A 144,179-nucleotide genomic window follows, 5' to 3' on the forward strand; every position below is an offset into this window, starting at 1 on the left:
CCTTGTACCACAGTTTTTATTTGTATTTTCTATGCATTTAGAAAATAGTCTACCCTTTCGTTTCTTCTACCAAAAGTACATGCCTATACACTTCCCAACACTGTATTTCATCTGCCAGTTCTTCATTCTCCTAACCTAAGTCCTTCTGTCCCTCTCTACTTCCTCAAAACTACCTGCCCCTCCACCTATGTTCAAGTCGTTTGCAACCTTTGCAACAAAACCATCAATTCCATCATCCAAATCATTGACATATAACATAACAAGAATTGGTCCCAATACCAACCCCTAGTGTGGAACATCACTAGTCACAGGCAGCCAGACAGAAAAGCCTCCCTTTATTCCCACTCTTTGCCTCCTGCCAAGCAGCCACTGTATCATTCATGCTAGAATCTTCCCTAGAATACCATGGGCCCCTAACTTGTTAAGCAGCCTCATGTGTGGCACCTTGTCAAAGACCTTCTGAAAATCCTAGTACACCACATCAACTGATTCTCCTTTGTTTATCCTGCTTGTTGTTTCTTCAAAGAATTCCAATAGATTTGTCAGACAAGATTTTCCCTCAGGAAACCATGCTGACTACAGCCTATTTTATCATGTGCCTTCAAATGACCTGAGACCTCATCCTAATAATCGACTCCAACATCTTTCCAACCACTGATGTCAGACTAACTGGCCTACAGTTTCCTTTCTTCTGGCTCCCTCCTTTCTTGAAGAGTAGAGTGATATTTGTAATTTTCCAGTCTTCCAGAACCATTCCAGAATCTAGTGATTCTTGAAAGATCATTACTAATGCCTCCATGATCTCTTCAGCCAACTCTTTCAAAACTCTGGGGTGTTCACCATCTCAACTAGGTGACTTATCTACCTTCAGACCTCTCAGTTTCCCAAGAACCTTCTCTCCAGTTATGGTAAACCTGGAACTTCTACCACACTGCTAGTGTCTTCCACAGTGAAGACTGATGCAAAATACTTATTCAGTTCATCTGCAATTTCATTGTCCCCCATTGCTGCATCTCCAGCATTGTTTTCCAGCACTCCGATATCCTCTCTTGTCTCTCTTTTACACATTATGTCTCTGAAGAAACTTTTGGTAGCCTTTTAAATATTATTGGCCTGCTTACTTTTGTATTCCATCTTTGCCTTCTTAATGGTTTTTTTAGTTACCTCTGCTGGTTTTTAGAAGCTTCGCAATCCTCTAACTTCCCACTAACTTCTGTTCTATTATGTGGTGGGTGAGATACAGAGGGGTTGACCTGAGGAGCATGGGTTCGATTGCAGTCAGGACCCGCTGTCTCGGGCTTGTATTGTGAACTAGTCACTGGCTCATGTGGTCACAGTCTGTGTCCTCCTGCGCTCACGCAGATGTCACGGTTTGCATAGTAGGGGAATTGAGGGTTATGGGGAAAAGGCAGGTAGGTGGAGATGAGTCCATGGCCAGGTCAGCCATGATCTTATTGAATGGTGGAGCAGGCTTGAAGGGTCAGACGGCCGACTCCTGTTCCTATTTCTTAAGTTCTTATGGTTTCCAGCAGCCTTGTCCCTCTGGGAGAAGAAAGAGTAAGTAAGTTCACAGCTTACAACTAGACAATGACAGAACCATTAACACTTAGTCACACACTTACACAGCATGAGAACCCGTCCTCACCTTCTTCGCCACCCTGTCTACCTGTGTTGTCACTTTCAGAGAGCTCTGTTTCTCTGTTCTACAACTCTCCTGGGGTCCTGTCATTCACTCTGTATGTTCTGCTCTGGTTTAAGTTCATATCTTACTCATCCAATCAAGTTCCACATGCCATTCCTTAAACCACTCTCCCAGCTGGTCTCCATCCCATTGTAACCTCAGACAACCCTCACTTTTACCACACACCAGCTTTGGTGTCATCCACAACATTCTCCTGCAAATTGTTAACACATGTGATTGTTTCAAGATGACAAGAATATTTACACTTCTAGATTCAGGTGGAGGGTGAAACACTGCCTGACTGTTAAAGGTGGCCGGTTTCCTGGTCTGCAGTTGGACTTTGGGCACTGTCTTTACACAGGCCCAGCGGGAGTCTGACATCACTGTAATACCTTTGTTGACATCACCCTGGGAGCAGCCGCTTAGCAATGGCCCAGAATCAACAAAGACAGTGGATCCCAAACTGTAGTTACCCATATTTATCCAGTGATAACTCCAAATACCAATAGCTAATCCATCATCCCTCCCAAAGACATTCAGTCTAATCATTGCCTCGTAAGGGGATGGAAGGAGGAATAATTTAGTGGCCATTACAGAGACATGGTTGCAAGGTGGAGAGGATTGGGAATTAAATATCCAAGGATATCAGGTAATATGGGAGGATAAGCAGGAAGGTAAGAAAGATGGGGTAGTGCTCTTAATTAAAGGTGAGATCAGGGCAATAGAGATGATATAAGATCTAAGGAGAAGAATGTTAAATCCATCTGGATAGAGATTAGGAATAGTAAAGGGAAAAAAATCACTGCTGGGAGTTGTCTATCGGCCACCGAATAATAACATTACAGTGGCACAGGCAATAAACAGAAATATCTGAGGCATGAAAGAATGGAACAGCCGTTATCATGGGGGACTTTAACTTGCACATAGATTGGGTGAATCAAGTTGGTTGAGGCAGTCTTGAGGAGGACTTCATAGAAAGCATCCGTGATGGCTTTCTTGAACAGCATGTTACTGAACCTACGAGGGAATGTGCTGTCTTAGATCTGGTCCTGTGCAATAAGACAGGTAAAATTAGTGATCTTGTAGTTAGGGATCCTCTTGGAAAGAGTGATCACAGAATGAGTGAGTTTCTCTTACAGATGGAGGGTGCAATAGTTCAATCTAAAACCAGTGTATTATGCCTAAACAATGGAGATACAACGGGATGAGGGAGGAGTTGGATAGGGTAGACTGAGAACACAGACTATATGGTGGGATGCTTGAGGAACAGTGGAAGACTTTCAAAGAGATTTTTCACAGTGCTCAACAAAAGTATATTCCAGTTAAAAGCAAGGACAGTAAGGGTGGAGAGAGCCAACCTTGGATAACTAAGGAAATAAAAGAAGGCATCAAACTAAAAGCTTGTGCATACAAAGTCACCAAGAGTAGTGGGAAACTGGAAGATTGGAAAACTTTAAAAAGCAACAAAGAACCACTAAGCAAGCGATAAAGAAAGGGAAGATAGATTATAAAAATAAACTAGCACAAAATATAAAAAATGGATAGTAAAAGTTTTTATAATTATATAAAGCAGAAAAGGGCGGTTAAAGTGAATGTAGGCCTCTTGGACGATGAGAAGGGGGAATTGATATTGGGTAATGAGGAAATGGCCGAGGTTTTGAATGGCTATTTTGTGTTGATCTTCATGGTGGAGGACACTTCTATCATGCCAAAGAGAGTTGTTACGGATGCAGTGGGAAGTGAGGACATCGATACAATAGCTATCACTGAAGAGGTAGTGCTGAGCAAACTTGTGGGCCTGAAGATAGATAAGTCCCTGGTCCTGATGGAATGCATCCCTGGGTACTGAAAGAAATGGTAGAAGTTATAACAGAGGTTTTGGTGATGATTTATCAAAATTCTCTGGATTCTGGGCAGGCCCTGACAGATTGGAAGATGGCGAATGTCACACCACTGTTCAAAAAAGGATGGAGGCAAAAGGCAGGTAACGATAGGCCAGTTAGTTTAACATCTGTAGTTGGGAAAATGCCTGAAGCTATCATTAGAGAAGAAATAGTGAGGCATCTGGAAAGAAATGGATCCATCAGGCAGAGCATGGATTCAACAAAGGCAGGTCCTGTTTGACAAACTTACTGGAGTTCTTTGAGGATATAACGAGCCCAGTGGATAGAGGGGAACAGAAGGATGTTATTTACTTGGATATCCAGAAGGAGTTCGATAAGGTGCCACATTAAAGACTTATCCAGATAAAGAAGCATAGATTTGGGGATGATGTATTGGCATGGATAGAGGACTGGTTAACCAATAGAAAACAGAGTTGGGTGTTTTTCTGGCTGGCATCAGTGGTGAGTTGTGTACTGTTCACCGTATACATTAACGATCTGGAAGTGTATCTAACTTTGCTGATGATACTAAATTGAGTGGAAAAGCAAATTGTGCAGAAGTTATGGAGAGTCTGCAGAGAGATATAAATAGGGTAAGTGAGTGGGCAAGGGTCTGGCAGATGGAGTACAATGTTGGTTAATGCGAGGTCACCCACTCTGGAAGGAAAAATGAAAAAGCAGTTTATTATTTAGATGGTAAGCAATAGCAACACATTGCTGTGCAGAGGGACTTAGGAGTACTTGTGATGAATCACAAAAGGTTGGTTTGCAGGTGCAGCAAGCTATCAAGAAGGCAAATGGAATGTTGGCCTTCATTGCTGGAGGGATTGAATTCAAGAGCAGGGAGGTTATGCTGCAACTGTACAGGGTACTGGTGAGGCTGCACCTGGAGTACTGTGTGCAGCTCTGGTCTCCATACTTGAGGAAGGATATACTGGCTTTGGAGACGGTGCAGAGGAGGTTCACCAGGTTGATTCCAGAGATGAGGGGGTTAGACACGAGGAGAGATTGAGTCGCCTGGGACTGTACTCACTGGAATTCAGAAGAATGAGAGGAGATTTTATAGAAACATACAATATTATGAGAGGGATGGATAAGATAGAGACAAGAAAGTAGTTTCCAGTAATAGGGGAGACTAGAACTAGGGGACATAGCCTCAAGATTCAGGGGAGTAGATTTAGGACGGAGATGAGGAGTAACTGCTTTTCCCAGAGAGTGGTGAATCTGTGGAATTCTCTCCTAATGAAGCAGTGGAGGCTATCTCAGTAAATATATTTAAGACAAGGTTGGATAGATTTTTGCATAGTAGGGGAATTAAGAGTTATGGGAATAAAGCAGGTAGGTGGAGATGAATCATTGGCCAGATTGAATGGCGGAACAGGTTTGACGGGCCAGATGGCCTACTCCTGCTCCTATTTCTTATGTTCTTATGAATCGGTACACTCTCTCGCAGTTGCTGCAGTTCTCTCTCACTCTCAGGAAGTCACTCCATCTTATTCAGGTTTAATCCTTTCCCAACATCTCCACCTCTGTCTCTCTTCTCTTCAGAGTTTTGATGTGAAAGGTTTACTTCAGGAAAATCAGTCACTTCTAGGAGCAGTGTCTTGAATCTCGGGAAGAGGCCTTTCATCCACTGGTGGTACTGCTATGCTGAATGGTCTGCAGATCTTCCATATCCTCCTCTGGCCTCCTCCTGCCTATCTCCAGCCCTCCCTTTCACAGGGGCTTCACGCCCTCAACAGAATATGTTCTCTTGCCCAGTCTGCAGAGTGCATCCGTTCCACTGTTAGACTGAAGATGCAGTTCATGTCAGGGTGATGGAGATCACTGAGGGAAGAGCTCCAAGATGAGATCTTTCGGCTTCTAGTGTAAAGGTTCAAATTCATAGGCCCGTTCTCAATCAGTGCCGCTCCACTGGCGATGCTGGTAAGCGGAAGATCCAAGCACCGGGTTAGTCACCTGGGGACCGAGCAAATCTCAATGTCGCTGGCTGAGGATCAGCAAACCACAGTGAGGCATTTTAATGCATCATGTCTGCTCCAGCCTCCAGATCAACAGAAAATCTCTCAGCCATGCTGAGGGTAGTTCTGCCTCTGCTATCCAGGTGACCAGAATTTAAAACCTGTTGTGTTGTGATGACCTTCAATGAACAACTGTCCCACTCCCTACTGTCACAATGGAATCACAGTGATGTTATTGATAATACTCTGTGAACACTGTCCCACTGGAATCACAGTGATGTTATCGGTGACCCTCTGTGAACAATGTCCTACTTCCTGTGAATTCCTTGAATACATGATCACATTTGGGACCCCTTGTGACGCAGACACCCTGGCTGAGATCACTGTCCCACAGCTGGGATCCTGCCTCAAACACTGTCACTGTCCCTCTAAACTTCTTACAAATGTTATACTTCTCCCAGTGATCATTTGTAAACTTTGTTCTGTGACGGGGGTCCTGAATTACCCCTATGAACTGTGCTTTTGTAAAGAGAAAGAGAGAGTTGTTCAACACAGACACCTTGTTATTAAGAGAGAGAGAGATGAAGACTGCTTGGAGATGGTGTTATGGTTTCTCTGCAGCATGTTTACATTTTTGCAAGGACACTGCCAGCTTCTGTGTTCTTACAGAGAGAGAAGGGAGGAGCTACTTGATGGACAGCTGGTGTTCAGCACGGTGAGATAAATAGAAGGTCAGTTGTTAGACCTGCAGACACATGGTTTTGGACACTGAATGAGCTTTGTTGTGCCCATGGAAAAGGTGGGTTTTAGAGGATTGATCAGGCGGATCGATCAGTGGCTCTTGCAGTGTGAAAAGGATGTGACTGGTGGGGAGTTATTTGTGTGTCTGACCCTCGCCTGGGTTGATAGTTCCACCACAGAAGAACGGTCCCCTTTGTTCTGGTCACAGTCGGTGACTTCTAAAGGATTTTGGAGGACAACAGGAAGATCGACGGCATCAGCTCACCTGAAGACTCAAACCTCTCCCTCTCTCTCTCTCTCCATCACTACTCAACTCAATACCACGAACTGAACTGAACTTTACTCATCATCGTAAGACTATCTATTTACCCCTAGACTTGAAGAAGCTTGGTTTTCATATATTTCCACACTTATACATATCTAATCATTGCTAACCTGTTTGATTTATCTGCATTTATATTACTGTATTGCGTAGTTACTAATAAATAGCATTAGTTAGCAGCAATACCAGACTCCAAAGTGTTTTCCATTTCTGCTGGATCTTTAACCCGTCACGGGGCACGTGACAAAATTGGGGCCTGTGTCCGGGAAATGAACAAATTGGTGGGAGCCATTCTAAAAATTGTGTGGGTTAAATTGATTGGGGAAAATCCCTTTTGATTTGCTTGTGTGGAAAAACAGCAGAAATGGATGTTAGTGTTGAGAGGTTTCTGTTGGAACCAACCCCTGAGGCGTTGGATGATGCTAAGAGGGATGTGCTGCTGGGAATTGCTCAAAAGTTGAGACTAAAGGTGCCCACTAAAATGAGGAAAGCTGAGATGCAGACGGTAATAGCCCAGTATTATATAGCTAGAGGAAGTTTGATGAGGAGGCGTTAGAGTTGTTTGCTGAAGGTAAGGTACTTACCGAGGCTGAGGTTCAGTTGCAATTGCAATTAAACCAGCTCGAGTCTGATGAAGCAGAAAAGCAGAGGATCCATGAGGCTAGAGAGGCAGACAAACAGAGAGAAGAGGCAGACAAACAGAGAGAGTTTGAGAGGGAGATGGTGCCGCGGGGAGTTCCAGTGCCAAGCCGTAGTAGGGAGCCGGTTGTACCGTCTAATGTTAGCCAAGAAATTAAGTTGGTACCTCCATTTGAGGAAACAGAAGTCGATAGGTATTTCGTACATTTTGAAAAAGTGGCCATAAGTTGGAACTGGCCGAGAGATCAGTGGGATGCCTTGTTACAAAGTGTGATTAAGGGGAAGGCCCAACGAGCGAATTCGACGTTGTCTGTTGTGGACGCAAATGATTATGATGTAGTGAAAGGTGCTGTACTTAAAGTTTACGAGTTGGTCCCGGAGGCGTACAGGCAAAGGTTCCGAAATTTGAGGAAGCCTTGGGACCGCACGTATTTAGAGTTTGCCTATGAGATGCAGATGTACTTTGATCACCGGTGTACTTTGAAAGGGGCAAGTGAGGATATTGACAACCTGAAAGAGTTGATATTGATTGAACAGTTTAAAGGTTGCGTCCCTGGTGGTATAAGGATGCACTTGGATGAGAGAGAGGCAGCGACACTCTCAGAGTCTGCTAGATTAGCAGATGACTATGCCTTGACTCATAAGGTCAGGTTTGTTCCGAATAGGAGTTACCAAAAGGGTAATAGAGTTAATCCACCGGCTAAACCAGAGAGTAAACCGGGGACTAATGACAAAAGTAAGGAGGAAGGAAAACAGTCAGGGGGAAAATTTCCCAGTTTCAAGTGTTACTTCTGTGGGAGACCTGTTCATGTGGCGTCCAATTGTCTTGCTATGAAAAGGGAAAGAGGAAAAGAGAAAGAGAAAACCCCAAATGCCTGCGTTCAGATGGTTAAAGCACCGCTGAAGAAGGAGGGGTCTGACTGAGTTCAAGAGGGACTCGAGAGATTTATTTCAAATGGGTTTGTGTCCGTGAAGGATCTGTAGAGATACTGGAGCTTTTCAGTCACTCATATTAAAGAGTGCTTTGGAATTTGCTGCTGAGACGGAGACTGGTGAAGTGAATATTATCAATGGTATTGAAAAGGGGACTGAGGCCGTGCCTTTGCATAAGATAGTTCTGAAATGCAACTTGGTATCCAGACCAGTCACAATAGGGGTACGATCTGAACTACCGATAGACAATGTTGATGGCTTACTCGGTAATGACCTTGCAGGTGGGGATGTTCATCCAGCAGTTCAACTAACCAGTCAGCCTGCTGCTGCTGAGGAGCCGCCCATAGATGCCGATGTGTATCCTGCCTGCGCAGTAACCAGAAACATGTTTAAAAAGTCTGCAGATAGTGTGGTCCAGGGGGAATTTTGAGGCTCATGATAGCAAAACCAGGGGTTTACTTCATGATGATTTATCAGAGACTTTTCTATCTTCCTTATTCCAGCAGGACTTAGAGGGTAGTAAAGCTGAGGGGAGTAAGGTTGATGAGAGAGACTTGTCCTTATCGAAGAAGGAATTTACAGAGGAACAGAAGCCAGATTCTGAAATTGCAGTATTAAAAGAGACAGCTCTCTCTGAGGATGAAATTCAGAAAGAGTCAGTGGGATATTACCTTAAAGATGGGGTGTTGATGAGGAGGTGAAAACCAACCACTGTGCCCACAAGTGAGGATTGGGCTATTGTGCACCAGATGGTGGTTCCGAAGGTTTACAGGGCTGAAATTTTAAACCTGTCCCACAAGATGCCTTTAGGTGGACATTATGGAGTGAGAAAGACAGTGAACAGGATTATGAAGGAATTCTACTGGCCTAATTTAAGAAAGGATGTTGTGAATGTTTGCAGGACTTGCCATACCTGCCAGGTTGTGGGGAAACCTAATCACGTTATTCACGTAGCACCACTTAAACCAATACCTGCTTTTGTGAACCTTTTTCTAGGGTCATAGTGGATTGTGTTGGCCCATTGCCAAAGATTGCAGCTGGTCATCAGGATGTGCTAACTGTTATGTGTGCTGCATCTAGGTTCCCTGAAGCAGTGCCTCTCAGAAACATCCAGGCCAAGACTCTGGTAAGGGCACTCAGCAAGTTTTTCGCAATGGTAGGTTTACCAAAAGAAATTCAATCTGACCAGGGTAATAACTTTACTTCAAGAACATTCCAGCAAATAGTTTCTGAGCTGGAGGCTAAACAAATTGTGTCATCTGCCTACCACCCGGAGTCTCAAGGGGCTTTGGAGCGGTTTCATTCCACTTTAAAGACCATGATTAAAACCTGCTGTTATGACAATGACAGGGACTGGGATGAAGGGATACACTTATTACTTTTTGCCGTGAGAGACACCATTCAAGAATCTCTGGGGTTTAGCCCGTCTGAGCTCATTTTCGGCCATAGGCCCAAAGGACATTTGACCTTGCTCAGAGAGCAGTGGTCTCACCCAAAAGTCTGTGTTAGATTATGTTTTGAAATTCCACGAAAGACTTAACAAGGCTTGTGACCTTGCCAAGAAGAATTTGCAAAACTCCCAAATTAAAATGAAACATTGGTTTGATAAGAGAGTGAGGGAGCAGGTGTTCGAGGTTAGAGATAAAGTACTGGTGCTGTTCCCCCTTGTGACCAACCCCCTCCAAGCACAATTTCATGGACCATACCACATAATTCAGAAAATTGATTCTTTGAATTATGTTATTGAAACTCTCAACAGAAGGAAGGCGAACCAATTAGTACATGTAAACATGCTGAAGCCTTATTATGACTCTGAGAGGGTACCAATAAGTACTTTTATGAAAACAAATGGGGCTGTGGAATTTGATAATGAGGTGCAAGATCATGTTATCAAACTGAATATCGTATCAACAAGACTTGAGAATTCCACTATTTTGACAGACCTTGCTGATAAAGTCCGTCATCTGGAGCCTGCACAGAGAAAACAATTGAAAGAATTAATTAACAAGTATAAAGATTTGTATCCTGACATTCCAAGATGATGCACAGCTGCAATGCATGACGTCATTGTAAATTCAGCCCAGCCCATTAAACAGCATCCTTACAGAATGAACTTCGAGAAAAGCAAAGGGGTTGAAAAAGAAATTAGCTACATGCTAGCAGCCAGTATCATTAGGCAATCTACCTCAGACTGAGCGTCGCCCTGCGTTCTTGTGCCTAAACTGGCCGGTAGCATGAAATTCTGTACTGACTACAGGAAAATCAATGCAATGATCAAGACAGATGCTTATCCTATCCCGAGAGTCGATGACTGTATTGATAAAGTGGGAAAGACTAAGAACCTCACAAAAATTGACTTGCTAAAAGGATATTTTGACTGAAAGGGCCAGAGAAATCTCAGCGTTTGTCACACATTCTGGGCTGGATGAATATAATGTTTTACCGTCTGGGATGAAAAATGTTCCAGGGACATTTCAAAGAATGATCAGTTCTGTGACTAGAGGTTTAGAAAACACAGGGCCTTACATTGATGATTTAGTTGTCCGGAATGACACGTGGAAGAGCGCATATTGCGGCTGTAGAAACACTGTTTGAGAGGCTGTCCAAGGCCAGTCTTACTGTGAACCTCGCTAAAAGTGAGCCTGGCCATGCCACCATTACATATCTGGGCTATGTGGTTGGCCAGGGCCAACTGGCTCCTGTAGAGGCCAAGGCTCAAGCTATTGCTGAGGTTCCTGTTCCAACCGGCAAGAAAGCTTTAAGAAGCTTTTTAGGAATGGTGGGGTATTATCGTAAGTTTTTTAAGAACTTCGCAGACATCTCTCTCCCCCTAACAAAACTCCTAGGGAAGGGTGAAAGATTTGTATGGAATGATCTCTGCCAGGAGGCATTTGAACGTCTGAAAACCATCCTGTGTTATTGTCCTGTGCTCAAAACACCTGATTTTTCAAAACCATTCTCTATAGTGACAGACGCTAGTGACGAAGCTGCTGGGGCAGTACTGTTACAGAAGGGTGTGGATGACATTGAACACCCAGTAGCTTATTTCTCAAAGAAATTTAATGTGCACCAGAAAAATTATTCCACTGTTGAAAAGGAGTTGCTATCCCTTATTCTGGCTTTACAACATTTTGAAGTCTATGTTTGTCCTGCCCAGAGACCACTTGTGGTTTACACGGATCACAATCTGTTGGTGTTTCTAACTAAGATGAAGGATAAGAATAGAAGGTTATTAAATTGGAGTCTGATATTGCAAGAATATGACTTAAAAATCAAACATGTGAAAGGTACTGAGAACATTATAGTTGATTGTTTATCCAGATGTTAAGTTACAAATTGTACACGTTTTTGCTCTGTTATCTGATGATTAGACCTGTATTAGTTCAAACTCTGTAATTTACATTTAAACTAAAAATTTTGCCTTCGTCAAAATTTTTTTCTAAAAGGAAGGGGGTGTGACGGGGTCCTGAATTACCCCTATGAACTGTGCTTTTGAAAAGAGAGAGAGAGAGAGTTGTTCAACACAGACCCCTTGTTATTAAGAGAGAGAGAGGTGAAGACTGCTTGGAGATGGTGTTATGGTTTCTCTGCAGCATGTTTACATTTTTGCAAGGACACTGGCAGCTTCTGTGTTCTTAGAGAGAGAGAAGGGAGGAGCTACTTGATGGACAGCTGGTGTTCAGCACAGTGAGATAAATAGAAGGTCAGTTGTTAGACCTGCAGACACATAATTTTAGACACTGAAGGAGCTTTGTTGTGCCCACAGAAATAGTGGGTTTTAGAGGATTGATCAGGCGGATCGATCAGTGGCTCTCACAGTGTGAAAAGGGAGTGACCAGTGGGGAGTTATTTGTGTGTCTGACCCTCACCTGGTTGATAATTCCACCACAGAAGAATGGTCCCCTTTGTCGTGGTCACAGTTGGTGACTTCTAAAGGATTTCGGAGGACAACGGGAAGATCGATGGTGTCAGCTCACCTGAAGACTCAAACCTCTCCCTCTCTCTCTCTCCGTCACTACTCAACTCAATACCACGAACTGAACTGAACTTTACTCATCATCGTAAGACTATCTATTTACCCCTAGACTTGAAGAAGCTTGGTTTTCATATATTTCCACACCTATACATATCTAATCATTGATAGCCTGTTTTATATATCTGATTTTTATATTACTGTATTGTGTAGTTACTAATAAATACCATTAGTTAATAGCAATACCAGACTCCAAAGTGTTTTCCATTTCTGCTGGATCTTTAACCCGTCATGGGGTACATGACAGCTCCTTCCTAGTGCATGGCCTGTAAATATGTCTCATTCGAGAGTGTCATATTCCTGGGGACTCCAGGTACACTGTTACTCTTGACAGAAGGTAATTGTGAATTCTCCTCCACTATTCCAACAAGCATTTACCTCCAAACATGAAATCATTGAAGTATAAAGATATTTTTCCTTTGATCACTCCTGGTTTATTTACCAAGCATCTCCATTCTACAAGAACACAGACAAGATGCTGGAGGAAGTCAGCAGGTCAGGCATCATCTACGGAGGGGAATAAAGAGCTGACATTTTGGGCCAAGAAGCTTGATTCTACATTCTCCTGTTCTTGATGTGAAGAACTTCCTTCTCCAACTTATTATCCTGCTTTCTCCTTGTAACTTTCGACATCCTGAACCTATCAACCTCTGCTTTCAAAAATACCCATTGACAAGGCCACCACAGCTGTCTGTGGCAATGAATTCCGTAGATTCACTCCACTCTGGCTAAAGAAATTCTTCCTCATCTCTGAGACCTATAGACTCCTCCATTATAGGAAACATCCCCTCCACATCCACTCCATCTAGACCTTCAATATTTGATAGGTTGCAATGACACGCCCTCTTTCTTCACTACACATTGCCGCTTTAGAATACTTCTTCCTCCGTGGATATACATATCCTGTGCCTTCTGAATTGCTTCCAGAAATTCCAACTGATGCTGCTTTGCCATCATCCCTGCCAGTGTTCTTTTCCAATCAGTTTTGGCCAGCTCCTCTCTCATGGCTCTATAATTCCCTTTACTCCACTGTAATACTGATACTTCTGACTTTAGCTTCTCCCTCTCAAATTTCAGGATGAATTCAGTCATATTATTATCTCTTTCCCTTAAGGTTTCTGTTACCTTAAACTCTCCAAACAACTCTGGTTCGTTGCACAACACGCACCCCAGTATTGTTGATCCCCTCCGAGATGCTCTAAAAGGCCATCTTATAGGCACTCTGGAAAATCCCCCTCCCCTTCAGGAATCCACAACCAACCTGATTTTCCCAATCTACCTACACATTGAAACCCTCCATGGCTGGCTATAGTAACATTGCCCTTTTGGCATTATTTTTATCTCCTGTTGTAATTTGCAGACCACATTCTTACTACTATTTGGGGGTCTGTATACAACTCCCATCAGGGTCTTTTTACCTTTGCAGTTCCTTAGCTCTCTCCGACCCGATGACACCCTCTGAGGTACAAAGGGACTCGGAGTCCTTGTGCAGGATTCCCTAAAATTAACTTGCAGGTTGAGTCTGTGGTGAGGAAGTCAAATGTGATGTTAGCATTCTTTTCAAGAGGATTAGAATATAAAAGCAAGGATGTAATGTTGAGATTTTAAAGCACTGGTGAGGCCTCACTTGGAGCATTGTGAGCAGTTTTGTGCCCCTTATCTTAGAAAAGATGTGCTGAAACTGGAGAGGGTTGAAAGGAAGCCACCAAGATGATTCCAGGATTGAAAGGCTTGTGATATGAAGGTGTTTGACGGCTGTGGGCCTGTATTCAGAAGACTCACCATTGTCAAATAAATCCTGAACACTGGTTGGCCGCCGGTAAAAGCTCTGTTTCACTGTGGCGACCCAGTGCTTCCATTTCTACTCGGGCAGGGGCCCTAATTAAAGTCCCCTCCTCTCAAACTTCAGATGTAGGCGTTCTACAGGCAAAAGGGATCAGTCCACTCCAGCATTTCACTTCAAGTTCCAGTCGGTCACATTGTGGGCTGAAAGGTGCGTCCTTGTGCAGGGCTGATCTCTGTTTGACGCCAGGCTATATCCTTACAGTGTCCTGACTGTCACTGCGGGACAATTCTCCCCCAGTGACACTGACCATCACTGGGGGACAGTCCCGCACACATGCTGACCCTCACTGGGGGACTGTCTCACACACACTGACCCTCACTGGGGGACAGTCCCACACACACTGACCCTTACTGGGGGACGGTCCCACACACACACACTGACCCTCACTGGGGGACAGTCCTACACACACACTGACTCTCACTGGGGGACAGTCCCACGCTCACACACTGACCATCACTGGGGGACGGTCCCACACACACACACTGACCCTCACTGGGGGACGGTCCCACACACACTGACCCTCACTGGGGGACAGTCCTACATACACACTGACCCTCACTGGGGGACAGTCCCACACACACACTGACCCTCACTGGGGGGGACGGTCCCACACTGACCGTCACTGGGGGACAGTCCCACACACATGCTGACCCTCACTGGGGGACGGTCCCACACACACACTGACCCTCACTGGGGGACGGTCACACACACATGCTGACCCTCACTGGGGGACGGTCCCACACACACACTGACCCTCACTGGGGGACGGTCACACACACATGCTGACCCTCACTGGGGGACGGTCCCACACACACATTGACCCTCACTGGGGGACGGTCACATACACACACTGACCCTCACTGGGGGACGGTCCCACACACACTGACCCTCACTGGGGGACAGTCCTACACACACACTGACCCTCACTGGGGGACGGTCCCACACACACACACTGACCCTCACTGGGGGACGGTCCGACACACACGCACACACTGACCCTCACTGAGGGACGGTCCCACACACACACTGACTCTCACTGGGGGACGGTCCCACACACACACACTGACCCTCACTGGGGGACGGTCCCACACACACTGACCCTCACTGGGGGACAGTCCTACACACACACTGACCCTCACTGGGGAACGGTCCGACACACACACACACACACACACACACACACACATACATTTATCCACAATCGGCGTCGATATTGTCTGGTTTGCAGCTCACCGCCTCCCTCTGGTGGCGAGTCTGAGGAGAAAGTCGCCGTTTGCTTTTGAAGAATCTTCCTCCGGAACGGGGACTGTGGTGGCGGGGTGGGGGATGGGGGAGTGTCATTGTTCGGAGGATAACGGGACGGAGGAGGGCGGATGGGAGGGGAGTGTGACAGGGCTGAGGAAGGGGAGGGGAGGGTGAGAGGGTTGAGGGAGGGGAGGGTGAGAGTGAGAGGGCTGAGGAAGGGGAGAGGAAGGTGAGAGGGTTGAGGAAGGGGAGGGGAGGGGGGAGGGTGAGAGGGCTGAGGAAGGGGAGGGAGGGTGAGAGGGCTGAGGAAGGGGAGGGGAGGGTGAGAGGGTTGAGGAAGGGGAGGGGAGGGTGAGAGGGCTGAGGAAGGGGAGGGGAGGAGGAAACTCTTCCGGTTCGGGTACAATATTGACATCTACCCCGACAGCGGGGGTGACATTGCCCTGGGACGTTCTGTGCAGAAGCTGCAGGACAAACCCACTGGCCAGTTACCACACACCAGTCCGCTGCTGATGATCAGAAAGACGTGACCGGATTGTGGACGGTGCCACGCAGCCGAACTCCCTGGGTGACCACCCAGCCCAGAGGCAAGGGGTCGTGTTGCTCAGCTGCTGGGCTCCATGGCCGAGAGGGGAAGCCGGTATGACTGCCCATTGACACCCAGATCGGGTTGAAGCTTTGAGAAGCGCTCAATCAGCGGATTAATTGGGAAGTACAAATTAACATAAGGCTGGAGCAAGCAGAGCGGCCATTGTTGGAATGATCAGAGTTAGAGTGGGGTTTTTGAGGTTTTAACTCTTCGAGGCCTCAGCCACTGAAGGCAGAAATGCTGCAGGGAGAGTTTTTATTTCTCCCATGGTTTACTGTTTTTCCTTTGTGGTTGCTCAGTTAGGACCTTCTCTGAGAGATGCAGCAGGATTGTGGAATGTGGGAAGGCGGAGAGACATCCAGTGTCCCTGACAGCAACACCTGTGAGAACTGCTAAGGAGTTGGAGCTGCAACTGGACGAACTCCAGATCATTCCGGAGGCCGAAGGGGTGATAGACAGGACACAGGAAGAGCTGGTTACACCAAGGTGCAGGACACAGGAGAGTGAGTGACAGTCAGGAAGGGGAAAGGGGTGAAGGAGCCAGTGCTGAGTACACCTGTGGCCATCCCCCTCAACAACAGGTATATCACTTTGGATACTTTTGGGATGGTGGGGGTGGGGGGGGGAATGACCTAACAGAGGACAGTCAGCCGTCAATTCTCTGGGACCAAGTCCGGCTCTGTGACTCAGAAATGGAGCGGGCTGTGCTGCCCGGGGATTTGTTAGTTAGGGGAACAGAAAGGAGGATTTGTGGATAAGAACAAGATTTCTGGAACTTAACCAGTGGACCAGACCTATCTTTGTGCATATTTACTTTGAAACTGATGGCATTGTGGTCACTGGATGCAAAGTGTTCCCCTACATAAACTTCCATAACCTGCCCTGTCTCATTTCCTCTTCCCTGCACACTCTCTCTTTTGGACTTCTGTGTACCGATTCAGGAAACTTTCCTGAACATATTTGACAAACTCTATCCGATCCCTTTTAGAGTACGGGATTCCCAGTCAATATGAGGAAAGTTAAAATCACCTCCGATAACAACCTCATGTTTCTTGCAAAGTTTGCGATCTCTCTACAAATTTGTTCCTCTGAATCCCTCGGACCAGTGGGTGGTCTGTAATAACAGCCCTATTAATGTGGTCATAACTTCCTTATTTCTCAGTTCCACCCAAAACGCATCACTAGATGAGTTCTCCAGTCTGCCCTGACTGACCATTGCCGTGACATTTTCCCTGACTAGTAACACCACCCTCCTCCTTTAATCCCCCCCCCCACTCTGTCACACCTAAAACATGGAACCCCGGAACACTGAGCTGCCAGTCCTGCCCCTCCTGCAGCCAAGTCTCACTGATGGCTGCAAAGTCATCATTCCAGGTGCTGATCCTTGGCCTCTCATCTGACTTTCTGCTCAGCTCAGAACAGTAGTCGCACCATACTCAACCGTTCAGTTCCTGACTTCGTCAGAGGATTTATCAATATCTGCCTCCACACCCTCTCCACTGTCTGTTCTGGCTTCAAGTTATCCACCATTGTCCCTGTACTAAAAAAGACCAAGGTAACATGCCTGAACGACTGGTGTCCTGTCGCACTCTCAATAAGCAAATGCTTTGAGAGGCTGGTCAAGGATTACATCTGTAGCTTGCTACCACCCACACTGGACCCCCTACAATTCACCTACTGACACAACCGATTGACAGATGACACAGTAGCCACAGCTCTACACACTGTCCTTACACATCTGGAGAAACATAAAAATATAGAAAACCTACAGCACAATACAGGCCCTTCAGCCCTCAATGCTGTGCTGAACATGTACTTACTTTAGAAATTACCTAGGGTTACCCATAGTCCTCTATTTTTCTAAGCTCCATCTATCTGTCCAGGAGTCTCTTAAAAGACCCCATCGTATCCACCTCCACAACCATCGCTGGCAGCCCATTCCACGCACTCACCACTCCCTGCGTAAAAAACTTACCCCTGACATCTCCTCTGTGCCTACTTCCAAGCACCTTAAAACTGTGCCCATGTTAGCCACTTCAACCCTGAGAAAAAGCCTCTGACTATCCACACGATCAATGCCTCTCCTCGTCTTATGCACCTCTATCAGGTCACCTCTCATCCTTCGCCACTCCAAGGAGAAAAGGCCGAGTTCACTCAATCTATTCTCATAAGGCATGCTCCCCAATCCAGGTAACATTCCTGTAAATCTCCTCTGCACCGTTTCTATAGTTTCCACATCCTTCCTGTAGTGAGGTGACCAAAACTGAGCACAGTACTCCGAGTGGGGTCTGACCAGGGTCCTATTTCACTGCAACATTACCTTTCGGCTCCTAAACTCAATCCCACAATTGGTGAAGGCCAATGCACTGTATGCCTTATGGTGCATTGAGGGATGTTTATATGAGAATGCTGTTCTTGGACTACAGTTCAGCATTCAAGACCATAATTCCATCCAGGCTTGACAAGAAGCTCAGAGACCTCAGCCTTGACCATGCCTTGTGCAGCTGGATCCTGGACTTCCTGTCAGATCACCGGCAGGTGGTAAGGGTGGGCTCCCTCACCTCCAACCCTCTGACTCTCAACACAGGAGCCCCTCAGGGCTGTGTCCTGAGCCCCCTCCTTTACTCCCTGTATACCCATGACTGTGTTGCTACCCACAGCTCCAATCTGCTAATTAAATTTGCTGACAACACTACATTGATTGACCTAATCTGAAACAGTAACGAGGTGGCCTACACTGTGTCTCTCTGACACAGTGGTGTCAAGAAAATAACCTCTCCTTCAATGTCGCAAAAGAAGGAGCTGGTTGTGGACTACAGGAGGAATGGAGACAGGCTAACTCCTATTGACATCAATGGATCTGGGCTTGAGAGGGTGAACAGCTTTAAGTTCCTCGGCATCCACGTGGTGAAAAAGGCACACCAGCGCCTCTTTCATCTCAAACGGTTGAGGAAGTTTGGTGTGAGCCCCCAGATCCTAAGGACTTTCTACAGGGGCACAACTGAGAGCATCCTGACTGGCTGCATCACTGCCTGGTATGGGAACTGTACTTCCCTCAATCACAGGACTCTGCAGAGAGTGGTGCGGACAGCCCAGTGCAACTGTAGATATGAACTTCCCACTGTTCAGGACATTTACAAAGACAGGTGTGTGAAAAGGGCCCAAAGGATCATTGGGGACCCGAGTCACCACAATCTATTCCAGCTGCTACCATCCGGGAAACGGTACCACAGCAGCAAAGCCAGGACCAACAGGCTCCGGGACAGCTTCTTCCACCAGGCCATCAGACTGATCAACTCGCGCTGATCTGAGTGTATTTCTATATTACATTGACTGTTCTATTTATTATAAATTACTATGATTGCACTTTGCACTTTAGACGGAGACGTAACGTAAAGATTTTCACTTATGTATGTGAAGGACGTAAGAAATAAAGTCAACTCAGTTCAACTGATTCCCATCCCGCTGCAACTCCAGTTTAGCTCCCCCTCCCAATCCCCGACCTTCGTGCAGCACCAGCACCGGACCCCCTTCCAGCTGGAGACCGGACCCCCCGTCCAGCTGGGAGACCGGACCCCCTTCCAGCTGGGAGACCGGACCCCCTTCCAGCTGGGAGACCGGACCCCCTTCCAGCTAGGAGACCGGACCCCCTTCCAGCTGGGAGACCGGACCCCCTTCCAGCTGGGAGACCGGACCCCCCGTCCAGCTGGGAGACCGGACCCCCTTCCAGCTGGGAGACCGGACCCCTTGTCCAGCTGGGAGACCGAACTCCCTTCCAGCTGGGAGACCGGACCCCCCCGTCCAGCTGGGAGACCGGACCCCCCCTCCAGCTGGGAGGCCGGACCCCCCCTCCAGCTGGGAGGCCGGACCCCTCCCAGTTCCAGTGCAAGCCGTCTCTCTGTACACGTCCCACCTTCCCAATGATCCAAAAGCTGCCGCCCTACTTCCTGCACCAACTCCTTAGCCACGTGTTTAGTTGTATCATCTTCCTGTGTTCTCGGAACCCAGGGACTCTCTCCGTGACCAGTGTGATTTGTCCCCACACGTTTACAGAACCCAGGGACTCCCTCCGTGACGAGTATGATTTGAGTCTCTGCTCGTTCGGAGAACCCGGGGATTCTCTCTGTGGCTGGTGTGATTGTTCCCCGCACGTTCACAGAATCTTAGGATTCTCCCCGTGACTAGTAGTGATTTGGGTCCCTGCATGTTCACAGAAGCCGGGGATTCTTCCCGTGGCTGGTGTGTCAGTTTGTGGAGCCTGGAGCCAGGCGGAGGGGAGAGAGCAGAGTGAGCGGTCCCTCCCTCCTCAGAGTCCAACCCGTGGGCGTGTTTGGAGCCCCCGGGATGTGGGCAGTGAGGCGGCGGCCCCGCCTAGTGTCCAGTCCACGACGCCGGGCAGAGGTGCGAATCCAGCAGGACATCTTGCGGATGAGGAACTGCTAGGGCTTTAAGCCACGTCAGGCCACAACCTGGAGGAGAGGTTCTGAGTGTGGGACTGGGGTCTGTTTAAATATGTTCACAGGTGGGATACAGGTGTGACGGTTTCAAACGCTGGTTAACTCACACTTGCAGCATTGCATACCATTGGTGGTGTAGGCAAACACAATATTGAGTACAGGAGATGGAATGTCATGTTGAAGTTGTATAAGATGGTGGGGCCTAATTTGGAGTTTTGGTTGCCTACCTGCAGGAAAGATGTAAACAAGGTGGAAAGAGTACAGAGAAAATTTACACAGATGTTGCTGGGTCTGGAGGACCTGAGTTATAAGGAAAGATTGAATGGGTTAGGACTTTATTCCTCGGAATTTAGAAGAATGAGGAGAGATTTGATGGATGTGTACAAAATTATGAGAGGTATAGACAGGGTAAATGCAAGCAGGCTTTTTCCACTGAGGCTGGGTGGGACTACAACCAGAGGTCATGGGTTAAGGGTGAAAGGTGAAAAGTTTGAGGGGAAACTTCTTCACTTGGAGGGTTGTGAATGAGTTGGCAATATAAGTGGTGCCTGAGAGCCCGAATGCAAGGTTTGAGAGAAGTTTGGATAGGTACGTGGATAGTAGGGGCCTGGGGGGCCATGGTCTCCGTGCAGGTCGAGGGGAGTAGGTCAGCATGGCTGGCTGGGCAAAGGGCCAGTTCCTGTGCGGTACTTCCCTATGGCTCTATCGTAGATGTGTTTAAGTGGCTGCTACACAGCCATTGTCTTCAGCATCTTAGTGTTACCATTTTAGATGCGTAGCATGGTGGTTAGCACAGTTGCTAGCGACTACAGATACGAGTTCAATTCCCGTCACTGCCTATGTTGTAAGAATTTGTATGTTTTCTCCGTGACCCCGTGGGGCTCCAGTTTCCTCCCACATTCCAAATACATACCGGTTACTGTTACTAAGTTTTGAGTGTGCTGATTTGGTGCTAGAAGTGTGATGAGACTAATGGGTTGTCCCAGCACATCCTTGCTGATTTGATTTGACAAGTGATGCATTTCACTGTTTTTATGTAAATGTGACAAATAAAGCTAATCTAATCACAAACAAGATGGGCTGAAGGGCCTGTTCCTGTAATGTCCAAGTACAACGCAATAATGAAGCCAAGTCACACAACGTTTAAATTTTATTGCATTGTGTAAGCTAGAGCGAATTTATTTTGTTCCATTAATGACCTGCAGAAGGTGAAAATGAGAAGTGGTCCGTGCAGGAGTGAAAACCCTCTGGTTATTCCTCCGAGTGAGGCTCATCCGTATCACATCCTTGATTCTCACTGGCAGGGGTACATGCCCCCCCGTCCAGTCACTGGTCAACCTCTCCGTCACTCCTGTCCCAAGTCTCCTTCCCTTTCTCCAGCGAAGGCCTTGTGGAACTTTGGCACGTTCAGTGATATTCCAGGCAAGGCGGTCCACACGGACTCACCATCACTGTATCAGTCTGACCGAAGCTTTGACCAGAGCGGGGGGCCCACAGCCCCTTCGATCAACATGAGGTGGGGGGAGAGACAGCCTGGTGCCTGCCTGGCCCCAGGGTTGTGCTCTCAGCTCTGAGCTGGAAGTCAGAGGTCAGGGCTCCAGAGCCTGAGACAAAGACCAGGCTGACGGAATAAAGGAAAGCCCTGTCCTTTCCCTTGGATGGGCACATCAAAGAGAGCAGGAAAGTTCACCCCAGTTCTGTCAATACTTATTGCTTACAATAATCTGGTCAAGAAAATACTCCTGCCCTGCACTTCACAATTCCCGCACCCTCTGTCCCGATTCTCTCTAACCATCCTCATTTCACAACTCACACACTGTCCCCATTCTCCTCTCGAACCGACCCGTCCACTCACTGACCACACAACCTTACCCCAATAGTCACCGTTTTACCCCAGCAGAGGCAACCCCCTTCCAAACCTGACCCTAATAGTCACCCTGTTTTACCCCAGCATATACAACCCCTTCCCCCTCCCTCACTCTGCAGCTTGCTCTGTGTCCCTGCCCGTCCTGATGACGAAGTCTTGCCTCTGTTTCTCCTCTCACAGATGCTGCCTGCCCTGTTGAGTGTTGCCAACACTTGCTGCTTTTCCCTTCGAAAGTCTGGTCGTTGCTGAGTTGGTGGATGCATATGTTCACTTCGATCCCGTTCAGGGCTTTGGGATGTCCTGAGCTCGATGCAAAACCTCAAGCAGGTCGAATGGGACATTTGTCATCTCATCCTGGCTTAGGCAGAATGGGTAGACCCGCGTTTGGGCAGAATGGGTGGCTCCGCGTTTGGGCAGAATGGGTAGCTCTGCGTTTGGGCAGAATGGGTAGACCCGCGTTTGGGCAGAATGGGTAGCTCTGCGTTTGGGCAGAATGGGTAGACCCGCGTTTGGGCAGAATGGGTAGCTCTGCGTTTGGGCAGAATGGGTGGCTCCGCGTTTGGGCAGAATGGGTAGCTCTGCGTTTGGGCAGAATGGGTAGACCCGCGTTTGGGCAGAATGGGTAGACCCGCGTTTGGGCAGAATGGGTAGCTCTGCGTTTGGGCAGAATGGGTAGACCCGCGTTTGGGCAGAATGGGTAGCTCCGCGTTTGGGCAGAATGGGTAGCTCTGCGTTTGGGCAGAATGGGTAGCTCTGCGTTTGGGCAGAATGGGTAGATCCACGTTTGGGCAGAATGGGTAGATCTGCGTTTGGGCAGAATGGGTAGCTCTGCGTTTGGGCAGAATGGGTAGCTCTGCGTTTGGGCAGAATGGGTAGCTCTGCGTTTGGGCAGAATGGGTAGACCCGCGTTTGGGCAGAATGGGTAGCTCTGCGTTTGGGCAGAATGGGTAGACCCGCGTTTGGGCAGAATGGGTAGCTCTGCGTTTGGGCAGAATGGGTGGCTCCGCGTTTGGGCAGAATGGGTAGCTCTGCGTTTGGGCAGAATGGGTAGACCCGCGTTTGGGCAGAATGGGTAGACCCGCGTTTGGGCAGAATGGGTAGCTCTGCGTTTGGGCAGAATGGGTAGACCCGCGTTTGGGCAGAATGGGTAGCTCCGCGTTTGGGCAGAATGGGTAGCCCTGCGTTTGGGCAGAATGGGTAGATCCACGTTTGGGCAGAATGGGTAGATCCGCGTTTGGGCAGAATGGGTAGACCCGCGTTTGGGCAGAATGGGTAGCTCCGCGTTTGGGCAGAATGGGTAGACCCGCGTTTGGGCAGAATGGGTAGCCCTGCGTTTGGGCAGAATGGGTAGATCCACGTTTGGGCAGAATGGGTAGATCCGCGTTTGGGCAGAATGGGTAGACCCGCGTTTGGGCAGAATGGGTAGCTCCGCGTTTGGGCAGAATGGGTAGACCCGCGTTTGGGCAGAATGGGTAGATCCGCGTTTGGGCAGAATGGGTAGCTCCGCGTTTGGGCAGAAAGGGTAGATCCGCGTTTGGGCAGAATGGGTAGATCCGCGTTTGGGCAGAATGGGTAGCTCTGCGTTTGGGCAGAATGGGTAGATCCGCGTTTGGGCAGAATGGGTAGACCCGTGTTTGGGCAGAATGGGTAGATCCGCGTTTGGGCAGAATGGGTAGATCCGCGTTTGGACAGAATGGGTAGCTCCGCGTTTGGGCAGGGTCAACCAGCTGCCCAGGACAGAGACGGAATTGGGGCCTACATTCAGCAACTAGCAACACTTACAACACGCTGGAGGAACTCAGCAGGTCGGGCAGCATCCGTGGAAAAAGATCGGTCGACGTTTTGGGCCGGAACCCTGTGTTTACGATTCAGCAACTAGCACCTTGTCACCAGCCACCAGGGCAGAGAGAAGCTAGGGACCATCTGAAACCGACTGGGAAGCTATCACATCCAGGGTCATCTTGGTCACCCGCCAGATTCATCGTCAACCCCACTTTTTCCCGTTTTCTTGCTGCCTTGTAGGAAGTGAGTGAGCCTGCCCTGAACCTGTCAGCCCATTCCAGCTGGAACTTGCCCTGTCTAAATAAAAAAAAAATTCCTCTCTCAACTTCCAGACCTGCCCTGGGCTACACCCCCATCCCTTCCCCACAACCCCCATCAGCAAACATCCCTCGGTGATCAGCTGGCGTAAACGCTGGCATCTTCCACCTGATTAGATTGTTTCCGCCGATAAGGAGCTGCTAGCCCGCGGGCTGCCGTACACACCCCATCATCGGTGTTCACCGATCATCTGTAGCTTCACCGGTGTTCCTGGGACAGGCATGGTTCCATCGACACTGCGCGCTCTAAGAGGAAAGAATGCATCCGAAGAAAGTACAACCCAAACTAGGACCGAGGTTCACAGTCTGTACAATACAGGAGAAGCTGAGTGTGAATGGGACGGCTGGATCAGCAAGCAGAGAGGGAAGGCGTTCGAGGCTCAGAGCTGTCTTGTTAGATGGCTGTCTCCTTCTCTTTGAGGTCCTGGGGAACTCCCTGAGGACCCAGGAACTTGAGGGACGTCTCCATGGTCATGTACTGCAGGTGGTGGGAGCCCCACACTGGTGTGGTCAGCAGCTTCCAGCGCTGTGGACACAGGACACTTGATCAGAACCCGCCCTGAGAATGGCCCAGACAGCCCAGATCTCCTGTCCCAGACCAGACAACCCCCACCCACGTCCACCCCGCACCGCCATTTCCCCCCGTTTTCATCCAATTATTCCTTACACCCCGCCCCCACTGCTCCCCTCACTTCGGCCCTGCAGGAACACCTGCTGATCAGATGCCTGACTAGATTCATCACCTAGAACATCTCATAACTTATTAACCCAGGGTCATTACAGACCTAATCAGTCAATCACCAACTCTCGCCACCCACAGCCCGTGGACATTCTCAGCCCCACCCAGTAGACATTGTGGAACTGACCTCTCGCAGAGACCCCTCACTGCACAGCAGCTTGATGAGCACGGTGGTGGGGATACAGGCCATGGATGCCAGGGCGAGGAACCAGCCGAAGGTCTCTCCCCACCATGGGTACACGTAGCTCTTGTTGTACGTCAGCGGTTTATAATTCACTACGTGAAACAGGAAGATTCCCTGCGGAGAAATGTGGTGCGTTAGCTTGGTGCTTCAAGCTCAGCAGCTGAACCGCTCCTTGCTGTGCGTGGCCAACCGCCCAATCCTTGTCGTGCACTGCAAGATCCCACTATTCAGCAAATACAGGAAGGAAATGGAAACATGTGAGGGGCATATTTACACCCACCATCTAAGTCTTGATAACACCACAAGGCATAGGAGCAGAATTAGGCCATTCAGCCCATCGAGTCTGCTTTGCCATTCCATCATGGCTGATTTAGCATCCATTTCAATCCCATTCTCCTGCCTTTTCCCTATATCCTTTGATGCCCCGACTAATCAAGAATGTATCAAATTCTGCTTTAAAAATACTCTGTCACTTGGCCCCTGCAACCATCTGTGGCAAAGAATTCCACAGATTCAGCACCCTCTGGCTAAAGAAATTCCTCCTCATCTCTGTTCTGAATGGTCGTCCCTCTATTCTGAGGCTGTGCTCTCTGGTCCTAGACTCCCCCAGTGTAGGAAACATCCTCTCCACATCCACTCTATCTGTGCCCTCGGGTCCTAGACTCCCGCACTATAGGAAACATCCCCTCCACATCCACTCTATCTATGCCCTCTGGTCCTAGACTCCCCCACTATAGGAAACATCCTTTCCACATCCACTCTATTTAGACCTTTTAGTATTCGATAGCCTCCAATGAGATCCCCCCCCCCATTCTTCTAAACTCCAGCAAGCACAGGCCCAGCGCCATCAGATGCTCTTCATACGTTAACCCTTCCATTCATGGAATAATCCTCGTGAACCCTAGTCAGGACGGAAAACGCCACAGAAAGTGGAGGACCCAGACAGTCCAGCACAGGCAGAGGCCTCCTCACCACACAGCACATGTAGACTCCGTAGACACCATTAAATAAAATAGTCACTGAGTGTACGTTCCTGGTCTTCTGCTGCTGTAGCCCGTCCACTTCAAAGTTTAACGTGTTGTGCATTCAGAGATGCTCTTCTGCACACCACTGTTGTAACGTGTGGTTATTTGAGTTACTGTCACCTGCCTGTCAGCTCGAACCAGTCTGGCCATTCCCCTCTGACCTCCCTCAGTAACCAGGCATTTTGCTCACCGAGCTGGTGCTCACTGGAGGTGTTTTGTTTTTCAAACCATTCTTGGTAAACTCTAGAGATTGTTGATGGCAGTTTCTGAGATAAAGCAGCCACTGAGTACACACGAGGCACTGCCAAACCTGCACACAGCTCGGCCCCATGACAACTTCCACCCCCGGGCCCTCATTCAACACTCTCAGATGTGCCAGCTGTTCTCCCTCAGACGCGACGAGCCCCCCGTCTAACGTCTGGAGGTCAGACCGTCAGTGGTGACAGTCAGCCCGGTCTGATGGTACGTCATCCGTCTCAGTGGGCTTCACAGACAAGGGGGACATTTCAGTGCGGTCCATGCGGTCTTCGAAGGGTACCCCTGGGTCTCGCTGGGAAGACACTGACCCCAGGGTCCACTCCATCTCCACCAGCCCTCTGTCCTGTACAGGAGACCCAGTCTCCACACCAGCGACCTCCCACCCAGGAGCCCGCAGGATGTGCCTCCCACACCAGCACTGTGATCCTGCTCCTATCCCCCCTCTGATAGCCTGGGTGTCTCCGCTTTGGATGGACTAAGTGACAAAGACTCCACCACTCCCGGTGGTCAAAGAAACCCCTCCGGGTGAGGAAATATCTCCCCACCTCAGTCCTGAATGGTGAGCCCAGGTTCAATAGCCCTCAACTGGAGGGCACACCTGTTAGGGTTTAGAACACGGAACAGATAACACTTTACAGGCCCTTCAGCCCATCTAGTCCACACCAAAACTATTTAAACTGCCTCCCCCCATCGACCAGCCCTCCACACCCCTTTCCATGTACCTATCCAAACTTCTCTCACACGCGGAAATCGAGCTCGCATGCATCACCTGTGCTGGCAGCTCATTCCACACTCTCACATCCTCTGAGTGAAGAAGTTTCCCCTCAAACTTTTCACCTTTCACCCTTAACCCATGACCTCTGCTTGCAGTTCCACCCAACCTCAGTGGAAAATGCTTCCTTGCGTTTACTCTTTCTATACTCCTCATAATTTTGTATACCTCTATCAAATCTCCTCACAATCTTCTTCGTTTTAATGAACATAGTCCTAACCTTTTCAATCCTTCCTTATTTTTCCTTCAGACCCGGCAACATCTTTGTAAATTTTCTCTGCACTCTTTTATCCTTGCTTACATCTTTCCGGTAGGTTGGTGACCAAAACTGCAGTTTTCAATACTCCAAATGAGGCCTCACCTCACGTCTTATACAGCTTCAACATAGCATCCCAACTTCCGTTCTCAATACATTGATTTATGAAGGCCAGTGTGCCAAAAGCTTTCTTTACAAGCCTATCTACCTGTGTCTCCACTTTCAATTAATTATATACCTGTATTCCCAGAGCCCTATATTCTACCACACTCGTCAGTGCCCGACCGTTCACTGTGTAAAACCTACCCTGGTTGATCCCACTGAAGTGTAAACCCTCACACTTGTTCACATTAAATTCTATCTGCCATTTCTCAGCACATTTTCCCAGCTGATGCAGATCCCTCTATAAGCCACGATAGCCTTCCTCACTGTCTGCTACACCTCCAAACTTGGTGTCATCTGCAAATTTGCCGATCCAGTTTACCACATTATCATCCAGATCATTGATATAGATGACAAACAACAAAGGTCCCAGCACTGATCCCTGCGACACCCCACTAGACCCAGGCCTCCAGTCAGAGAGGGGACTATCTACAACCACTCTCAGGCTTCTTCCACAAACTCAATTACTATTAATTATGATTACAATTAACAATAATAGTAATAATAATAAGGCCTCCCATGTGGGACCTTGTCAAACACCTTACTAAAGTCCATGTAGACAACATCCACTGCCTTGCCTTCATCCACTTTCCTGATGACCACATTTCACGACACATGCCAGTGATAACTTCCTGATTCTGCTAACTTCCTCAAAAAAACTCTAAGATAGGTTAGATATGACCTACCACACAAAGCCACGCTGACTACCCTTAATGAGACCATATCTATCCAAATACTTTTACTTCAGTCCCTTAGAATACTCTCCAATAACTTTCCCACAACTGATGTCAGGCTCACTGGCATATAATTTCCTGGTTTCGGCTTAGAGCCTTTTTTAAACAGCAGAACAGCATCGGCTATTGCCCAATCCTCTGGTACCTCTCCTGTCCCTAAGGATGTTTTAAATATCTCTGCTAGAGCCCTAGCAATTTCTGCACTTGCCTCTCACAGGGTCCAAAGGAACACCTTGTCAGGCCCTGGAGATTTATCCACCCTCATTGGCCTCAGGGTAGGAAACACCTCATTCTCTAATCTGTACAGGGTCCATGAAGTTGATGCTGCTTTGCCTCACTTCTATAGACTCTGTATCTGTCTCCCAAGTAAATACAGATGCAAAGAATGCATTTAAGATCTTTCCCCTATCTCCTTACCATTCTGGTCTTCCAGAAGACCAATTTTGTCCCTTTCAATCCTTATGCTCTTAACATATCTGTAGAATCCTTCACCTTATCTGCTAGAGTAACTTCATGCCTTCTTTTAGCCTTCCTGATTTTTTTCTTAAGTGTTCCCTTGCATTTCTTGTACCCCAGAGGCACCTCATTTGTCCCTACCGGCCTATGCATGCTATGCACCTCCTTTTGTCTCTTAACCAGGGCCTCTCTATCTTTGAAGACCAAGGTTCCCTACACGTGTTATCTTTACCCTTTATTCTGACAGGCACATACAACCTTCATACTCTTAACGTTTCGTTTTCGAAGACTTTCCACTTTCCAAGTACACCTTTGCCTGAAAACAACCTGTCCCAAACCACACTTGCCAGATCATTTCTGATACCATCAAAACTGGCCTTTCTCCAATTCAGAATCTCAACACGTGGACCAGACCTATCTTTTTGCATACTTACTTTGAAACTGACGGCATTGTGGTCACTGGATGCAAAGTGTTCCCCTGCGTGAACTGCTGTTACCTACCCTGTCTCATTCCCCAATATCAGATCAAGTGTTGCAAACTCTCTCTTTGGGACTTCTACGTACTGATTAAGGAAACTTTCCTGAACATATTTGACAAACTCTACCCCATCTAGTACTTTTACAGTATGGGATTTCCAGTCAATATGTGTAAAGTTAAAATCACCTCCTATAACACCCTCATGTTTCTTGCAACAGTCCGCGATCTCTCTACAAATTTGTTCCTCTAAGTCCCCCAGACTGTTGGGTGCTCTGTAATATAGCCTCATTAATGTGCTCATAACTTTCTTATGTCTGCTTTTCACCCATAACGCATCACTAGACGAGTTCTCCAGTCTGCCCTGACTGACCACTGCCGTGACATTTTCCCTGACTAGCAACGCCACCCTCCTCCTTTAATCCCCCCCCCCCAACTCCGTCACATCTAAGACAATGGAACCCCGGAACACTGAGCTGCCAGTCCTGCCCCTGCTGCAAACAAGTCTCACTAATGGCTACAACGTCATAATTCCAGGTGTTGATCCATGTCCTGAGCTCATCTGCCTTTCCTACAATACTGCTTGCATTGAAATAGACACAGTTCAGAACACTAGTCACACTATGCTCAACCTTTTGATTCCTGACTTTGTCTGAGGTCTTAACAAAATCTGCCTCCACAACCTCTCCACTAACTGTTCTGGCACTCTGGGTCCCATCCCTGAAACTCTAGTTGAAGCCCCACCAAACATTAGCAAACCCTCCCGCGAGGATATTGGTCCCCCTCCAGTTCAGGACTGGTTGCTGGCCGAAGCTCAGTTACACTGCCGCAATCCACAGGCAGTGGATCCGAGGGAAATCCCTCCTCTCAAACTTCTGATGTCCAGGTAGGTTGCTTTTAAGCTACTCTAGTATTATAACCCTCCCCTCCTACAGAACCCTCCATTTTTCTATCATCCGGGTGTCTATATAAGAATTTCTTAAACGCCCTTAATTTATCTGCCTTTGCTACCAGAGTCCCTCACACCCACTCCTGGTGTGAAAAACCTTCCTCTGACATCCCCCTATACTTTCCTCCATCACCTGCCTTCAAGTTCTGCCCCTTTGTATGAACCATTTCCACCCTCTGTCCAGTCTATCGGTAACTCTCATACACCTTTATCAAGTCTCCTGTCTTCCTCCTTCACTCCAAAGGGAAAAGGCCCAGCTCGCTCAGCCTATCCTCATCAGACACGCTCTCTAATCCAGGCCGCATCCTGGTAAATCTTCTCCGCACCCTTCCTAAAGCTTCTCAATGAGGTGATGAGAACTGACCACAGTGCGGTCTAAACGGGAATTTAGGGACTTATCGCTGAGCTCTTCACAGCCTGTGGTGAGGGTGATTCTTGGCCACCCCAATGGGCTCTCGGTGTCGCAGCCTGGGTAGGGGAGTCGGGGTCTTCACTCACCACGCAGACACAGGGTGTGATGAACAGCCAGCACCACTTTATCCAGGGAAAGGGACGGTAGCCGATCATCCGGGTGATGTCTCCAATGAAACGCTCCGCACCTGAGGGCCAGAGGAGGAAAAGGTCGGTGTTCACCCCGTCACAGCCCCCCCTCCCCCTACGGCAAGGACGATTCCCAGTAAATGGACGGGCAATTCGGATAAGGGAATGGGCTGGAAGTCAAGTCCTGGTGGTCATAGCTCCTGAGGTTGCCTGGTCCGGAAGTCCAAAGGCCGATGCCTGAGAGTATGACAGTGTAGGCCTAGGCCTGGGACTGGAGTTTGGAGGCATAGAGGCGGCCTAGTCTGGGGTTGGAGGCCTGCCTCTGTGCGTGAGGTTTGTGAGTGGGTCTTCTCTGCACCTGAATAGATGTGGCCTGATAGAAGTTTATAAAGTTATGAGAGGACTAGATAGGGTAGGCAGTTGGAGTATTTTGCCCAGGGTAGAAGACTAGTTAGGACGAAGGGTGATGGGGGTGGGGTGGCGGGGGAGTGTTAGTTTAAATAAGATTCATAGACAAAGTAATTTTTTTAACATGGAGTGGTGGGTGCCTGGAACGGGTTGCCAGGGTTAGTGGTGGAGGCAAATACAACAGCAACAATTACACAGACACATCGGCAAGACCATGAACAGACAGGGAATGGGGGATATGGAACATAGACAGACAGGGAATGGCGGGGAGTGGATATGGACCACGGACAGACAGGGAGTGGGGGGGAATATAGAACATGGACAGACAGGGAATGGGGGTATGGAACATAGACAGACAGGGAATGGGGGGAGTGGATATGGACCATGGACAGACAGGGAATGGGGGGGTATGGACCACGGACAGACAGGGAATGGGGGGGGGATATGGACCATAGACAGACAGGGAATGGGGGTGATATGGACCATGGACAGACAGGGAATGGGGGGATATGGACCATGGGCAGACAGGGAATGGGGGGGGGGGATATGGACCATAGACAGACAGGGAATGGGGGGATATGGACCATGAACAGACAGGGAATGGAGGGATATGGACCATGGACAGACAGGGAATGGGGGGATATGGACCACAGACAGACAGGGAATGGGGGGGATATGGACCACGGACAGAAAGGGAATGGGGGGAGTGGATATGGACCATGGACAGACAGGGAATGGGGGATATGGACTATGGACAGACAGGGAATGGGGGGAGTGGATATGGACCACGGACAGACAGGGAATGGGGGGGAATATAGAACATGGACAGACAGGGAATGGGGGGATATGGATCACGGACAGACAGGGAATGGGGGGTATGGACCATGGACAGACAGGGAATGGGGGGGATATGGACCACGGACAGAAAGGGAATGGGGGGAGTGGATATGGACCATGGACAGACAGGGAATGGGGGATATGGACTATGGACAGACAGGGAATGGGGGGGATATAGACCATGGACAGACAGGGAATGGGGGGGATATGGACCATGGACAGACAGGGAATGGGGGAGATATGGACCATGGACAGACAGGGAATGGGGGGGGGGAATAGAGAGACAGAGGGGCAGCACGGTGGCCTAACCACTGGCATGCCACTTTACAGTGCCAGTGATTGGGGATCAGTTTCTGCCGCTGTCTATACGTTCTTCCCGTGACGATGCGGGTTTCCTCGCGCGGTCTAAAGTCATGCAGATTAAAGGGTTAGTGAGTTGTAGGCATGTTACATTGGCACCAGGGTCACGGTGACACTTGCGGGCTGTCCTCAGCACAACGCACGCTGGACTGTGTTGCTCGTTGACACAAACCAATGCATTTCACCGTGTGTTTTGATGTTTCAATGTTCATGTGATAAATAATTCTAATCTTTACAAAATCTTTATCTTTATGTGCAGGGGGACGGGATGAGGTAGATGAAAATGGAGGAGCCAGTTGTCTTGACATGAGAGGACTCACCATAGACCCAGGCGACAACGACACACTCCCAGAAAGCCTGCCAGAGCAGGGTGATGCCGCTGGCCGAGTAGTAGTCGAAGAGTTGGAAGATGTACATCCCCCCCTGTCACAGAACAGAGCAACAATTACAGGACTGACCACCAGCAAACCATTCAACTCTCCAGCAGGCGCTGTCACCAGAATTATCTCCCCACCCACCGTGGCCACTGATGGACGCTGCAGTGCGGGGCGGGTGAGCTGAGTGGCTACGGACTGGGATCTCCTGTCTGCTAGCAGTGTATCTGTCCACAGCTCCTCTCAGGTCCAGCGGGACCCAGTGAGGGACTCAAGGGGGCAGAGAGAGTTGCAAACAGGTGGACCTGACACATGACCAGTCCGGTAGAAGGAGACCACCAGGACAGGCAGTGCAGAAGACTCCCGCGGACCAGCCCCTCCTAACACCTACACCTTTTGGAGACAATAACCAGACCACCCAGCACTGGCTTTGTTGTACAAGAGGGCAGGACAACATCTGGGCCAGTAATTGTGACGGGGGGCTCTATAGTCAGGGGCACAGATGGGCTCCTGAAGCTACGAACAAAACTCCAAGATGGTGTGTTGATGCCAGGGTCAGGAATATTTCAGGACAGGCACAGGGCATTTGGAATGTGAGCAGGCAGAGGTCCTGGTCCACATTGGTACTAATGACACAGGCAAGAAGGAAGGTGAGATCTTGCAAATAAAATTTAGGGAGATAAACAAAGTTAAAAAGCAGGAGTTCTAGTGTTGTTATCTCAGGATTACTCCCATGTACCACCTGTTAGTGAGGGAAGTTCAAAGTAGATTCATTATCAAAGTATATATATGTCAGCAGTTACAACCCTGAGATTCACTGTAAATACGAGAAACCCAATGGCATTAATGAAGACTGCACCCAACCAACATGCAAAAGACAATAAAACCATGCAAGTACAAAAAAGGGAAAAAAGAAATAATAATAACAAAAGGCAGCAAGAAGAGAACAGAGCCTGGATGGTGGGGATCCTTGATGGATGCAGCTTTCTTGTGACAGAGCTGCTTGTAGATGTGCTCAATGGTGGGGAGGGCTTTACCTGTGGTGAACTGGGCCATAGGCAGTACTTTTTGTAGGATTTCCAGTTCAAGAGCATTGGTGTCTCCATACCAGGCTATGACGCAACCAGTCAATGCACTTCCCACCACACATCTATAGAAGTTTGTCAAAGTTTTAGATGACATGCCAAATCTTCACAAGCTTCTAAGAAAGTAGAGGTGCTGCTGTGCTTTCTTCGTAATGGCACTGGCATGCTGATCCAGAACAGATCCTCTGAAATGTGAGCACTGAGGAATTTAAAGTTGCTGACCCTCTCCACCTCTGATCCCCTGATAAGGACTGGGTTGTAAACCTCCAGTTTCCTCCTGCAGTCAATAATCAGCTCCTGGGCCTTGCTGACATTGAGTAAGAAGTTGTTGTTAAGGCACCACTCAGCCAGATTGTTCAATCTCCCTCCTATAGGTTGATTCGTCACCGCCTCTGTTTGGGCCTATGACAACAAAACTTAAATATGGAGATGGAGCTGAGCTCAGCCACACAGTCACAGGTGTAAAGTGAGTAGAGCAGGGGCTAAGCACACAGCCCTGTGGTGTTCCTGTGCTGATGGAGATTGTGGAGGAGATGTTGTTGCCAATCTGAACTGACTGGGGCCTACATGTGAGGAAAGTAAGAATCCAGTTGCAGAAGGAGCTATTAAGGCCAGGTCCTGGAGATTTATTGTTCAGTTTTGAGAGAATGATTGTGTTGAATGGCAAGCTGTAGGCAATGAAGAGCATCCTGGGTTGAGTGAAGAGTGGTTTGAGCTTTAGTGAAGGTAGGCACATTGGAGTGGATCCGAGTTGCTCCTCAGGTAGGGGTTGATATGTTTCATCACCAACCTTTCCAAACACTTCATCACTGTGGATGTAAGTGCGACTGGATATAGCCATTACGGCAGGTCACCACGATAGCCTGCCTGAAGCAGGAGGGTATTTCAGACTGCCGAAGCCAGAGGACAAAGTTCTTGGTGAACGCTCCAGCCAGTTGATCAGCACTGATCTTTAGTACTCAGCCGGGTACACAGTCTGCGCTGGATGCTTTCCACGAGTTTACTCTCTGAAGGATGCTCTCACATTGGCCTCAGAGTCTGGGATCACAGGATCTTCGGGGGCTGTGGGAGTACGTGATGGTTCCTCCACGTTTTGACTGACAAAGTGAACACAGAAGGCATTGAGCTCATCTGGAAGTGAAGCCCTGTTGACACCTATGTTGCTTGGTTTCACTTCGTAGGACATGGTAGCTTGCAAGTTCTTCCACAGCCGTTAAACATCCTTCATTGATTCCTTTGGTTTGGACCTGGACCTTCGCACGTGAGGTGGCTTTCCAGAGGTCATACCTGGACCTTTTGTAACTTTCTTAAAGTTGTCAGACCTGAATGCCTCTGATCTGGGCCTCAGCAGATTGCAGATCTCACTGTTCATTCCGAGCTTCTGGTTGGGGGAGACTCTGAATGGGGACACACTCGTCCACGACCGGTTTTAGAAAGTCGTGACAACTGTAGTGTATTTGTTCAGATCCACGGGTGAGTCCTTGAACAGGGCCAAGTTCACTTACTCGAAGCAATCCCGTAGCCACTCTGCCTCTGTCCTTCGAATCTGTGGAGTGTTGCCCTATAGCCTCTGGTGGTCAAGGCATGGAACAGTAGGAGTTCTTAATGGCAATACCACAGTGGTCGAGTGTGTTGGGACTCTCATGCTGCAGGTGACATGTTGACAATAAGTGGGCAGAGATTTCTTCAAATAACCCTGACTGAAGTCCCTAACAATGATTTGAAAAGCATCGGGCACGGCAGTTCCCTGTTTGCTGATGCTGACGGTCAGTACCTCGAATGCCTGCTTAATGTCAGCCTTTGAAGAGACAGGACGACAGTACCATTCCAAGTGTGGCTGAGGAGCTGGTACACGCAGGAGGGCTTCGGGTGCTTGGATCATTGGGCTCCCCTCACGGACAGGAGGGAAGGAATGTACCGAACCTGGAGGGGCAGGGAGGTTTGAAAGCACTGTTCAGGAGAGTTTAGTCTAGCATAGCAGGGGGTGGGAAGCAGGGCACAGTAGGGGAGAGTTGAGCAGAGTACCTCACCTGGAGAACTGTGCGCAGTGCTCACCACTCCTCACCCTGAGTGAGTGTGTTCCCACTCGCCCCACAGCCATCTCCCCATCACACTGACTGCACACAAATCCCCGTCTGGGGGTGGGGGTGGGGGTGGGCGTGCGTGGGACTGAAGGTGACTGTGCCTGTTCCTGTGAGATCACTGGCTGGACTCAGGTCCTGAGACAGAGGGAAATGCAGCCGGACAGAGCATTTCCCCACTGTTCGACACCCTGTACCAACATCCTCATCCCCATCCTCAACCCCAACACCCAACCCTACACTCACCCAGCTCACCCTCAACCCCACATTCACCCTCAGTCCCTCACTCACTCTCAGTCTCACGCACACTGACCCCCAGTCCCTTGCACACTCACCCCCAGTCACACGCACACTCACTCTCTGTACCCCACACACTCACCCTTATTCCCTCACACTTTCTCCCTCATTCCCTCACACACCCTCAGCCCCCAGGACTCACCCTCAGTCCCTCAGCCCTCACGCTTACACCCCACACCCCAAAACCTTCCTCCCCACATCCACCCCTCTGCCAAATTCACCCCACCCTTTCTATCACATGCACACACTCACCCTGAGCTGAACCCCAACCCCCATGACTTACGTTTGTCACCATGGAGAGGTCGATGAGGAAACAGATGAGGCAGCAGATGGCGACCACCAGCTCCCTGCGGATGGTTCCGGCCATTGAGGCTGGCAGCAGATCCATCAGGCCGGTTATGAATCCTTCCACACCCACAAACTGCACAGAGCACACATCTTACTGAGCATCCGTCCACCAGTTCATAGACCAGCCCGTCACACTCCCTCAGTGAGAAACCCCCCACAAATACTGTGTGACTCTCTCAGTAACATCCCCCCAACATATACTGTGTGACTCTCTCTCAGTAACTCCCCAATACTGCGTGACTCTCCCTCCCCAATACTGTGTTACTTCCTCTCCCCAATACTGTGACTCTCTCTCAGTAACCCCCCCTATACTGTGTGACTCTCTCAGTAACATCCCCCCAACATATACTGTGTGACTCTCTCAGTAACTCCCCAATACTGTGTTTCTCTCTCTCAGTAACTCCCCAATACTGTGACTCTCTCTCAGAAACCCCCCAATACTGTGTGACTCTCTCTCAGAAACCCCCCAATACTGTGTTTCTCTCTCTCTCAGTAACTCCCCAGTACTGTGTGACTCTCTCTCACAAATTCCCCAATACTGTGACTCTCTCTCAGTAACTCCCCAATACTGTGTGACTCTCTCTCCCCTATACTGTGAGATTCTCTCTCCCCTATACTGTGAGATTCTCTCTCCCCTATACTGTGAGACTCTCTCCCCTATACTGTGTGACTCTCTCTCAGTAACCCCCCCAACACTGTGAGACTCTCTCTCCCCTATACTGTGAGACTTTCTCCCCAATACTGTGTGACTCTCTCTCAGTAACCCCCCCCAATACTGTGTGACTCTCTCGCCCCAATACTGTGTTACTCTCTCTCCCCTATACTGTGTGACTCTCTCTCAGTAACCCCCCAAATACTGTGAGACTCTCTCTCAGCTGGCCCCCAAACACCCCACAGTTCGTAGCAGAAGCGGGGTAGATCCCTCAGAGCGGCACAGCCGACACCTTGACCCTCCCCCAGTACCACGCTGCTGGGTCGGGTGGGGGGGGGGAGGTGAACAGCTGGGAGGGGCTATGAGACAGGTGACCCACCTGACTGTCGAGTCCTAGGACCAGCAGCATGAAGAAGAAGAGGGCGGCCCAGAGAGGGGCAATTGGCATCAGAGTGACGGCCTTGGGGTAGGCGATGAAGGCCAGGCCAGGGCCTGGGGAGAGAGCTGGTGTTAGTCCTCACATCCTCACACCCAACCAGCACTCCAACCCTCTCCCTCAACCCTTACATGTCCCCACCCTATCTCCAATCCCAAACCATCACCCCAAGTCACACCTCAGTGAGGGAGGACGGGAACTCCATGCATGTTGAGTTAAATTCCTGCCACATGAGAGTATGTATTGGCATTCGTCCTTGCTCGTACCCATGTGCCTATGTGTATCTGTGTGTCCGTCCGTCTGTGTGTCTGTGTGTGTGTGTGTGTGTCTGAGTCAGTGTGCGTGTGTGTCCGTATATGTATGTGTGTGGTGTGTGTGTGTGTCTATGTGACTGTGTCCGTGTGTGTATGTGTGTGTGTGTCCGTGTCCCCGTGGCTGTGTGTGTGGTGTGTCCGTCCTTGTGTGTGGGGGTGTGTGTGTCTATGTGACTGTGTTCGTGTGTGTGTGTGTGGAATGTGTGTGTGTGTTTGTGTGTCTGTGTGTTTCTTTGTGCGTGAGAGTGTGTGTGTGCATGTGTATGTGTGTTTGTATGACTGTGTCCTTGTGTGTGTCTGTATGTACCTGTGTGTCTCTGTGTGTGTGACTGTGTGTCTGCGTCTGTTTGTGTGTGTGTCTGTTTGAGTCTGTGTGTGTGTGTGTGTGAGACAGAGGGTGAGAGTGTGGGCCAGGCTGTCAGGGGGTGTGACAGTGCAGGACGGGGTGACAGAGGGTGTGAGAGTGTGGGACAGGGAGCCACAGGGTGCTGGAAGTGTGGAACGAGGTGCCCAAGGTCTCTATCCCTTGACTGGTTTCACCCAGCATTCAATAATTTATCAAAGACAGTAAATGTTCTACCATAACAGAGGAGAAGTTCAATACCTTGAAAGGTCAAAGCATGAAACCTGTGACCTGGCCACCTCAGCTAAGATGGCCTTCGTGTCCTATGGCAGTGTCTAGGACAGTGTAGGAATTGGGAAGCGATGTTACAGTTGTCTGAATCATTGGCAGGACCACACTTGCTGTATAGTTTCGGTCACTGTTTTAGGGCTGTCAGATTTACGAGGAGCTTATAGAACCAGAGGACCTGTTATAGGGAGAGGTCGTCCAGGCTGGGTCCTTATTCCTTGGAAGGTAGGAGAGTGAGGGGAAACCTTACAGACATGTTTAAAATTATAAGAGACAGAGATATGATGGACAGTAACAATCTTTTCCCTAGGGTAGGGGAAACCAAAACTGGGGGCAAAACTAGGATGAGAGGGGAAGGATTTAACAGGGAGCTGAATGATAACTTTTTCACACAGAAGGTGGTGAGTATACGGAACGAGGAAGTGGTTGAGGGAGGTACAATAGTGTCATTTAAGCAGCACTCGGACAGATACATGCAGGGGTGCGCCTGGGAGGGAAATGGGCAGGTTGCAGGGAATTATGACTAGCCTGGGTGGATAGACTGGATGGGCTGAAGGGTCTTTGTCCATCTTGTATTTCGATATGAGTCTAACAGGCCATTCCACTCACTACAATCACACTGACCGATGTGCACTTGTCCATCCTAATCCCACTTCCCGAGTCCTCTGAGTCTCAGTAATTCAAGAGCTCGTCCAGGCACCTTTTAAAGTCCTTCAGAGACTCTGCTTCCACTGTTCTCTCTGGCAGTGTCTTCCAGCTACGCTCCACTTTCCAGGAGACTCTGACCTCCACAAGCAAGGAGGAGGAAAAATGTCCACGCCCTCACAGAAGTAAAATGGATGTAGGATTCCAAGTTGTTTCAGAGAACTAATGAGGTGAAAGGGAACTGTTGCCACAACTTGGACATCTGAAACAAGCAGCAGATCCCCTACGAACTTCTCTCCCTCCCTGACCCTAAAACCATGTCTTCTCATTTTGTGGATCTGTGATTTGGGGAGGTTTTCGGCAGTCTACTCTGTAGGAGTGGCAGAGAAGTGCCAGATGGATTTTTCTCTGACTGAAGGGTGTAACAAACGGTACACTGCAGGAACCGGCTCTGTGACCCTTGTAAATTATAGAAGTTATTAGAACATTGAACACAGAACCGTACTGTACAGTCCAGGCCCTTCAGCCCACAATGTTGTGCCATCCTATTAATCTACTCTAAGATCAACCTACACCTTCCCTCCCACATCGCCCCCCAACTTTTCAGCCATCCATGTCTCTAAGAGTCTCTTAAATGTCTGTAATGTGTCTCCTTCTGACACCAACCCTGACACCCACCACTCTCGGTGTAAAAAACTACCTCTGACACACTCCACTTTCCTCCAATCATCTTAAGATTATGCCCCTTTGTATTAGCCCTTCCCACCCTGGCTGTCCACTCTACCTGTACCTCTTATACATCTCTATAGTAATCTATTATCCTCCTTCGCTCCAATGGGAAAAACCCCAGTTCATTCAACTTAGCCCCATAAGACATGCTCTCTAATCCAGGCAGCATCCTGGTAAATCTCCTCTGCACCCTCTCTAAAGCTTCCACATCCTTCCTATAATGAGGTGACCAGAACTGAACACAATATTCCAAGTGCGGTCTAACCAAAGTTTTATAGAGTCGCAACATTACTTACAACTCTTGAACTCAATCCCCCAACTATACTGGCCAACACACCTTCTTAACAACCCTATCAGCTTGTGCAGCAACTTTGAGGGATCTATGCCCAACGTCCCTCTGTTCATCCACACTGTTAGGAATCCTATCATTAATCCTTTGTTTTGCCTTCGCACGTGACCTTCACACAAGAATCACCTCACACTTTTTCCGATGGAACTCCATCTGTCACTTCTTGGCCCAGCTCTGTCAATGTCCCAAATTTGGATGAGAACATTGGGGTAATGATTAGTAAATTTGCAGGTGATACAAAAATTGGCCATGTCGTTGGCAGTGAAGAAGGTTGTCCAAGAATACAGTGGGACTTGGATTAGCAGAAAGTTGGGCAGAATAGTGGCAGTTGAAATTTAGTCCAGATCAGTGTGAGGTCATGTACTTTGGAAAGTCAGACTCTGGTCGGGTGTACAGAGTAAATGGCAGGGACCTAGAGAGTGTTGATGTACATAGAGACCTTGTCTGAAAGTAGCGTCACAGGTGGCTAGGGCAGTGAAGCTGGTATTTGGTACGTTTGTCTTCATTGGCCAAAGCATTGAGTATAAGAGTTGGGCTGTACAAAGCAGTTATATTTAAACTGAACGTTGATAGGTTCTTGACTAGTCAGGGCATGTTACGGGGAGAAGAGGGGAGAATGGGGTTGAGAGGGATAATAAATCAGCCAAATGATCTAATTCTTCTCCAATGTTTTAAGTGGACAGGTACAGGGATAGGAAAGGTGTAGGGGATACGTGCCTGATGTAGGCAAACAGGAGCAGCACTGGTGTGCATCAAGGTTGATGTAGATGAACTCAGGACAGTTCTACCACCCATGGGGCATGCAAGCTCTCACCAGATTCTGCCACCTTTGAGATGTCCACTCCTTGTTCAGACGCCATGAAGCCCAGCACGGAGAAGACGACAAAGCCCGAGAAGAAACTGGTGGTGCTGTTGATCAGTGCCAGGAGGTAGGCATCTCTGTGAATGAAGCACGCAGACAGGAGCACAAGTTATAGTGGGTTCCCGAAGTCCCAGAGCACCGTAGTTCTAATCAGACTCCAAACTCAAGATACTTAGCCCAGCGTAGAGCAGGATCTCCTCCTCTGTATACAACCTCCTTAAACAGAACCATCCTCTCTTCCACAGTGCATCACAAGTCAAAAATCAGAAGTGAAGACATAACCGGGTTACGGCTGCTGGGAGGACATTCTCCGGAGACCCGGGGATACAGAGGCTTTAGACAGAGAGACGCTCAACAGCCAAGGACACAGGAAGGGTTGGATACACACAAAAGCAAGTTATTAGCAGACAGATCATAAGATATAGTCCCAAAGAGACCTGTCAAAGGGAGATACTAACACACAGTGAAAACAAAGGAATATTGGTGCCAGCCTGCTGCCGGAACCCCAGAGGCTGACTGGTCTACAGAGAAGTGTGCGGTGTGATCCAGCAATCAGATGTCACAGTCGAAGATTTCCACTGGACCTGGATGGAACACCTAAAGCTGCTGATGTGGGAACAAGACAGACATTTCCCATAAAGGTTTATATTCTATACCTGCACTAACCTATCAGCATGGCTGCCTTCAGCATGTTTGATCACACATAACTCTCCCCGGTACCTATGTGAAATTCCCCACTGACACATGTCTATTCACACGAAACTCCCCCCCGGTACATATGTGAAATTACCCACTGACACATGTCCATTCACACGTAACTGCCCACTGGTACATATGTGAAATTACCCACTGACACACATCCATTCACACGTAACTCCCCCCCCCCCCCGGTACATATGTGAAATTACCCACTGATCACACATAAGTTTCCCTGGTACATATGTGAAATTACCCGACACATGTCCATTCACACGTAAACTCCACCCCCCCCCCGTACATATGTGAAATTCCCCACTGACACATGTCCATTCACACGTAACTGCCCACTGGTACATATGTGAAATTACCCGACACATGTCCATTCACACGTAACTCCCCCCGGTACACGTGAAATTACCCGACACATGTCCATTCACATGTAACTGCCTACTGGTACATATGTGTAACTGCCCACTGACACATGTCCATCCCCACGTATTCTCTGCTGGTTCAAGTCCACGTTACACGTAACTCCCTACTATAGAAGGGTTGACTATGTGATCCCACGTTATCATAACAGGCTTCACTCTATTCCTCATTGGTCGTAAGGCCCAGTAGAAGCAGAGGGAAAACAGAAGTCTATTTACGTTAGAGACAGCGGTGACCCACTTTGCTGTTGCACCCTCTTTAGGAGCTGGTGGTATACAACACACCTCAAGCTGTGAGTACCACTGTAACGGCAGTGTGTTCTCATTCAGACACCCCAACCGAAAGGATCGTCTGTGTACAACTCAGAGCAAGGGCAGTTCTCCTCCACTTGATCCAGGGCACGTCCCGAAGTACAAACACGCCTGGAATTAAATACCTGTTAGTGTTGCTGTGTCCCGATGACACAGTGTTGAGGTGGCGAAGGAGTGGGGGAAGGGACAAGCCGGGTACAGTGAGAGGGTAAGGTGAAATGCAGACCGTAGCTGAGTGGGACGGGTGCTGGTCATTGGACGTCCTGTGCAGTACTGCTGGGGTTAGCCTTTGGTCCAGAGGTCAATTGGCTCGGGACATCGAATGTAACTGCAAACTTCGGGACCAAGAGAGTGAGATGCGTCCAAAGTTCCCACAGAAACATCAGTCGGTGAACCCAGTCTTTGATTGGACAGGCCCAGTAACCAGTTGGACACAATCCAGTAACCGATTGGACAGGGCCCAGTAACCGATCGGACAGACCCAGTAACCGATTGGACAGACCCAGTAACCGATCGGACAGACCCAGTAACTGATTGGACAGACCCAGTAACCGATCGGACAGACCCAGTAACCGATTGGACAGGGCCCAGTAACCAATCAGACAGGGCCCAGTAACCGATTGGACAGGACCAGTAACCGATCGGACAGGGTCCAGTAACCGATCAGACAGGGCCCAGTAACCGATCGGACAGGACCAGTAACCGATCGGACAGGACCAGTAACCGATCGGACAGGGCCCAGTAACCGATTGGATACAGCCCAGTAACCGATTGGACAAGGCCCAGTAAGCGATTGGACAGGGCCCAGTAACCAATTGGATACAGCCCAGTAACTGATTGGACACAACCCAATAACCGATTGGATACAACCCAATAAACGATTGGACACAATCCAGTAACCGATTGGACAGGGCCCAGAAACCAATTGGATACAGCCCAGTAACTGATTGGACAAGGCCCAGAAACCAATTGGATACAGCCCAGTAACCGATTGGACAAGGCCCAGTAACCAATTGGATACAGCCCAGTAACTGATTGGACAAGGCCCAGAAACCAATTGGATACAGCCCAGTAACCGATTGGACAAGGCCCAGTAACCAATTGGATACAGCCCAGTAACCGATTGGACAAGGCCCAGTGACCGATTGGATACAGCCCAGTAACTGATTGGACAGTTGACATGTCCTCCACAGTTTCCAGCTAGTTAAGCAGCAATGCTGTCTGACCAGGTGAAGGTGCCTGTCTCTGAACAGCATCACCATTGTTATTGGGTCAGGCGTTGTGGGAACCCAGTACTGACATCAGGGACGTGGGCTTCATCTACTCTGTCCCCAGACCCAGTCTGCAGTGCTGTCTACCTGCCAGAGCCTGGCACTGGATCTCAGCTGCCCCAGCACGTGTGGCCATTCTTACTGCCCTGCAGAAGCGGAATGGAGTGGCCGAGGTGTCATTCTAAGCTGCTGTGGGGGTTTGATACCTGGGGCAGTTTGACCAGCATGGAAGGAAGGAGAATTTCTTTTCCTGAGGCATGTTAGTGTTACTGTAGTCACACTGTTCAGGTTCAGAGGCAGCGGAGATCCCTGACATCAAACACAGCCAGGGCCATTGAGGAGGAACCTCAGTACATCTGGACTGGTCCAGATTGAAGTTGTGACACTCCCACAGCATTGGCAATCTCAAACACTGGCAGTATTAGAGCCACCTCCAACACACTCTCCCCACTGTGGCTCATCCCTGTCTCATCCAGTGTCTCTGCCAGAGTGCCAGTGTTCACTGTGGGAAGACCCAGAGGAAGCTGGGCCTGGGTCTGGAGAGCCCAGAGAGAGCACTGTCACAGCCCTCTCGAGGATACCTGCAAGCAATACTGCCTTCTGCATGTTGGGTTGAGGGGTGCAGCAAGGTATCAGGATAAACTGAGTGTCAGAGGCACGATGGAGCGCCCGAGGAACCAGAGCATGTCACTTATCAAACAGCACCCGACAAACAAGCCAACACTGGTTGAACATTTCCACTGACAGTCCAATCCCTCAAGTGGAATTGGAGATTCTCAGGCCCCGGGCTCCGAGTTCTATCCACGTGACCGAGGAGCACTCTCAGGGCACACCTCGAATGGTATCTGCATCAGCCATGACCCCTCCACCATCAGACAGAAAAGTTTGGGAAGAAACGAGCTGTTGGATCAGGATGTGAAGGAACTGAGAGGAGGGAGGTCGGAAGACCAGGGACGATGGCCAATGGTCAAGGGTAGTGACGGGGAAGGAGACTGAGGTGGGTCAGATGAAGAGAGTATGGGGAAGGGTTGAGTAAATGGGGGGGGAGAGAAGAGGGTGGGGATATTATTGGGGCAGGAAGAGAGATTGGGGAAGTGTTTGAAAGGTTGAGAGTGGATCTGGGGTTGGGAGGGGTTGAGGATGGGGTGGTGTGGATATGGGGTCTGTGAGTGGGCTTGAGTGTGGGATTGGGTGGGAGAGGGGGCCTGGGGGAGTTGGTGGGGTTCTGGGAGATGGGAGAATCGGGTCAGGTGGGGATTGGGTGGGAGAAGTAGGCAGAGGTTACAACAACCACCTTCTGCAGACCGTGGGACGCTGTGGGTGAGTTTGGGGGGGAATCAAGCCAGACCACACCCTCAGTGGGCTCAAGAGGCTGTGCTGTGCTGTCTGGCCACTCACACCCAGGCAAGGTCTATCCAAACCTGAGCTCTGGGGTCTGTAGGAGGGGAGGCCCTTCTGAGCAGCAACCACCATGGTGCCACTCCTGTGGTAGGTAATGAGGTGCAGGGACAGCGGACGGCAGGGGTCAGGTCACCCGGTAGGGGTCAGGAGCTGGAACCCAAAGAGAGTTGAGGGGTCGGACTTCCAGAAGGGGTCAGGAGTCAGGTCACTGAGAGAGGTCAGGGAGGACTACCCATTGGTGAGGGATGGGTCTATGGCCGGGATGGCACACAAAAACAGTACAACTCTGGATCAGCCCATCGGCCCATCATGGCTGTACTGACTGTGATGACCAGGATCACCCAACATTTCCTGACCCGCCAGTGAAATGCGGAGAGTGGGTGGGGTCAGTGTGGATGAGAAGTGGGGGGGGGGGAGGGACGGGATGATGGGCAAGGGTAAGGGCCGGAAATGGGGGCAGAGATGTGTTATGGAGGAGGGGTTGCGTGATAGTGCGGTGGCTGGTGTGGGTGAACGGTGAGGATGGAGGGTAGGGTGAGGGGTGAAGATGGAGGGTAGGGGTGGGTGAGGAGTGAGAATTGAGGGTAGGGGTAGGTTAGGTGTGAGGATGGAGAGTAGGTGTGGGTGAAGGGTGAGGATGGAGGGAGGGGTGGGTGAGGGGTGAAGATGGAGGGTAGGTGTGGGTGAGGGGTGAGAATCGAGGGTGGGGGTAGGTTAGGTGTGAGGATGGAGGGGAGGTGTGGGTGAGGGGTGAGGATGGAGGGGAGGTGTGGGTGAGGGGTGAGGATGGAGGGGAGGGGTGGGTGGGGGTGAGGATGGAGGGGAGGGGTGGGTGGGGGTGAGGATGGAGAGTAGGTGTGGGTGAGGGGTGAGGATGGAGGGTAGGGGTGAGTTGGGGTGAGGATGGAGGGTAGAGGTGAAGATGGAGGGTAGGTGTGGGTGAGAGGTGTGGGGAAGACGTGCCTGTGTCAGTCAGACAGATGTTGCCTTTGCCCCCTGTGTACCTGCTGTGCCCCCACGTGGTCTGACTGATGAAAGCGAGGGGGTGGGGTTTGGCTTTTTACAAACACAGCCCCACTCTCCTCCTGTGGTGGGCACAGGTTTACCACTGACTGAGAATCATAGGTGTATGGTAGGAGGGGTGGAAGGCAAATCCAGGCACCCTGCTAAGAGACATCGACTCCATTTCCAAGGGGGTGGGGTTACCCAGTAACAGAACTGGTGCCGGAAACCCTATAGAGGGAGCAGGGGGCAACCCCTTCCAGAGCCAGTGTCCGCTGGTGCCAGCTGTAACCACACAGTGCCAGTGGGCGGCTGCTCCAGCTGTGATAATCATGTGCCTGTGGTTGGCCAATCCAGCTGTGATCAAACTGTGCAAGTGATCAGCAGCTCCAGTTGTGAACTGTACCAGTGGCCAGCCATGACCATCCTGTACCAGTGGCCGGCCATTCCAGCTGTGACCATCCTGTGCCAGTGGCCGGCCATTCCAGCTGTGACCATCCTGTGCCAGTGGCCGGCCATTCCAGCTGTGACCATCCTGTACCAGTGGCCGGCCATTCCAGCGGTGACCATCCTGTGCCAGTGGCCGGCCATTCCAGCTGTGACCATTTTGTGCCAGTGGCTGACTGATCCAGATGTGACCACCATGTGCCAGTGGCTGTCTCTTTCAGCTGTGCCCACCCTATGCTAGGGGCTGGCTGTTCCAGCTGTGACCATTCTGTGCCAGTGGCTGGCCGATCCAGTTGTGACCACTGTGCAGGTGGTGGGCAGTCCCAGTTGTGACCACTGTGCCAGTGGCCGGCTGGCCATTCCAGCTGTGACCATCCTGTGCCAGAGGCAGGCAGTTCCGGCCCTGCCCTAGGTTGGAACCCAGTCCCCAAGCTCAGGGGGTGGCCCAGGACAAGGGGTGCCCTGGCCAGATGTTTGCCAGCTCCCTTCTGGGGCAGGGTTAGGACAACAGAATCCCCCCACCCTCAGGGGTCACTCTGTGGTTGGGTGGTGTCAGGCTGTGACACCTGGACAGTGGTATCCCCTCCAACAACCCCCTCCTCTGCCAAACGCTCAGAATGATGGCTCAGATATAAAATATAACCGACAAGAACAACGTGTCGCTCCTGCGTTGCCAGGTTACCTGTAGCAGTTGTTGTTAAAACGATTGTAGCTGCCTAGTGCTGTAAGTGCTCCTAATCCAATCGCATATGAGAAAAAGATCTGGGTTCCTGCATCAATCCAAACCTTCAAGAGAAACCAGGTAAAATAAAACATTCTATAAAGGCAGTAGCAGAATGTGCAGACGTTGTGTGGGCACCCATCTGTGGGCAGAACCTCAAATCCAACAACTACAACCAAAACAGAACATCCCCAGTGAAGCGGTCGCAGCCTCAATCCCAGTGACTCCCCTGGGTCTCCGGAACTCCGCTGGGAGCAGACTGGACAACAGCTCAAAGAGACAAGCTCTTATCGGAGCTCCCCAGAATCAGTAGACGGTACAAAGGAAACGAGAGAGGGCTGGAAGGACGAGGGACGGGCATCTCCGCCGCTTACCTGAGCTTCGGCCAGTTTGGACCAGTCTGGCTTCAGGTAGTAAATGATGCCATCCAGAGCTCCGGGCAGGGATACCCCATGGGCGAGGAGAATCACCAGGACCAGGTAGGGAAATAGGGCAGTGAAGTAGACAACCTGGCGAGAGAGAGGGGGGGAGGTCATTGAGGATGGAGTTGGTCATATTCCTGTTAACCTTCAAAGATAGCCCATGTACATTCCCAGAAGAAGGGCCTTGGCCCGAAATGTCATCTGTGTGTTCCTCTCCATAGACCCACCGAGTTCCTCCAGCATTTATCTACATACAGTAGAATTGGGACACATCAGGACCAGTACGCTTTGGCCCAATTAAGTGGCTTCTCTAAATAGCTGAATTCTCATGGAAATAGTTAAAAGGTATAAAAAAAAAGGCAAACTACGATTTAACTGTGTGACACGTGTATTTAAATGAAATACAGAACACTACTGATACTACTGCAGTAAATGAAAACTGTATTAGCTTATAATAGTTGACAATGGAGGAATTCATCCAGTGTACCCTGCTGTGTTCTTTTGGTTGACTGTAAGTGGAGAAAATCAGAGCAGACACCTAGTGCAGAGAATGGACTGCCTTCATACAATGTCTTTGATGATTGCATCCTTAAATCTTCATTTTCATTGTAACATTCAAGATGATTGTCGATAGCTTCAAATTCTTCGTAGTTCCTAACTTGTTGAAGTAGGAAAATTGTTTCATTTCCATTCCTAGCCATTTCTGGCATCTCCAAGCCTGAACACTTTAAACTGGATTGAGCGAAACAGTTCTGAATTATCTTAATGCTTATTTTTCATTAACTATCAGAGACAAAAAGCACTGCTTTTTGAACACAAACACAAGCAACTGACACTATTTAAAAACTGTTTGCTTTAAGTACAGTGTCTGAGGCTAGTTTGAAATTGTTCAGCAAGGCTCCTGTCCCAATTAACTGGCTTAGTGTCCCAAATAAACAAAGTGAATCCTGGCTATTTTCTTGATTAAATTTTGTTCTTTAAAAGTTGTCCCAAATAAAAGACTGTCATGATTGACCGATGACCGATAACCAGAATCCACTCTACTTAGAGATATAGCACAGAACAGGCATTTCCAGTCCAGCAGCTACCCATTTAACCAGAGCCTAATCACAGGACAATTTACAATGACCAATTAACCTACTAACTGGTACGTCTTTGGACTGTGGGAGGAAACTGGAGCACTCGGAGGAAACCCACGCACACATGGGAGAATGTACGAGCTCCTTACAGACAGCTGGAAACGAGCCCAGAACGCCGACGCCCTGAGCTGTAACAGTGTGGTGCTACCGGGGCGCCCAGTATTTTCAGCATTGGCAGAATGGCTTGTGTTTATACATTTCCTTGGTGGTGTTTCCACTCATATCTGTGCCCCACCCCGGACCACCTCCCAACCTGCCTACTCTGTGCTGTGCCCATTCCATTGCTCATCAGACATTGGAACAGAATTAGGCCATTCAGCCCATCGAGTCTGCTCTGATATTCCATCAAGGCTGATCAGCGGGTGGACAGGATCACGCCGAGTCCGGACAGGCGGTCAGTGGCTGGACAGGACGGTCAGCGGGTGGACAGGCGGTCAGTGGGTGGGGACAGGATGGTCAGCGGGTGGACAGGCGGTCAGCGGGTGGACAGGTGGTCAGTGGGTGGACAGGACGGTCAGCGGGTGGACAGGCGGTCAGTGGGTGGACAGGCGGTCAGCAGGTGGACAGGATCACGCTGAGTCCGGACAGGCGGTCAGTGGGTGGACAGGCAGTCAGTGGGTGGACAGGACGGTCAGCAGGTGGACAGGTGGTCAGCAGGTGGTCAGGGTGAGGGTGAGGCTGAGTCCGGACAGGCAGTCAGTGGGAGATTAGTCCCTTTTGTGAACCATTTACGGATAAAGACTCAATGGCTTCCCTCCACAGCCTTCTGTGGCAATCAGTTCCACAGATTCACCATCCTCTGCCTAAAGGAGGAGTTTGGTGTGTTGGCTTACATTATTCAGGAACTGCTACAGCTCAATAAAACTCTGGTTAAACCGCACTTGGACCATTGTGTTTAGTTCTGGTCACCTCTATAGAAAGAATAAGTTAATTTAGAGCGGTTGCATTGCAAATATACCAGGATTCTTCCTGGATGAGAGCATATCTTACAAGTATAGGTTAAGCGAGCTAGGCTTTAAGAGGTGATTGATGGAGGTGTACAAGATAAGATGCACATATAGAGCGGACAGCCCAAAACGTTTTCCCAGGATAGCAATGACTAATACAAGGAGGCATAATTTTAAGTTGATTGGAGGAAAGTAAAGAGGGAATATGAAATATAGGATTTTAACACAGTGGGATGGGTGTGTCGAACAGCCTGCCAGGGGTGGTGGTACATTAGGGACATTTAACAGACTCTTGGATGATAGAAAAATGGAGACTTATGTAAGAGGAAAGGGTTAGATTGATCCCGGAGTAGGTTAAAAGGTTGGCACAACGTTATGGGCCTGGACTGTGCTCAATGCAATTTCAATCCTGCGACATGCTCGAAGCCATCAAACTTGAGAATGTTTGAGGGTACTGAGGGAGGGTCATACTGTGGGGGGGTGGTACCGAGGGAGGGTCACACTGTGGGGGGGCGGTACCGAGGGAAGGTCACACTGTGGGAGGGGTGGTACCAAGGGAGGGTCACACTGTGGGAGGGGTGGTACTGAGGGAGGGGTGGTACTGAGGGAGGGTCACACTGTGAGAGGGGTGGTACCGAGGGAGGGTCACACTGTGGGAGGGGTGGTACTGAGGGAGGGGTGGTACCGAGGGTGGGGCACACTGTGGGAGGGGTGGTACTGAGGGAGGGTCACATTGTGGGAGGGGCAGTACTGAGAAAGAGTCACACTGTGGGAGGGGTGGTAATGAGGGAGGGTCACACTATGGGAGGGGTGGTACCAAGGGAGGGTCACACTGTGGGAGGGGTGGTACCGAGGGAGGGTCACACTGTGGGAGGGGTGGTACCGAGGGAGGGTCACACTGTGGGAGGGGTGGTAATGAGGGAGGGTCACACTGTGGGAGAGGTGGTACTGAGGGAGAGTCACACTGTGGGAGGGGTGGTACTGAGGGAGGGTCACACTGTGGGTGGGGTGGTACTGAGGGAGGGTCACACTGTGGGAGGGGTGGTACTGAGGGAGGGTCACACTGTCTACACTAGTCTTTATTGCTTGCATTTGGCCCTTGTCTCTTCACACCCTTTTCCAGTATCTATCAAATAAATTTTGAACGAATTGTACCCATCCCTACACGTCCTCCGGCAGCTTGTCCTGTACACCAACCACCCTCTGTGTGTAAAACTTACTCCTCAGTTCCCCGTTAAACCTTTCCTCTCTCACCTTAAAGCTGTCAATCCAGATTACCGAAGCACCTCAGATCACATGTCCCACCATGCAGCAGCTTGGCCAAAGTCTTATTGCAGTGTACATCTACCACCTTGCCATAACTCCAGAAGACACAGGAGCAGAATTAGGCCATTCAGCCCATCATGTTTGCTCTATCGTTCCATCATGGCTGATTTAGTATCCCTCTGAACCCCATTCTCCCACCTTCACCCCATAACTTTTGACACCCTGACTAATCAAGAACCTATCAACCTCCACTTTAAATATACTCAATGACTTGGCCTCAGCAGTAGTCTGTGGTAATGAATTCCACAGATTCACTTCCCTCTGGCGAAAGAACTTCCTCCTCATCTCTGTTCTAAAGTGACATTCCTCTATTCTGAGGCTGTGTCCTAGACACTCTCACCATAGGAAACAGCTAGGCTAGGTCAGATGAGAGTGTACATCAGCGTATGGATTCATGATGTTGTTGCAATCACAGAAACATGGCTGAGGCAATGGCAGGACACCCAAATTAGATCCGCAAGCCATGGTTGTCCTGTACAAAACCATGCTGTCTGACCTTTAGATATAGGAGCCTTAAAGACTTGGCCTCTACAGCTCCCTGTGGCAAAGAATTCCACAGATTCACTACTCTCTGGCTAAAGAAATTCCTCCTCATCCCCATTCTAAAAGGATGCCTCTCTGTTCTGAGGATGTGCCCTCTGGTCTTAGACTCTCCCACCATAGGAACCATCCTCTCAACATCCACTCTATCAGGGCCTTTCGCCATTTGATAGGTTTCAATGAGGTCACCCCACCCCCCCGATTCTTCTGAACTCTTGTGAATACAGGCCCAGAGCCATCAAACACTCTTCATATGACAAGATATTCAATCCTGGAATCATCTTCGTGAACCTCTTTGTGAAGATCCCTACTGCACCTCACGACCCTGTGATCTCTGTCTCAGAAGCCGATGTTAGGCTGTCTTTAAAGAGAGTGAACCCTCACAAGGTGGAAGGTCTCGATGGAGTAGCTGGTAAGGCTCTGCCAACCAACTAGCAGGGTATTCAAGGACATTTTCAATCTCTCACTGCTATGGGTAGAAGTTCCCACTTGCTTCAAAAAGGCAACAATTATACCAGTGCCTAAGAAGAATAATGTGGGCTGCCTTAATGACTATCGCCCAGTAGCACTCACATCGACAGTGATGAAATGCTTTGAGAGATTGGTCATGACTAGACTGAACTCCTGCCTCAGCAAGGACCTGGACCCATTGCAGTTTGCTTATCGTCACAATAGGTCAATGGCAGACGCAACCTCAATGGCTCTCCACACGGCTTTAGACCACCTGGACAACACAAATACCTATGTCAGGAGCTGTTCATCGACTGTAGCTCAGCATTTAATACCATCATTCCCACAACCCTAATTGAGAAGCTGCAGAACCTGGGCCTCTGTACCTCCATCTTCCTAACCAGAAGATCACAATCTGTGCGGATTGGTGATAACATCTCCTCCTCGCTGACAATCAACACTGATGCACATCAGTAGTGTGTGCTTAGCCCACTGCTCTACTCTCTATATACACACGACTCTGTGGCTGAGCATAGCTCAAATATCATCTATAGATTTGCTGACAATACAACCATTGTTGGTAGAATCTCAGGTGGTGACGAGAGGGCGTACAGGAGTGAGATATGCCAACTAGTGGAGTGGTGCCGCAGCAACAACCTGGCACTCAACGTCAGTAAGACGAAAGAACTGATTGTGAATTGAGGAAGGGTAAGACGAAGGAACACATACCAATCGTCATAGAGGGTTCAGAAGTGGAGACAGTGAGCAGTTTCAAGTTCCTGGGTGTCAAGATCTCTGAGGATCTAACCTGGTCCCAACATACCGATGTAGTTATAAAGAAGGCAAGACAGTGACTATACTTCATTAGGAGTTTGAAGAGATTTGGCATGTCAACAAATACACTCAAAAACTTCTATAGTTGTACCGTGGAGAGCATTCTGACAGGCTGCATCACTGTCTGGTATGGAGGGGCTACTGCACAGGACCAAAAGAAGCTGCAGAGGGTTGTAAATCTAGTCATCTCCATCTTGGGCACTAGCCTGCAAAGTACCCAGGACATCTTCAGGGAGTGGTGTCTTAGAAAGGCAGTGTCCATTATTACGGACCTCCAACACCCAAGGCATGCCCTTTTCTCACTGTTACCATCAGGTAGGAGGTACAGAAGCCTGAAGGCACACACTCAGTGATTCAGGAACAGCTTCTTCCCTTCTGCCATCCCATTCTTAAATGGACATTGAACCCTTGGACACGACCTCACTTTTTTTAATATATAATAGTTCTGTTTTTTTGCATGTTTTAAAAAATCTATTCAATATATATATATATATATACTGTAATTGAAGTACTTGTTTGTTTATTATTATTTTTATCTTATTTATTATTTTTCTCCTCTAGATTATGTATTGCATGGAACTACTGCTGCTAAGTTAACAAATTTCATGTCACACGCTGGTGATAATAAACCTGATTCTGATTTCTTTGAACCCTCTCCAGTTTCATAAAAACATAATTTCATAAGAAATAGGAGCAGGAGTCGGCCATCTGGCCCGTCGAACCTGCTCCTCCATTCAATAAGATCGTGGCTGATCTGGCCATGGACTCATCTCCACCTACCTGCCTCTTCCCCATAACCCTTAATTGCCTTACTATGAAAATACCTATCCAGTAAATATTGTCTTAAGTATATTTACTGAGGTAGCATCCACTGTTTCATTGGGCAGAGAATTTCACAGATTCACCACTCTCTGGGAAAAGCACTTCTTCTGCACCTGCATCCTAAATCTACTCCCCCGAATCTTGAGGCTACGTCCCCTAGTTCTAGTCTCACCTATCAGTGGAAACAATTTTCCTGCCCCTGTCTTATCTATCCCCTTTATAATTTTATATGTTTCTATAAGAACTCCTCTCATCCTTCTGAATTCCAGATCTGCAAGACATGCTCATCCTGTACAAGACCACGCTGTCTGACCATAAGATATCGGAGCAGAATCAGGCGTTTTGGCCCATCGAGTCTGCTCCGCCATTTCGTCATGGCTGATCCAATTTTCCTCTCAGCCTCAATCTCCTGCCTTCTCTCCGCATCCCTTCATGTCCCGACCAATTAAGAATCTATCAACATCTGTCCATCCTTGCTTTTATATTCTAGTCCTCTTGAAATGAATGCCACATTGTATCTGCCTTCCTCACCCCAGACTCAACCTGCAAATTAACCTTTAGGGGAATCCTGCACAAGGACTCCCAAGCCCCTTCTGCTAAAGCAATCAAAGTCAATTTCAAAGCCAAAGTAAATTTATTATCAAAGTACATATATGTCAACACACACAACCCTGAGATTCATTTTCCTGTGGGCACACTCAGCAAATCTATAGAATAGTAACTATAACAGGATCAATGGAAGATCAACCAGAGTGCAGAAGACAACAAAATGTGCAAATGCAAATAAAATTGCAAAAAATAACGATAACATGGGATAGGGAGTCTTTAAAGTGAGATCATTGGTTATGGGAACACAGTAATGGATGGGCAAGTGAGTGTAGTTATCCCCGTTTGTTTAAGAGCCTGATGGTTGAGGGGTAGTAACTGTTCCTGAACATGGTGGTGTGAGTTCTGAGGCACTTTTGCTTTTTGCTGTTGGACTCCGGCCATATTCCACCGAGGTACAACACTAGGTGTCACGGGAGGTTGTTCCTGCCTGTGGCCATCGAACTTTGCAGCTCCTCCCGTGGAGGGTCAGACACCCTGAGCCAATAGTCTGGTCCTGGACTTATTTCCATCTGGCATAGTTTGCATATTCTGTTTGATTGTTTGTGGTTTTTGTATTGCTATATTTATGCTCTACTCTTGGTTGGTGCGGCTGTAACGAAACCCAATTTCCCTCGGGATCAATAAAGTACATCTATCTATCTATCTATCTTGTACCTTCTACCTGATGGCAGCAGCAGCAAGAAGAGAGCACGGCCTGGGTGGTGAGGGTCTCTGATGATGGATGCTGCTTTTCTACAACATCATTTCATCCAGATATTTGGGAGGGCTTTACCTGTAAAGTACCGAGCTGAATTCACTACCTTTTGTAGGAATTTTTCATTCAAAGGCATTGGCATTGCCATACGAGGCCATAATATAGCCAATTAATACACTCTCCACTACACGTTTAGTTTTTGATGTCATGCTGAACCTCTGCACTCCTAAGTAGAGTCGCTGTCATGCTTTCTTCACATTTGCATTTACGTGCTGACTCCAGGACAAATCCTCTGAAATAGGAACGCCCAGGAATTTAAAGTTGCTGACCCTCTCCTCTCCCACCTCTGATCCTCCAGTGAGGTCTGGCTCATGGACCTATGATTTCCCTCTCCTGATCCTTGACCTTGCTGGCACTGAGGGAGAGGTTGTTATGACACTACGAAGCTAAATTTTCAATCTCCCTCCCGTGTGCTGATTCATTATCCCCCTTTGATATGGCCCACAACAGTGGTGTCATCAGCAAACTTGTATATGGAAATGGAGCTGTGCTCAGCCACACAGTCATAGGTGTAAAGTGAGTAGAGCAGGGGCTAAGCACACAGCTCTGTGGTGTTCCTGTGCTGATGGAGATGGTAGAGGAGATGTTGTTCCAATCCGATCTGATTGGAGTCTACAAATGAGGAAATCCAGGAGCCAGTCGCACAAGGGGGTATTGAGGCCAAAGTCTTGGAGCTTATTGATTCGTTTGAGAGGATGATGGTATTAAATAGAAACATTGAAAACCTACAGCACAATACAGGCCCTTTGGCCCACAAAGTTGAGCCGAACATGTCCTTACCTTAGAAATTACCTAGGGTTACCCATAGCCCTCTATTTTTCTAAGCTCCATGTACCTACCCAAAAGTCTCTTAAAAGACCCTATCGTATCCGCCTCCACCACCGTTGCCAGCAGCCCATTCCACGCACTCACCACTCTCTGTGCAAAAAACTTAACCCCTGACATCTCCTCTGTACCTACTCCCCAGCACCTCAAACCTGTGTCCTCTTGTGGCAACCATTTCAGCCCTGGGAAAAAGCCTCTGACTATCCACATGATCAATGCCTCTCATCATCTTATACATCTCTATCAGGTCACCTCTCATCCTCTGTCGCTCCAAGGAGAAAAGGCCGAGTTCACTCAACTATCCTCTTCAGGCACACTCCCCAATCCAGGCAACATCCTTGTAAATCTCCTCCGCACCCTTTCTATGCTTTCCACATCCTTCCTGTAGTGAGGCAACCAGAACTGAGCACAGTACTCCAAGTGGGGTCTGACCAGGGTCCTATATAACTGCAACATTACCTCTCGGCTCCTAAGTTCAATCCCATGGTTGATGAAGGCCAATGCACTGTACGCCTTCTTAATCACAGAGCCAACCTGCGCAGCTGCTTTGGGTGTCCTATGGACTCGGACCCCAAGATCCCTGTGACCCTCCACACTGCCAAGAATCTTACCATTAATACTATATTCTGCCATCATACATTGAGCTGTAATTGATAAAAGAGTATCGTGATGCTTTTTGCTGTCCAGATGTTCCAGGGTTTTGTGAAGAGCCAATGAGATGGCATTTGCTGTGGACCTGTTGTTCCAGTAGGCAAAATGGGGCAGATCCAAGTAGCCTTTTAGGCAGGAGCTGATATGTTTCATCACTGTGGATGTAAGTGATGATCGTTGAGGCAGGTCACCACACTCTTCTTGGGCAACAGTAAAGTTTTTCCAAAATGCATTCTGGGCCTGGAATGATATGGATTCCTCATCTTGGTATAGTAGGTCTAGTACGTTGGGACCTCTGGTGCTACAGGTTATATGCTGGTGAGAACTGGGCAGGGATTTCTTCAACAGGCCTGGTTGAAGTCTCCGATTATAACTTGAAATGTATTGTCTTGTTTCTTGTCTGCAGCTGACATCATGAAGTGTCACGAGTGTGTGACTAGTCGGCTGCCAGAGGTATGCAAAATGTGGTCAAAATCACAGCTGGAAACTCCCAAGGAAAACAGAACGGCCGACATTTGATCATCAGGTGGCCAAGTTGGGGGAAACACGAGTTCGACAAAATTGCCAACAAGAATTGACCACAAAGTATATGCCAACTCCCTTTGCCTTTACAGATCCACAGGTCAATCCATTCAGTAAATTGCAAATCCTTCTGGTTTGACTGCTACACCCGGCGATTCCGCAGATAAACAGCAAACAACTGATTCAGCAGTCTTGCACTCAGATCCTCAGTTTTATTCTCCAGCAACTGCATGTTTGCCAACGAGATTCTGGGTAGAGGAGGCCTCAGTGTTTCACCCTGGCTTGGATTTCCCCTGTCCTGCCACGCTCCCATCCACGGTGATAAGCCTTTAAAGGCACCTCACCTGACTGGTCCGCATTTGGGTTCTTCAGTTGATAATGAGATGTAAAGATCATGAATGTGATTTAGAAGCTTTGTTAGGAAATTTGCATGCTGCACATTGCAACAAAAGTAACTCAAAGGTATATTTAAGAGGAAATCTGGAACAATTTTCTGTAGCTCACAGAAAGTCGCCAAAGATCACCGGCAACATCTTAAATGTAGCTGAAGTTCGGAAAGATAAAATCCCCAACATTTCGCACCCTTCTCCGACCTAATTCCACTGGGAGCTCTGTAGTGTAACCCCGTCAAAGTGATTACCCACTTTCTCCTTCACAAGTTCCATCCAGACATCCTCAGAGAGGTGGTATTGATAGTGTCAAACCCACTACGGAGTGCCGTTGTGGTCATCTGGAGAGGATTGAACAGGTGGGAGACATGGGAAGAGAACAGCAGTCACACTGGCTGGTCCATACTCCTGTCCTCATATCTTCACAACACTAATCAGGAATTGTTTAGTGGGGAATGGATCCCACACACACACACTGACCCTCACTGGGGGACGGTCCCACACACACACACTGACCCTCGCTGGGGGACGGTCCCACACACACACTGACCCTCACTGGGGGACGGTCCCACACACACACACTGACCTTCACTGGGGGACGGTCTCACAGACACACTGACCCTCACTGGGGGACAGTCCCACACACACACTGACCCTCACTGGGGGATGGTCTCTCACACACACACTGACCCTCACTGGGGGACTGTCTCACACACACACTGACCCTCATTGGGGGACGGTCCCACACACACACTGACCCTCACTGGGGAATGGTCTCTCACACACACACTGACCCTCACTGGGGGACTGTCTCACACACACACTGACCCTCATTGGGGGACGGTTCCACAGACACACTGACTCTCACTGGGGGATGGTCCCACACAAACACTGACCCTCACTGGGGGATGGTCTCTCACACACACACACTGACCCTCACTGGGGGACTGTCTCACACACACACTGACCCTCATTGGGGGACGGTCCCACAGACACACTGACCCTCACTGGGGGATGGTCACTGACTGACCCTCACTGGGGGATGGACACACACACTGACCCTCACTGGGGGACGGTCCCCCCCCCCCACACACACACAGACCGGCTCTGTAAACTGCAGACAGGTCATTACCTTTCCCGTTGATTTGACCCCTTTCCAGATACAAAAATAGATGATGATCCAGGTGGCGAGCACACACAGCAGCATCTGCCAGCTGATCGACCCAACCTGATCGATTCCGTCCGAGATCCTCAGAACCCTCCTCCTGCAGAGGGAATGTTGGGATAAATGCCAATCACAGAGATGTGGAGGTTATTTCGGGGGCACTTTCACGGGGTTCTGGATAGAGTAGTCCCATTGAGACAGGGAAAGGATGGTGGGGTATTTCATGTAAATTGGGAACAGTTGTACTTGTGGACAGAGTAAAACAGACTGATATGATGGAACATGCCGATGTTCAGAAAGAGGATGTACTGGAACTTTTGAAAAGTATTAGGATAGATGTCCCCAGGGCCAGATGGGATGTACCCCAGGTTACTACGGGAAGCAAGGGGAGAGATTGCTGAGCTCTTGACAATAATCTTTGTGTCCTCACTGATGACTGGAGGGTGACAAATGTTACTCCTTTGTTCAAGAAGGGGAGTAGGGATGATCCTGGGAATTATAGACCAGTGAATCTTACTTCAGTGGTGGGCAAGTTATTGGAGAGACAGGATTATGATCACTTGGAGATGTATTGCCTGATTAGGGGTAGTCAGCATGGCTTTGTGAGGGGTAGGTCATGCTTCATTCTTTGCAGATTTGACAAAGCATATTGATGAGGTAGAGCAGTGGAAACAGTTTATATGAATTTTAACAAAGCATTTGATATGGATCCCCGTGGTAGGCTCATTCAGAAAGTCAGGAGGCACAGGAGGCAATGTCTGATCCATCGGCTGTGTGCATACACAATTGGTTTGCCCACAGAAGGCACTAGGTGGAACAGGGATCTGATTTTTCTGACTGGAACGAGGAAGTGGGGGGTGGGTTGGTAAGTTTGCAGATGCCATGGACGTTATCGTTGGTTACAAGGGGACATTGACAGGATGCAGAGCAGGTCTGAGAGATGGAAGGTGAAGCTCAGCCGGTAAAAGTGTGAAATGATTCATCCTGGAAGGTTGAATGTGAAGGCAGAATACAGGGTTAACGGCAGTGTAGAGCAACAGAGGGACCTTGGGGTCCATATCCACAGATCCCTCAAAGTTGTCATGCAGGTAATACGCTGGTTAAGAAGACATGTGGTGTGTTGGCCTTCACTAGTTGGAGCATTGCTCTCAAGCACTGTGAGGTAATGTTGCGACTCTACAAAACTGGTTAGACCACGCTTGAAATATTGTGTTCAGTCCTGATAGATCAGACTTGGAATTTTGTGTTCAGTTCTGGTTGCCTCATTATAGAACGGATGTGGAGAGGGTGAAAAGGAGATAGACACAGAGTCTACCAGGAGTATGTGATGGGACTATGTGGAGAGTGCTTCACTCTGTGTCTGACTCTGGGAGTGTGTGATGGGACGGTGTGGAGGGAGATTCACTCTGTGTCTGACCCCGGGAGTGTGTGATGGGACGGTGTGGAGGGAGATTCACTCTGTGTCTGACCCCGGGAGTGTGTGATGGGAGCTTCACTCTGTGTCTGACCCCAGGAGTGTGTGATAGGACAGTGCCGAGGGAGATTCACTCTATCTGACCCCGGGAGTGTGTGATGGGACAGTGTGGAGGGAGCTTCACTCTGTGTCTGACCCCAGGAGTGTGTGATAGGACAGTGCGGAAGGAGATTCACTCTATCTGACCCCGGGAGTGTGTGATGGGACGGTGTGGAGGGAGCTTCACTCTGTGTCTGACCCCAGGAGTGTGTGATAGGACAGTGCGGAAGGAGATTCACTCTATCTGACCCCGGGAGTGTGTGATGGGATGGTGTGGAGGGAGCTTCACTCTGTGTCTGACCCCAGGAGTGTGTGATGGGAGCTTCACTCTGTGTCTGACCCCGGGATGTGTGATGGGACAGTGTCGGGGGAGTTTCACTCTGTGTCTGACCCCGGGAGTGTGTAACGGTTGAATCCGGTGGTTTTGGCTGGATGGGGTGAGGTGAGGGAGTCACGCTGACACCCCGTGATGGGGTAACATTGGACTTACTCCCAGAACTCGATGATGGGTGAGCGTTTGTTCGCGAGTTCCTCACAGTCGATGGTGAAGTTAGTGGCGTTGACGAAGGTCCTGTTGTGGCACTGACTGTGCTGGAAGTGCTCGGTACATTCCGGAGTGTTCCAGGTGTGGCCACAAGTGGCCCAAGGCAGGTTATTAGTGAAGGAGTGAACGAGATAGTACAGCCCCCAGGCCAGGACCATGATATAGTAGGTATTACAGAAGAAGACGATCACCATGGAGGCAAAGCCCAGACCTGGAAGGGAAGACTTGGAGTTCAAGGTGCAAAACACGGTACCAGAGTGACACACAACATACATAATTACGATAACAAAAAAGCCTACGGTCATAGACAATGATGTTGCCCAAGTGAATTGCTGGTGCACCCCAGTTCACCTTGTCTTCCTCTGGGTGAACAGCAGGGGGCAGCACCAATCTGAGTGAGTTCCCTACTAAAACCAGCGGCTCTCCAGTCAATGTCAATGACCAGAGGTGTGCGGTAGCAGCACTACCCGCCGTCGGCAGAGCACAGGGACCCACACCACACTGGGACACCCGCAGTACTTCTCCCACTAACTGCAGGGCAACTGGCAATTCATAAATAACTGAGGCAAATCGGGCAGCAACAAGGCAAGATCCCTATGAACAGGTGTTCCCTGCAGTGGCAGAGTCAGTAATCTGTACGTTCACTGACTGGGGTTCAAATCCCACCACAGTCTGTACGTTCACCCACTGGGGTTCAAATCCCAACACAGTCTGTACGTTCACCCACTGGGGTTCAAACCCCACCACAGTCTCTACGTTCACCCACTGGGGTTCAAACCCCACCACAGTCTGTACGTTCACCCACTGGGGTTCAAACCCCACCACAGTCTCTACGTTCATCCACTGGGGTTCAAACCCCACCACAGTCTGTACGTTCACCCACTGGGGTTCAAACCCCACCACAGTCTGTACGTTCACCCACTGGGGTTCAAACCCCACCAGAGTCTCTACGTTCACCCACTGGGGTTCAAACCCCACCAGAGTCTCTACGTTCACCCACTGGGGTTCAAACCCCACCACAGTCTCTACGTTCACCCACTGGGGTTCAAACCCCACCAGAGTCTCTACGTTCACCCACTGGGGTTCAAACCCCACCAGAGTCTCTACGTTCACCCACTGGGGTTCAAACCCCACCAGAGTCTCTACGTTCACCCACTGGGGTTCAAACCCCACCACAGTCTCTACGTTCACCCACTGGGGTTCAAACCCCACCACAGTCTCTACGTTCACCCACTGGGGTTCAAACCCCACCACAGTCTGTACGTTCACCCACTGGGGTTCAAACCCCACCAGAGTCTCTACGTTCACCCACTGGGGTTCAAACCCCACCACAGTCTCTACGTTCACCCACTGGGGTTCAAACCCCACCAGAGTCTCTACGTTCACCCACTGGGGTTCAAACCCCACCACAGTCTCTACGTTCACCCACTGGGGTTCAAATCCCACCACAGTCTCTACGTTCACCCACTGGGGTTCAAACCCCACCACAGTCTGTACGTTCACCCACTGGGGTTCAAACCCCACCACAGTCTCTACGTTCACCCACTGGGGTTCAAATCCCACCACAGTCTCTACGTTCACCCACTGGGGTTCAAACCCCACCACAGTCTGTACGTTCACCCACTGGGGTTCAAACCCCACCACAGTCTCTACGTTCACCCACTGGGGTTCAAATCCCACCACAGTCTCTACGTTCACCCACTGGGGTTCAAATCCCACCACTGACTGTAAACAGCCTGTAAAGTTGAAAGTAAAATTTATTATCAGAGTACATACATTTTACTACAGACAACCCTAAGGTTCTTTTTCTGGGGGCATACTTAGCAAATTTATAGAACAGTAACTGTAAACAGGATCTGTAAACTGTAAACAAATTGTGCAAATACAGATATAAATAAATAGCAGTATATAACTAGCATAAGATAACAATATAGCAGAGTCCTAAAATGAGTGCAGTTATCCCCTTTAGTTCAAGAGCCTGATGGTTGAGGGGTAGTAACTGTTCTCGAACTTGGTGGTGCGAGTCCTGAGGCTCCTGTGCCTTCTACCTGATGGCAGCAGCGAGGAAAGAGCATGGCCTGGGTGGTGATTTGCTTCAACGCCAGCCTCTCAAAGCACTTCATCGCTGTGGATGTAAACGCCTCTGGGAGAGTCACTGAGACAGGTTACCATGCTCTTCTTGGGCACCGGTACGATTGAAACATTCACCGATTGGGGTTCAAACCCCACCACAGCCTGTAAGCAGTTTGCATGTTCTACATGACTGCCTGGGTTTTCTCCAGGGGCCCCGGTTTCCTCCCATGTTCCAAGAGCGTACGGGTTAGGGTTAGTAAGTCGTGGGCGCGCTATATTGGCACCAGACACGCGGCAACACTTGTGGATTGCCCCCAGCAGATCCTGGGACAGTGTTGGTCGTTGATGCAAACGACAGAATCTGCAGTGTGTTTGATGCACACATGACAAATTAAGCTCATCTAATCTACCACACACAAAATGCTACAGGATCCCAGCAGGCCAGGCAAATGAATAAACAGTCAACATTTTGGGCCAAAATATTTCTTCAGGACAGAAGAAGGGGGAAGATGCCAGAATAAAAAAAGTGGTGGGGGAGAGAAAGAGCACCTTCTAGCTATCTTCTTTCTCCAGTCTCCTCTTTTTATTCTGTGGTCTTCCCACCTCCTTTCCAGTCCTGAGACAGTTCAGGTCAATGTCTCGTCCTGAAACATTGACCGTTTAACCATTTCCACAAATGCTGCCTGACCTGCTGAGCTCTTTCAGCATCTTGTGGGTGTTGCTCCAGATTCCCAGCACCTTCAGAATCTCATGTTTATGATTCTAACACTGCGTTTCGCAGAGGCAGACTTATTCTGCATATAGCAGTTATTGAGCTGGGGGAGCAGTGAAAGTCTCACCAGCTTGGGTATACTGTGACTCGAGTTATAGCTGTATGGTATCATAAGTGTACTTTGATGATATAAGGTTTTACTTCGACTTGGGCTGAAGCCTTGGCAGTCCATTTAATGTTGCTGACTTCTTCATTCTCATTCTGTTCGAATCAGCTCCCAGTCATCCTCTCCTGAACTATAAACTTCTTGCAGTGTGGCAGGTAACTTCACAACTCATTTCCTTGGACAGGAGAATTTCCCCAGTAACACATGGTCCGAACATCTTTCTTGTCGTATTTGTGTCCAATCAGAATGTATATATTTTGAAAATCACATGTTAATTCCTGAACAGCAGCCCTCTGCCCCTCCCCTCAATGGAGAAGTGTTATTCCCCTGTTTGCCAGCCTGTCCATTACACCCTGAGGAATCCCTTTGCTTAAATTAAAACCCTGCTTTCAGACCAAACACAGCACAATCCATAACATTACACAGTCATAGCAAAAAACAGGCCCTTCAGCCCATCTAGTCTGTGCTGAGCTGTTATTTTGCTTGTCCCATCTACCTGCACCTGGACCCCTCCCATCCATGTAAAATGTTAAAAATATTAAATGTTGAAAATCAAACCCACATCCACACCCTCCGCTGGCAGCTCATTCCACACTCTCACCACCCTCTGAGTGAAGAAGTTCCCCTCAGGTTCCTCTTAAACATTTCACCTTTCACCCTTAACCCGTGACCGTAGGTTCTAGTCTCACCCAATCTCAGTGCAAAAAGCCCTCATAACTTTGTATATCTCTATCCAATCTCTCCTCATTCTCCTGTGCTCCGGGGAATAAGTCCCAACCTTTCCTTGTAACAGGGTTTGATCTCACTGAAACCAGAGTGCAGCACACGTTCATTCCAGCTGCTGCCCTGGTTTACCCTGAAGCACGCCACGGTCCCCCGCGTAACGCACAGACCGCACGCCGGGGGATGGCCCGTGCCCGGACCCGCGTACCGCTCACCTTTGAAGAGAGGTGCAATATTCCAAGCGCCAACACCACCTCGTTTCATGAACTGTCCAAGTGCAATCTCCAAGAAAAAGACCGGAATCCCTCCCACCAGAACGATGAGCAGGTACGGTATGAGGAAAACTCCTGCAGCAGGGGTGGAGACAGAGACACGCCGTAAGTCGAGGGTCAGAAGGAACAGCACAGCACAGGCCCTTCGGCCCACAAGTTGTGCTGACACTGTAAATCAATCTACCCTTCCCTTCCACACAGCCCTCCCCATTCTTCCACCATCCATGTGCCAGTCTAAAGGTCTCTAAAATGTCCCAGTTCACCACGGAAGCCGGCTCCCCTGCACGGAATCTGTCCGCCGTTCTCACTGCCTTGCCTCGGTAAAGCAGCCAGCTTGCTCAGAAACCTGACCCACCCTGGACATTCTCCCTGCCCTCCTGTCCCATTGGGCAGGAGGCAGAAAGGCGATATGGAGGAATCTGAGGAATTCATTGCCACTGAAAGCTGAGGAGGAACTGAAGGAGATTCACATTAGGCAGAAAATGGTGTTGGATAGACTGACGGGACTGAAGGCTGATAAATCCCCAGGGCCTGATGGTCTGCACCCCAGGGTACTTAAGGAGGTGGCTCTAGAAATCGTGGACGCACTGGTAATTGTTTTCCAATGTTCTATAGATTCAGGATCAGTTCCTGAGGACTGGAGGGTAGCTAATATTATCCCACTTTTTAAGAAAGCAGGGAGAGAGAAAACAGGGAATTATAGACCAGTTAATCTGACATCAGTGGTGGGGAGAATGCTGGAGTCAATTATGAAAGATGAACCAGCGGCACATCTGGATAGCAGTAACAGGATCGGTCTGAGTCAGCGTGGATTTACGAAGGGGAAATCATGCTTGACTAATCCTCTGGAATTTTTTGAGGATGTAACTATGAAAATGGACAAGGGAGAGCCAGTGGATGCAGTGTTCCTGGACTTTCAGAAAGCCTTTGATAAAGTTCCACATAGGAGATTAGTGGGCAAAATTAGAGCACATGATATTGGGGGTAGGGTATTGACATGCATAGAAAATTGGTTGCCAGACAGGAAACAAAGAGTAGGCATTAACAGATCCTTTTCAGAATGGCAGGCAGTGACTAGTGGGGAACCGCAAGGCTCGGTGCTGGGACCGCAGCTATTTACAATATACATTAATGATTTAGATGAAGGGATTAAGAGTAACATTAACAAATTTGCAGATGACACAAAGCTGGGTGGCAGTGTGAAATGTGAGGAGGATGTTATGAGAATGCAGGGTGACTTGGACAGGTTGGGTGAGTGGGCAGATGCAGTTTAATGTGGATAAATGTGAGGTTATCCACTTTGATGGCAAGAACAGGAAGGCAGATTACTATCTGAATGGTGTCAAGTTAGGAAAAGGGGAAGTACAACGAGATCTAGATGTCCTTGTACATCAGTCACTGAAAGCATACAGGTACAGCAGGCAGTGAAGAAAGCTAATGGCATGTTGGCCTTCATAACAAGGGGAGTTGAGTATAGGAGCAAAGAGGTCCTTCTGCAGTTGTACAGGGCCTTGGTGAGACCACACCTGGAGTATTGTGTACAGTTTTGGTCTCCAAATTTGAGGAAGGGCATTCTTGCTATTGAGGGAGTGCAGCGGAGGTTCACGAGGTTAATTCCCGGGATGGCGGGACTGTCATATGTTGAAAGATTGGAGCGACTGGGCTTGTATACACTGGAATTTAGAAGAATGAGAGGGGATCTGACTGAAACACATAAGATTATTAAGGGATTGGACACGCTGGAGGCAGGAAGCATGTTCCCGATGTTGGGGGAGTCCAGAACCAGAGGCCACAGTTTAAGAATAAGGGGTAGGCCATTTAGAACGGAGTTGAGGAAAAACTTTTTCACCCAGAGAGTTGTGGATTTGTGGAATGCTCTGCCTCAGAAGGCAGTGGAAGCCAATTCTCTGGATGCTTTCAAGAAAGAGTTAGATAGAGCTCTTAAAGATAGCGGAGTCAAGGGATACAGGGAGAAGGCAGGAATGGGGTACTGATTGTGGATGATCAGCCATGATCACAGTGAATGGCGGTGCTGGCTCGAAGAACCGAATGGCCTACTCCTGCACCTATTGTCTATTGCCTATTGAGACCAAGTCATTGGGTACATTTCAAACGGAGATTGATAGGTTCTTTGTTAGGATGGGCACCAGTGAGAAGGCGGGTGAATGGAGTTGAGAGGGATAACATATCATCCATGATGGAATGGTGGAACAGACGTGATGGGCCGAACAGCTTAAGACTCCTATGTCTTGTGGTACCAAAGAGCTCAAGTGTGATCAGATCTTGACAGGAAGCTTTACACGCTACAGAGCTCCCAGTCTACCTTTTCATGGGCCATGCACCTGCAGGGCACATTTCCTGCAACTGTAAACTGTAAAGGCTCCATCTACCTGCCTTTCCCCCATAACCCTTAATTCCCTTCCCTATCTAACTGTATCTTAAATACATTTAGTGAGGAAGCCTCAACTGCTTCCCTGGGCAGAGAATTCCACAGATTCACCACTCTCTGGGACAAACAGTTTCTCCTCATCTCCATCCTAAATCTTCTCCCCTGAATCTTGAGGCTTTGTCCCCTAGTTCTAGTCTCACCTACCAATGGAAACAACTTTCCTACTTCTATCTTATCTATCCCTTTCAAAATTGTGTATGTTTCTACAAGATCCCCTCTCATTCTTCTGATCTCCAGAGAGTATAGTCCCAAGCAACTCAATCTCTCCTCATAGGTTAACCCCTTCATCCCTGGAATCAACCTGGTGAACCTCCTCTGCACTGCCTCCAAAGCCAGTATATCCTTCCTCAAGTATGGAGACCAGAACTGCACACAGTACTCCAGGTGCGGCCTCACCAGTACCCTGTATAGTTGCAGCATGACCTCCCTGCTCTTGAATACAATCCCTCTGGCAATGAAGGCCAACATTCCATTTGACTTCTTAATAACCTGTTGTACCTGCAAGCCAACTCTTTGCGATTCATGAACAAGTACTCCCAAGTCCCTCTGCACAACAGCATGCTGCAATCTTTCACCATTTAAATAATAATCTGCTCTTCTATTATTCCTTCCAAAGTGGATGATCTCGCATTCACCAACATTGTATTCCATCTGCCAGACCTTGGCCCACTCTCTTATCCTATCTATATCCCTCTGCAGACTCTCCACATCCTCTGTACATTTTGCTTTTCCACTCAGTTTATTGTCATCAGCAAATTTTGCTACGCTACACTCAGTCCCCTCTTCCAAATCATCAGTGTAAATGGTAAACAGCTGCGGGCCCAGCACTGACCCCTGTGGCACCCCACTGACCACTGACTGCCAACCAGAGAAATACCCATTTATACCAACTCTCTGTCTACTATTGGTTAACCAATCCACCATCCATGCCAATACACTTCCTCCGACTCCTTGCATCCGTATCTTATTTATAAGTCTCTTGTGCAGCACCCTATCGAACGCCTTCTGGAAATCCAAGTATACGATATCCGCCTGTTCCCCTCTATCCACTGCACTCATTATGTCCTCAAAGAACTCCAGTAAGTTTGTCAAACAGGACCCGCCCTTTCTGAATCCATGCTGTGTCTGTCTAATTGAACCACTCCTTTCTAAATGTTTCGCTATTTCTTCCTTAATGATAGCTTCAATCACTTTCCCGACTACAGATGTTAAACTAACTGGCCTATAGTTGCCCGTCTTTTGTCTGCATCCTTTCTTTAAAAAATGGCGTGACATTTGCTGTCTTCCAATCTGCCGGGACCTGCCCAGAATTTTGATAAATGATTACCAACGCGTCTACTATAACCTCCGCCGATTCCCTCAGCACCCTGGGATGCAGCCCATCAGGACCAGGGGACTTACCTACCTTCAGGCCCTCTAGTTTGCTCATCAATATCTCTTTAGTGACAGTGATTTTATCACGGTCCTCACCTCCCATTTCGTCCATAACATCATTCTTTGCCATATTAGACATGTCCTCCACTGTGAAGACCGACACAAAATAGTTCAATGCCTCGGCCATTTCCTTATCACCCAATATCAATTTCCCTTTATTGTCTTCCAAGGGACCTACGTTGACTTTAGCCACCCGCTTCCATTTTACATATTTATAAAAACTTTTGCTATCTGTTATTATATTTTGTGCTAATTTACTTTCATACTCTATCTTCCCTTTCCTTATTTCTTATTTAGTTGTTCTTTGTTGCTTTTTAAAGTTTTCCCAATCCTCCAGTCTTCCACTACTCTTTGCGACTTTGTACAAGTGAGATTTTAACTTGATACTATCTTTTATTTCCTTAGTTATCAAGGCTGGCTCTCCTTACTTTTGACTGGAATATACTTTTGTTGAGCACTGTAAAAAATCTCTTTGAAAGTATTCCACTGTTCCTCAACTGTCCTACCAAATAGCCTGTGCTCCCAATCCACATTAGCCAACTCCTCCCTCATCCCGTTGTAGTCTCCCTTGTTCAAGCATATTACACTAGTTTTAGACCTAACTAGTTCATCCTCCATCTGAATGTGAAATTCAGTCATGTTACAGGTCGACCTTCACTAATCCGGCACCACTGGATAATCAGTGCCGGATTATCGAAAGAACTGGATTACAGGTAGTCAGATTAGTGAAGGTTGACCTGTATGATCACTCTTTCCAAGAGGATCCCTGACTACAAGATCGTTAATCTCATTGCACAGGACTAGATCTAAGATAGTATTTTCCCTTGTAGGTTTGCTAATTCCGTCTGTACAGAGTTTCTACATTCTCCCTGTGGCCGTGTCGGTTTCCTCCGCATGCTCTGGTTTCCTCCCAGAGTCCAGTGTACAGGTTAGTAGTTCAGTTGGTCACGAGGGTGTACGGGTTAGTAGTTTAATTGGTCACGAGGGCGTATGGGTTAGTAGTTTAATTGGTCACGTGGGTTTAATTGGGCAGCATGGGTTCGGTGGGCTGGAAGTGCCTGGTACTGAGCTGTATCTCTAAATATAAACATTGATGGCAGGTGGGAGGAAACTGGAGCACCCTGGGGAATCCCACGTAATCACGGGGAGAGTGTGCAGACGGTGCCGGAGGTTGGGAACAAACCCGTGTCTCTGGGGCTCTGAGGCAGGAGCTGCACTTAGTGTGATGAGAGAGTGGGCATGCAGGGGAGCACCATTTGTCAGGGTTTGTTTAATGCTGATGCCTCGAGCAGACGACAGTCTGTGGGAACCACAACCACTTCCTCCCTGCTGGGGCGAAGTACTTTGATTTGGAAGAGCAGAGTGGTAACCCGTCAGACCGAGATGAGATGACCGCCCCAGGATGGCAGCTGGTCGAGTGATGCTGGGGGGAGGGGGCAGAGACGGCATCAACAAAAGGCGGCTCACACTTCTGACTAGGCACAGACCCCGCCAGGCCTGTTGCCACAGTTATACACACCCACTCATTCATTCAGACAGTGAGGGAGATGCACGTCCCCATGGCTCGGAAGAATTCATCTCGTGGGAAATGCAGTCCACAGCCCCTCACTCATTCATATGCTAACTGCAATCCAATTAAGCCTGGCACAGACAGAGAGAAGCAGGTGCCTCTGACACTGCGGCTCGCTCTGTGTCCTGAGCGTTCAGTGCCACGGAGAGGCGATGATCCAATACCAGGCTAGTCCCGGGAAGTGAGCTAGCTCTTCTGGGGAAAGGGAATACTGGGATCAGGATCACATCCCCAGAAACCTCAAGATTCCATGGACTCCCCCAGAGTCCCCAATAAAGCCCATGTGTGTCTTCTACCATGTATCCCCCTCTGCCTGGGGATCATCCCACTGTGCCCTGTATTAATCCCACCTGGGGAGGGGAAGAGAGATGGGGGGGAGGGAGAGAGGGGGGGGGAGAGGGGGAAAAGAAGCGGAGAGTGACAGAGACAGGTAGAGAGACAAAGACGGAGAGTGAGACAGAGTGAGACAAAGAGACAGAAACAGAGAGTGTGACAAAGACGGGAGAGAAAGAGAGAGGCAGTAACAGGAGGAGAGGCAGAATGAGGGACAGGGAGAGAGAAGGAGAGAGAGAAAGAGAGAGGCAGTAACAGGGGGAGAGGCAGAATGAGGGACAGGGAGAGAGAAGGAGAGCGAGAAAGAGAGAGGCAGTAACAAGGGGAGAGGCAGAATGAGGGACAGGGAGAGAGAAAGAGAGAGGTAGTAACAAGGACAGAGGCAGAATGAGGGACAGGGAGAAAGAAGGAGAGAGAGAGAAAGAGAGAGGCAGTAACAAGAGGAGAGGCAGAAAGAGGGACAGGGAGAGAGATGCTCGTTCCCAGCGACCAGCAATGTCAGTGTTTTGTTACAGAAAGTTGAGATCACCTACAACAGTTTGTTGAGTATCCAGGCAACAACGCTGAATAGCAAACATTCACACCACATTCCAGTGACATTGAAAAGTTCACCTCAAAAGGACATTGAATACTTGAGTGAATTTAAAACTAATCCCACTGCCCCACGTTCTCCAGACAGCTCCAAATTAAACTGATCCCACTGCCCCATGTTTTTCACACTTCAGCCTACAGTGTCTGCGTTCACCATGCCAATTTCACCGAACCGACCTGTCCGAACAAAAACCCTGATTTCCTGACTCTTTATGTATCGGTCTAAAGGTCTCTTGAAAATTGCTATTCTATCAGCACCTCCACCAGACCCCTCCAAACCCCCCCCCACTCACAGGGAACAGCACCACCCACAGGTTCCCCTCCCAGTCACACACACCCACCCACAGGTTCCCTCCCAGTCATACACCCGATCATACTGAATGGCAGTGCAGGCTCGATGGGCCGAATGGCCTACTCCCGCACCTATTTTCTATGTTTCTATGTTCCATATCCAGTCATACACCCCCCACCCACAGGTTCCCCTCCCGGTCACACACCCTCCACCCACAGATTCCCCTCCCAGTCACACATCCCCACCCACAGGTTCCATATCCAGTCACACATCCCCACCCACAGGTTCCCCTCCCAGTCACACACCCCTACCCACAGGTTCCCTCCCAGTCACACACCCCCCACCTACAGGTTCCCTCCCAGTCACACACCCCCACCCACAGGTTCCCCATCCAGTCACACATCTCCACCCACAGGTTCCCCTCCCAGTCACACACCCCCCACCCACAGGTTCCCCTCCCAGTCACACATCCCCACCCACGGATTCCTCTCCCAGTCACACACCCCCACCCACAGGTTCCCTCCCAGTCACACATCCCCACCCACAGGTTCCATATCCAGTCACACACCCCCACCCACAGGTTCCCCATCCAGTCACACATCCCCACCCACAGGTTCCCCTCCCATTCACACACTCCCACCCACAGGTTCCCCATCCAGTCACACATCCCCACCCCCAGGTTCCATATCCAGTCACACACCCCCACCCACAGGTTCCCCTCCCAGTCACACATCCCCATCCACAGGTTCCCCTCCCATTCACACACTCCCACCCACAGGTTCCCCATCCAGTCACACATTCCCACCCACAGGTTCCCTCCCAGTCACACACCCCCACCCACAGGTTCCCCCCAGTCACACATCCCCACCCACAGGTTCCCTCCCAGTCACACACTCCCACCCACAGATTCCCCCCCAGTCACACCCCCCCACCCACAGGTTTCTCCCCCACACACCCCCACCCACAGATTCCCCCCCAGTCACACACACCCACCCACAGGTTCCTCACCCAGTCACACACCCCCACCCACAGATTCCATATCCAGTCACACACCCCCACCCACAGATTCCCCCCCAGTCACACACACCCACCCACAGGTTCCCCTCCCAGTCACACACACCCACCCACAGGTTCCCCCCCAGTCACACACCCCCACCCACAGGTTCCCTCCCAGTCACACATCCCCACCCACAGGTTCCCTCCCAGTCACACACCCCCACCCACAGATTCCCCCCCAGTCACACCCCCCCACCCACAGGTTTCTCCCCCACACACCCCCACCCACAGATTCCCCCCCAGTCACACACACCCACCCACAGGTTCCTCACCCAGTCACACACCCCCACCCACAGATTCCATATCCAGTCACACACCCCCACCCACAGATTCCCCCCTAGTCACACACACCCACCCACAGGTTCCCCTCCCAGTCACACACACCCACCCACAGGTTCCCCCCCAGTCACACACCCCCACCCACAGGTTCCCTCCCAGTCACACATCCCCACCCACAGGTTCCCTCCCAGTCACACACCCCCACCCACAGATTCCCCCCCAGTCACACACACCCACCCACAGGTTCCCCACCCAGTCACACACCCCCACCCACAGATTCCATATCCAGTCACACACCCCCACCCACAGATTCCCCTCCCATTCACACACCCCCACCCACAGATTCCCCTCCCAGTCACACACCACCCTGACTGGGAGATCCATCTCCATTCCATCACTGGCTCTAAACCCTGGAATTCTCTCCCCGCCGGCACCGTGCCAGCCCCTTCACCAGAAGGCCTGGTTTACCTCCTTCCCCCTTCTCCAGGCCCGGGCCTGGGGCAGGCGTGGGCGGGGCAGTCAGCAATGGGTGATAAATGCCAGCCCTGACAGTAAAGTCCAAGCTCTGAACACAAATATTTTTTAAAATTTATTAAGCAAGGAAGATGAGAGAGGTGTACAAGATGATAAGAGGCATAGGTAACACACAACACGTTGGAGGAACTCAGCAGGTAGAAAGGCAATAGGTGGAGTGAACAGGCAGGGTGAAAATGGCTAATCCCAGGAGGCATAACTTTCCTAGGGGTGATTGTTGGAAGGTATAGGGAGGTCTGTCAGCGGTAGGGTGACATGGTAATGTAGCAATTAGCGTATTGCTATTACAGAACCAGCGATCACTGAACAAAGTTCAATTCCCGCCACTGCCTGTAAGGAGTTTATACGTTCTCCCCACGATCGTACGGGTTTCCTCCGGGTGCTCCAGTTTCCTCCCACAGTCCAAAGACGTACGGGTTAGAGTTGTCAGTTAAAGACGCACGGGTTAGGGTTGTCAGTTATGAGCATGATGTGTTTGTGTCAGAAGTCCAAAGACGTACAGGTTAGTTACGGGTGTGATATGTTGGTGTCGGAAGTCCAAAGACGTACGGGTTAGAGTTGTCAGTTAAAGACGTACGGGTCAGTTATGGGTATGATGTGTTGGTGTCGGAAGTCCAAAGACGTACGGGTTAGAGTTGTCAGTTAAAGACGTACGGGTCAGTTATGGGTATAATGTGTTGGTGTCGGAAGTCCAAAGACGTACGGGTTAGAGTTGTCAGTTAAAGACGTACGGGTCAGTTATGGGTATGATGTGTTCGTGTCAGAAGTCCAAAGACGTACGGGTCAGTTATGGGTATGATGTGTTGGTGTCAGAAGTCCAAAGACATATGGGTTAGAGTTGTCAGTTAAAGACGTATGGGTTAGTTATGGGTATGATGTGTTCGTGTCGGAAGTCCAAAGACATACAGGTTAGTTATGGATGGGATATGTTGGTGTCGGAAGTGCAAAGACATACGGGTTAGAGTTGTCAGTTAAAGACATATGGGTTAGTTATGGGTATGATGTGTTCGTGTCAGAAGTCCAAAGACGTACAGGTTAGTTATGGGTGTGATATGTTGGTGTCCGAAGTCCAAAGACATACGGGTTAGAGTTGTCAGTTAAAGGCATATGGGTTAGTTATGGGTATGATGTGTTCGTGTCAGAAGTCCAAAGATGTACGAGTTAGTTATGGGTATGATGTGTTGGTGTCGGAAGCATGGTGACACTTGTGGGCTGCCCCCATCACACCCTCGGACTGTGTTGGTTGTTCACATCAAAGACACAGTTCACTAGATGATTCAATGTTTCAATGTACATATGACAAATAAATCTCTAACCTTTAACCAGAGGGTGGTGGGTACATGGAATGCCCTGTCAAGGGTGGTGGTAGAAGCAGGTAAATTAGGAATATGTAAGAGATTCTTAGGTAGGTACACGGATGATGGAAAATAGAGGGCTATGTGGAAGGAAAGGGTTAGATTGATCTTTGACATACAACAGTCTAAACAACACAGTTACCAAAGTGTTAGGATTTTAATTGCCTAATGTTTGAGTGGACACTTGAGGTTGTTATAGCCAGGGGTGGTAATGGGGACAACCTCCCACTACCTATAAAATGCTCCCAATGCCATGCATCTCAAATAGCCTCTGACAACCAAGTCCAGCTCCTGTGGCTTAGCTACTGAGCTGGTAGAACAGTTTCTGCTGACAAAGGCAGGTTACTGGCACCATAAAACCCATCGCTTTGAGCAGTTGGGGCTCATGAGCTGTGGTTGGCAGCTCATCGACGAGAAGGAGAACTGATCTCAAAATGCGGCTGCCTTGTGGCTTTACCCACTCATGGGGAGGGCTTTGGGAATAAACCCCGAGGAAAATTGGAGCTGGATTTCCCAAGGCAGTCCAACATTTGAGTTCACGTTGACTGGCAACTACTGTGATATCACTGATGCCAAACTGTATCAGTCTCTGCCGTTCCTTTGGATTTATCAACTAGAGGGGCACCTTGCTGCATGGGAACAGCTCGCTCTCCATATCGTACTGCCCAGACTTGCGTATCACGTAGACCGCTGGGACGCAACATCCATGGTCAATCCGGACCACAGAAGAGCCTCAATATTTGAGTTGATCTTTTCAATTTGTATCAAATCCTCTCCTGTCATTTGATTTTTTAATTTGGTAAAGCTACAAATAATCTTCTCAGAGGATTTACCAACTGTTATAGTTGTTCAGAACCTCTGACAGCAGCCTGATCCAGGTTGTGAGGATAAAGCAGGGAATTCAGAGCAGGGTATAGTGGTGATCAGGCCCCTAATCCCAGGAGATCTCTCATCAATCATTCATCCAAATCCACAGCAAATTAACAGTACTGAGAACAGATAGAGGAAAAAGTTACCCCAGTGAGTGGGGCAGGCAGAGTCCGAACTGAGGGTGGGGACTCACTGCAGGAGATGGTGAAACACACCCAGTGCTGAGGGAGGGGCAGCAGTGAGGAGCAGGAAGAGAATGAGGAGAAGACGCAGAAAGGGAGGGCCAGGCAGAGTGAGAGAGACGGAGGGGCACAGACACAGACAGAGAACTATAAAGGGAAAGATGAAATGATGGCAAACTAGCCAATAATTAAAAAACAGGATACTAAAGGTTTTTTAAGTGATATAAAGAGTAAGAGGGAGGTGGAGAGTTGATATTGGACCACTGGAAAATTATGCCGGTGAGGTAGCAATGGGAGACAAAGAGATGGCAGATGAACTTAACAAGTACTTTACATCAGTTGTCACTGTGGAAGACACTAGCAGTGTGCCAGAGGTCCGTGAGTGTCAGTTCGTGCCATTGCTATTACAAAGGAAAAAGTGCTCGGCAAACTCAAAGGTCTTAAGGTGGATAAGTCACCTGGACCAGATGGACTACATCCCAGAGTCCTGAGAGAGGTTGCTGAAGAGATAACTGATGCATTGGTGATGATCTTTCAAGAATCACTTGATTCTGGCATGGTCCCAGAGGACTGGAAAATTGCAAAAGCCAGTCCACTCTTCAAGAAGAGAGGAAGGCAAAAGAAAGGAAATTATAGGCCAGTTAGCCTAACCTCAGTGGTTGGGAAAGTGTTGGAGTCCATTATTAAGGATGAGGTTTCAGGATACTTGGAGACTAATGATAAAATAAGTCAAAGTCAGCATGGTTTCAGTAAAGGGAAATCTTGCCTGACAAATCTGTTGGAGTTCTTCGAGGAGGTAACAAGCAGGGTGGACAAAGGAGAGGTAGTGGATGTCATTTACTTAGATTTTCAGAAAGCGTTTGATAAGGTGCCACACATGAGGCTGCTTAACAAGATAAAATCCTATGGTGTTACAGGACAGATATTGGCTGGATAGAGGAATGGCTGACAGGCAGGAGACAATGAAAAGGGGCCTTTTCTGGTTGGCTGCCAGTGATGAGTGGTGTTCCTCAGGGGTCAGTATTGGGACTGCTACTTTTCACATTGTTTGTCAGTGATTTAGATAATGGAATTGATGGCTTTGTGGCAAAGTTTGCAGATGATAGGTGGAGGGGTAGGTAGTGTTGAGGAAGCAATGCGATTGCAGCAGGACTTAGACAAATTGGAAGAATGGGCAAAAAAAGTGGCAAGTGTAGGGAAATGTATGATGATGCATTTTGGTAGAAGCAACATCAGAATCAGAATCAGGTTTATTATCACCGGCATGTGATGTGAAATCTGTTAACTCAGCAGCAGCAGTTCAATGCAATACATAATCTAGCAGAGAGATAAAATAATAAATAAGTAAATCAATTACATATGTTGAATAGATAAAAACATACAAAAACAGAAATACTGTATATTAAAAAAAGTGAGGTAGTATCCAACAGTTCAATGTCCATTTATGAATCGGATGGCAGATGGGAAGAAGCTGTTCCTGAATCGCTGAGTGTGTGTCTTCAGACTTCTGTATCTCCTGCCTGATGGTAACAGTGAGAAAAGGGCATGCCCTGGGTGCTGGAGGTCCTTAATAATGGATGCTGCCTTTCTGAGACACTGCTCCCTAAAGATGTCCTGGGTACTTTGTAGACTAGTGTCCAAGATGGAGATGACTAGATTTACAACCTTCTGCAGCTTCTTTCAGTTTGCAGTAGCCCTCCCCCCCCTCCATACCAGACAGTGATGCAGCCTGTCAGAATGCTCTCCACAGTACATCTATAGAAGTTTTTGAGTGTATCTGTTGACATGCCAAATCTTCCCAAACTCCCAATAAAGTATAGCCGCTGTCCTGCCTTCTTTAGAGTGGACTATTATCTAAATGGGGAGAAGATTCAAACATCAGAGGTGCAAAGAGATTTAGGAGTCCTCATGCAAGACTCCCAGAAGGTTAATTCATAGGTTGAGTCTGTGGTAAAGAAGGCAAATGCAATGTTGGTATTTATTTCAAGGGGAATAGAATATAAAACAAGGAAATAATGCTGAGGCTTTATAAGACACTGGTCAGGTCGCACTTGAGAGTATTGTCAACAGTTTTGGGCCCCACATCTCAGAAAGGATGTGTTGTCATTGGAGAGAGTCCAGAGGAGGTTCACGAGGATGATTCTGGGAATGAAGGGGTTAACATACAAGGAGAGTTTGGCAGCTCTGGGCCTGTACTCACTGAAATTTAGAAGATTGCAGGGGGGGATCTCATTGAAACCTACTGAATGTTGAAAGGACTGGATAGGGTGGATGTGGAGAGGATGTTTTCTGTGGTGGGGATGTCCAAGACTTGAGGGTACAGCCTCAAAATTGAGGGGCAACCTTTTAGAACAGAAGTCAGGAGGAATTTTTTCAGCCAGAGAGTAGTAACTCTGTGGAATGATCTGCCGCAGACTGTGGTTTGTGCATATATTTAAGGTGAAAGTTGATCATTTCCTGATCGGTCAGGGTATCAAAGGATATAGCAAGAAGGCACATGTGTGGGGTTGGGTGGCTATACCCGGGATCAGCCATGATGGAATGGTGGAGCAGACTCGATGGGCTGAATGGCCTAATTCTGCTCCTATGTCATACGGAGAGACAGACAGACATGGGGAGAGGGGAGAGGGATACAGGATGCTAAGGTAAAAGAAAGAGATAGAGAGAGAAGGAGGGAAGAGGAGAAAGCAAGATGGTGATGTGGAGATAGTGTGAGCCAGAGGAGGTCAGATATAATTAGTGAGGCAGTACCCCAAATTTACCAGCAGTGTTGAAGAACGGGAGCAGTGCCTGTGGTGAAGGTGCCCTGGTGTGCTGCCAGGTCGACTGATGAAGAGAGAGTCTGTGACTGTCGATACAGAGGGCGGGAGTCTAACGTCCCTGTCTGTGCCACAATTACACTTCCATTGTTCCTTTACAAAACCCCGCAGCCTCTGGGCGTTTCCACTGCACAGACCCACAGTGGGGGGTGTGGGCCGGGGGGGAGGGGGGCTGGAACCAGAGGTCATTGTGGGTGTCAGCTGTCCCTCACCTCCCACAGGCTCGAAGCCACAGCGAGCTCAGGCAGGGAGCAAGTCAGGATTTCTGCTCACGTCCCATTGCAGTGATCTGCTCCAGCCTGTCGGCATCGCAGCTCACTGCACGTGTGATTGTGTAACAGCCGACGCAGGTGAGTGCTGCGTAGATGCACGTGAGCGTGTGTGAGAGAGAGTCTGTGGGGATTGGAAGGTGTGGGGGTGGGGAGGTGCAAGGTGCGTGCACGTTACAGCTCCCTCCCTCCAGTCGCCGTGACTCCCACAGCTGAGGACCAGGTGGGGGGCACACAGAGCACACGGTGGCTGCCAGCAGTGAATGGCCAACCCTACATTTTCCTCTTCAAATCTCTCTTCACCCTCCCTGATGCTCCTCAGCACTCCCCACCTTCTCCTCAACCTGCTCTGTGAAATAAACAGCGGAGAATCCTCTTCACACTTGGCTGCTGGCAAATTCTCCTTCCTCTGTCTGGGACACGAGGACGAGTCAGTTGTGATCTCAGCCAGCGGGCTGACAACCGGCCCGAGCTCAGGCAGGCTGGTGTTGAGCAAAGCCATGTGGTTACGCAGATAGTTCACTCAGTCTTTCTTAGAGCAACACTGAGCCTCGTTTCCAACCACCTTCCCACACCACCCAGTCCAGCTGCTTAACACGCATCACCTCCTCTCCCGGACAAAACCCCGAAATGCAGAACACGTCTAACGGAATGAAGTGGAGCTCGAGAGACCAACCACACCATCATCAACGGCAGAGAAAATGAACCAGCTACAGGAGGGGAGAGTTCCCAGAACAACCATACCCCATCTTCAGTGAGGGTGGGGCCCAGGCTCTGAGGGGTGGAGACAAAGCTGAATACCCCCCCCCTCAAACCCACGTTCACTCAGAATATTCACCTCCCCTCCCTCCTGAGATCCCATCGTCTCCAGACAATCCAATTGCCCATATGATGTCAGGGAACACACATCAAAGTTGCTGGTGAACGCAGCAGGCCAGGCAGCATCTCTAGGAAGAGGTACAGTCGACATTTCGGGCTGAGACCCTTCGTCAGGACTAACTGAAAGAAGAGCTAGTAAGAGATTTGAAAGTGGGAGGGGGAGGGGGAGATCCGAAATGATAGGAGAAGACAGGAGGGGGAGGGATGGAGCCAAGAGCTGGACAGGTGATTGGCAAAAGGGATATGAGAGGATCAGGGGACAGGAGGCCCAGGGAGAAGGAAAAGGGGGAGGGGGGAACCCAGAGGATGGGGAAGGGGTATAGTCAGAGGGACAGAGGGAGAAAAAGAGGAGAGAGAGAAATAATGTGTGTATATAAATAAATAACGGATGGGGTACGAGGGGGAGGTGGGCATTAGCGGAAGTTAGTGAAGTCCAAGTTCATGCCATCAGGTTGGAGGCTACCCAGGCGGAATATAAGGTGTTGTTCCTCCAACCTGATGTCAGGGGTCAGCTGAGGGCACTGGATCTACAAAGGTCCTGGACCGGATAACATCACAGCTGAAGTACCTGAAATATAATCAGATGTCCCTCTGGACCAGTGCAGTTATAACACTGGCATTTATCCCAGTGTCCGAGCTGAGGGACTGGAGACTTGCCCTCTGGACCAAGCAGTTCCAGTGTAGTTACCAGAGTTTCCATAACTAACAGGAGGTTTGTTTCTGGGATCTGGGGAACGTTGACCAGCCCAACATTTATCCAATTCCTCACAGCCCCTCAGAAGGTGGGGGTGAGTGGGGAGGAGTTCAGAGTTTAGATCAGGCAGTGTGCACCAGTAGTGGAGAAGGGTGGGACAGCGTGCTGTGTCAGAGGCAGACAGAGGGATGGAGCAAGAGAGGGTTTCCAGACCTCTGACCAGGCAGCTGGTCCAGTGGTGAATCATTTAAACAAGGACAAGCAGGAGACTGGGAACGGGAGGGTTTGGAGTTACAGGGTGGGGGAGTCACTGTCCGCGATGGGAAGGCATGTCGGTGAAGGAGTGCCTGGATTGTGGATGGGGGTCATACCACCACCTGCTGGGGATTCCCTCTCCACTGACCCCAGTAACACTGCCCCATTCTCTCACTGGCACATTCTATTTGGGGTGCCACAGTTTTGTAGCAGTTAGTGTGACTCTGTTAGGTGGCATCGGAGTTCAGAGTTCAGAGTTCAGTCCCAGCATCGTCTGTAAGGAGTTTGTATGTCCTAATACGTAGGTTTCCTGCCGGTTTTCCGGTTTCCTCCCACAGTCCAAAGGTGTACCAGTATAGTGCCTATAAAAAGTATTCACCCCCCACTCTCCAGGAAGTTTTCATGTTTTATTGTTTTACAACATTGAATCACAGTGGATTTAATTTGGCTTTTTTGACACTGATCAACAGAAAAAGTTTCTTCTCTGTCAAAGTGAAAACAGAGCTCAACAAAGTGATCTAAATTAATGACAAAAATAAAACACAAAATAATTGATTGCATAAGTATTCACCACCTTCAAGTTAGTATTTAGTAGATGCACCTTTGGAGGCAATTACAGTTCTGAATCTGTGTGAATAGATTTCTACCAGCTTTGCACATCTGGACACTGCAATTTTTCCCCTTTTCTTCTTTACAAAACTTCTCAAGCTTGCTCTGAAAGATTACATTGGGATTGTGAGTGAATAGCCCTTTTCAAGTCCAGCCACAAATTCTCAATTGGATTGAGGTCGAGACTCTGACACCACTCCAGGACATTAACTTTGTTGTTTTTAAGCCATTGTAGCTTTGGTTTTATGCCTGGGGTCATTGTCTTGCTGGAAAACAAATCTTCTCCCAAGTTGCAGTTCTCTTGCAGAGTGCATCAGGTTGTCCTCCAGGATTTCCCTGTATTTTGCTGCATTCATTTTACCCTCTACCTTCACAAGCCTTCCAGGGCCTGCTGTAGTGAAGCATCCCCACAGCATGATGCAGCTACCCCCATGCTTCAGGGCAGGGATAGTGTGTTTTTGATGATGTGCGGTGTTCAGCTTATGCCAAACATAGCATTTATTCTGATGGACAAAATTTTGGTCTCATTAGACCATAGAACCTTCTTCCAGCTGACTTCAGAGCCTCCCAATGTATCTTCCAGCAAACTCCAGCTGGATTTTATGGGAGTTTTCTTCCCCAGCAGTAGCTTTCTCTTTGCCACTCTCCCATAAAACTGTAACTGGTGAATCACCCAAGTAACAGTTGTTGTCTGCACAGTCTCTCCCATCTCAGCCACTGAAGCTTGTAACTCCTCCAGAGTTGTCACAGGTCTCTCGGTGGCCTCCCTCACTAGTCCCCTTCTTGCACAGTCACTCAGTTTTTGAGAACAGCCTGCTCTAGGCAGATTTACAGCTGTGCCCAAGGGAGACCAACATTTTCAAGGGCAGGTTTGTTAGAGCTCTTGGGGAGGGTTTAAACTAATTTAGCAGGGGAGGTGGGAACTGGAGTGAAGGTACTCAGGATAGGACAGATGGTAAGTAAGCAAAGACAGCATGTAGTCAGACTGTCAGGAAGGACAGGCAGGTGATAGGACAGAATCAGCAGGCTGAGTATCAGTGAATTAGGGATGCAGAAGCAAAAAGGGTAGCAAATACAGTACTCAAATGCACAGAGTATAAAAGATAAGTTGGATGATCTTGTTGCACTATTACAGATGGTCAGGTATGATGTTGTGGCCATCACCGAATCATGGCTGGAGGACAGTTGTAGTTGGGAGCTGAATGTCCAAGGTTACACATTGTATCGGAGGGATAGGAAGGTAGGCAGAGGGGGTGCCGTGGCTCTGTTGGTAGAAAATGGCATCAAATCAGTAGAAAGATATGACGTAGGATCGGAAGATGTTGAATCCTTGTGGTTTGAGTTAAGAAAATGCAAGAGTAAAAGGACCTGATGGCAGTTATATACAGGCCTCCCAACAGTAGCTGGGATGTTGACCACAGATTACAACGGGGAAAAAAAGGTGCGTTAAAAGGGCAATGTTATGATAGTCATGGGAAATTTCAACATGTAGGTCGACTGGGAAAATCAGGTTGGAAATGGTTCTCAAGAGCGTGAGTTTGTTGAATGCTTATGAGATGCCACTTTACAGCAGTTTGTTGTGGAGCCCACTGAGGAATCAGCTATACTGGACTGGGTGTTATGTATGAACTGGAGGCGATTAGGGAGTTTAACGTAAAGCAACCCTTAGGAGGCAGTGAACACAATATGATTGCATTCAACTTCAAATTTGATAGGAGGAAAAATCTGATGTAGCAGTATTTCAGTGGAGTAAAGGAAATTACAATAGTCTGAGAGAGGAGTTGGCCAAGGTAAATTGGAAGGAGATGCTGGTAGGGATGACGGCAGAGCAGCATGGCGTGCATTTCTGAGAAAAATGAGGAAGTTGCAGGTAGATGTATTCTAAAAACAAAGTACTCATGGCAAAATAGTACAACCATGGCTGACATGGGGAAGTCAAAGCTAATGTAAAAGCAAATGGGAGGGAATACAACAAAGCAAAAATTAGTGAGAAGTTTGAGGATTGGGAAGCTTTTAAAAACTAAAGAGCACTAAAAGAATCATTAGGAGGGAAAAGATGAAATATGAAAGCAAGTTAGCAAACAATATCAAAGAAGATAGTAAAAACTTTTTCCAAGTATGTAAAAAAGATGACAGTAGATATAGGACCACTAGAAAATGAGGCTGGAGAAATAATAATGGGGATCAAGGAAATGGCAGATGAACTAAATGTGTATTTTACATCAGTCTTCACTGTGGGAGACACTAGCAGTGTGCCACATGTTGTCATAGTCACACTTTACTGACCCCAGGGGAAAATTGGTTTTCATTACAGTTGTACCATAAATAATAAATAGTAATAGAACCATAAATGGTTAAATAGTAATATGTAAATTATGCCAGTAAATTATGAAATAAGTCCAGGACCAGCCTATTGGCTCAGGGTGTCTGACCCTCCAAGGGAGGAGTTGTAAAGTTTGATGGCCACAGGCAGGCGTGAGGGAAGAGAAATGAGTGTAGTTCCTACTACAAGGGAGAAGCTGCTCAAAAAGCTGAAAGACCTGGAGCAGGTGAACTGCACCCTAGGGTTCAGACAGAGGTAATGTAGAAATTGTGGAGGCATTAGTAATGATCTTTCAAAAATCATTGGATTCTGGCATGGTGTCAGAGGACTGGAAAATCGCAAATGTCACTCCACACTTTAAGAAAGGAGGAAGGCAGCAGAAAGGAAATTATAGACCAGTTAGCCTGACCTCAGTGGTTGGGAAGATGTTGAAGCTGACTGTTAAGGATGAGGTTATGGAGTACTTGGTGACACAGGACAGAACAGGACAAGGTCAGCACGGTTTATACAAGGGAAACTCTTACCTGATGAACCTGTTGGAATTCTTTGAAGAAATTACACGTAGGATAGATAAAGGGGATGCAATGGATGTTGTATATTTGGACTTTCAGAAGGCTTTTAACAAGGTGTCACACATGAGGCTGCTTAACAAGTTAAGAGCCCATGGTATTACAGGAAAGTCACTGGCATGGTTAGAGCATTGGCTGATTGGTAGGAGGCAGTGACTGGGAATAAAAGGATCCTTTTCTGGTCGGTTGCCAGGGAGTAGTAGTGTTCCACAGGGGTCGGTGTTGGGACCACTTCATTTTATGCTGTGTATCAATGATTTAGATGATGAAATAGATAATTTTGTTGCCAAATTCGAAAGGCACAAAATTGGTCTTCTGGAAGATTAGTGGAGGGGCAGGTAGTGTTGAGGAAACAGGTAGGCTACAGAAGGACTTAGGCAGATTAGGAGAATGGGCAAGAAAGTGCTAATTGAAATACAATGTTGGAAAATGCATGGTCATGCACTTTGGTAGTAGAATTAAATGTGTGGACTATTTTCTAAATGGGGAGAAAATCCAAAAATCTGAGATTCAAAGGGACTTGGGAGTCATTGTGCAGAACACCCTAAAGGTTAACTTGCAGGTAGAGTTGGTGGTGAGGAAGGCAAATGTAATGTTAGCAATCATTTCAATAGGTCTAGCATACAGAGCAGGGATGTGATGCTGAGGCTTTATAAGGCACTGATGGGGCCTCACCTTGAATATTGTGAACAGTTTTGGGCTCCTCATCTTAGAAAAGATGTGCTGGCTTTGGAGAGGGTCCAGAGGAAGATCACAAGGACGACTGTGGGAATGAAAGCGTTATCATGGGATAAACACTTGATAGCTCTGGCTCTGTACTCACTGGAATTTAGGGGGGGGGGGGGGGGAAATCTACTTGAAACCTTTCAAATGTTGAAAGCCTGAATCAGACTATACGTGGAAAAGACATTTCCCATGGTGGGGGAGTCTAGGACAAGAGGGCACAGCCTCAGGATAGACGGGTGTCCCCTTAAAACAGATGTAGAGAAATTTCTTTAGCCAGAGGGTGGTGAATTTGTGGAACTTATAACCACAGGCAGCTGTGGAGGCCAGGCCGTTGGGTGTATTCAAGGCAGAGAATGATAGGATTTGACATCAAAGTTACAGGGAGAATACAGCGGAGTGGGGCTGTGGAGGGAAAATAAAAGTATCAACCATGATTGAATGGCCTAATTCTGCTCCCATGTCTTATAGAAACACCTTGACTGCACACGGTGATCTCCACTTAACTAATTAGGACATCTAAAACCAGTTGGCTGCACCAGTGTTGAATTGGTGTGTCACATTAAAGGGGTAGTGAATACTTATGCAATCAATTATTTTGTTATTATATTTGTAATTACTTTAGATCACTTTGCAGAGATCTGTTTTCACTTTGTCATGAGTCTTTTTCTGTTGATCAGTGTCAAAGAAAGCCAAATTAAATCCACTGTGATTCAACATTGTAAAACAATAAAACACAAGAACTTGTAAGTGGGGTGAATATGTTTAATAGGCACTGTGGGTTGATTGGTCTTTGTATATTGTTCTTTGGTTAGGTTAGGGTTAAACTGGAGTTCTTGGGGGGGGCATTGCTAGGGTGCTACTGCTTGAAGGTGTGGAGGGGCCTACTGGGCACTTTATATCCAAGTATAAAAATAAGCAGTAAGCACCACACAGGCCCTTCAGCCCACAATGTTGTGCAGCCAATTTAACCTGCTGTCATCAATTTAACCCTTCCCTCCCACATAGCCCTCCATTTTTATATCCAGCATGTTATAGCTGCTGCTTGCCCTGAGGCAGGGCCTCAGCCTGAAGCATCGACTGTTTATTGCGCTTCCAACATTTTGTGTGCACTGCTCAGATTGACAACATCTGGAGGAATTCTTGTGTCTACAATAGATACTGTGATCCTCATCGCAGCCCCCCCCCCACCCCCCCGTGTGTGGGCAAGACTCCAAGTGACGAGGACAAGCTGAAAACTCTGCCCAGGGAAAAATGAAGCCAGAGAGACCAGGACTGTGGCTGAGGACACGCTGGACATTGGACAAAGGACAGTGGAAGCACAATGATCAGCCTGAAACCCATTAACTGTGACCACTGACCCCAACCCTAACCCACAACACACCCCACTGCCAGTAAACACACCCATCCCAACTCCCGACACAATGGGTTAATGTCACAATTCCAGAAAAAAACACAACCAAAATTCCAGGCAATCTCAAGAGACCCCAGGTCAGAGCAAGCGTCACTCTGAACCTGCACCCTGGGAAAATGAAGAACACAGGCAATGTTTCAGAAACAGCTTCTTCCCCTCCACCATCAGATTTCTGAACACCTCACTATTTTCCTTTCGTCTTGCAAGATTTATTTTTAAAATTTGTTACTGTAATTTATAGCTTTTCAATGTTTTGCATTGTACTGTTGCCACAAAACAACAAATGTCACGACATACGCCAGTGTTCTGATTTAGAGAGAGTGGGGGGCAGTGGGCCGCCCGTGTGAACACTGGCGATTCGGGGCCCACGCCCGGGGGGCGGTGGGGAGCGGGCTCGGCGTTTACCGTGGGCCGCCCGTGTGAACACCGGCGATTCGGGGCCCACGCCCGGGGGGCGGTGGAGAGCGGGCTCGGCGTCTACCGTGGGCCGCCCGTGTGAACACCGGCGATTCGGGGCCCACGCCCGGGGGGGCGGTGGGGAGCGGGCTCGGCGTTTACCGTGGGCCGCCCGTGTGAACACCGGCGATTCGGGGCCCACGCCCGGGGGGCGGTGGGGAGCGGGCTCGCCGTCTACCGTGGGCCGCCCGTGTGAACACCGGCGATTCGGGGCCCACGCCCGGGGGGCGGTGGGGAGCGGGCTCGCCGTTTACTGGGCCCACACCCGTGCTGCAGCCACAAGCCGGTGCAGGAGCAACCTTCAGACAGGCTGGGACGATTAGATTCCCCCGAGATTTATCAAGGTCAGTGCGTCACAACTGACAACTGTCACGAGGGCTTCACTTGATGGGGATTACACTGACGCAGGCTGCTGTGAGTGGAATAAATAAAGAATTGAATACTGCCTGTTCCCTGCACCTCACTTGACCCCAATCTTCCCACCAGAACCACAGACTTCCAACATCTCACTCTCCACCACACACTGATCAGGACCTCACCATCTCCCTCTCCACTGCACCCCATCCTCAGCAAATTGTTAATTAGGGACAGAGCAACACTCAACACGCTGGAGGAACTCAGCAGGTCGGGCAGCATCCGTGGGAAAGATCAGTTGATGTTTCGGGCCGGAACCCTTCGTCAGAACACTTCCGACCCGAAACGTCAACCAATCTTTTCCATGGATGCTGCCTGACCTGCTGAGTTCCTCCAGCGTGTCATGAGCATTGCTTTGACCCCAGCATCTGAAGATTTTGTGTTTACAACTAGGGACAGAATATCCCCTTGAGGATTGATGTGATAGCTTACATGTGGAGCCACAGGACTTGAAGGAGGTCTCAAATGAACTACAAGGACAAAAGGAAGGGAAACTGAATGTCACTGGTGGGAAAGTTACTGGAGAGGATTCAGAGGGACAGCATCCATCTGCGTTTGGAAAGGAGCAGATTGATCAGGGTAGTCAGCAAGGCTTTGTGTGGGAAATCATGTTTCTTGAATCTGACTGAGTTTTGTGAAGAGATGACCTAGAAGGTTAAAAGGGTAGGTCAACATATTACAACATTGAAGATCACCCCCAAGCCTTCTTCACTCCTTGGAAAACAGAACTACCCTGTCCAGCCTCTCTGTACAATTCAACTCTCCAGTCTCAGTGTCATCGTAAATTGTTCCTGCAGCTTTTCTGGCAGTTAAAAAAAAAATCATCCACTGGATGTGGGCTTTATAGGCTAAGCCAGCATTGAATTACACATCCCTCATTCTCTTCAGAAGGTCATACAGTCAGAAGTACAGAACAGAAGCAGATCCTTTGATCCATGCCAAAACCATTTAAATTTCCTACTCCCATCGACCTGCACCGGGACCATAGCCCTCCACATCCCTACCATCCATGTACCTATCCAAACTTCTCAAATATTGAAATCAAGCTCGCGTGCACCACTTGTACTGGCAACTCATTTCACACTCTCACGACTCTGAATGATAGGTTTCCCCTGTTCCCTTAAATTTCTCACCTTTCACCCTTAAGCCATAACCTCTGGTTGTAGTCCCACCCAAGCTTGCTACGAAAAGCCTTTGTGTATTTACCTTATCTTTACCCCTCAATTTGTATACCTCTGTCAAATCTCCCCTCAATCTTCTACATTCTAAAGAATACAGTCCTAACCCAATCTTTCCTTACAACTCAGGTTGTCCAGACCCAGCAACAACTTGGTAAATTTTCTCTGTACTCTTTCAACCTTGTTTACATCTTTCCTGTAGGTAGACAACCAAAACTGCACACGTTACTCCAAATTAGGCCCCACTAAAATCTTATACAACGTCCCATCTCCATACTCAAATACTTAGATTTATGATTTACATACCAAATACTTTATGACCCTATCAACCTGTGCTGCCACTTTCAATGAATTATGAACCTATACTCCCAGATCCCTTTGTTCTACCACACTCCTCAGTGCCCTACCGTTCACTGGCAGGACTAACCAGGGTAGGTCTTACACAAAGTGCAATACCTCACTTTTCTGCATTAAATTCCATCTGCCATTTTTCAGCCCACATTGATGCAAATCCCTCTGCAAGCCATGATAGCCTTCCTCACTGTCCACTACACCCCAAATCTTGGTGTCATCCACAAATTTGCTGATCTAGTTAACCACATTATCATGCAGATCATTGATATAGATGACAAACAACAGACACAGCACTGATCCCTGTGGCACTCCACTAGTTACAAGACTCCGCAGGGGCAACCCTCTACTACCACTATGGCCTCTCCTGCAAAGACAATGTCTAATCCGCTTTCCTACCTCATCCTGAATGCTGAGCAATTAACCCTTCTTGACCAGCCTTCCATGCGGACCTCATCAAATGCCTCACTAAAGTCATGTAGACTACACCCACTGCCTTGCCTTCATCCACTTTCCACAAGACCATAAGACATACAAGTAAAATTAGGCCATTCTCATCCTTCTAAATTCCAGTGAGTACAGACCCAGAGCTATCAAATGTTCCTCGTATGATAACTCTTTCATTCCCGGAATCATCCTTGTGAATCTCCTCTGAACCCTCTCCAATGCCAGCACATCTTAGATGAGGGGCCCAGAACTGTTCACAACACTCAAGGTGAAGCCTCACCAGCGCCTTAGCAAAACCTCAGCATCACATCCCTGCTCTTGTATTCTAGACCTCTTGAAATGAATGCTAACATTGCATTTGCCTTCCTCACCACCAACTCTACCTGCAAGTTAACCTTTAGGGGGCTCTGCACAAGGACCATGCACTTTCCAACATTGTATTTCATTTGCCACCTTCTTGCCCACTCTCCTAATCTGTTTAAGTCCTTCTGCATCCTACCCGCCCCTTCAACACTACCAGACCCTCCACCAATCTGTATCATCTGCAAACTTGGCAACTTGGAAGTTTCCTGGCAACTTCCTTGAAAAAAATTCCAAGACTGGTTAGACATGATCTACCGTGTACAAAGCCATGTTGACCACCCTTAATTATCCAAATACTTGTATACCCGACCCCCTAGAATACCTTCCAATAAGTTTCCCCACAACTGATGTCAGACTCACTGGCCTATAGTTTCCTGGTTTCTACTTAGTGCCTTTCTCAACAGTGGAATAACTTGCCTATCCTTCAATCCTTTGGTACATCCCCGTCACTAAAGATGATTTAAATATCTCTGCTAGGGCCCCAGCAATTTCTGCCCTTCCGTAGGGTCAAAGGGAATACTTTGTCAGGCCCTGGGGTTTTATCCACCCTGATTTGCCTCAGGATAGCAAATAACTTCTCCTCTAATCTGTAGGTTCCATGAAGCTGATAGCACTTTGCCTCACTTCTACAGACTGTATTTACTCGGGAGATGGACACAGATGCAAAGAATGCATTTTAAGATCTCCCCATCTGTTTTGGCTCCACACATGGATTACTATTGTGGTCATCCAGAGGACCAATTTTGTGCTTTGCAATCTTTTGCTATTTACATATCTGTAGAATCCCTTAGTATGCTCCTTCACCTTGTCTGCTAGAGCAACTTCATGTCTTCTTTTAGCCTTCCTGATTTCAAGTGTTCTTGCATTTCTTATACGCAACAAGCACCCCATTTGTTCCTATCTGTCAATACCTGCCACACAACTCTTTTCTCTTAACCAGGGCCTCTATCTCTTTGCTACTCCTGTTATCTTTACCTTCTATTCTGACAGGTACATGCAAGCTTTGTGCTCTCAATTTTGTTTTTGAAGGCCTCCCACTTGCACCTTTGCCAGAAAATAGCCTGTCCCAATCGACAATTGCCAGATCTTTCTGATACCATCAAAATAGGCCTTTCTCCAACTTAGAATATCAGCCTTTTGCATATTCACTTTGCATCCAGTGACCACAATGCCACAAGTTTCAAAGTGTTTTACACAAACTTCTGTCACCTGCCCTGCCTAATAGGGGATCTAGTATTGTACACTCCCTCGTTGGGACTCCTATGTACTGATGAAGGAGACTTCCCTGAACACATTTGACATCCTCTATCCCATCTAATCTTTTTACAGTGTGCCCTCTCATACTAGACTCTCCCACCATGGGAAACATCCTTTCCACATCTACTCTGTCTCGGCCTTTCAACATTCGAAAGGTTTCAATGAGATTCCCCCACCTCCATCCTTCTAAATTCCAGAGAGTGCAGACCCAGAGCCATCAAATGTTCCTTGTGCGATAACCCTTTCATTCTTGGAATCATCCTTGTGAACCTCCTCTGGACCCTCTCCAATGCTAGCACATCTTTTCTAAGATGAGGAGCCAAAACTGTTCGCAATACTCAAGGTGAGACCTCACCAGTACCTTAAAGGCCTCAACATCACATCCTTGCTTTTGTATTCTAGACCTATTGAAATGAACACTAATACTGCATTTGCCTTCCTCACCACCCACTCAACCTGCAAGTTAACTTTTAGGGTGTTCTGCACAAGGATTCCCAAATCCCTTTGCATCTCAAATTTTTGGATTTTCTCCCTGTAGAAAATCCACACATTTATTTCTTCTACCAAAGTGCATGACCATTTTCCAACACTATTTCATTTGCCACTTTCTTGCTCTTTCTCCGAATCTGTCTAATTCCTGCTGCATCCTACCTGTTTCCTCAACACCATCTGCCCCTCCACCAATGTTGGTATCATCTGTAAACTTGGCAACAAAGCCATCTATTTCATCACCTAAATCGTTGATACATGGCATAAAAAGAAGTGGTCCCAACACCGACCCCTGCAGAACACCACTAGTCACTGGCAGCCAACCAGAAAAGAATCCTTTTATTCTCACTCGCTGCCTCCTACCAATCAACCAGTGCTCTAACTATGTTATTAACTTACCTGTAATATCATGGGCTCTTAACTTGGTAAGCAGCCTCATGTGTGGCATCTTCTCAAAGGCCTCCTAAAAGTCCAAATATACAACATCCACTGCATTATCTTTATCTATCTTATTTGCAGTGACTAGTGGGGTACCGCAAGGCTCAGTGCTGGGACCCCAGTTGTTTACAATATATATTAATGACTTGGATGAGGGAATTAAATGCAGCATCTCCAAGTTTGCGGATGACACGAAGCTGGGCGGCAGTGTTAGCTGTGAGGAGGATGCTAAGAGGATGCAGGGTGACTTGGATAGGTTGGGTGAGTGGGCAAATTCATGGCAGATGCAATTTAATGTGGATAAATGTGAAGTTATCCAATTTGGTGGCAAAAAATAGGAAAACAGATTATTATCTGAATGGTGGCAGATTAGGAAAAGGGGAGGTGCAACGAGACCTGGGTGTCATTATACACCAGTCATTGAAAGTGGGCATGCAGGTACAGCAGGCAGTGAAAAAGGCGAATGGTATGCTGCCATTCATAGCAAGAGGATTCGAGTACAGGAGCAGGGAGGTACTACTGCAGTTGTACAAGGCCTTGGTGAGACCACACCTGGAGTATTGTGTGCAGTTTTGGTCCCCTAATCTGAGGAAAGACATCCTTGCCATAGAGGGAGTACAAAGAAGGTTCACCAGATTGATTCCTGGGATGGCAGGACTTTCATATGAAGAAAGACTGGATGAACTGGGCTTGTACTCGTTGGAATTTAGAAGATTGAGGGGGGATCTGATTGAAACGTATAAAATCCTAAAGGGATTGGACAGGCTAGATGCAGGAAGATTGTTCCCGATGTTGGGGAAGTCCAGAGCGAGGGGTCACAGTTTGAGGATAAAGGGGAAGCCTTTTAGGACCGAGATTAGGAAAAACTTCTTCACACAGAGAGTGGTGAATCTCTGGAATTCTCTGCCACAGGAAACAGTTGAGGCCAGTTCATTGGCTATATTTAAGAGGGAGTTAGATATGGCCCTTGTGGCTACGGGGGTCAGGGGGTATGGAGGGAAGGCTGGGGCGGGGTTCTGAGTTGGATGATCAGCCATGATCATGATAAATGGCAGTGCAGGCTCGAAGGGCCGAATGGCCTACTCCTGTACCTATTTTTTTCTATGTAATCTCCTCAAAGAATTCCAACAGGTTCATCAGCCAGCATTTTCCCTGAAGGAAACCATGCTGATTTGGTACTATTGACAAACATCTTCCCCACTACTGAGGTCAGGCTAACTGGTCTATAATTTCTTTCTGCTGCCTTCCTCCTTTCTTAAAGAGTGTTTGAGGAATCGCAGTGGGTTACTGCAGTATCCTGCAGATGGTTCAGCTGGTAAAAGTGGTGTGTTTGGAAGACGTTGTCTGGGGAATCACAGTGAGTGCCTCAGTTTGTCCTGTGGATGGTTCAGCTGGTGGAGGTGGTGGGTTTGGAAGGAGTCTCGGTGGGTTACTGCAGTATCCTGTGGATGGTTCAGCTGGTGGAGGTGGTGGGTTTGGAAGGAGTCTCGGTGGGTTACTGCAGTATCCTGTGGATGGTTCAGCTGGTGGAGGTGGTGGGTTTGGAAGGAGTCTCGGTGGGTTACTGCAGTATCCTGTAGATGGTACAACTGGTGGAGGTGGTGGGTTTGGAAGGTTCTGTCTGAGGATTCTCGGTGGGTTACTGCAGTGCATTCTGACAGTGGTACACACTGGAGTGAGTGAAATGCTTGTGGATGGGGTACCTGTCACATGGACTGCTGTGCCCTGTATGGCATTGAATTCTGAACTGTTGTTGAGGCTGCACTGATCTAGGCCAGTGGAAAGTGTTTCATCACAATCCTGAGTTGAGCCTTGTAGATGGTGGAGGGTCTTTGGGGAGTTGGGAGGGGAGTTACTCATTGTAGAAGCCTGGTCTCTGCTCTACTCTTGTGGCTAGTCTAATTCAGTCACATCCTTCCTGTAACGCAGTGACAGAACTGCACACAGTAACACCACACACACTGCTTCAAGTGCAGCCGCGCCACTGACCTGTGACCAAGGGCACCCAGGTCCCATTTAAAATTAGCATGAGGGGTGATCTTATAGAGGGGCAGAGACAGGGTGAATGCACAAAGTCTTTTCCCCAGAGTTGGGGAATCAAGGGGAGAGATTTAATAGGATCCTGACAGGTAAAATTTTCAACCCGGAGGTAGTCGTATATGAAACGAGCCACCAGGGGACATGGCTGGAGCAGGGATATTGACATACAAGATGCTTGGACCGGTACTTGGGTAGGAAAGACTTAGAGGGATGTGAACCAAATGCAGGCATATGGGACTAGATCAGGTGAACATCTGGGTTGGCATGGACCACTTGGGCTAAAGGTCCCGTTTCTGGGCTGTAAAGCCTCTGATTCTGAGAGTCTATACCCTCTTCCCCCCTCCTGTGACAGACATAGTTGCAAGAAAAAAGTTTGTGAACCCTTTACAATTACTTAGTTTTCTGTATTACTCATAACATGTGGTTTGATCTTTATCCAAGTCACAATAGACAAACAATTTGCCTAAACTAACACAGAGAATTGTATTTCTTCTCATACATACTGAATGCACCATTTAAACAATGTCTAGGTTCAAAACGTATGTGACCCCTGGGGTAATGCCTTTTACAAAAGCTAATTGGTGTCAGATGATACAGTCAATGAGATGAGTTTGCAGGCATAGGTTGTAGAGGTGCCCTGCCCTATATTTAAAAAGGCATGCAAAGTCAGGTACTGACAGCCTGCTCTTCAAGAAAGATCTGTTTATGGGCACCATGCCTCAATCAAAACAACGTTTAGAGGACCTCAGAAGAACTGTAGGGATGCATGAAGCTGGAACAGGAAACAAAAACATTTCTAAAGACCTGAGTGTTCATCAGTCCACAGTAAAAGAAATTCTCTGCAAATGGAGGAAAGTCATTGCTGTTGCTGCTCTCCTTAGGTGTGATCTCCTGCAAAGATCACACCAAGAGCACAAAGTGCAATGCTGAAGGAGGTGAAAAGAACCCAAGGGTGACAGCAAAAGACCTGCAGAAATATCTAGAACTTGCTAAAGGCTCTGTTCATGTGTTCACTGTAAGAAAAACGCTTAAGAATGGAGGGGCACCACAGAGGAAACTGCTGCTCTTCCAAAAAAAAAAACAAAAAAAACCCAATCGCTGCACGTCTGGAGTTTGCAAAAGACCACCTGGATGTTCCACACTGCTTTTGGGACAATGTTCTGTGGACAGATGGGATGAAAGTTGAACTTTTTGGCAGAAATGTACATACATCGCTACATTTGGAAGAAAAAAGGCACTGCACACCAACACCAAAACCTCATCCCAACTGTGAAGCATGGAGGAAGGAGCATCATAGTTTGAGGCTGCTTTGCTGCCTCAGGGTCTGGACAGCTTGCAATTGTTAAGGGAACAATGAATTCAAAATTGTATCAAGACTTTTTAAACAGGAGAATGCCAGGGTATCAGTCCATCATCTGAAGCTTAATAGAAGTTGGATGATGCAGTAAGACAAAGATCCAAAACACAAGAGTAAATCTACAGAATGGTTTAAAGAGAAGAAAATTTGTGTTTTGGAATGGCCAAGTCAGAGTCCGGACCTTAACCCAACTGAGATGCTGTGGCCTGACCTGAAGGAGGCTGCTCATGCAAGGTATTCCAGAAATATTGATGAACTGAAACAGTTTTGTATGGAGGAACATTCCAAAAATTCCCCCTTGCAATTGTACAAGTCTGATTAGCAGCTACAGGAAGCGTTTGGTGGAGGTTATTAGTGCTAGAGGTTCTGCCAGTTATTAAATACAAGGGTTCTCAGCCTAGACTGAGAATGATTAAACAATGCATTAAATAAAGACATGAAAAGTACAATTGTTTGTGTGATATTAGTTTAGGCACATTGTGTTTGTCTATTATTGGGACTTAGATAAAGATCAGACCACATTTTATGAGGAATTAATGCAGAAAACCAAATAATTGCAAGCTGTTCAAACTTATTCTTGCAACTGTACATACAGACAGTGAGCAGGTAAACACAGGATATTTACCCTCTTCCCCCTCTCAGCTGGAGTCAGGAACCCCCAGATGACCTGTTGGAACTAAAGCCCGAATCAGAAGCAGGGAGGGGCCGGGGGGGGGGGGGGGGGGAATCATTGACAGACTGATTGGTTCATTGCCACCATCACCAAGATTACTGAGAAGCTTTGTCAGTATTTGCCTGGAGCCACACAATCACCGGCGTCTCAGGCATTGAGACAAGCCCCCATTATGAAAACTGCTCCATCAGCCAAACTCCCACACCTCAGGACGTGTTGAAATGCAAATTATTCAGCAGAGATGCCAGCACACTGTGTCTGGCTCCTGGAATCAGCTGCTGCCATGTGGGCGGAGGCCAGGATGCCGGAGCCGTGTGGCCAGCAGACCAGTACAGCAACTCCTGCTGGCCTCACTCTGCCTACCTACAAGGCCATTAAACAGACTCTTGCCTCTCTGCTTCTTCACCCACACCCAACCCTCCGCTTTGACCCACACCCACCTCTCTGGCACTAATGCCATTTCAACCTTTCATTTCCAAATAAAAGTAAAACATTGTAGAAGGCAGATACCTCAAAAATAAAATATTGAAACTACTCAGCAGATCAGTCAGCACTTGTAGCAGAGCAGCAATTTCACAGTGCAAACCCACTCAGATTCATACACCATGGAAACAGACTCTGATGCCCAAGTGATCTATGCCAATTAAATTGCCTAACTAAGCTAGTCCCAGATCCCTCCCTATCCTTGTACTTGTCCCATGCACCTTTTCAGTATGAATGTAGTCAGAATCAGGTTTGTTATCAATGACACATCATGAAATTTGTTCCTTTGCAGCAACAGTACTGTACATAAAATATGCAAGTTACAATAAGGAATATTAAAAAAAGTCAAAAGTGTTGAAAAATGTACCTGCCTCAACCATTTCTAGGTGAAAATCTTGCCTGTGAGGTTCTTATTAAATCTCCACTCTCAACTCAAACCTCTGCCCTCAGTTCTTGTTTCCCCAACCCTGGGGAAAAGACTGTGTAATCACCATATCTGTATCCCTTATAGTTTTACACACCTGTACAAGGTCACCCTCTGTCTCCTACACTCCCAAGCCCATCCAACCTTTCTATAACCTGGTTGGCCAAGGTCTGGCAAAATCCTTGTCAAACTCCTCTACACTCTTTCCAGTTTCATATCTTCTTCCCCCTTCCCCATTGCAGATTGAACACAATTCTCCAAATGCTGTGTCAGTAATGTCCTGCACAACTGCAGCACAATGTCCCAGCTCCTGGACTCAGTGTCCTGACTGATAAAGGCCAGTGTGTACCTGTCATTACTGTAGGTGAGTCAGTGATGATGAGAAGGGGCTGTTTCTGTGCCTCTATCACACAGGAGGGAGGAGAGAGCTCCCTGCCACAGTACAACGACAGTGAAGAGCATACAGTGTCACCAGGCAGTTGTGGAGTGGGTCACTTGCTCGGGGAATGTCCGAGATCGGCTGAAGGACAAAGCAAGTCAGACTTCTGCACAGTGTGTTTAACATTTCACTCGCTGCCTCTTCTCAGCAAGAACCAGCTCACTGTTCTCTCTGCGTTTAATTATTTATTCACATCAGCAGGACAGCATGGTGTATGTGACACAGCCAATTCTGTCAGGAGGAACAAGCCCTTCGGCCCACAATGTCAGTGCCGACCATGATACCCACATATCATCATGGCCCATGTCCGCACCCAGCCCCCCTCCCTGGCACATGACCCATGCCCACATCCCCTCCTTCCATATGACCCACACCCACCACCCTCCCCCAGCTATTGGCATCTAACTGCTATCACATCTGCTTCTAGCACCATCCGTGACACCCACTAATCTATAAAAATACAATGTCCCCTGAAATCTCTGAAACTCTTCTCTCACCTTAAAGCCACTCTTTCCTTCCCATAACCTCACACCCCCACAGGCAGCCGTGATGGCCAAGTCTGGGTACATTTAAGGCAGAGGTTGATCAGTTCTTGATGAGTCAAGAAATGAAGGGATATGGGGAGAGGACAGGAGATTGGGGCCGAGAGGGAAAATTGATCAGCCGTGATGAAATGGCAGAGCAGACTCGATGGGCCAAATGGCCTATTTCTGTTCCGACATCTCCAGCATTGTGGTGAAATCCCTGTTTGCCCGCCCCCCCCCCACACCTCAATCACCCTCCACCTTTACCCTCCCCTCACCCTGGCTCCGTTGTCCTTCCTGCTTCTCCCCATTACCCACCTACCTTTCTCCTCATTCTCCTGACTCCTCCCTGCAACCTGACACCGTGACTTCAAAACCTTGTCAACCAGCACTTTAAATATACCAAACGACTTGACCTCCACAGGGAATGAATTCCACAGATTCACCACCTTCTGGCTAAATAAATTCCTCCTCAGCGTTCCAATTATCTCCACCGTGACGTCACCATAGTAACATCAGACAGATCTAATCCTTCCCTGGATGTCCTGTGACATCCAACATCTCCGTCTTAATTCCACCTGCTCCACTTGACCTCCGTCCCCTCCCTGAACCCCGTCCTCCCCACCCTTCCATGACGAACGCAAGACAAAATGTTTACTGCAGACTCAAGAGATTCTGCAGGTGCTGGAAATCCAGAGCAGCACACACAAAATGCTGGAGGAGCTCAGCAGGTCAGGCAGCATCTACAGAGGGGTTTAAATAGTCGACGTTTCAGGCCAAGACCCTTCATCGGGACTGGAAGGGAAAGAAGAAGCAGCCAGAATTAGAAGGTGGTGGCAGGTGATAGGTGAGACCAGGTGAGGGGAAAGGTGGGATGAAGCAAGAAGCAGGCAGGTGATAGACGCAAGAGGTAAAGGGCTGAAGAAAGAATCTGGTAGGAGAGCAGATCATGGAAGAAAGGGGGAGGAGAACTAGACGGAAGCAATGAAGGGGTAGGAGGGGAGCCAGAATGGAGGGGAATTGAAAAAGGAGGGCGAGGGGACTAAAATGACTGGAAGTTTGAGAACTCAATGCTGATGCTGTCAGGATGGAGGCTACCCAGATGTAAAATGAGATGTTGCTCCTCTATGACAGTGGTTTCTTCATGGCAGTAGGGGAGGCCATGGACTGACATGTTAGAATCGAAACGGAAAGTCAAAATGGGTGGCCACTGGGAAATCCTGCCTGTTGTGGGTGCTCGACGAATTAGCCCCCCAACCTACGTTAGGTCAGAGGAGATGCACCATTGAGATGCTCATTGAGGACCTCATTCACAGCCCTGGCTTCATACATTAACTATCCTTTAGACTCCCAGGGAGAGCTACACTGTCCCCATCTACCCCCCCGCCCCCCCCCCCCAGCAGCTGATATAGGAAGGCTTGGGATTCTCTCAGGTCTAATGTGCCAAGGACTTTTCAGAGTCACTGAGTTCTCTCACACCAACTACATTCCTCTCCACCAGTATCCTCCTCCATCCTCTGGTTAGTCTTTCCCTTTAAATCAAATCTCCAAAAGTTTCTGCCGGTCAAGATTCCCGAAGCAGACAGACACACAAGATCCAGCTCCTGCCAGGTGGGGATATTTTACTCAGTGCCATTGATGTTGGCCAACGGCATCGAGTGTACACAATGAACAGAGGCAGACACTGAGTGGACAGCGTGAGACATTTTTCCCAGGGTGGAAATGGATAATACCCATACAAGGCAATTGGAGTAAAGCATAGGTGGGATGTCAGACCTGGTTGTTTCTTTCCTACTCACCACCCCACCCCACCACAGTGGCTGGTGGAACATCCTGCTAGAGCCAGATACACCCCCACCCCCACCTGCTAGAGCTAGATACACCCCCCCCCACCTGCTAGAGCCAGATACACCCCCCACCTGCTACAGCCAGATACACACACCCCCCCCACCTGCTAGAGCCAGATACACAAGGGACACACAAGAGATTCAGACACATGGATGATAGAAAAAAGGAGCCCCACCCACGTGAGAGATAAGAGCTACACCGATGTTAGAGTAAATTGGCACCTCTACTGCATTGTACTATGTTCTACATCCCCTCAGCTGTTCCAAGCTAAGCCAGTCCCACCTGCCCGTGTTTGTCCCATATCCCTACAAACCTTTGTGTGAGGGGAGGGTTAGACTGATGTTGGAGCAGGTTAAGAGATCATGGAGACCCAGCCATTCAGTTCTTGGTATTATCAATTCCATGGGATGCAGGCATCACTAAAACCCCTGGAGAATGTGCCCCCTCAAATCACAACAGTCAGAGTCACAGCACAGAAACACAGCACAGAAACAGACCCTTCGGCCCATATAGCCAGTGCCAAACCATTATCCTGCCTAGCCCTGTCAATAACACTGGAATCACAGCCCTCCCATCCCTGTACTTATCCAGACTTCCGAAATGTCCCAATTGAACCCACATCCACCACTTGTGCTGGCAGCTCACTCCACTCTAAGTGAGGAGGTTCCCGCTCAGCTTTCCCTGAACATTTCTCATTCATCCTTCACCCACGACCTTGGTGAGAGTCTCACTCAGCTCAGGGTAAATCCTGCATGTATTAACCCCAACTACAGTATAATCCTCAAATTTGTATACCTCAGATCTCCCCTCATTCTCCTACACTCCAGGGAATGAGGTCCTAACCTAGTCAGCCTTTCCCTGTAACTCAGCTCCTCAAGTCCTGGCAACATCCTCATGAATTTTCACTGAACTCTTTCAATCTTATTGATACCTTTCCTGTAAGTAGGTGACCAGAGCTGCACACAATAAGAAGTTATTTGGAGTAAACCAACTTCACAGAACATCCCAAGTCCTTTACTCATACTTGGAATTACAAAGGCCAATGTGCCAAAAGCTGTCTTTATGACCCAATCTACAGGTGCTGCACACCTTCAGAGAATTATGGACCTGTATTCCCAGATCCCTTTGTTCTACCACACTCCTACTGCTCGGTGTGCAAGACCTACCTGATTTTCCTTCCGAAGTACAGCACCTCACACTTGTCTGCAATACATTCCACCTGCCATTTCCGAGGGGACTGGGGGAGCTCCAGGGTTTAGACGCAGTGACGGTGAGGAGACTAGATGCCCACTGCCCTGACTCCTGAGGCAAAGTGGACCAGTAGAGATCAGGGGCACCTCAACGGAGCCCGGCACCGCCTGATAGACAGTGAGCCCCTGAGAGACTGCACTGAAGCACGGAGTCCTAGAAACAAAGCCCCCTGTCCAGGACACACTTACCACCTCCATTCTTGTAGCAGAGGTAAGGAAACCTCCAGATGTTGCCCAGTCCCACAGCAAAGCCTACACAGGACATGATGAAGTCCATCTGACGAGTCCAGGTCTCCCTCTCGACTGCTCCATCTTTCACACAACCATTGTTGATGACGAGAGGGGTCAGCACAGATTTGTCCTCGTGCCCAGACTCAGGGTCAGCCACCAGATCCGCAGTCTCAGCTTCAGGTACACCGGTACAACCGTACCCGCCTGTAAAACACAGCCAACACACTCAGCTACACTGGTACAGATGCACCCATCTGTAAAACACACCCAATGTCTTGGGTCTCATTCCCAGTATTTGGCCCGTGGGTCCCTGTATCTGGAAACAGGGTGAAGAAATGTCCCTGTAGCTCATCTCCAGCGCTTGGCCCATGGCCCCATTTCTGGAAACAGTGCGATGAAATGTGGTTGTAGCGCACCCCTGGCATTTGGCCCATGCCCTCCAGTACCTGGGTGATTCAACTGCTTGTGCAGCCACTCATCTGCTTTTACTGACTTTGCTTCCATCACCCTCTCTGGCAGAAAAAGCTTTAGCTGCATCAACACGTACAATGAAACAGCAAAGTGTCACTTGCATTAACAACCAACAGGCCGAGGACATGCTGGGGGCAGCCTTAAAGTGCTGACAGACAGTGGCAGGAATTGAACCCGGGCTGTTAGTTTTACTTATTTATTGATGGAGATACAGCATGGAACAGACCCTTCGAACCCTGCCGCACAGCAAGCCCCAGTTTAATCACAAGACAATCTACAGAACCAATTAACCAGTATGCCTTTGGACCATGGGAAGAAACTGGAGCACCTGGGGGAAACCCACACTGTCTGGGGACAACATACAAACTCCTTACAGGCAGGTGGTGGTGGGTGTACCATGCCGGCCAAAATCCAAAACCTACAGAGGGACCTAGGGGAGGATCTCCTTCACCTCGAGTGGTGAGGACCTGGAGCACATTGACAGTGCTGGGAACAGGGATACTGATTCTGCAAGCAGCGTCCGACGACTCGGACCTTCCAGACAGAGGGAGGTTACCTTTGCACTACCACCATCAGGGAGCAGATACAGATGCTGTAGGACACTCAATCTTTGAGTTCAGAGTCATGGGGTAACGTTGCAGCTCTACAGGTAAGATCACACTTGGAATAGTGTGTTCAGATTTGATCACCTCATTATAGGAAGGATGAAGTGGAAGTTTTAGAGAGGGTGCGGAGGAGATTTACCAGGATGCTGTCTAGATTAGAGACCGTCTTTCAAGGATAGGTTGAGCGAGTAGGGCTTTTCTCTTTGAAGAAACTTTAAGAATCTCTCAGAGGCACATAGATGATAGAAAAATGGAGGGTTATAGAGGAAGGAAGAGCTGGATTGACTCAAGAGTAGGTTAAAAGATCACCACAACATTGCGTGCTGTAATGTTTGAGGTTCTTATCCAAGAACAGCTTCTTCCTCACCCCACCAAATTTATTCAAGATTGTTTAATGTCTTTCCTGTACACAAGTGTAAAGGAGAACAAAATAATTGTTACCTCAGATCCGATGCAGCACAAAAAAAAACCACAAGGAATAATAAAGAACAAATAAATACAAATATGTAATATACATAGATTGATTTTACATTCATAAAGCTCGGCGCAGCAGTGTCTGTCCACAATGTGACTGACAGGAAATGATAAGTTTCAAGGTGGTTGGTTAGTGAGTGGAGATGTTATATCATCATTACTGCTTAGGGCAAGTTAATGAGTCTATCAACACCCTTATTCTCCTTGTGCACAATGTTTTTATCTTGTAATTTATAGTACTGCAGCACAAACAGATTTCACATCATCCTAGACACAGTGACAGAAAACCAATTCTGAAGTGCCCAGAAGAGCAGCTGAATCACCAGATACAGAGGGCCATGGGGGAAAGTGCCCTGTCTCCATGCTTTGACTTGATGACTGTGACCACCAGTGCCTGACCCACCACTGCCCCTACCGCAGATGTTGGAGCAGCAGTGACCTGAAGGACAGATGTTTGTCCTTCACAACCTCAGCTCTCCTGTGCCTCCTGACAACTGCAGCCAAACTTCACCTCCCCAGTCACTCAACTCTCCAGCCACGAAGTATGCATCCCTCGCAAGCACTGATGAAAAGTGTTCCTGACCTATAACTGGTGCTCCACACAGATTACTCCCATTGTCTCCTTTCGTGCATTTGTACTTATAAAACAAAGATTAAGAGATCAAGTTGCAATCTTACAGCTGTGAGTGCAGAGTGTTGCATCAACTGCTACGCTACTGTGCTGTGCCTACCCTACGTCTGGTTCTACGTTCAACAGAGGGCCAATTCACTCTGCCGGCTCACGCCTCATTCCCCTCCAGGCTGTGGGAGCCCACTTGTCACTGGCACTAGCCTGGCCTAAGAGGTTAGCTACATCATGGACACTAGCCTTCTCAGCATTGAGGATAGCTTCAAAAGGCGAAGACTCAAAAAGATAGCACCTGCCAAGACCTTTCATCAGGACTGGAAAGGAAGGGGGAAGAAGCTGGAGTAAGCAGCTGGGTGGGGGGGGGGGGGGGGGAGAGAAAAGAGTAAGGAAAACAAGCTGGAAGGTCATAGGTCAAGCCAGGTGAGGGAGAAGCTGGGAGGTGATGGGTGGAAGAGGTAAAGAATGAAGAAGGAATCTGACAGGAGAGGAGAGTGGACCATTGGGGGGGGTGGAGGGAAGAGGATAGGGCAGGAAGAGGGGCACCAGTGGGATGTGATGGGCAGATGAAGAGAAGAGATAAGACGGGAGTCAGAATGGGGAATGAAAAAAGGGAAGGGGAAAGGAAAGGTCACTGGAAGTCGGAGAAGTCAAATGTTCATGACATCAGGATGGAGGTTAACCTCTCCTTACAGCACATGCCCTGTAATCCAGACAGCATCCTGGTGAACCTCTTCTGTACCCTTTCCAACAGAGGTTTATCAAAGTACAAGCACTGTGACAAAGGGCATTTACACTGCCCGGTCAGCTGCCCCAAGGCCACTGCAAAGTGTATGCTGGAGTTTCACAAAGCACACAGCAGCCCGCCCTCCCTCACCGTCCTTCTAGCCTCCGACTGAACTGGATTTACCAGTTAAGTAACTCCAGAACATTTTCACTGAGAGGAGATAAGATCAGTAAGAATGTCTAAAACAATTTAACCGTTTATGGCGGGGACTGCACCTCACTCACCCTGGATAGCTCAGTACAACATTGTGGGCTGAAGGGCCTGTTCCCAACCTGTACTGTTCCCCAACAACATGACAGGCAATACTTAATTCGGAGAAGGAAGTCTGAGAATCGGAGCGGGAGTGCGGAGGAAGCCATCTTGATTTTTTTTCTTTTTCTCATCAGAGTTAAGAGAGGCGGGACTGCGCAGGTGTGTGAGCCGGGAGCAGAGTGAAGGCTTAAGGGCTTTGGCTCAACAGGCTTAGGCAGAAACGGGTGAGGCAAAGTAGGTTTGGTTTTCAATTTTTCCTGTTATTTGGTGGGGGGGGGGGGGGGAAAAAAGAGTATGAGTGTGAGGGCAGCTTGTTGTTCTCAGTGCCGGATGTGGGAGACCCCAGAGTCTCCCAGCCTCCCGGACGTCCCATCTGTGCCAGGTGCGCCGAGATGCAGCTCCTAAGAGACCGCATTAGGGAACTGGAGCTGCAGCTCGATGACCTTCATCTGGTCAGGGAGAGTGAGGAGTTGACAGAGAGGAGTTACAGGCAGGTGGTCATACCAGGGCCACGGGAGGCAGACAGGTGGGTCAAGGTTAGGAAGGGGAAGAGGAAGAGTCAAGTAATAGAGATTACCCCAGTGGCTGTGCCCCTTGACAATAGGTACTCCTGTTTGAGTACTGTTGGGGGCGACAGCTTACCTGGGGGAAGCGACAGTGGCCGTGCCTCTGGCACAGAGTCCGGCCCTGTAGCTCAGAAGGGTAGGGAAAGGAAGAGGAGGGCAGTTGTGATAGGGGACTCGATAGTTAGGGGGTCAGACAGGCGATTCTGTGGACGCAGTCAGGAGACCCAGATGGTAGTTTACCTCCCTGGTGCCAGGGTCCGGGATGTTTCTGATTGCATCCAAGATATCCTGAAGTGGGAGGGAGAGGCGCCAGAGGTCATGGTACATATAGGTACCAATGACATAGGTAGGAAAAGGGGAGAGGTCCTGAAAGGAGAATATAGGGAGTTAGGAAGGGAGTTGAGAAAAAGGACTGCAAAGGTAGTAATCTCAGGGTTACTGCCTGTGCCACGCGACAGTGAGAGTAGGAATGCAATGAGGTGGAGGGTAAATGCGTGGCTGAGGGATTGGAGCAGGGGGCAGGGATTCAAGTTTCTGGATCATTGGGACCTCTTCTGGTGCAGGTGTGACCTGTACAAAAAGGACAGGTTGCACTTGAATCCTAGGGGGACCAATATCCTGGTGGGGAGATTTGTGAAGGCTACTGGGGAGACTTTAAACTAGAATGGTTGTGGGGTGGGAATCAAATTGGAGAGACTAGGAGAGAGGTTAGTTCACAGAGAAAGCTAGTAGACAGTGTGTGAGAGAGGATAGGCAGAGGACAAAGATCAGGAGCACTCAGACCGAAGATGTAGGGGAGAAGGAAGAAAAAGATAAGAAAGTTGTTTGCACCAGTAGGGATAATGGCACTTTTAAGGAATATAAAAGTGGATAAGTCTCCGGGTCCTGACAGGATATTCTCTAGGACCTTGAGGGAAGTTAGTGTGGAAATAGCAGGGGCTCTGACAGAAATATTTCAAATGTCATTAGAAACGCGGATGGTGTTGGAGAATTGGCGTATTACTCATGTTGTTCCATTGTTTAAAAAGGGGTCTAAGAGTAAGCCTAGCAATTATCGGCCTGCGAGTTTGACGTCAGTGGTGGGTAAATTGATGGAAAGTATTCTTAGAGATGGTATATATAATTATCTGGATAGACAGGGTCTGATTAGGAACAGTCAACATGGATTTGTGTGTGGAAGGTCATGTCTGACAAATCTTATTGAATTTTTTTTTGAAGAGGTTACTAGGAAAGTTGATGAGGGTAAAGCGGTGGATGTTGTCTATATGGACTTCAATAAGGCCTTTGACAAGGTTCCATGCGGAAGGTTAGTTAGGAAGGTTCAATTGTTAGGTATTAATATTGAAGTAGTAAAATGAATTCAGCAGTGGCTAGATGGGAGATGCCAGAGAGTAGTAGTGGATAACTGTTTGTCAGATTGGAGGCCAGTGTCTAGTGGTGTGCCTCAGGGATCTGTACTGGGTCCAATGTTGTTTGTCATATATATTAATGATCTGGATGATGGGGTGATAAATTGGATTAGTAAGTATGCAGATGATAAGTGGAATTGTAGATAATGAAGTAGGTTTTCAAAGCTTGCAGAGAGATTTAGGCCAGTTAGAAGAGTGGGCTGAAAGATGGCAGATGGAGTTCAATGCTGATAAATGTGAGGTGCTACATTTTGGTAGGACTAATCAAAATAGGACATACATGGTAAATGGTAGGGCATTGAAGAATGCAGTAGAACAGAGGGATTTAGGAATAATGGTGCATTGTTCCCTGAAGGTGGAATCTCATGTGGATAGGGTGGTGAAGAAAGCTTTTGGTATGCTGGCCTTTATAAATCAGAGCATTGAGTATAGGAGTTGGGATGTAATGTTGAAATTGTACAAGGCATCAGTAAGGCCAAATTTGGAGTATTGTGTACAGTTCTGGTCACCGAATTATAGGAAAGATGTCAAGAAAATTGAGAGTACAGAGAAGATTTACGAGAACGTTACCTGGGTTTCATCTCCTAAATTACAGAGAAAGGTTGAACAAGTTGGGCCTTTATTCTTTGGAACGTAGAAGGTTGAGGGGGGACTTGATAGAGGTATTTAAAATTATGAGGGGGATTGATAGAGTTGACGTGGATAGGCTTTTTCTATTGAGAGTGGGGGAGATTCAAACAAGAGGACATGAGTTGAGAGTTAAAGGGCAAAAGTTTAGGGGTAACATGAGGGGGAACTTCCTTACTCAGAGAGTGGTAGTTGTGTGGAATGAGCTTCCAGCAGAAGTGGTTAAGGCAGGTTCGATGTTGTCATTTAGAGTTAAATTAGATAGAAATATGGACAGGAAAGGAATGGAGGGTTATGGGCCGAGTGCAGATCGGTGGGACAAGGTGAGAGTAAGAGTTTGGCACGGACTAGAAGGGCCGAGATGGTCTGTTTCCGTGCTGTAATTGTTATATGCTTAACACATCCAGAGGAAGATCCTGCCTCTCCACACTTTCAGTATGGATTTACCTTCCCCATGACACTTTTCACCACAAGTTGGGTCCTGCCTCTGGGAGGAATGTGGCTGAGATTGAGAAAGCAGTGAACAATCATGCACCTGGCAGCCAATCGGAAGCTACCTCTGTCCGGACACAGGGAACTGGGGTACAGAGGAGCTGGCCCAGGATGGGTGGTTGGACATTCAAGCCGGTCCATCCTAAAATGAAGTAACTGTATCTACTCTCAGATCTGAGCACAGGACAGTCAGTCGTGGAGCAGAGAGACTGAGGGGGGAATTCCTGAGCTTGGGGGTTCAGGCACAGACACCAACTGTGGAACAGTAATAAGTTCAGAAATCACCCTGTTCCATAGAGAAATCCACCAAACCTCTTACTCCAAATGGACAAATTGCTCACGTTCAGTAGGAAAGCGCATTGGAATTCTAGACACGTCATGCTTTCAAATAACAATCAGTAAATACCTCAAACCCTAACAACTGAGGGCAAAACCTGTTACTGGCCCACTCCCAGAAGCATCAAGTCCTTTGCTGGTTTAACATTAACAGCAGGTGCTCCTAGCTGAAGCAAGAGTAATTAAGATGATTAACAATGAAACTGGTTTAACACAATGCACAGAAGTGTGTGGCTGCTCACAAGGTGGAGTTGGCTTTTCCAGGTCTGTGTTGCCATGGCAGCCATTTTGCAATCCAGTCCCAGAACAGAGGGAATGTCAGGAGTCTGGAGGGAGCATATGGTGGATGGTGAAATGTGAAGTCAGATAAGGAACCAGCATATTCATAAGGTAATACAGTACAGGAACAGGCCCCTTCAGCTCAACTGGTCCATGCTGGCCAAGGGGCATCTGCAGGAAATGGCAGGGCACCAAACAATGTGGTAAACAGACAGAAGTTCAATCCATATCAGTACAACTGGATAGGCTGAAGGCAGTACACAGATAGTAGCTTGCCCTCACAGCAGAGAACAGAATCACAACGTAATGGAGGCAGATAGTTTAAACTTGTTGGACATGTACTTGGGTAGGAAAGGCGTGCAGGCTACAGGATTAGTGCCTTATAAAAACCTCAGCATTACATTCTTGCTTTTGTATTCTAGTCCTCTCAAAATGAATGCTAACATTTGCCCACATGAGGACTGCGTGCTTCCAACCCTTGCCCATTTGTCTAAATGCTTCCTTGCTGCAGGCAAGAGTCCTGGTCTGTGCAAGGTCTCCACTTAACCAATCCAGGCAAACTCCTGGTGAATCTCCTCTGTGCACTTTCCAATACAAGGCGCTCACATGAAGTAACTGTAACAACTTAAACGACATCCTTCCTATAAATGCAGTGACCAGAACTACACAACATTTCATGAGTGGACTCATGAGTTTTTGTAAAGTTGTAACAAAATATCCCAACATTAATCACAGAAATCTTCAGCACAGACCTGTACTGTTCCACCTCATCTGTTCTGCCTGTCTTCAGGAAACTTAGAGGAGACCCCGTGGGAGAACAGCCTGGTGTCTCTGGGGGAACACGTTCCCAGCAATGTAGCAGGGAACTCCCGAAAGAAAAGGACCCTATTCACGAAGGCTTGGTGGGACCATGCTCCGGTGTGTCGTTACAGATAGATGGAAGTTATGCTAAAGCCATCCTCGACGCTGGGTCGCAGGTCAAGTTACTGTTCCATGCATTTTACAACTGGTATCCGAAGCATTTACCCTTGACACCATTCAGGGCACTGGAGTTTTGGGGTATCAGTGCTGGTGATTATCCAGACGACAGTTATTGGTCAATGAAACTGGAGTTCTCGGAGACTGATGTGGGGGTGTCTGAGGTTCGGGAATCGTTACTGCTGATGTGTCTGGACGCTGTTGAGACGGGCAGCGTTTCGATTCTGGAGGGGACCAACACCCTGCTTGTGAGGAGGCGCATGGGGGCCTGTAAGGTGAAGGTCGGTAAGAGCTGTTTGGGGGCATTGTCCGTGCACCCAGTGTTTCGAGCTGCTTTTGAGGACGTGTGAGGCAGCAGTGGGCTGGGTAGTGAATTTAAACGAGGGACTGTGTGGTTCTCCCAGTCGAAGTCAATGGTGGTACGGCCCGGGAAAGTAGCGAGAGTGATGGGGACTCTAAAATTTCCCTGAGTGTCTGAAAGAGAAGCCCTCATAGTGGGCATTCCGGAATACCATGAGGGGGAAGAGTTGACGGCTGAGGACACCCCGTTTGGGGGGAGGTCGCGGTGACTGGCTCCCGCAGATATGGAGGCTGCACAGCAGCATTTGTGTGAGTCGTAGGAAACGGGGATCATCGCTGGGTTTTGAAGCCCCTATGCGTCCCCAGTAGTAGTGGCCAGGAAGAACAAAGGGGAGGTATGCATGTGTGTGGACTATAGGACTCTGAACAGGCGCATCATCCCTGGCCAGTATGTGGTCCCGAGAGCCGCAGTCACGCTGGTCTGTCTGAGTGGTGAGAAGTGGTTTAATGTACTGGATCTGAGGAGTGGAAGTTACCAGATCCCGATGAGTGAGGCCGACAAAGAGAAGACAGCAGTTATATGTCCCCTGGTATTCTTCCAGTCCAAAAAGATGCCCCTGGGCATATCCGGAGCTCTTGCAACCTTCCAGCGTGGCATGGGGAAGACGGGGGTGGAGAGAGAGGACCAGAGGGTGGAGAACATTTAAACCCGTCGGAGCTTTTTGGACAGAAGTGGGATGTAAAATGTGAGGAAGCTTTTCAGTCGCTAAAGGAGTTGCTGCTCCAGGCACTGGCGCTGGTTTCTGCGGACAGCCGAGACGGTTTAGGGGGCGTCCTATATTAGGATCAAGGCACCGGGTTGAGAACTGTGGGGTTTGTTGCCTTCCGAGAGAAATTACCCAACGCACAAGTTGAACTTCCTGGTGTTGGAACGGGCGGTAGTGGATGAGCTGAGTGACTTTCTACGGGGCCAAGTTTGAGGTGCGGACAGCCAGCAATCCCCTAACTCATATCACGACCTCGGTGATATTGGACGCCACGGGCCACGCGAGGTTGGTAACATTGTCCACCTATGATTTCAGCCTGAAGTACCAGCTGGGGAGCCGGAACATTGATGTGGATGTTTCGTCACGACGGGTACCTGAGGGGCTGGACTTGGACGAGGAGCGGGAGAGTTGGGCTGACATTGAGCAGTGTTGCACGCGGCAGCTGAAGGTGAACCTGGAGCTGGAAACCCAGGTCGCTGATCTGAATGAGAGACTGTTGAGGGAGGAGATTTACACCGCTGAACTGAACGCTCAGAAATGCAGACTGAAGACTTAATGCCACAATCCTGGGACAAACATTGAAGAATTGGAGTCCACGCTCATCAAAGTGGGGATGGAGAAACAGAATTCAGAGCAGAAACTGCGGTCACTTACTGATGAATTAAACCAGAGATGAAACAATAACCAACCTTCGAAAGGATAAGCAGACACTGGAGAAATTGATCCAGAACAGGTTGGAAGACTTGTAAGTTGGGGAAGACAAAGAAAGCTGTCTGGCTGAGGCCAACAGAAAACTGAAAGCACAGAGAGGGGAGTCTGAATACATTTCAGAGGATGTGAAGCAATTGCAGACAGATCTCGGAAGAGGGAAGTGGAAGCTTAAAGGAGACCTGAAGATGACCATTGATAGCCTAAGTGAAATGGAAAAACTGAAAGTTGACCTGGAAGAAGTCATTAAGAAGAAAGAGCTGCAGATAAGTTCAGTGAACACTAAACTGGAGGATGAACAATCTTTAACTGCTGCTCTTCAGAGGAAGATTAAGGAATATCAAGCCCGGGTTGAGGAACTGGAGGAGGCTGAAAAGGCTGCAGAAGCAGCCCAGGCCAAGTGCTCCAGCTTGGAGAAAACCAAACAGCAGCTACAAAACGAGGAAAAGGAGAAGAATACAGATTCAAAGGATGATGAGATGGAGGAGTGGTACATGCTGCCTTTTGCTAACTTCCCCTTGTTTGAGGAGGAAGGTCCTGGCCCTTCTCCCACTGAGTCAGGTGAGGTGGGGGGGGGGGGCTAGCTGTGGGCAGCCTGGGTTACTGCAGGACCCTGAAGGAGAGACAATAGGGTCTGAACACAAGACAGGGGGTTCCGAGTTGCAGGGGAGCATGAGTGATAGATTGAGAGAGGATTCGGCAAGCAGACCCGAAGTATCCCCAGTAGAAGAAAGCATTTTTCTAGGGTGCATCACAACCTGGTATGGAAGTTGTTCTGTCCAAGACCGAAAGAAGCTGCAGAAGATCGTGAACATAGCCCAGCACATCACACAAACCAATCTTCCGTCCTTGGACTCACTTTACACCGCACGCTGTCGGAGCAGTGCTGCCAGGATAACCAAGGACACGACACACCCAGCCAACACACTTTTCATCCCTCTTCTCTCCAGGAGAAGGCTCAGGATCTTGAAGAATCATATGGCCAGATTTGGGAACAGCTTCTTTCCAACTGTGATAAGACTGCTGAACGGATCCTGACCCGGATTTGGGCCGTACCCTCCAAATATCTGGACCTGCCTCTCGGTTTTTTTTTGCACTACCTTACTTTCCATTTTTCAATTTTCTATTTATGATTTATAATTTAAATTTTTAATATTTACAAATTTATACTATTTTTAATATTTAATATTTGTAACCCAGGGAGCAGAAAGCACAGAATCAAATATCGCTGTGATGATTGTACGTTCTAGTATCAATTGTTTGGAGACAATAAAGTATAAAGTACTGTCCGAGCCTGAAGGGTTAGGTGAGGGGGTACGGAAGTCTCAGAGTATTAGGAAATTCCCTGATAGGTTGGCCTATGTAGCGCCTGCGGAACAGGGCGTGAGGTCTATTGTTTGGGGAGCTATGTACCTGGATTGGGTTTTTGCGTTTGCAGGAAGGGTTGGCAAATTATCTCGACGTCATGAGGACATGACTAAATTTGGTGGTGGGGGGGGGGAAAAGAGTGTAAGGGTTTCTCTTTTATGTTAACTGCTAAGGCTAACAAAATGGCTTCTCTGTAGTGTTATAAAGAAATGCCTTCTCTGTAATGTTAACTGCTGAGGTAATGGGTTCTCTGTAGCAGCATGTTTGGGATATAGGTAGAGATAACGGGACTTTGGCATTCAGTTGCTAACCAATGGGCGAGATGTTATCCTTTCTTGTTTGTGTGAAAGCTGTTGCTTTTCGCGAGCTTTGAGCAGAAGGCGCAAGGGAATGAAGACAGGAGACGCAACTTGAAGAGTTGGTGGGCTGCCCAACCCTCCGGGCTCCGGCGGGAGCCAAAGGTCAATGACGATCGAAGGAGGAATCAGCGAAGAAAAACCGTGAGCTCCAACGAATTGTGCATGACCTGATTAAATAAATTCTTGCCGCCTTTTATTTTATATTTTGTTCTCTACTAGTCTCATAGTCTAAGTAAGAGTTATAAAATCTTACTTGTTTAACAGCGTATTGTGTACTGTTTGTTATTTTGGGGTACTGATTTGACACAGGACATTTCACGCAGCATCCACCCAAAAGGGAATTCTAAAGTTTGGCTGGGCAGGGGGGGTTACCACCCCTGAATCATGCCACTAGGCAAAGCCAGTATTACATACATCTTCACCTCCACCCCCCACACTCTTGGTAGGGATCACTCCCTCCATGATTCCTGTGTCCATTTGTCCCTCCCCACTAATCTCCCTCCTGGTACTTATCCCTGCAAGAAACAAATGTTACACCTGCCCATTCACCTCTTTCCTCACCTCCATTCAGGGCCCCAAACAGTCCTTCTTAGTAAGGCAACATTTCACCTGCAAATTTGTTGGCATTATCTATTGCCTCCAGAGGGCTCCTCTACATTGGTAAAACCCAACGCAAATTGTGGGACCGCTTTGTCAAGTACCTCCACTCCATCCACTAAGAGTGGAATTTTCCAGTGACCAACCATTTTAATTCCTCTCCCCATTCCGTCAGGATGGTTCACAGCTTCCTCTGCCATGATGAGGCCTCTCTCAAGGTGGAGGTAGCCTCCAAACTGATGGCATGAATATCAATTTATCCAACTTCCAGTAATTCTGTCATTCCCCCTCTTTCAATTCCCCAGCCTGCACACCCCTCTTGCCTCTTCTCCTCACCTACCTATCACCTGCTCTTGGTCCCCCACCCTCTTCCCTTTCTCCCATGGTCCACTCTGCTTTCCTATCAGATTCCTTCCCAAGCCTTACCATTCCCACCTACCACCTCCTAGCTTGTCCTGCTGACCCATTTTGTGTTAATCTAGACAGCCTCTTCTGAACTCTCACCAAAGCCTCCACATCCTTCCTATAATAGGGTGGCCAGAAATTGCACACAATACTCCAAGTGTGGACTAACCAGCATTTTATACAGCTGCAACAGCACTTTCGTATCCTGACTGGTGAAGGCAAGTTCGCCATATACCTTCATCGCCATCCGATCTACCTGCATTGCCACTTTCAGGGACCTGTGGCCCTACACCCCAAGATCCTTCCGTACATCAGTGCTCCCTGGTTACTTACTCCGACTTTCCCCTTACACCACCTCACCTTGGGGCAGCACATCTCAAATCACAGATCAGTGTAGAAATACTACTTAAAAGCAAAACTCATAGGATTTGGCCATCTGGCCAGTTGAGCTCACTACACCATTCAATAAGAACATGAGGACTAGAAGCAGGGGTGGCCATCTGACCCCTCGAGCCTGCCGATTTGTCCACGGACTCAGCTCTACCTCCCCGTCTCTTCCCCAGAACCCTTTATTCCCCTGCTATTCAAAAATCTACTGAACTGCTTCTTAACTACATTTACTGAGGTAGCCTCTACTAGTTCCCCAAGCAGAGAATTCCTGTTTCACTATTCCCTGGGAAAAGCAGGGTCTCCTCATCACCATCCTAAATTTATTCACATGAATCCTGAGGCTGTCTCTCTTCATTCTAGTCTCCCTGTGCCTACCTTATCCATCTCTATGTTCCTATAAAATTCCCTCCTTCTGAATTCCAGATAGTACAGTCGCAGGCGACTCAACCTCACATCTCCAGAACCAACCTGGTGAACCGCCTCCAAAGCCAGTATCTCTCTCCTCAAGGAGGAAAACCATAGCTGCACACGGTACCCCAGGTGCCACACCAGTACCCTGTACAGTTGCAACATAACCGTCCTACTCTTAAGTTCAACCTGTCCAACAAGGTACAGCACTGTTGTGCAATGGGCAACATTCCATTTACCTTCCTGATATCCTGTAACCCTTTAGTGACTCATGCACAAGTCCACTCAAGCCCAGCTGCACAACAGCATGTTGCAAACTTCCACCATTTAAATAATCCTCCCCCTTTTCCTTCTCCCTGGGCCTCCTGGCCCATGATCCTCTCATATCCCTTTTGCCAATCACCTGTCCAGCTCTTGGCTCCATCCCTCCCCCTCCTGTCTTCTCCTATCATTTCGGATCTCCCCCTCCCACTTTCAAATCTCTTACTCACTCTTCTTTCAGTTAGTCCTGACGAAGGGTCTCGGCCCGAAACGTCGACTGCACCTCTTCCTAGAGATGCTGCCTGGCCTGCGGCGTTCACCAGCAACTTTTATGTGTGTTACCATTTAAATAATGTCATCTTTTTTTCCTTCCAAACTGCAGTCGCTATTTTTCACACAGCACCACACTCCCAATCTATCTGCTCACTACCAAATGAAACTCAATTCCTCATTCCACAATTCAGGCAATAAAACAGCTCTGGCTCTTGTGAACAATCAGGGCACAGAATGGACAGAGAGAAGCTGCCTCTACACTAGCCTATCACACTCCCCTCGGGGGACACGGACACACACACCAAAGTTCACTCCATCATCATGTCCCCAGGGTGCAACAGCTAGGTCATTAACACAGTAATTCTCTCCCTGCATCCGCTCTACGATGTGCAATGATTTCCTGCAGGTTGTCCAATTACTTCCCGTCCACTGCCCTCATTCACTATTCTACAGTGATACATTCCCCAGACAGACTCACGATAATTCACTCTGAACTGTGCCACCAGGACCACCTCAGTATCACACTGTCAAGATTTCCCTTTGAAATCCTTCCCCATTCTGGAAACTCAAACACACTCAATTTAAAGTTTCTAAATGACCCACAACATTAACTGTCGTTCTCACCACAAATGTTGCCTCCCATCCCCGTGCCCTCCATTGTAGCCCACACCTCTGGCAGTAACCCCCCAGTACTTGCATGCATACACCAGCTGTGAATCAGTGGGCAGGGCAATTCCGTGAGCAAGGCATCACACACACACGTATCAGCCGTGACTCAGTAGAGCCCAATGATCACACGTGTCAGCTGTGACTCCATACAGCCCAATAATCACACACGTGTCAGCCGTGACTCAGTGAGTACAAAGATCTAACATGCATGCATTGGGCATATCTCAGTGGGGCCAACAAACAAAGGCCCTGCGGGTCCAGTATTTTACACACACGTCAGCCCTGACTGACCGGGTCCAGGATTTTACACACACACACACGTCAGCCCTGACTGACCGGGTCCAGGATTTTACACACACACGTCAGCCCTGACTGACCGGGTCCAGGATTTTACACACACACACACGTCAGCCCTGACTGACCGGGTCCAGGATTTTACACACACACACACGTCAGCCCTGACTGACCTGGTCCAGGATTTTACACACACACACACGTCAGCCCTGACTGACCGGGTCCAGGATTTTACACACACACACGTCAGCCCTGACTGACCGGGTCCAGGATTTTACACACACACACGTCAGCCCTGACTGACCGGGTCCAGGATTTTACACACACACACGTCAGCCCTGACTGACTGGGTCCAGGATTTTGTACACATGTCAGCCCTGACGACTAAGTTAAAAGATTTTACACACACACACGTCAGCCCTGACTGACTGGGTCCAGGATTTTACACACACATATTTGCCCTGACTGACTGGGTCCGAGGATTTTACACACACATCAGCCTTGACTGACTGGGTCCAGGACTTTACACACACACACACGTGTCAGCCCTGACTGACTGGGTCTGAGGATTTTACACACACGCGTCAGCCCTGACTGACTGGGTCCGAGCATTTTACACACACGTGTCAGCCCTGACTGACTGGGTCCAGGATTTTACACACACGTGTCAGCCCTGACTGACTGGGTCTGAGGATTTTACACACACACGTCAGCCCTGACTGACTGGGTCTGAGGATTTTACACACACACGTCAGCCCTGACTGACTGGGTCTGAGGATTTTACACACACGTGTCAGCCCTGACTGACTGGGTCCAGGATTTTACACACACGTGTCAGCCCTGACTGACTGGGTCTGAGGATTTTACACACACACGTCAGCCCTGACTGACTGGGTCTGAGGATTTTACACACACACGTCAGCCCTGACTGACTGGGTCTGAGGATTTTACACACACACGTCAGCCCTGACTGACTGGGTCTGAGGATTTTACACACACACGTCAGCCCTGACTGACTGGGTCTGAGGATTTTACACACACGTGTCAGCCCTGACTGACTGGGTCCAGGATTTTACACACACGTGTCAGCCCTGACTGACTGGGTCCGAGGATTTTACACACACACGTCAGCCCTGACTGACTGGGTCCGAGGATTTTACACACACATCAGCCCTGACTGACTGGGTCCGAGGATTTTACAAACACGTCAGCCCTGACTGACTGGGTCCAGGATTTTACACACACACGTCAGCCCTGACTGACTGGGTCTGAGGATTTTACACATGTCAGCCCTGACTGACTGGGTCTGAGGATTTTACACACACGTGTCAGCCCTGACTGACTGGGTCTGAGGATTTTACACACACGTGTCAGCCCTGACTGACTGGGTCCAGGATTTTACACACACACATCAGCCCTGACTGACTGGGTACGAGGATTTTACACACATCAGCCCTGACTGACTGGGTACGAGGATTTTACACACGTCAGCCCTGACTGACTGGGTACGAGGATTTTACACACACGTCAGCCCTGACTGACTGGGTACGAGGATTTTACACACGTCAGCCCTGACTGACTGGGTACGAGGATTTTACACACGTCAGCCCTGACTGACTGGGTACGAGGATTTTACACACACACGTCAGCCCTGACTGACTGGGTACGAGGATTTTACACACGTCAGCCCTGACTGACTGGGTACGAGGATTTTACACACACACGTCAGCCCTGACTGACTGGGTACGAGGATTTTACACACACACGTCAGCCCTGACTGACTGGGTCCAAGGATTTTACACACACATGTCAGCCCTGACTGACTGGGTCCAAGGATTTTACACACACATGTCAGCCCTGACTGACTGGGTACGAGGATTTTACACACATGTCAGCCCTGACTGACTGGGTACGAGGATTTTACACACACGTCAGCCCTGACTGACTGGGTACGAGGATTTTACACACATGTCAGCCCTGACTGACTGGGTACGAGGATTTTACACACATGTCAGCCCTGACTGACTGGGTACGAGGATTTTACACACACGTCAGCCCTGACTGACTGGGTCCAGGATTTTACACACACGTTTCAGCCCTGACTGACTGGGTCTGAGGATTTTAAACACATGTCAGCCCTGACTGAGTCCAGGATTTTACACACATATATGTCAGCCCTGAGTGACTGGGTCCAGGGATTCTGGAGGTTAATGACTTCAGCGGTAAATTTATGGATGGAGCCTCTCGGCTACCCTGCAGGAACTGACTGCGACACAAATACCAAGTAAGCCAAGCACCATTGTGGAGTGAACACAGTCATGACTCAGAGCTGGTCTCTCCACAATCCCAGAATACTCAGAGTGGCTAAGGGTATATGGTTGGGATTCTCAGCTGGGGTGGGGGAATTACCTGCAGGATCAAAGAGAAAGGCGATGGATGAGATTGCAGCACAGTGGCCAATGCACCCTCGACGAGCTGAGTGGCCTCAAATCGAGGAGCATTGAGCCGCTCCCCCCCATTGACAAACTCAAACCCTTACCATGACCCGGGAATCGGGAGCACCACGAGATCCTGCTCTGCGGACTCCCATCCGTCCTCGGGAAGGGAGCAGAGCAAGGGGTGCGAGGTGGGGGCAAGAGTTGATCCAGTGGGGGCAGAGAGAATGGGGGCGTGGGCGTAGGCAGTGAAAGGCAGACGGGCAGAAGGGAAAGATGGGAGAGTGGAAGGCGGGAGAAAGGGGAGATGAGGGTCCGCTCTGCACGCCGCGGAACCCCGTTCCCTCCCCGCCGCTCCGTGTCACCGAGCAGAGCGGCCTCGGCCCGCTAGAAGACCAGCCCAGCCACACTGACTCTCTAGTCCCTCCCTCCCTCCCTCCTTCCTCCTCCTCCGCCGGCAGGCTGGTCCCGGAAACTCGGACGCGGCTGCGGCGGCGGCGGAGGGAGGGAGGGAGGGGAGAAGGGCAGGCGACGTCGCGTACCTGAAGGACGTGGCGGTGAGTCTGAGCGCATTGTGCCGGGATGAGGAGACGGTGAGACGGTGAGGCAGGGCAGCCGCGCTCGCTCGCTTCAGAAGCAGTCCACGAAGCACTTGAAGGTGAGTCTGAAGAATCTCATGGACGCAGCTCCCGGGTCTGGTGCCGGGCTGCCGGACTGAGCGGTGCCGAGCTGTTGCGCTGGTTCCTCGGCCGGCTCCCCATCAGATTCTCCGCACCGGCGTCGCTGCTCGGCTTTTGACGGGGCCGGCCCGGCCCTGGAGCCGCCCACCGGCCGCTGATTGGTGCCGCTGGCTGCCCCGGGGCGGGGTTGAGGAGGGGGGCAGCGATTCCTGGTCGGAGCGGGGTACCCGAGGACTCGGAGCTGCCGGGCTGGCCGGCATCGCACGACCCGGGGCAGGGCCTCGGGGCGAGAACTGTACCCACGGGCTGATAGGCGGGGGAAGCTCGCTCGGAGCCAAGCGGTAGGAACGATCCTGTGGACCTCTCCTGGCGTCACATCTCCCACTCTCTCTCTGCGGCTCCAGGGACAGCAGCCAAGGGCGAAAGCCTGGAGACGCTGACGATCTTCATCGTTTCCTTTGCGATGAATAAGCTCCCCCTGGTTGCTGGTTGTTTTGTTGCGGGGTCCCAGGTCATATGTCTGTTTCATGCCCTGGGGTCAACAGTTTTCCGAAAGTGGCTGCACGGGTTTATAGGGTGGTTAGGAAGGCATGTGGTTGTCGGGGCATTGTGTCAGCAGCTTTATAAAACTCTAGTTATGCCGCATCTGGAGTATTACGTACATTTGTGGTCGCCCCACAGTAGGAAGGAATGTTGAGATTTTGAAAACAGAGGTTTACCAGGATGCTGTCTGGTTTAGAGTGCATGTGCTATCACGAGAGGCTGGATAAACTTGAGTGGTTTTGTTTTCTGGGGCAGCGGAGGCTGAGGGGAGATCTGATATCTTACAGTTGGTTAAAAGTTCAGTGTCCTCTCAGATGGTCCGAGCAGAGCTCTGCCAGTCCCATTTCCCCATGTTTGGCCCATATCCCTCCAAACCTTTCTTTTCCATTAATTTGTCCAATGTCTTTCAAACATCATAATTATACTGTACCACCTCTACAAGTCCCCCTGGCAACTCATTCCATGTACCCACCACCCTCTGTGTGAAAGTGTGTCCCTCAGGTCCCTTTCCCCAGAGAGCCTGTGCTCTCTGGTTTTAGACTCTCCTCCCCTGGGGAAAAGACTATGAACATTCACCTCATCCATGGTCCTCATGATCTTATAAAGTCAACCGTGTCTCTTTTTATCCGCTGAAGAAAAAAATCCCAGCCCGCCCAGTCTCTGCCCATAACAGAACTCCAGTTTAATGACCTAGTTCCTATAGAGGGTGACCACCACTGTGTACAGTACTTACCAGCACCTGGTATGTCTGTAACATGATGCCCAACTTCTGCTCTCTGTGCCCCAAGGCTGCCAAATACCTTACACTTGTCTCTCCACCTTTAGGGGACTATGTATCTGTACTCTAAGGACTCTCTGTTCAGTAACACTCCCCAACACTAACATTTACTGTGTGCCCTTCCCTAATTGAACGTACGATAGCCATCCAGACAAAATCTGATTCCTTGAGAGATCTAACAAGTTATAATGTACCAGTCTCCAAAAGAAAGGGAGAAACATACCCAGCGTCACCTTTAAGTGTCAGCATAAAGTTGTGTAGAGACTCAGCCAAGTGTTCAAGTTTATTATAATTCAATCGTGCATATTTATACAACTAAATGAAACAAAGTCTCTTAGCGACCATGGTGCAACATACAGTACATATACAAGTATCACATACAGAACATAAATTAACATCAACACAATTATATTAACAGGTTAAAAATAAAGTTGGCGCGTGGCCAAGTGGTTAAGGCGTTCATCTAGTGATTTGAAGGTTGCTAGTTGGAGCCTTGGCTTTGAGCAAGGCACTTAATCACACATTGCTCTGCGACGACACTGGTGCCAAGCTGTATGGGTCCTAATGCCCTTCCCTTGGACAACATCGATGGCGTGGAGAGGGGAGACTTGCAGCATGGGCAACTGCTGGTCTTCCATACAACCTTGCCCAGGCCTGCACCCTGGAAACCTTCCAAGGCGCAAATCCATGGTCTCATGAGACTAACGGATACCTATATATAAAAAAAATAAAGTACTCTGTGATGTACAAGCTAACATTAAGTGCATGTACATTTGTTTGTTCTCTGCCCTGTCATATGGCATGTGCAATCATGGTCCTTCCATCACCATGATTGTTCTTGGCAAATTCTTCTGCAGAAGTGGTTTGCCATTGCCTTCTTTGGGCAGTGTCTTAACAAGATGGGTGACCCCAGCCATTGTCAATATTCTTTTGCCTGGCATCAGTAGTCGCATAACCAGGACTTGTGATGTGCACTGGCTGCTCATATGACCACCCACCACCTGCTCCCATGGCTTCACGTGACCCTGGAAGGGTGAGGGGGGGGAAGCAGGTGTTACACCTTGCCCAAGGGTGACCTGCAGGCTATAGTGCCCTACACCTCCTTGGCAGAAATGTATCTCCACCCTGCCACCCTAGTTGCATGTAGAACATATAATTAAATATACAACACTATTACTGCCTTGATTAATGTGTATGTGTGGTAATAAAGTATTCAGAAATCTCACAGCTTGAGGGGAGAAGGTGTGTGAGGCCCTACAGTACTGTGCAAGTGTTAGGCACATGTAAAAAAATTCTGTAAAGTGAAGATGCTTTCAAAAATAATGAAACAACAAATTTCTAAATATCAGAAAATTTACTAGAAAGAGGATTAAACAGTAAAAAACTAAATCAAATCAATATTTAGTGTGACCACTCTTTGCCTTTAAAACTGTATCAATTCACTTGGACACTGTCGTGCAGTTTTATAAGAAAATCGGCTGGCAGGTTATTCCAAGCATCTTGGAGAACTTGCCATAGTTCTTAGACCATAAGACACAGGAACAGAATTGGGCCGTTCAGTCCATCGAGTCTGCTGTGCTGTTCCGTTGTGGCTGATCCCAGATCTCACTCAACTCCATAAACCTGCCTTCTTGCCATATCCTTTAATGCCCTGACTGATCAGGAAACTATCAACCTCCGCTTTAAATATACCACAAACTTGGTCTCCACCACAGTCTCTGGCAGAGCATTCCACAGAGTTACTACCTTCTGGCTATAAAAGAAATCCCTCCTGACCTCTGTTTGTAAATGGATGCCCCACCATAGGAAACATCCTCTCCACGTCCACCCTATCTAGACCTTTCAACATTTGGTAGGTTTCAATGAGATCCGCCCCCCTCCCCGCATTCTTCTAAATCCACCCACGTTCTTCTGCAGACTTTGGCTGTCTCGCTTGCTTCTGTCTCTCCAGGTAATCCCAGACAGCTTGATGATGTTGAGATTAGGGCTCTGTGGAGGCTTCATACAGTCTATAGCATAGTAGTATAGCAGCTAGCATACAGCACCAACAATCAGCCATTGGGATTCATTTCCCACTGCTGTCTGTAAGGAGATTGTAAGTTCTCCCAGTGATCACATGGGTTTCCTCCAGGTGCTTTGGTTTCCTCCCATATTCCAAAAACGTACGGATTAGGTCAGTGAGTTGTGGGCATGCCACGTTGATGCCAGAAGCATGGCCACACTTGCGGACTGACCCCAGTCCGCCCTCGGTCTGGATGTTTCACTGTATGTTTTGACATACATGTAACAAATAAAGAGAATCATTAGTTCTGAGTGTGGTGAAAATGACTCCCCCATCTGAGGAATTACCACCTCAGAATTGAGCAAGAGTTGAGGATGGACGAGAAGACGTTTCTTTGCTGAGAGGGTGGGGGATCTTTGGAATTCTTGAATCCATGAGGTTATGAAAGCTCATTCAGCAGATCTTTCAGAAATTGAAAGGGATGATGGTGTGAAGACAAAGATCAGCCATGACATTGATGGGAGGTGGTGTGGAGCCTCAGCTATGTCCGGTGTTCTGGGAATGGGCATCACTCTGTACACTCTGACGAGAGTGTTGAGAGACATTTTCAATCTCTCATCGCTACAGTCGAAAGTTCCCACCTGCTTCAAAAGGGCAACAATTATACCAGTGCCCAAGAAGAGTAGTGTGAGCTGCCTTAATGACCATCTCATCCAGCAGCACTCACATCTATGGCCATAAAGTACTTTGAGAGGTTGGTTATGGCTAGAATTAACTCCTGTCTCAGCAAGGACCTGAACCCAATTTGCCTATTGCCACAATAGGTCTACGGCAGACACAATCTCACTGGCTCTTCACTCAGCCTCGGATCACCTGGACAATATAAAATACCTTATGTCAGGATGCTGTTTATAGACTAAAGCTCAGAATTTAATACAATCATCCCTACAGTTCTGACTGAAAAACTCCAGAACCTGGGCCTTTGTATCTCCCCCTGCAACTGGACCCTTGTCTTCCTAACCAGAAGACCACAATCGAAAATAACATTTCCACCTCACTGACAACCGACGCTGGTGCACCTCAGGGATGTGTGCTTAGCACACTGCTCTTCTCTCTCTACACTCATGACTGTGTGGCCAGGCACAGCTCAAATAAAAACATAAGAAATAGGAGCAGGAGTAGGCCATCCGGCCCATCGAGCCTGCCCCGCCATTCAATAGGATCATGGCTGATCTGTCCGTGAACTCAGCTCCATCTACCTGCCTTTTCCCCATAACCCTTAATTCCCTTACTATGTAAAAATCTATCTAACTGTATCTTAAATATATTTAGTGAAGAAGCCTCAACTGCTTCCCTGGGCAGAGAATTCCACAGATTCACCACTCTCTGGGACAAACAGTTTCTCCTCATCTCCATCCTAAATCTTCTCCCCTGAATCTTGAGACAATGTCCCCTAGTTCTAGTCTCACCCACCAATGGAAACAACTTTCCTACTTCTATCTTATCTATCTCTTTCAAAATTGTGTATGTTTCTATAAGATCCCCTCTCATTATTCTGAATTCCAGAGAGTACAGTCCCAGGTGACTCAATCTCTCCTCATAGGTTAACCCCCTCATCTCTGGAATCAACCTGGTGAACCTCCTCTGCACTGCCTCCAAAGCCAGTATATCGTCCCTCAAGTATGGAGACCAGAACTGCACACAGTACTCCAGGTGCGGCCTCACCAATACCCTGTATAGTTGCAGCATGACCTCCCTGCTCTTGAATTCAATCCTTCCAGCAATGAAGGCCAACATTCCGTTTGCCTTCTTAATAACCTTTTGTACCTGCAAGCCAACTTTTCGCAATTCATGCACAAACACTCCCAAGTCCCTCTGCACAACAACATGCTGCAATCTTTCACCATTGAAATAATAATTTAGATGGGGTGGAGTTTGTTAGGTGTGGTTCAGGAAGGTTTCTTGACACAATAAGCCTACAAGAGGAGAGGCTGTACTTGATCTGGTATTGGGAAATGAACTTGGTCAGGTATCAGATCTCTCAGTGGGAGAGCGTTTTGGAGATAGTGATCATAATTCTATCTCCTTTACAATAGCATTGGAGAGAGATAAGAACAGACAAATTAGAAAAGCGTTTAATTGGAGTAAGGGGAATTATGAGGCTATCAGGCAGGAAATTGGAAGCTTAAATTGGAAACAGATGTTCTCAGGGAAGAGTACAGAAGAAATGTGGCAAATGTTCAGGGGATATTTGTGTGGAGTTCTGCATAGGATTTTCCAATGAGGCAGGGAAGTTATGGTAGGGTACAGGAACCGTGGTGTACAAAGGCTGTAGTAGATCAAGTCGGGAAGAAAAGAAAAGCTTACAAAAGGTTCATAGAGCTAGGTAATGTTAGAGATCTAGAAGATTATAAGGCTAATAGGAAGGGGCTTAAGAAGGAAATTAGGAGAGCCAAAAGGGGCATGAGAAGGCCTTGGCAGGCAGGATGGAGGAAGACCCCAAGGCATTCTACAAGTATGTGAAGAACAAGAGGATAAGATTTGAAAGAATAGGACCTAACAAGTGTTACTTCAGTATTCACTATGGAAAAGGATCTTGGTGATTGTAGTGATGACTTGCAGGGGACTGAAAAGCTTGAGCATGTAGATATTAAGAAAGAGGATGTGCTGGAGCTTTTGGAAAGCATCAAGTTGGATAAGTCGTCGGGACTGGATGAGATGTACCCCAGGCTACTGTGGGAGGTGAGGGAGGAGATTGCTGAGCCTCTGGCGATGATCTTTGCAATATCAATGGGGACGGGAGAGGTTCTGGAGGATTGGAGGGTTGCGGATGTTGTTCCTTTATTCAAGAAATGGAGTAGAGATCGCCCAGGAAATTATAGACCAGTGAGTCTCACCTCAGTGGTTGATAAGTTGATGGAGAAGATCCTGAGAGGCAGGATTTATGAACATTTGGAGAGGTATAGTATAATTAGGAATAGTCAGCATGGCTTTGTCAAGGGCAGGTCGTGCCTTACGAGCCTGATTGAATGTTCTGAGGGTGTGACTAAATACATTGATGAAGGAAGAGCAGTAGATGTAGTGTATATGGATTTCAGCAAGGCATTTGATAAGGTACCCCATGCAAGGCTTATTGAGAAAGTAAGAAGGCATGGGATCCAAGGGGACATTGCTATGTGGATCCAGAACTGGCTTGCCCACAGAAGGCAAAGAGTGGTTGTAGATGGGTCATATTCTGCATGGAGGTCGGTCACCAGTGGAATTCCTCAGAGATCTGTTCTGGGACCCTTGGTGATTTTTATAAATGACCTGAATGAGGAAGTGGAGGGATGGGTTAGTAAGTTTGCTGATGACACAAAGGTTGGGGGTATTGTGTATAGTGTGGAGGGCTGTCAGAGGTTACAGCGGGACATTGATAGGATGCAAAACTGGGCTGAGAAGTGGCAGATGGAGTTCAACCCAGATAAGTGTGAAATGGTTCATTTTGGTAGGTCAAATATTATGGCAAAATATAGCATTAATGGTAAGACTCTTTGCAGTGTGGAGGATCAGAGGGATCTTGGGGTCCAAGTCCATAGGATGCTCAAAGCAGCTGCGCAGGTTGACTCTGTAGTTAAGAAGGCGTACGGTGTATTGGCCTTCGTCAATCATGGAAATTAATTTAGGAGCCGAGAGGTAATGTTGCAGCTGCCTAGGACCCTGGTCAGACCCCACTTAGAGTACTGTGGGTCAGGCAGCATCTATAGGAAGAAGTGGGTTAGTGTTAGGCTTCTTCCTATAGATGCTGCCTGGCCTGATGCGTTCCACCAGCATTTTGTGTGCATTGCTTGAATTTCCAGCATCTGCAGATTTTCTTGTGTTGGAGCACTGTGCTCAGTTCTGGTCGCCTCACTACAGGAAGGATGTGGAAGCCATAGAAAAGATGCAGAGGGGATTTACAAGGGTGTTGCCTGGATTGGGGAGTGTACCTTATGAGAATAGGTTAAGTGAACTCGGCCTTTTCTCCTTGGAGCGACGGAGGATGAGAGGTGACCTGATAGAGGTGTATAAGATGATGAGAGGCATTGATCATGTGGATAGTCAGAGGCTTTTTCCCAGGGCTGAAATGGTTGCCACAAAAAGATACAGGTTTAAGGTGCTGGGAAGCAGGTACAGAGGAGATGTCAGGGGTAAGTTTTTTACTTAGAGAGTGGTGAGTGCGTGGAATGGGCTGCCGGCAATGGTGGTGGAGGCGGATACGATAGGGTCTTTTAAGAGACTTCTAGATAGGTACATGGAGCTTAGAAAAATAGAGGGCTATAGGTAAGCCTAGGTAATTTCTAAAGTAAGTACATGTTCGGCACAGCATTGTGGGCTGAAGGGCCTGTATTGTGCTGTAGGTTTTCTATGTTTCTAATAATCTGCTCTTCTATTATTCCTTCAAATGCCAACTATAAATTTGCTGATGATACAACTACTGTTGGCAGAAATTCAGATGGTGACGGGAGGGCGCACAGGAGCGAGATAGATCAGATGGTTGAGTGCTGTTGCATCAACAATCTTGCACTCGACATCAGTCCGGCCAAAGAATTGATTGTGGACTTCGGAAAGGGTAAGACAAGGGTTGACACACCAGGGTGCTGAGAAACCTTTCGGTCAAGATGGTGCCTGCGTACATTGCTCCTTTTGTCAACATCTTCTGGATAGATCATGAAGCCATCTTTTTCACTTATGTTTGTGTCTCATCTTGACTGTGATTCTGGAATTGTTGGAGCCCGTGTTTTGCTGTTTGGAGATCGTTGGAGTGCTGCAGAGCTGTGCGTCTCTGAGAAGGTTCTGGGAGGCAGAGGCAGCTTGAACAAACGTCGTGGTGAGGAGGCTGCAGGATGGCACGCGAACCAATGTTTGACCCCATTTTGCTGATTAAAGCAACGAGGCAATTGAAACATCAAGGCAAATGCGGAAGTTAGCAGATCATCAGAATCAGGTTTATTATCACTGGCATGTGACGTGAAATTTGTTAACTTAGCAGACGCAGTTTAATGCAATACATAATCTAGAAGAGAGGAAAAAAAAACAATAAATAAAATAAAACATAATAAATAAACAAGTAAATCAATTACGTATATTGAATAGATTTTTTAAAAAGTGCAAAAACAGGAATATTGTATATTAAAAAAATGTGAGGTAGTGTCCAAAGCTTCAACATCCATTTAGGAATCGGATGGCGGAGGGGAAGATGGGTGTTCCAGTGCTCTGCAATCTCCGAGAGGATTTTGGGTGAACCTCATAGCGGGCAGGCTGTAGGACGGTGTGCATGTTGCTGTTTGGCTCCATTTCACCAATGAAAGCTCCCATTGTTCGCTGATTAAAGTGATGAGGGAGACTGAAGCATTGAAGTGAGTGAATGTCTCTACCTGTCCTTTGATCGGTTGCTTTGTACTGGAGAGGGGAGAGCCTGCTGCTGTGGCTGGGCCCAGGGAATAGTGTCCAGGTTTTCTCTGCATTTTGGATGTGAACTTTGAACTGTAGACTGTCTTTTTCAGTCTTGTAGTTTTTATTTTCTGTGTTTTTTTGCGGATCTTCTTGTTTTTTTTGTGTGGAGGGGGACTTGGGGGTTGCTGTATCTGATCCATCTTGTTCTTTTTTTTTGTGTGGCAAGAGAGATTTGGGGGTCGACGTGCCTGATGCGTTTTGGTCATTTTTTTGTGGGGAGGTGGGACTTGGGGGTCGATGATCTCGCTGCCTTTCTTTTCTTTCTTGGTTTCATGGCAACCTGGAGAATTAAAGAATTTCAGAGTTGTATACTTTGATAATAAATGAACCCTTTGAACTATTTTGAACCTTTTTGAAATCTCACACCTTGAGCGGAGAAGGTGTGCGAGGTCCTACAGTACTGTGCAAGTGTTAGGCACATGTAAAAAAAATTCTGTAAAGTGAAGATGATTTCAAAAATAATGAAATGACAAACTTCTAAATATCAGAAAATTTACCATAAAGAGCAGTAAAGAGAAAAAAACTAAATCAAATTAATTTTCATGCCTTTAAAACTGCATCAATTCTCTTAGGTGCACTGTAATCAGAAGTAGAAAGAGTGAGCAATTTCAAGTCCTTGGATGTCAATATCTCTGAGGTTCTAACCTGGACCCAACATATTGCTGCAGCTACAAAGAAGGCACGACAGTGGTTATATTTCATTAGGAGTTTGAGTAGATTTGGTATGTCATCAAGGTCTCTCACAAATTTCTACAGATGTACTGTAGAGAGCATTTTAACTGGCTGCATCACCATCCTGTTTGGGGAGGAGAGGGCTACTGCATAGGATCAAAACAAGCTGCAGAGAGTTGTAAAGTTAGTCATCTCCATCATAGGCATTAGCCTCCGTAGCATCAAAGCCATCTTCAAGGATCGATACCTCCAAAAGGCAGTATCTATCATTAAGGATCCATTTCACCCAGGTCATGCCCTCTTCTCATTGCTACCATTAGGAGGTACAGGAGCCTGAAGGCACACACTAAGCAATTCAGGAACAGCTTCTTCTCCTCTGCCATCCGATTTCTGAATGGACATTGAACCCATGAACACTACCTCACTACTTTTGTATTTCTGTTTTTGCAGTACTTATTTAGTTGCACATGGATGGGAGGGGTGAGGAGGGCTATGGTCCAGGTGCAGATCGATGAGGGTAGGCTGATTAATGGTTCAGCATTGGGTAGATGGGCCAAAGGGCCTGTTTCTCTGCTGTTGTGTTTTATGACTCTTATGACTATGACACTTGCAGCATCTCCCAGCACACCCTTGGTTCTGTCAGCCCTTAGTGTAAACAACATTTCAGTGTATGTTTCAATGTGCGTGATAAATTGATAAATAAATGACTCCAAATTTCCGAATCTGAAACTGCAGTTCCTAACATATAAACATTCAGCAGATGTGTGTGTGTGTGTCTTTGTGTCCGGGACATGGTCTCTCTTCTAATTAGTACCATTCAAGAGGAGGTACCAGAATCTGAAAACCCACACTCAACATGTTAGGAACGGCCTCTTCCTAAAAAGCAATCAGATCTCTGTACAGTCCATAAACCCACGATCACCACCTCACTAATTTGCTCTTTTTGAACTAATTTATTTTTAGATCTCTTAACTTTTTTAGGCATTTCAATGTATTGCTGCTGCTAAATGACAAATTTCACAATGTCTGTCGGTAGTTCTGATTTGGAACGAGACAGGTAATGTTTCAGCTCCTGTACTCTTTACCAGAATGATCAGATCCTTACAAAGGTTCTATGACTTGCAACATATGGTAAACTGTTTCTCTCCCCACAAATGCAGCCTGATTCATTCAGTGTTTAACCATTTTCTGTTTTATTCCAGATTTCCATAAGACAAGACCATAAGACAAAGGAGCAGAAGTCGGCCATTCGGCCCATCGAGTCTGCTCTGCCATTTTATCATGAGCTGATCCATTCACCCATTTAGTCCCACTCCCCCGCCTTCTCACCATAACCTTTGATGCCCTGGCTACTCAGATACCTATCAATCTCTGCCTTAAATACACCCAATTTCCAACATCTGATTTTCTGATTCCCTGCCGCCTCTCTCTGCTGCTTTGTTCCCTGCCTGGGTAAATCAACAACTCTATATATATCTGTTTGTTAGTCAGCAACCTCTTCCTCCCCCAGGTACCTCGTCGAGCTGAGTCCGGAATAAGGGAGAACAACAGATCCTTCTGTGAGGTGACAGCAAACTGGAGTGACTGAGGGAGAAAATGGCATACAGAATTCAAACAAGAACCGATAAAATAATGAATTAGTGTGAAAATGTTGCTTAGAGCATGACTGCCAGCTCATTAAGTTGCAAAAGATGCAGCTAAAGTATTGGCCAAACCTTCCACCAGGGGCAGGACCTGACGGAATGAGGCATAGGAGTGTCCGTGTGGAGCAGGTTGGAAGTGGAGCAGCTGGATGGGGAAGAGGGGGATCTGGGCAGAGGGTCAGAGCGGGCTTTAGACCCATCATTCCAATGACGGGGACGTGATTGCGGAGGTGCCGGAGCATCTGCCATCCCCGTGGACTGAACAGCTGGAGCAGAAAAGAACGGACAGACAGCAGAAAGAGAGAGAGTGAGAGCGCTGGATTTCTTCTGCAAGGTAGCGTTCTGAAAAAAATAAAACCTAACCCACACAACATAGAAGTCAGCCGACAAATAACTAAACTGTAACAACAATACAAAGGAGAATGAATTGGGCTCCGAATGGAAGATTCTGCAACCTGATTCTTGAATCCAGACAAAGCAATTTTCAGTTAAGTTACTTATATTGTTATCTGTGGGTGTGGTAGTCATAGAGTCATAGAACACTATAGTACAGAACCAGGCCCTTCAGCTCATTTAGTCTGTGTCAATTTGTTTTTCTGCCTCGTCCCATCAACCCACACCTGGACCATACCCTTCCCATCCATGTACTTATCCAAAATATTTCTTAAATGTTGAAATCAAGCCGGCATCGACCACTCCCACCGTCAGCTCGTTCCACAGTTGCACCACCCTCTGAGGGAAGAAGCTGCCCCTCAGATTGCCCTGAGACAGTTCGCTTTTCACTCTTAACCTATGACTTCTCAGTCTAGTATAACCCAACTTCAGTGGAAAAAGCCTATCACCCTTTACACCCCTCTCCCTATGCTCCAGAGAATGAATTCCTAACCTATTCAACCAATCCATATCACTCAGACCCTCAAGTCCTGCTAACATAAATTTTCACACGCATTGTCCCTTTGTAGTGAGGTTCTGTGTCCCTGCACTGGGACTGAGTAATGATTGAGAGGTCTGGGGGCAAATGGTGCATCCCAAACTTACCCACATATCCTCAGCGTTGACCAGCTGATGGGCTGTACGTTCATGTCCTCACGTTGTCCAACAGGCAGAGTAATCTTCTGCTGATTCAAAGGGAAACAGACTGACGGAGAAAGTGTGTGACAGGAAACAAGTAATGAGCCAAAACACAATAAGACAAGTCTAACGGTGACTCACTGCAGCAGTTGTCTTAAAGAGTGTTTAGAAACAGGAAAAAGCCTGACAACATGCCCAGAGAGAAAAGGATTCAGAGAATTTCATAGCTGCTCTAAGGATCTTCACTGAAAAAGGAAAGGAAGGGGGAAGTCAGATACAAGAGTATGCTGGCGACGATAAGGGTTTCTCTGTACAAAGTGTAAGATTGATGTGGATTGCTTGCAGCCTAAAACTAGAAGAATTATACAGCAGAATGAGGAAGTAGTACAGCAAATAAGCAGATACTTGGTTAGTTTTCAAGCTGCAGAGAACCTCTCGGGGGTAGGGGAGGAGAACCGGTCTCCGGTAACTGAGGAACATGGGGAAATGCTCATTGGTAGATTACAAAAGTTCAAAAGTATATTTATTATCAAAGTACGTATGTCACCATATAATACCTTGAGATTCATTTCCTTGCAGGCACTTGCAGGAAAATAAAGAAATGCAATAGAATTTACGAAGAGCTATGAATAACTGACGAACAACCAATGTGCAAAAGAAGACATATTGTGCAAATTTTTAAAAAGTACTGAGAACATGAGATATAGGGTCCTTGAAATGGAATCAGTTCATTGCTGAGGTGTGTGACATTATCGACAATGGTTTAGGAGCTTGTGAGTAATAACTATTTCTGAACCTGATGGGGTGGGACCTAAGGTTTCTATACCTCTTTCCCAATGGTAACAGGGAGAAAAGATTATGACTCAGGTGGGAGTTGTCTTTGATGATGGATGCTGCTTTCTTGTGGCAGTGCTCCTTGTAGTGGAATGGCTGTATCTGTGATGGACTGGGCAGTGACCACCATTTTCTATAGACTTTCCCATTCCACGGATCTGTGTTTCCATACGAGACTATGATGTAACCAGTCAGGATCTCTCCACTGTGCATCTGTAGAGGTTTGTCAAATTTTTAGATAACATACTAATCTACAGAAACTTTTAACAAACTAGAGGTGGTGGTAGTCAGAGGGACAGAGGGAGAAAAAGGAGAGTGAGAGAAAGAATGTGTGTATAAAAATAAATAACGGATGGGGTACGAGAGGGAGGTGGGGCATTAGCGGAAGTTAGAGAAGTCGATGTTCATGCCATCAGGTTGGAGGCTACCCAGACGGAATATAAGGTGTTGTTCCTCCAACCTGAGTGTGGCTTCATCTTTACAGTAGAGGAGGCTATGGAGAATAATACGTTTGACCCGGAGGTTACGGAGAATAATATGTTGGACCCAGAGGCCTCGTATTATTGGACTCGGGTCCAACGTATTATTCTCTGTAACTTCCGCCACCTCCAACGGGATCCCACCACTAAGCACATCTTTCCCTCCCCCCTCTCTGTTTTCTGCAGGAATCGCTCCCTACGCGACTCCCTTGTCCATTCGTCTCCCCCATCCCTCCCCACTGATCTCCCTCCTGGCACTTATCCTTGTAAACGGAACAAGTGCTACACATGCCCTTACACTTCCTCCCTCACCACCATTCAAGGCCCCAGACAGTCCTTCCAGGTGAGGCGACACTTCACCTGTGAGTCGGCTGGGGTGATATACTGCGTCCGGTGCTCCCGATGTGGCCTTCTATACATTGGCGAGACCCGACGCAGACTGGGAGACCGCTTTGCTGAACACCTACGCTCTGTCCGCCAGAGAAAGCAGGATCTCCCAGTGGCCACACATTTTAATTCCACATCCCATTCCCATTCTGACATGTCTCTCCACGGCCTCCTCTACTGTAAAGATGAAGCCACACTCAGGTTGGAGGAACAACACCTTATATTCCGTCTATGTAGCCTCCAACCTGATGGCATGAACATCGACTTCTCTAACTTCCACTAATGCCCCACCTCCCTCTCCTACCCCATCCGTTATTTATTTTTATACACACATTCTTTCTCTCTCTCTCCTTTTTCTCCCTCTGTCCCCCTCACTATACCCCTTGCCCATCCTCTGGGTTCTCCCCACTTTGTCTTTCCCCCCAGACCTCCTGTCTCATGATCCTCTCATATCCCCTTTGCCAATCACCTGTCCAGCTCTTGGCTCCATCCCTCCCGCTCCTGTGTCTTCTCCCACCCGCTATAGGAAACATTCTTTCCGCAGTCAATCTATTCGGGCCTTTCAATATTCGGTACATGCCAGCTTGCATTTGGAAACTGGAGTTCGTGTCAAGGAGGCCATCCTGGTCTGTCCCAGTGAACAGACCCAGGTGAAGAGAGCAGCTGTCACAGTCTATCCCGTGACGACGCCACATTGTGGGGTGACTGGGGGGGAGGCAGCTCATAAATCCAGCCTCCCGACCTGGGCCGTGATAGAGCGGAGGTTAATAATGCAGCTGGGGCCTGTGTACATTTATATTTCAATACCCACAGGGAGAGCTGGAGAGGTTGCCATGGTGACGGGGCAGGGAGCACCCAGAGCCGACGAGGAATTCGTCTCTCAGTTTCGGGGAAGACATCGGTTAGGAAAGCATCCGGGAGGGGGCACAGAGCTGCGATGTTGTTTATCACTGGCGTTCAAGTGCTGCAAAACAAATAGATCTCGCATTGTGACGAAGGGGCCTGCAGTTGGCGGCCTCATGGCGGAGACCGGGAGGCGGCTTACTGAGCACTGAATCCTTGGTCCAGCATCTGACGGATCCCACCGCCCGCACCTAACCCACAACAGTGGCTGTTCCTTAACAACCGCAAAATATTTTGTTGCGCACACTAGGGGAGAGGCTGCAGATGTCGGGACCGTCCTTTTGTGTAACAGAGAGGCTATGAATCAGAGTCAGGTTTATCATCACAGCCGTGTTGTGAAATTTGTTGATGTTTGCAGGTGTTCAGTGCAATACAAAACAAATACTACAAGTTACAATAAGAAATATCAGGATCGACCATGGATGCTGTGTCCCAGCTGTCAACAAGCCGGGGCAGTATGATATGGAGAGCCCACGCAACAGGCTCTCCCTCTCCATGTAGCTGATGAATCCAAAGGAACAACGGAGACCGATACAGTATAGTGCCGCAGGGATTTCCTGTCAGAGCTGAACTCAACGACAGACCGCCTTAAAGATTCCAGCTCCAGATTTTTCCCCGGGGTTTACCCTGAAACCTTGCCCATGAGCACAAAGCTTTCCTTGTAGATGAGCTACCAACCACGGCTGGCGAGCCCCGTCTGGTTTTCAGGGGGCAGTTAATCCGCTTTCACCCCCTTCTGTCAGTAGAAACGGTTCCGCTGGGCTCAGCACCTAAACCCCACGTGAAGGTCACGATACACAAAATGCTGGAGGAATTCAGAAGACTAGGCAGCATCTATGGAAAACACTACCGTCGGCGTTTCGGGCCGAGACCCTTCATCAGGGTGACGCTGCCTGGCCTGCTGAGTTCCTCCAGCATTTTGTATGCGTTGCTTGGATTTCCAGCCCCTGCAGCTGTGCTCTGGTTAGTGAATGCCAAGAGATGAACGTGAGTGTCATAGGATATTTCAGACGGACGCCACTGGGAGCCTTTAATAGGTAGTGGGAGCTTACCCTCATTGCAATTCCCAGCGATGACAACCTTAAGGAACCAATAAGAAATACCTATTTGCCCTCAGCACTTTTTGTTTGTAAGTTAGTGTGCAAGAATTCGAGGACCGTTCATAAATCTGATGGTGGAGGTGAAAAGTTGTCCCTAAATCGTTGAGTGTGGGTCTTCAACTTCAAGCTCCCTGTTGGTAGCAATGAGAAGAGGGCACATCCCTGGTTGTAGCAGTGAGAATATGGCATGCCCCCGGTGGTTGCAATGAGAAGAGGGCAGGTCCTGAGTCTTGGTACCAATGAGAAGAGGGCAGGGCAAATCCCTGACGGTAGCAATGTGAAGAGGGCATGCCCCGGATGTTACCACTGAGAAGAGAGCATACCCTTGATGGAAGCAGTGAGAAGAAAGCATGCCCCCAATGGTTACAATGTGGGAAGGCATGTCCTGGGTAATGGTACCAATGAGAAGAGAGCATGTCTCTAATGGTAATAATGAGAAAAGGGCACGTCATTGATGGTAGCAATGAGCAGAGGGTATGTCCCAGATGGTTGCAATGAGAAGTGAGCATTCCTTGGGTGATGGTACTAATGTGATGAGGATATGTCCTGGGTGATGGTACCAATGAGAAGAGGGCATGTCCTGGGAGAAGGTACCAATGAGACGAGGGCATGCCACAGGTGATAGTAACAATGAGAAGAGGGCATATCCCTGACGGTAGCAATGAGGAAAGGGCATGTTCTAGGTCTTATATCTCTGGGAAAAGGAGGGTGAGAGCCAGGGAACACAGAGTGAAGTGTTATTGATGAAAGGTCCAAAAGGGAGGGGATGTTTCCCTACAGTGAGTGGCTGTGATCTGGGACACAACCACCTGAAGAATTGGGCATGGATTCAATTGGAACTTTCACTGGGAAACAGAACTGAGCTGGGGCCTGGGAATTTTGGCAATACTAAGGGCTTTGTGTATGCGTGCTCCTGATAAATATCTCTGATGGGTGGAGAGAACTTGACAAGAGTGGAGAAGATGAGGTGGCCCTGTCAGACAGCCAGCAGACTTCACTGGGCTGAACACTTGCATCCAGCACTGCAGGATTCCATTATGATTAATTCATGGTTTTATCTTAATCTTTCATCTCCTTGGTTTGTATGGCTCTATACCACTCACACTGAGTTGAATGTACTTTAAACTCAGCGAATGCATGTAACACACATTGTGGTGAGGAGCTCAGAGACACCCCAGGACTACAGGATGGGAGGAGCCCAGTCAGGAGAGTGCTGGAGCAGCCAAGTCTAAAGACAGACAGGCCCAGAGAAAGAGCAGCACCTGTCAGGAAGCTGAGGCTAGACTAGGTGGGTGATGTGAATGAGGTGGAATTGGGAGCTCAGTGAGGACATGGGACACAAAATTCATCTCAAAGTGAAATACGACATGAGTATTGTTATTATTCTCCTCCAGGGGAAGAGGAAGGGATGAATGTTGGGCAGGAAAAGACTGGTTGTGACGCAGCCTTGAAGCAATGGTCATCCAGCATTTAATCAGAGTTAGTATGCACTTCAATTTAAGGCAAGTTCCCATGGGTGTGAAAGGTTAGATCTCATGGGATCCAGGGAAAATTGGCAAAATGAATTGGTAGCAACACACTCAAAATGCAATTGGAACTCAGCAGGTCAGACAGCATCTATGGGAAAGAGTACAGTCGAAGTTTCGGGCCAGGGGGAGGTGATGGGCAGGTAAGGAGATAAAGTGAGAGAGAAAACAAGAATGAGAGATAAGACTATAAGACCATGAGATATAGGAGCAGAACTAGGCCATTTGGCCCATCGAGTCTGCTCCACCATTCAACCATGGCTGATCTTTTTCTCCCCTCCTCAGCCCCACTCCCCGGCCTTCTCCCCATAACCTTTGATGCCTTTGATTGGGTAAATACACCCAATGACCTGGCCTCCACAGCTGCCTGTGGTAACAAATTCTACAAATTCTCCACCCTCTGGCAAAGGAAATTTCTCCATAGCTTTGTTTTAAATAGACATCCCTCTATCGTGAGGTTGTGCCCTCTTGTCGTTCTCTCCCACCATGGGAAACATCCTTTTCGCTGTCTAGGTCTTTCAACACTTGAAAGGTTTCAATGAGATTTCCCCCCCCTCCCCCCCACCATCCTTTTAAACTCCAGTGAGTGCAGGCCCAGATGCTAACCCTTTCATTCCTGGAATTATCCCTGAGAACTTCCTCTGAACCCTCTCCAATGCCAGCACGTTTCCAGCGCCTTATAAAGCTTCAGCATCACATCCCTGATCTTATATTCTAGACTTATTGAAATGAATGCTAACATTGCATTTGCCTTCCTCACCACTAACTCCACCTGCAAGTTAACCTTTAGGGTGTTCTGCACAAGGACTCCCAAATCCCTTTGCATCTCAGATTTTTGGATTTTCTTCCTGTTTAGAAAATAGTCTGCACATTTATTTCTTCTACCAAAGTGAATGACGATGCATTTTCCAACATTGTATTTTATTTGCCACTTTCTTGCCCATTCTCCTAATCTGTCTAAGTCCTTCTACAGCCTACCTGTTTCCTCAACACTACTTGCCCCTTCACTAATCTTCATATCATCTGCAAACTTGGCAACAAAGCTACCTATTCTATCATCTAAATCATTGATATACAGCATAAAAAGAAGCGGTCCCAACACTGACCCCTGCGGAACACCATTGGCAGCAAACCAGAAAAGGATCCTTTTATTCCCACTTGCTGCCTCCTACCAATCAGCCAATGCTCTAACCATGTCAGTAACAGGTTCATCGGGCAAGATTTTCCCTTAAGGAAACCATGCTGACTTTGTATTATCTTGTCCTGCGTCACCAAGTACTCCATAACCTCATCCGTAACAATTGACTCCAACATCTTCCCAACCACTGAGGTCAGGCTAACTGGTCTATAATGTCCTTTATGCTGCCTCCCTCCTTTCTGAAAGAGTGAAGTGATATTTATAATTTTCCAGTCCTCTGGCACCATGCCAGAGTCCAATGATTTTTGAAGAATCATTACTAATGTCTCCACAATGTCTACCACTACCTCTTTCAGAACGCTAGGGTGCAGTTCACCTTGCCCGGGTGATTTATGTACCTGTATGTCTTTCAGCTTTTTGAGCACCTTCTTCCTTCTAATAGTAACTGCACTCACTTCTCTTCCCTCACACTCTTCAATACCTGGCACACTGCTAGTGTCTTCCACAGTGAAGACTGATGCAAAATACTCATTTAGTTCATCTGCCATCTCCTTGTCTCCTGTTATTATTTCTCTGGTCTCATTTTCTAGTGGTCCTGTATCCACTCTCACCTCTCTTTTATTTTTATATACTTGAAAAGACTTTTTCTATCCACCTTGATATTGTTTGCTAGCTTGCTTTCATATTGAGATCACTGGCTTCTAAGGGTTCCTTTACCTTAGGTTCCCTAATCACGTCTGGTTCATTTCATAACACCCAATCCAGAATAGTTGATCCTTTAGTAGGCTCAATGACAAGCTGCTCTAAAATGCCATCTCATATGCATTCAACAAATTCACTCTCTTGAGCTCCATTACCAATCTGATTTTTGCAATCTACCCACATGTTAAAATCTCCCATGACTATCATAGTCCTTTTCTATTTCCCATTGTTATCTGTAGTCTACATCCCAGCTATTGTTTGGAGGCCTGTATCTACTTGCCATCAAGGTCTTCTTATCCTTGCTGTCTCTTAACTCAACCCACAAGGTTTCAACGTCTTCTGATCCTGCCACATCTTTCTAATGATTTGATGCTATTCTTTAACAGCAGAGCCACGCTATCCCCTTTGCCTGCCTTCCAATACAATGCGTAACTTTAGACTTTCAGCGCCCAACTACAGCCATCCTTCAGCCGTGATTCAGTGATGGCCACAACATCATTCCTGACAATCTGTAAAAGTGCAACAAGATCATCCACCTCATATTTTGTATTCCTCGCATTGAGATATAACACTTGAGTGCTGGTGCTATCCTTTTTGATTCTGCATTCCTAATGCACTGGTGCTCACCCTGCTGGCTGCAATTTTGTCCTATCTGCCTGCCCTCCCTGACAGTCTGACTGCAGCTCCCTTTGCTTTTTTACCATCTGTCCTATCCTGAGTCCCTTCACTCCGGATCTCACCCCCGCCAAATTAGTTTAAACTCTCCCCAACAGCTCTAACAAACCTATCCATGAGAATATTGGTCCCCCTCAGGTTCAGGTGCAATCTGTCCCTCCTGTACAGATCATAACTCCCCAGAAGAGATCCCAATGACCCAAGAACCTGAAGCCCTGCTCCCTGCACCAGCTCCTCAGCTAGCATTTATCTGCCAAATCATCCTGTAATGAACGGTGAAGGAGAGAAAGGGGATGTGGTAAACCATATATATATAGGTTGTAACTGGGTTACCTGTCTGGACATGCCTGGACACGCCCCTCTGCTGACTGCTCCTGTGGGTCCTCCGACAGACCCCTGAATAAAGGCGATTGTGTCACTGCTCCTCCCTCAGTCCAGGACAGATACTCAGCATGAACGTTGGTCCATTTACCATTAATAAAAGCCTTTCAGTATTTACTCTACTTCCAGTCTTTTGGAGTAATTGATAGTGCATCAGGGGGCAACTACTAGAAGTTCGAGAAATCGATGTTCATGGCATCAGGTTGGAGGCCACTCAGTCAACCTGAGTGTGACCTCATCACGGCAGGAGAGGAGGCCATGGAATGACACGTAGGAATGGGAATGGAAAGTAGAATTGAAATTGGTGTCTACCAGGAGATCCTGCTTTTTCTGGCAGATGAAGCATTAGGTACTCTGTGAAGCAGTCCCTCAATCTACATCAGATCTCACCGATATACAGGAGGTCACACCAGATACAGTAGGTGACCCCAGCAGACTCAAGGGTAATTTAAGATTGTTTTGTGATTGGAAGTCTCTGACCAGTCGCGTACCACAGGGATTGGTGCTGGGACACTCAATATGTGCTATATATATTAACAGCAAGGATAGGAATAGAGGTGGTATGGTTAGTCGGTCTGGTAGTGGAAGTTGGCAGTGATATGGCTAATAGAATATAGAACATTACAACTCAGTACAGGCCCTTCAGATGTAACTAACCCTTCCCGCCTACATAGCCCTCCATTGTCCTATAATCCTGGGTCTTACTTCAGTAGTGGGTAAATTATTGCAGAAGATTTTTAGAGATAGGATTTGGGGAAGCATGGACTATTAGGGATAATCAGCATGGCTTTTTGAGGGACAGGTCATGCCTCATGAGCCTGGTTGAATTCTCTAAGGATATGACAAAGCAGATTGATGAAGGTGGAGCAGTGGATGTGGTGTATATGGATTTTAGTAAGGTGTTTGATGAGGTTTCCCATGATAGGCTCGTTCAGAAAGTTGGGAGGAATGGGATCCCTGGGCTGAGTGGATACAGAATTCATTTGCCCATAGAAGGCAGAAGATAGTTGTCGATTTCTTAGAAGTCTTTTATGTATCTGCCTCCATCACCACCCCTGCGACTGTGTTCCACACACCGTGTAAACGACTTACTTCTGACATCTGCCCCCTACACTTTCCTCTAATTAACTTAAAATTATGACCCTGGTATTAGAATACATCAGAATGCTCCTCATTGACTACAGCTCAGCATTCAGTATGATTTTTCCCTTACAACTAATCAATAAACTTCAAGACCTTGGCCTCAATGCCTCCTTGTGCACTTGGATCCTTGGATTGGCGACAACATCTCCTCCACAATCTCCATCAGCACAGGAACACCACAGGGCTGTGTGCTTAGCCCCTGCTCTACTCACTTTATACCTCTGACTGTGGGGCTGAGCTCAGCTCCATTTCCATATTCGTTTTGCATTGGAGTAAGGGAATGGAGGGGTGTGGACCATGTGTGAGCAGAGACGATTGTTAATGTTGGCAAAGGCACTGCTTCTCAGCTGTACTCTCCATTGTTCTTTGTTATTGCAGCCTCCAGTCCTGGTGACCTGAAGCCATTGTAAGCATGTAGGGGCTGGTATGGAAACGAGGGGAGGAGTGAGGGGCGTATGGAAGGGAGGGGAGGAGTGAGGGGATTATGGAAGGGAGGGAGGAGTGAAGGGAGTATGGAAAGGAGGGTGGAGTGAGGGGAGTATGGAAGGGAGGGGAGGAGTGAGGGGAGTATGAAAGGGAGGGGAGGAGTGAAGGGAGGGAGGAGTGAGGGGATTATGGAAGGGAGGGGAGGAGTGAGGGGATTATGGAAGGGAGGGGAGGAGTGAGGGGCGTATGGAAGGGAGGGGAGGAGTGAGGGGCGTATGGAAGGGAGGGGAGGAGTGAGGGGATTATGGAAGGGAGGGAGGAGTGAGGGGAGTATGGAAGGGAGGGAGGAGTGAGTGGAGTATGGAAGGGAGGGAAGGAGTGAGGAGAGTATGGAAGGAAGGGAGGAGTGAGGGGAGTATGGAAGGGAGGGAGGAGTGAGGGGAGTATGGAAGGGAGGGGAGGAGTGAGGGGAGTATGAAAGGGAGGGGAGGAGTGAAGGGAGGGAGGAGTGAGGGGATTATGGAAGGGAGGGGAGGAGTGAGGGACATATGGGAGGGGAGGAGTGGGGGGATTATGGAAGGGAGGGAGGAGTGGGGGGATTATGGAAGGGAGGGGAGGAGTGAAGGGAGTATGGAAGGGAGGGGAGAAGTGAAGGGAGTATGGAAAGGAGGGAGTGAGGGGAGTATGGAAGGGAGGGGAGGAGTGAGGGGAGTATGGAAGGGAGGGAGGAGTGAGGGGAGTATGGAAGGGAGGGTGGAGTGAAGGGAGTATGGAAGGGAGGGGAGGAGTGAAGGGAGGGAGGAGGGGAGTATGGAAGGGAGGGGAGGAGTGAAGGGAGGGAGGAGTGAGGGGATTATGGAAGGGAGGGGAGAAGTGAAGGGAGTATGGAAAGGAGGGAGGAGTGAGGGGATTATGGAAGGGAGGGAGGAGTGAGGGGATTATGGAAGGGAGGGAGGAGTGAGGGGATTATGGAAGGGAGGGGAGGAGTGAGGGGAGTATGGAAAGGAGGGGAGGAGTGAGGGGAGTATGGAAGGGAGGGAGGAGTGAGGGGATTATGGAAGGGAGGGGAGGAGTGAGGGGCGTATGGAAGGGAGGGGAGGAGTGAGGGGAGTATGGAAGGGAGGGGAAGTGTGAGGGGAGTATGGAAGGGAGGGGAGGAGTGAGGGGAGTATGGAAGGGAGGGGAGGAGTGAGGGGAGTATGGAAAGGAGGGGAAGAGTGAGGGGAGTATGGAAGGGAGGGGAGGAGTGAGGGGAGTATGGAAAGGAGGGGAGGAGTGAGGCCACACCCATGTGGATGAAGTAGGTCCTCAGCCTCCCATCTCCTCCCCCACCCTACCTCTCTACCACCCCCTCCTCACCCCTCCCTTCTCCTCTCCACTACCTCCCCTACCCTTCACCCTCCTCCTGACCCCTCCTAAGTCCTCCTTCTCCTCCTCCCACCCCTCCATCCCTCATCCATCCCTCCCTCCTCTCCTCACTAGAGTTGATGGGTGAAAGGGTTGGCATTGACATGGTGGGCAGAGTGGCCTGTTTCTGTGCATTAGGGGTGGTGATGGTGGATGTGGGGATGATATTTCTTCCAGGAATTAAAGAGGCAGCAGAAAGTGTTGGACAGAGCCAGTCCATCACAGGTAAAGCCCTCCCCCTCACTCAGGAGCACTGCCATAGGAAGGCGGCATTCTTCATCAAGAACCCCCACCACCCTGCCCAGCTCTCTTCCTGCTGCTACCACGGGGAAGAGCATTAGGACGCCTGCCTCCAGCTTCAAGAACAGTTATTACCCTACAGCCATCAGGCTCCTGAGCTCTTGTGGATAACTTCACTCACCTCAACTCCAAACCCACTCCACAACTTGCAGACTCACTTTCAAGGGCTCTACAACTCATGTTCTCAGTGTTAAGTTTTTATTTTATTTTACAATTTGTCCTCTTTTGCACATTGGTTGTTTATCAGTATTTCTTTATGTATAGTTTTCATAAATTATTTCTTCATTTTCCTGTGAATGCCTGCAAGAAAATGAAGGTTGTATATGGTGACATAGATGTACGTTGAACTTTGAGTTTTGTGGGAGTATTTTGATCAAGGGGTCACTGTGTAACAATAAAGAGTTACCCAGTTCAGACAGATGTAGATTTTGTTTATCCCAGAGGGGTGTGAGTTTCCCCAGAGGACGGTGGAAGCCAAGCCTATGAATGCTTTGGGCGGACTGTGGGTTAGCAGAAGGGTGAGCGGTTATATGTAAATGAAGGGTTGATGTGGTCAGATCAGGCACGACGTGGCTGTGCAGGCAGGATGGGCCAAATGATCCGTCTCTCTCTGCTGTTATGTCTGCGTGAAGTACGTCCTTAGAGAGCAAATGCAATCACAAATGCTGGAATCTGTAGTGAATATCTTAACGTGTCGAGCAGCGTCTGTGGAGGCAAAGGGACCTGAAGCAGGGCCTTGACCCAGAATGTCAGCAGTCTCCCTTTCCCTCTCTGCCTCCAGGGATGCTGCTTGGCTGTCCGAGCATAAAGCAGTGCAGCCCTGCACACGTAGTGTCTGACCGCTGAAATATACTAAACCCATCCGCCTGCCCGTGGTCTATGTTCCCTTATTCCTCTGCTTGGCCCACTGAACATAAAACAGTGCACACGAGGAATTCTGCAGATGCTGAAAATTCAAGTAACACACATCAAAGGGTCATCGAGGGGTCTTGGCCCGAAACGTCGATTGTACCTCTTCCTAAAGATGCTGCCTGGCCTGCTGCGTTCACCAGCAACTTTGATGTGTGTTGCATAAAACAGTGCAGCCTGCACGCATGGTGTCTGACCGCTGAAATATATTAAACCCATCCTCCTGCCCGTGGTCTAGGTTCCTTTATTCCCACCTGTCCATAACAGTTTCTTAAATGTAGCTGTCGTTTCTGCCTGTACCACCACCCTGGCTACACATTCGAGAACTCACCACTCACAGTGTAAAAAACCTACTCCACACATCTCCTTTGAACTTACCCCTCTCACCTTAAATGCATGCCCTCTGGTGTTAGATATTTCGACCTTGGGAGAAAGTTGCTGGCTGTTTTAGTAATATTTGAGTGACATTCTGAATATATGGTTTGTTGTTTACATAATTCATGACGGGTTTTGTGTAAAAGTGTGTGCATTGCATACGTCATCATGTCACCATGTGATACGAGCACACCTCACTTAAACCTGAAGTTAGACTCACATTTCAGTTACCGTGCTTTCCTTTGAATTGGTTTAATGTTTTGAAGTTACAAAAGATAACACTGGCGATGAGGACGATGAGGTGTAGCCTTGAGATTTACCATGTAAAAGCTAACAACAGACATGCAATATGGCACTTAAAATATATAAATATTTTAATATAAAGTTAAAATATAACTGGC

At 48.3% G+C, this 144,179-nt stretch overlaps 1 protein-coding gene across 2 annotated transcripts; it reads right to left on the reverse strand.

Annotated features, from left to right (window-relative positions):
• Positions 1 to 21,467: 21,467 nt before the first annotated feature.
• LOC140210934 (sodium- and chloride-dependent creatine transporter 1-like) lies at positions 21,468 to 119,006 on the reverse strand. 2 transcript variants are annotated; one of them, XM_072280204.1, is made up of 14 exons: positions 118,772 to 119,004; positions 101,053 to 101,298; positions 64,877 to 65,008; positions 60,934 to 61,198; positions 58,898 to 59,030; positions 47,910 to 48,044; positions 47,497 to 47,600; positions 41,207 to 41,331; positions 37,668 to 37,780; positions 36,572 to 36,709; positions 32,772 to 32,874; positions 30,805 to 30,905; positions 25,163 to 25,333; positions 21,468 to 24,822 (listed from the first exon to the last, which is right to left on the reverse strand). In XM_072280204.1, the coding sequence occupies exons 1-14, from the start codon at positions 118,800 to 118,802 to the stop codon at positions 24,691 to 24,693; spliced, it is 1,929 nt and encodes a 642-aa protein (XP_072136305.1). In that variant the 5' UTR covers positions 118,803 to 119,004; the 3' UTR covers positions 21,468 to 24,690. The 2 variants fall into 2 exon arrangements, with proteins under 2 accessions (XP_072136305.1, XP_072136306.1); XM_072280205.1 differs by lacking the exon at positions 64,877 to 65,008 and having other exon boundaries at positions 118,772 to 119,006.
• Positions 119,007 to 144,179: the final 25,173 nt, after the last annotated feature.

This window comes from Mobula birostris, chromosome 16 (assembly GCF_030028105.1).
Source record: "Mobula birostris isolate sMobBir1 chromosome 16, sMobBir1.hap1, whole genome shotgun sequence".
NCBI lineage: Eukaryota > Metazoa > Chordata > Chondrichthyes > Myliobatiformes > Myliobatidae > Mobula > Mobula birostris.

What these genes read in the sequence shown, in the direction of transcription:
- LOC140210934 (XM_072280204.1), bottom strand. Translation starts at nt 118,802, where the DNA reads ATGCGCTCAGACTCACCGCCACGTCCTTCAG. An exon ending in ACCTCTCCATGGTGACAAAC is followed by an intron (nt 32,875 to 36,571) that starts GTAAGTCATGGG and finishes GTTCTGTGACAG; the next exon opens with GGGGGGATGTACATCTTCCA. An exon ending in TCACACCCTGTGTCTGCGTG is followed by an intron (nt 25,334 to 30,804) that starts GTGAGTGAAGAC and finishes ATTTCTCCGCAG; the next exon opens with GGAATCTTCCTGTTTCACGT.